The sequence below is a fragment of the Achroia grisella genome, unplaced genomic scaffold (genome assembly GCF_030625045.1).
Source record: "Achroia grisella isolate CSIRO2021 unplaced genomic scaffold, CSIRO_AGI_Agris_v1 utg1589, whole genome shotgun sequence".
Lineage (NCBI taxonomy): Eukaryota > Metazoa > Arthropoda > Insecta > Lepidoptera > Pyralidae > Achroia > Achroia grisella.
The window spans coordinates 196,357-340,535 of record NW_026712660.1 but is presented as its reverse complement, the minus strand read 5'-3'; the positions used below and the strand labels follow the sequence as shown (position 1 = coordinate 340,535).

The 144,179-nt window shown below is 33.6% G+C and overlaps 3 protein-coding genes across 3 annotated transcripts; 1 reads left to right on the top strand and 2 right to left on the bottom strand.

The window, feature by feature from the left end:
- Nucleotides 1-23,586: 23,586 nt before the first annotated feature.
- LOC131841350 (GRIP and coiled-coil domain-containing protein 1) lies at nt 23,587-34,337 on the bottom strand. Its single transcript, XM_059189670.1, has 12 exons — nt 34,015-34,337; nt 33,314-33,409; nt 32,904-33,007; nt 31,568-31,713; nt 31,099-31,181; nt 30,281-30,453; nt 29,338-29,563; nt 28,050-28,438; nt 27,315-27,518; nt 26,288-26,397; nt 25,128-25,205; nt 23,587-23,842 (listed from the first exon to the last, which is right to left on the bottom strand). Exons 1-12 carry the CDS (start codon nt 34,097-34,099, stop codon nt 23,671-23,673), a joined length of 1,866 nt encoding a protein of 621 aa, XP_059045653.1. The 5' UTR covers nt 34,100-34,337; the 3' UTR covers nt 23,587-23,670.
- A 5,817-nt stretch (nt 34,338-40,154) lies between these two features.
- Nucleotides 40,155-42,185, bottom strand: LOC131841349 (ELAV-like protein 1). Its single transcript, XM_059189669.1, has one exon. It carries the CDS (start codon nt 41,814-41,816, stop codon nt 40,737-40,739), a length of 1,080 nt encoding a protein of 359 aa, XP_059045652.1. The 5' UTR covers nt 41,817-42,185; the 3' UTR covers nt 40,155-40,736.
- A 25,357-nt stretch (nt 42,186-67,542) lies between these two features.
- On the top strand, nt 67,543-125,655 carry LOC131841348 (ATP-binding cassette sub-family G member 1). Its single transcript, XM_059189668.1, has 8 exons — nt 67,543-67,795; nt 105,667-105,848; nt 114,837-115,145; nt 117,035-117,609; nt 120,394-120,585; nt 121,381-121,779; nt 122,424-122,524; nt 123,774-125,655. Exons 2-8 carry the CDS (start codon nt 105,694-105,696, stop codon nt 124,272-124,274), a joined length of 2,232 nt encoding a protein of 743 aa, XP_059045651.1. The 5' UTR covers nt 67,543-67,795; nt 105,667-105,693; the 3' UTR covers nt 124,275-125,655.
- The last annotated feature ends 18,524 nt before the right edge of the window (nt 125,656-144,179 follow it).

The window sequence follows — 144,179 nt, the reverse complement described above, 5'->3', positions numbered from 1 at the left end:
GGGAGATAGCTAACTTAATAAGGAGTAAGTTAGGCTACTTTTAATTTAGAAAAATAAAGTTAAATACCACGCGGACAAAGTCACGGGTGCAGCTTGTTTATTATAAGTTCGTATCATGTATTAACTAACGCCATCTCTTGTGCAATGAACTACCACGCAAGTGGTTAGGTAGGCGCGTCTTAACGACAGTTCGCTAACTGTTCAAAGTAATTAGTGTTACCAACTACCTGCGCAAGTCTAAATTAAGATTTTGAAGATCTCTCCGGTTGGATCTTGGAATAAAATTAGCATGCGTTATAAACTTATTGGCGGAAGAAGTTTGGTAGTGTCACAGTAAAGTCTCAATACTACAAGAATAAATATTCCAACTACTATTGTTATTGAATAAAAACAACATATGCATCTTGACTAGGGTCCTCACTGGACACTGCAAACTGAATAAACATGTGGCAAAACTAGGCCTGTGTAAAAATCTGCAGATTTTACTAACCTAAAGAGGAAACGTCATTACACTTCCTATGTGATTGTTGCCCACACATGCATAAACGAAATCTCCTTTAAGAAGTTTACACTCTATCCTGAGGAGATAAAAACCATCGCACCTAAAAATATCCTTCAATTCCTGTCCCTGACGGGTCTAGGTAGCGAACTCTGAGAAAGAGCGAGCACAATAGATCTATGTAGGCTGCTACAGGTCTAAGCACCTGATAATAGCCCAAAAACAAAAAAAAATCTCAGTAGTATTTAAAGATGAGATATGGCTGAGTTACGGCTACTGATTAAATTATTTCCCTTTGCCAAAAATACAATAGCATTTTTTGGTGATCACTACATTCTCCCTAATTGAATGTATAGTATTTTGTAATTGTGCAAGCTCATTTGAACGGGATAGGAGCTGAGTTTCTTCTTGGCTCGAAAGCATTCTTCGAAAGCAAAGAACTAACGGTCGATTTGAAATATCATAAAAGACTGTAATAGACCTACATGAATAAAGATATTTTAATTTGATTGGATAAGAAAAAATATAAAAATTAACTACTTAAGTAAATAAGTGACCAAAATGTCCTACAAGAATAAATAATTTATGAATTTCAAGTTAAGCTAGCTTAATATAATCATAAAGTATAATAATAATTTAGTGTGTATTTCCATGTAAGTGTTAATAAATTTATAAATATTAATAGATATAATAAAAATTAATAGAAACCTTTTTAGTTTTTCTTTTCAGTTAACTCTCCTGAATTTTTTTTTAATATGATCCATCTGATAGAATAGAATAAAAGAATAGAAAAAGAATAAAAGATATCAATCTTGATTCTGTCCACTAAAGTAAAAAATAAATAAATTAGGAATACCTAATTAAATTGCCAATTTTATTATATAATTATAAAGAAAGTTAAATTGTAGATTAAGTAAGAAGTAAACTTTTAAAATTAACTCCACAGTAAGTCCGTACTCCTAAATTACACGGCTGAAAATACAGAAGGAACTGGAGTAAACAATGCTCTCATATTTTATCTGGACAGGTAATATACATATTCTAAGGGTCTGTTTCTCTCACAAATTCTCATTAGCCACTACTATCATGCAACAGAATCTCGTAGCAACTTTAATTAAATATACTCATTAAAAATATTTATAACTCAGACGCCCGGTTTTGCATTTTTATGGGATTTTAAAAGATACCGACCGCTTCCTGAATGTGAATACCGTAATTATGTTGGAATAAGATGTTTTTAAAATTGTAATGAACGGACTTGGCTCCGTTTTAGTGTGCCCGATGAATTTATTGCTTTCGCGGAAGAGTTCAATGACTCCGTGCGGAATCTATGAAAAATTTATTTGAGTAATGTTGGATATTAAAATTTTAAATTAAATGAGAAACCAAGTATCTTATAAAGTTAACTGGGACATATCTATTTGTCTTCATACTTCGTAATGTGACTTATTCTTGCTCTCAAATATCAGACCAACAAAAATGTATATACAAAACGTTGTGAATTTTAAACTAAAACTAATTATATTAAAAGCATTAATATGACTATAACAAAAATGTATATTGGATGAATATTCACACACAGTTATTTAGTCCTAAGTCTAGCATATCCTCTATTATGGGACAACTGTTAAATATATAGATTTGTAAATAAATACATAATCGACAAGACATCCAAACCAAATCTTCGTAGGAATTATCTGAATAATAATAATAATCTCAGGACAATTCACAAAGCGCCATCTAGACCCAAGTTAAGCTAACTAAACCTTGTGTTATAGGTACTAGACAACTGATAAATAATATAATATACATAGAAAACACCCAGACCGATACAAACAATGATACTCATGAATACAAATGTTTGTGCCGTGCAAGGAATCGAACCCGCGACCATAGGCCGTAAAGCGGTGTGCTAGACCGCTACACCACCGAGGTCGTCATGAATGAAAGGATTGTATGCAACAATCAATATAGAATCGCTACGCACTCATTCTTTATATAACACATTGTTTGTATTCCAAATTTAAATAAAACCAATTACACGTATACACATGTAAGTTACTTTTTTAATCAATCAACGTAACGGCGAAACACGAATGTGCCAAAAACCCAACATTTTCACAGCGGCGACGGCGTTAGAAAAAAGTTTTTAAAAAAAAAACGATCGAGCAAGTTTGGAAGAGCGCCACACGCTCCGGGACAATATGACGATTTACACCCGGGCCGTGATGTGACCGAGGTGTTGAAACACGCTTGTGAATCGCTTCGTAATTTCAAAATTGTTTCAATGAATAGTGATGTAATTGGGATGGAAGAATTGGCGTTTTGAAAGAGCGGTACAAATGTGAAGTCACGGTATTGGAGTAGTATTCTTATGTAGATTGCTGTGTTTGTACTTTGTATAGTTGCTGTCTTTTTTTTGTTGTTATTATTTTCTCTTTTTCACAGGGAAGCTGGTGATTAGTACAGAGGACAGGATTCTTCTAACTCTCTGGTTACTTTATTTTGCATGCTGATTTTCATTTTATTCTATTGTAGCACATATTGTTATTATTATTAATATCAACATTTTTCTTATTATTATTATTAGTATATGTGTAATTATGTGTGTTTATTCCTTGGTAGCTCCATTAGTATTATACTGCAATACTCAACTAGATCATGTAATTTTATAAATAAATAAAAACTAACAAAAATCCATTCATATTTTTATAGTACCTAGTATGACGACCACTGTGATTGAGCGATTTAGTACAGAGTTCGATACCTTGTGTTTAACGGATCCAAAAAATAATATCACTTCCTTTTATCCACTAGTGTTTAGTATAAATAAAGTAATTTATAAAATAAAAAATAATTCTTAATACGCCATGTTATTTTACCAAACTTTTGTAATTAATAAATTTACACAATGATTCGATATTCGAAATTTTCAAATTTCGAATATCGAATCATTGTGTAAATAAAAAGTAAAATATATTTAGATGGCCAGGAAGGTTTTATATTCATACTTAATCACCTTGCTTGGTACAAACATTTGTATTCATGAGTGTAATTGTTTGTATGGGTGTTTTCTGCATATTGTATATGTATTTAGAAAAAAATATATGAATTTATTTATCTTTTTTTTATTTCTCTTTACACCTCACAATGATAATAATATTGTAAATATAATAATTTCATGATTCATCACTCGATCGAATCATTTACATTTCCTGTGTTCATGACAATGGATATCTTTTTAGCTCTTTATTCAAATAACGTGCAAATATTACAAAATTTATTATACATTGGACCCCGCACTAGGCGAACCTGTATCGCGGGAGTCCACAAAAGAATTGCCAAATAATTATTTACTATTACTGATCAGTGAGTTTGACATATCAGAGTAATTAAGATTTTTTAGATTAATTTCATAAAAGCAAAATTGTTGACTATATAAAAATGAAACAAAATAAACAGAGAAAATAAAATAAAAAGAAAATTTAAATCTAAGTATTTATATCAGTTGTCTAGTACCCATAACACAAGTTTTGTTTAGCTTGCTTCTGATGGCGCCGTGTGAATTGTCCTGATATTTTACTATTATACGTTACATTATCAAATAAAGTTATAAAAAATCCATCCCCCTCTCTCAGTAAATAATAATATGCATTGTTATAATCCACTGAGATTATTTCCAACTATCGCTCTGTTTTTATTCAAACTCCAGTCCCCGAGCAATGACTCCAATTTCTGAGAAAAATATCCCTTTTACGCTGACATAGTCACGTACTCTACGACGATTGTCCTCGTTCAACTATTTCATTCGTGTTCATTGTAAGATCGAATTCACACTGACAGGAAATGACGATATTTATACTAGTATATATAATATCTAGTAATATCTACCAGATATCCGAAATATCTTTCAATAGACTATATTCTAAAATCAAATTTTAAAAATGGAATACGTACCTACAGCAAAATACAAAAATAATAATCTAAAATAAAAGAAATCTAAGATCGAGGTCACACGAACAGAAAATTACGATATTTATACTGGTATATATAATATACACACACGCATTCTAAAATCATATTTTGAAAATTGAAACCTACAGCAAAATACAAAAAGCAAATATAATTTCTAAGGAATATCCCTTCGCGCTGATATACATAATAAGATTATTCTCATTCGTGTATTTTATTATAAGATCTAATATATACTGACAGGAAATAACGGTATATATAATATAATTATACATAAGGTCTAGCAATAACTATAACAAATTCAAAATATGTAATATATTCGAAAAACAAAATAGATTCTAAAATCAAATTCAAATATCCAAAGTACTGTAAAATCCGTATATGAACATAATTTCTGATAAAAATATCTGTTCTTTAATACAGTTACCTAATATAATGCAATAATTGTCTGGGTTCAACAAATTTTTTTCTGTTAATCCTAAGACCGAATACACACTGCCATAATGTAACGGTATCTACGACAACGTTTCTACTACAAATACAAAATTAAGTATTCGAGAAACAAAATAGAGAATCTATTAGACTATATGATAACATCAAATTACATATTTCGCTTCTAGATAAAATGGTTAAAATTTATCTGGTCAATACGACTGTTATAAAATAAAACTGAGTTCTAAACTATTTTGACTTTTGTAGTATAATAGATTCTATTAGTTATAGAAGACTTGATACTTCTAAGTTTATATATTCGCTTGAAAATAACCCCAACTGAGTTTCTTGCCCATTTCTCTCATCTGAATCAGCACTTTGTGTAGATAGAGATATAAAAAATATTATTGTAAGTCCTAAAGTTTATTTCTGTTCTATTTTATTTTATTCTATACTAGCTACTCGCCTCGGCTTCGCACGAGTGTACATGTCTTATACATATGAACCTTTCTTTAGAATCAGTCTATATATGTATTATTAAAAACTCTATTAAAATATGTATTGTAGCTAGCGACTTTATTTTACTATGTAAATATTTATATTTTAAAACTTTCGTATTTAATACATATTATAGTCTTACCTGGATCTTAACACTAATGATGTTATAGTCAGGAGCTGACTACGACTAGTGTATCTTAGACAAAACGTCGAAAAAGTTAAACCTTTATCTATACATACAAATAAAATTAGAGTGTCTGTTTGTAATTTTAAAATAACCGTTTTTTACTACATGCATAGAATAGAATAGAATAGAATAGAAAATCATTTATTCAAATAAACTTACATTGAAGCACTTTTGAATAGTCATTACATTTTTCAATCTACCGCTCGTTCGGAAAGCTGTCTCATCACAAGAAGAACGAGCAAGAAACTTGCGTGTTGCTCTTTTAAATAATTTTATTATTACTTTACATTTTTAAGTTTAAGTGTGTGAATACAAACCACCAATTAGCACTAATTCTATTAAATACTCAAATAGTAAAAATATTGAATATATAACCAACTGGTTAAACAATTAATAAGAGGAAATCAGTCATAGTGATTAGAATATGAATATAAATACAGTACATACACCAAAATTACTGTCTGTCTGTCTGTCTGTTTGTTCCGGCTAATCTCTGAAATGGCTGGACCGATTTTTGACGGGAGTTTTTTGGCAGGTAACTGATGTAATAACGAGTAAATTAGGCTACTTTTATTTTAGAAAAATTAAGTTAAATTCCACGCGGACGAAGTCGCGGAAACAGCTAGTTTACCATACATTTACTCGTTTTAAACCCGTTTAAATATTGTTTGTATTGATTTCTTCTACAAAATATATATACATAGTTAAGTTAAATCAAATTATCAAGAGACAAGTGAATTGATGTCCGAACAGGTCTTAGCGGTTACAATAAATAGTTAGTCCCAGCTGGCACGATAAATAGTTGGTTCTACGCAGAATCGGACGGTATTCAGTCACCGCTCGGACAGGTTCCGGATTAATTGCATGTCCGAATGGTTTAATGGTATCAGCTGGACATCCGATTGATATGTTCCGGATACCGCCGGCGGAATAAATGACCAAGTCGCCGTTTGCGGTCTATTCCAGTTTGTTCCGATTTTCAAACAATTTAAAAATTGATTTCTTTTCAATGCGATTGTTTTGTTATTAGCTCTAGGTGTTTTATATATATATCATATCGTGGATTAAATATAAAAATGACATTTTTCAACATTAGAAGCTAGAATTGCTCCCTTTTGTATAAGTCAATTAAATTAACCACGCCGTCTTAATCATTATCTAAATACTTTTAAAATTTAAATTCACATATAATAACTTCTGTGTGAATATAAAACTTTAAAGGAAAAAATAATTTAAATACATTTAATAATAAACTTTAAATGCTTGTAATAAATGTACATTTTGAATACTGCTATTTTTCTATTTAGTTGACGATATATTTTCATGATATTACTATATTTTTTAATAGTGTCATCGGTTACATCCACATTAAATTTATAGCCTATGTTATTCTTATGTATAAGCTGTATTTCAAAATTGGTTCAGTAGTTTTTGCATGAAAGAGTAATAAACAACTAAATCAAATAAAAAATAATTTATTAATGTAGGACAGTTAAGCCGCTTATAGACGTAATATTTTTGTATTAATATTTTTTATCATACCGTCCAGTTCAGTATATAAGAATCAGTTGTGAACAACTGACAAGAAACTTAACTAATTTTTTTTTTTAAAACCCAGTTTATTTTCATTTTGTAGGTGTCTATGTCTAACATTAAGTGAAAATCCCGTGCACGAACTGCTATTGCCAAGCACGCTCGTTATTCAAGTAATCGTTTAATGTGTAATATGCTTTGCTCAATAAATATGATTTAACAGATGTTTTTAATTTATTTAAAGGTAATTTTAGTATATCCTTCGGTATCTTATTGTAATTTTTTATAACCATATCCATACTCACAAACTTTTGCGTTTATCATATTAGTAAGGTTTAGAAACACTATACAACATATATATATGATATATATGAAATGACTCTGTTTGATAATGGACAAATTTTGTATGCCTTTTTTAATAAATTGATTTTTTTGGGCTTGTAGAAAGATTATACAGACTCTTGTATATTAGTAACGACAACAACAATAGTATGTGTTATTTTCTAACATATATTTGTATTATTATTCTGTCTCTATTATTATCTATCTATATATATATATGTTTATATTATATATTCTTCTATGCTATTCATGCGCCACCTATCAGTTTTGTAGTTTTTTCCCCACATAAAGTTTGTCTGGAAGAGATTGCTTGCTAGCGATAACACCACCTATTGTACATTTACATCTCTTATCTGTATAATTATTATGTAAAATGCGTGGTGCAATAAATATAATATTACATATTAAACTTTTTCATAATCGAAATAATAATATTTCTATCTTTGAGAGTAATCACCAGAAAATATATCGCAGAAACTAAAGGGGATAGTGCATTCAGACAGAATGCATTTGTGCGCGCCACCTGCCAAGCCATAATAGTCGCAGTAGCCTACAGATATTGACAGTTTCTTGGCACACGCCGATTTAATTACGAGCCACTTTTTATCATCCACCGCGGGGAGCGATCTGTGGCCAAATAATTGTAAACATACGGCAATGTACTACAGACGTTACCGGCTGTCACTAAAATTATTGTTAGAAACAGTCAGCAACAAATTGAAAATATAAACATCAGTAAATATCTCGAATGCATTAAAGGTAAGTGCATTCAGACAGAATGCACTTGTGCGCGTCACCTGCAAATTCAGAATAGTCGTAGTAGCCTACAGATATAGACAGTTTCTTGGCATAATCCGATTTAATTACGAGCCACTTTTAATCATCACTTTTAAACATCATGAATTAAATTACAGTAAGTAACTATAAACAATAAATTGAAAATGTAGTCACTACTAAATATTTCACAGAAACTAAAAGGGATGTACTCGTAGGACAAATGCATTCTGTCTGAATGCACTTTGGTATTGTAGATATTATAACGTCACACGTCGATTACTCAGTTATTAAGTAAATATAACGAACAGTTGTACTTGTCAATGCTATTTAATGAAAAAAAGGGATTGTAACGGTGAGACATATAATTAGCGTCGTCTAGTTCTAACTTAAGCAATACTTTAGTTACTAGACAACTGAGAGTTTAATATATTTTTTTATCATGAAATAAATAATATCCATAGTAATACCTCTAACCCAACACTACAACTAACCCCGAAATCTCTTTTGTACAAAGAAAATTAACAAAAAGGACATTTCACCGCGCCCGCCCAAAATTTTAGATCGTGTATCACACTCTTCAGCTTTCTGGCACCAGGCCGTAGTCACGAATGTTTTTATGCAGCGTAATTTATTCAACCATTGTCTATTTGTATCTGTTGCAACTGTTGCTATCATGAACCCTCAATGGTTTATGAAACCAATCGGACATTCTGTTTGAATTGGTTTCAATTTGCATTCAGGAAATTTGCACAAAGGAATATCTGCTAGATTTTTTTATCGTTTTGCTAACAGATTCGTGGAATTTATTGGTCGTGGTCAACAGACTATCAGAGCTTCTGAACGACATGTAAAACTTAACTTGTCTGTCTGTCTGACTACCATAATCAATATTTCAATCAATTGTATGTTATACAAAATTAATATATTTTTGTATGACTGTTTAGTTATTGATAAACATCAAATAACGTATTTTTTTAATTCAAAAAACAACATCAAGTGGTATATCCAAGTACAATTAATGTGTGCTAAAAAGCAGGATAGTTTTATGCGCACACAGGGCTGTTTATCCTATAACAAATAGCTGCTAAAATCGCAATACAGAAAGAACACTTTACCAAAAAATAGAAATCAACTAACAACTGTATATAAATATTTAATAATAATAATAATAATAATAATAATTTTATTTTGCATCCAATATTTACAATTTAAATTGTTCCCTGGTACCTAAACTAAGTAGAAACTTGTATTTTAGGTACCAGTTCCCTCCTCTTACAATTCACAATGTTTGGAATTACAATTTATAAAAAGACAATTAAATAAGTTAATAACACAAGCTTATCATTATTTACTTGCAAAGTGTATGTGTTTGTGTGTGTGTGTGTGTGTGTGTGTGTGTGTGTGTGTGTGCGTGTGTGTGTGTGTTGTGTATGTGTGAGAGAGAGGATAAGAGAAGAAGAAGGAGAGATGAATATTAATACCAATACTAATACGGGGACACTAGTGTTTCACAGTTTTCATATTCAAGTGGTTTTAGCCATTTCTAAATAATCTTTTTTATATCATTATTATCATTTATATTAACAAATATGAGTAACAGTTTTCAATACATGTGTAAATGAGTGGGTATGTGTTAAGCTCAATTATGGAGAATATTTAGGCATTTTTTTACTTGGGGAGAATCTTCATGGACCCCGCGCTCCCTGGAGTGGTGAACAGGTACTGCCGGACTCGTACCGCCTAAAAACCCTAAGATGTTCCTTCTGTTAATCTAATCTAGGTAAGGATATTGTTATGCTACATTATCAGCCTACAACATAGACTGAATTCTATGTAAGTAGCGCCGCGGGAATCAACTAGACGCAAATAATGTTAAAAATATAAACAAATTATTGCGCAGTATAAATAAATAGAACATGTAGCGTATTCAGTTCTAGGACGCATATGTTTATCGCGGGGCTTTGTCCAACTTGCGGCGCAGGCGGGGTTGATACCAGTTTTATGATGTAGTCTCGTGGTTGAAATTTTGTATTCGTAACGTTAGTGACATACGGACAGATACGCCAACGAGCTATGTAACAAAAACATAAATTAACAGAATACGTATTTGACAGGAAGAGAGAAGAAGAGAGATACAGCATGGAATTAAGAAGAGGAGGGTAGAGGAAGGAATTAGTAAAGGGATAGAAGGAAGCAGGATGGGTGTCCGGAATCTCGACTCACCGATCGCGATACGCGATAACACTTAAAGCCGATATTCTGAAGAGGTGTGGTATTTCCGGTTAGAAGGAAACCACTCCTGCTCCACAATCAACCGTAGTCATACAGCATGATCTAACACTTAAACGCACGTGGTGTATCCACGTGCGTTTTCGTGACGATGGGGTTTGATTTTTAAGTAACGTAAACTTAATAAAGTATCCATTAGCCAGATCTTATCGTCCTTAATCATTATTTTAATAGTACTTCTAAATGATTTAAAAATTAAATACTTAATTTTGACGGCGCGGCCTTGTCATCTAGCGGTTTAGCACGTCGCTTTACTTCCGATGGTCGCGGGTTCCATTCCTCGCACGGTGCAAACAGTGGGTGTTTACTGTGTATATTATGTATTTACAAAAAATATATATTAAAGTATTCATATCAGTTGTCTACTACCCACAACACAAATTCTGCTTACCGTGAGAATAGATGGCGCTGTGTTAATTGTGCAAGATTATTTATATTTATTTTATTCTTAGTTTTAAGTAATTTTTATTAGTTTTTGTCTCTAATTCTCACGAATCTGTTGGGGATTCCTTCCTCGGAAGTAAGGCGGTAACTTCTGGCATTCATTTCGACTTTTGTAAGATGTTTTATTTTGGTGAATATAAGTAACTTATTATACAAATATATCTAATGTCGTCAGGGACTGTGTGTATCGCGTACCTCAGCCGTACCCAGTTCCCGACGAGTCAGACTTTGTGATATATTGCTTCTAACAATGTTGTGGGTTTATCTTTCAAATATAATGCATTAACGGAACACTTAAGTGAACTTGAGAGCCATATGTTGGACTACAATGTATGGGATGCAATTCGAATTAAGTCTTTAAACGTACTCGCAGGAACATTTCGATGTAACTTTATTAAATATCTCATTTGATACGTTTTGGCATTTACTAGTCTGCTTGCAATGTTTTAATAATAAACTAGCTACGCTTTACGATTTCGCCCGTTGATTAAATTAAAGAAAACGGCGGCCACCCTCCATTTTCTAATCAATGGTCCTTAGTACCTTATCCGCTCTTACTATTTAAAAAGAATTTTGCGAACATATAGCATACAAAGAAAAAAATTAAAGAAATAATCAATAAAATACCACATATAGATATTTTTTTTAAATACATACCTACATGGAGAACACCCAGATACAAACAATTATACTTATGAATATGTCTATAGTGAGGAACCCGCGACTATCCGAAGTAAAGTGGTATACTAACGCTGGACCACCGAGGCCGTCAAGTATAAAAATACTACACAAAATTACATTTCTTACCTACACTCAGTATATGTATATCTTTATTAGTTTTAATTATGGAATCTTAATAAAAAGCCGTCTGTGTGAGTACCTCAGTAATTTTAATAGGCGAGTATTAAAATTGATAAGGCTTATACTGAAACCACCAAACAACTTAAGTAGTATTTCGATTGAAGGGCGAGTTAAAGTAGTATAATTACAAGATATTTTAGTCCAAGTCATAAGAGATATCATGGGAATAACCTGATAACGTGATGTCCAACATATTGTATATTATCTAGTGAACGGGTGCTGCTTGTGGGAAATGGTCTGTTCAAGTTACGAACACTGATTAAACTTATTGCTTTTACAATAGCATATGCTTGTGCTCACTCTATTCTCCCAAATTTGAATTAAAATGAATCTGCATTAAACACGTTCAACATTTATTAGAAAAGAATACGAGCATAGTTTCTTATCAGTTCTTCTCATCTCGAAATCATTCCGAACTGACGGTAGATTTGACATATCATAAGAGTCTGTAATAGACCTACATGAATAAAGATATTTTGAATTTGAATTTGAATTGTTCATGTACTCATGCATATATAGCCGACGGTTACCACTCTATCAATAGATTGATAGTTAAGTTGTTTGCCATTCCAATTTCTAGTACATCTAGATGATCCGGGTGTAGTAGAAAGGAGAAAAAAAACGGCCCGGGAACTGCTCGGAGTTTCCTTCTCTGCCACACGCCCCGGCATGTGCACGATGAGTCCATGGAATGCTAAGAAGTTCATCTCTACCTTTTCTCAGCCGCTAATGCTTACAATGCGGTATTTATTTTATATATGTACTATAATTTTATATTCTATATCTAATCATTAAATTTTCAATAATTGAGTTATAAATGCAAAAAGAAGTCGTGAGTTTGGAACCCTTCAAAATTGAAATCAATAATATTTAGGCAAAAGTTTTAATGTTCTTACAATTATGTACAATCTCATTTGAAATGAGTTATAGTAGAATGTTTAATTCTTAATGGAAAAAACTAACTTCCCAAAATTTGACTTATGGATAAAAAATATAATTATTGGATTTGTTGGAAAGATTCCTTCTAGAAACTTCTCCAATAAATAAACTCAAAAAAATGTGTAACTAACTAAAACCTAGACTTGTAACTTTATTATATACATTATATGTATATATAGACTTGTACTTGTGACTTTATTTCCCCCTAACTCACGAATTCCGGACCATAAAGCTATGTATATTGAATCAATATATAGGTACGAACAAAGTAAAAAACACTATTGCATGCAGGTAAAACTTTGCACTGCCATAAAACGAATCCTGAATTTCAAGTGCAAACCTTAGTGACAAAGTTATGCATACCTCCATTCCCGGTAATATTTCAATTTACTTGTAAATTCTCGACTAGCCTTCAAAAGTAGTAAAACATAGGCAAAGAGAAATGTTTTAGGGATGCGAAAAATAGCAAAGTTCGAGCGAGCTGTGTTTATAGCTTTATGGTAACGACACGATAATTTTAAGATCAGATCTAAAATTTACTTCTAATCTGATTAAATTACGATCGTAATATTTTAATTTACTAGTAAATTCCTGACTAGCCTTTAAAATATAGGCAATGGGAAAAAGTTTTAGAGATGCGAAAAATAGCAAAGTTAGTGCTGACTGCGTTTATAGTTCTACGGTAATGACACAATCTCATAGTTGTAAGATCAGATCTAAAACTGACTTCTAATGTAATCTAATCGTGATCGTAATATTTTAAATTAAGTAATTAAAAAATTAATATAATTCCTGACTAGCCTTTAAAACATAGACAATAGGAAAAAGTTTTAGGGATGCCAAAAATACCCAAGTTCGCTTTGCTTGCATTTATAGCTCTACTGGTACTATAGTTATATACATATACCATAGTTATATACAACTTTCCAGCCGGTTTGAATTCATTTACATTTTATAAATAAAGACTAGTACTATAAGATACGAAAATTGTACTTTTACTTCATATTACTATTATAAAGCTGGAGTTTATGAGAATGGATGGATGATGGATGTTTGTTACTCTCTCACGCAAAAACTACTAAATGGATTTTAATGAAACTTTACAATAATATAGCCTATACATTGAAATAATATATAGGTTATAAATTTAACGAGTATGAAACCGCGTTCGTAGTTAGTTTTAAATAAAAGTGTAGTGTCGTGTCGTAAGTCGGATTATATGAAGGAGTTGTGTACCCGTCTGCAATAAACGATCCCTAAATATGTTAAGGATGGAGCCCCGGGCGACATCACAACTGTACTTTGCATCTTGAGACGAAGCCAGCTGGCGTTGGAGTGGCGCTTTGCCTTTTATGTTCTAAAAACCGTCGAGTTACAACTTTCAAGGGTAGGCACGGAACCCGTCTATGCTATAATTGTATCGTATTCACTCATAGTATATACCTAACAACTGCTGCATCATTTGTTATAAAAATCTTTCATAACTAGAATTCATTTTTTTTGCACACAAAATTGTAAAAACCAGGTAACCTACGCGTTGATCGGAGATAATAAGGCTGTGCAATTTAATAATTAATAATAAAATATCCAAAAAGATATATACAGAAATATAATATATATTTATAAATATGTATATATGACATATTGAATTAAATATAATAATTATAATAATCTCAGGACAATTCACACAGCGCCATCTAGACCCAAGTTAAGCTAGCTAAAGCTTGTGTTATGGGTACTAGATAACTGATACAAATACATAGATATTTTTTTTCGTAAATACATACATATTATACATAGAAAATACCCAGACCGATACAAACAATCATACTCATGAATACAAATGTTTGTGTCGTGCGACAAATCGAACCCGCGACCATCGGACGTAAAGCGGTGTGCTAGACCGCTAGACCACCGAGGTCGTCAATATAAATATACTAATGTATCCAGGGATAAGGATCCATGAGTAATATAGCCAGTATTTATTAATTGAAAAAATAGGGAAACCTATGACAACTTCAATAATGTAACCCAAGGTATAAAAAAACCCACAAAATGTCTTTAGAACAAAAAAAAAATATTCGTCCGAATTCCGAAAGTGGACGTAAGTCTATACAAATAAATAAAATTGAAGTGTCTGTTTCTAATTTTTTTTTAACAGCCTTTTAATAAATGCATATGGAAGTATATACGGGACTTACATCACAAAATATATTTTTATCTGTCTATATGTTTTAGATAATCTCTGAAACGACTGTACCCTTTTTTTCTCGGGACCTTTTTTTATTGAAATTTGAAATGTATTCTTTCAAATTGGTCCAATAGCTATAACGTTGAAATAGATTCTGTAGTTTGGTTTTGAACCCAAAATAAAGGAAAGAAATAATCCATACGGTGGTCCCAAATGTCTACCTTACGATTCCATCATTAAATGCTGAATGATGATAATGAATCAATCAGTACACATGAGTATTGTTTTTTATCGATTACAATCGTCTTTTTGTACACAATGATTTATTTAAAATAAAAAAAAACATATTTCAAAATATTTTATTCATGTAGATCTATTATAGACTCTTATGGTATATTAAATTTACCGTCAGTTCGGAATGACTTCGAGATGAAAAGAACTGACAAGAAACACAGCTCGTATTCTTTTCAAATAAATGTTGTACATGTTTACAATAATACAGATTTATTTTTAAATTCAAATTTAGAAGAATAGAGTAATCTACCAGCATATGGCATAGCAAAAGAAAATAGTCCAGTGTTCGTGACCCGAACAGACCAGTCCCCACAAGCAGCCGTTCACGAGTATGACGGATGAGTCAGCCATCATTGCACTCAACCGTATTAGAGGGAGCACGTTGACTGATTTATTACGTGTATAAATAAATAATGTATGTTCGTATGTACGGTATGGTACAGCTGAACACGCGACCTGTCGCCTCTCCACTTTTATACGAAATAAAGAATTATCGCCTTGTTCACAAAGAAAATGTTCCCGCAGTTATTACCCCTTTCTTGCAATAATATACTTCAATGTTATTGCAATACAGCACATTTCTCAATGGCACGACTATAACGTAAGCATGGAATAATAACTTAATTTGCGTAGTGAGAGGATATGATCATATTCGACGGAGTTTAATCTATATGGATGTACTTTAGGGTTGTCAAAAAATAATGAAAAAGTAAAATCTACTCGTCTATTACGAGGTTTCTATTTTGAGAGCATCGTGGTTTACTGGTTTTTATATACAACCCTTTAGGCTTAGACTGAAAGGTAGTGAGTTCGAATCCGGACAACACCAAAGAACATTGTCTCAATTTAAATTTCTGACTTACTCTCCGCTGCTGATAACAAACCATTAATTCGAGACAAATACGTCGGCTCATACATTAAATTCAAACATCTCACTACTACTAAGATCATACTTCCTTCACTAATTCATCATTCTTTGTACTGGTGCTCCACCGATTAGAAAAGGTCAGGTCATAGTCATTTTTAAAAACTTACGATGAAATTGTAGCGCATTGGTAAATTGCATATCACCTCATCAACTGTAGTTATGTATGATGTGATGAGCTACAGAATTTATTGGAATATTTACATAGGTAGTGAATATACAGCTGAAATAATTGTACTATTTATTGTACATTAGTAAGTTTATTAGAGATCTTTGGGGGAGGCCTATGTCCAGCAGTGGACGTCTTCCGGGGTGCGATGATGATGATGAGTAAGTTTATTTGGTAGTGCGCTACATGGCTTATTAGTAACGCGTACATTCGACGCTGAGTCGAACGTAGACTAACTTTACACTGAACTTTAATCTATTAAGTCATCTATTAAGGCATACTGTTCAAGTAATAATAATAATCTCAGCACATCCTGATCATCTGGATGAATGGCGGTCCTGCACAGTGCGGTTTTCTAGAAACTTTTTGCCACGCACAACCACATTGTGGAGTCACCTTCCAGCAATGGTAGTTCCGAACCGATACGATATTGAAACCTTCAAGAAAACGGTACATACACCAAAATAACATTTTTTTAAATTGTTGTCTGTCTGTCTGTTTGATCCGGCTAATCTCTGAAATGGTTGGGCCGATTTTGACGGGACTTTATTTGGCAGGTAGCTGATGTAATCAGGAGTAACTTTTATTTTATTTAATTCCACGCGGACAAAAACACGGGTACACGCGGGTACGCTAGTTAGAAAATATATTTGATTATCAGACAATTCTCGTTTCAATCTATACCTACGACAATCTTAACGGTCACGAGGACCAGCTACCGTTCAATTAATTTGTCACTGTACAAGATATATCTTCATACATAAAACAAACAGCACAACAAAGCCATACACGGCAATCATTCAAAACTGTGAAGCTTCCAATGGCCACAAATCCAGACGCCTTACTCGGGCGGCAGTCCATTTTTCAAGCTCGCTGTACCGATGACATTACATTTATTCATAAAATGTATCAAGATCGCACGACCATGTGGTCATTTTGAAATGAATTAATTTTTATTTACAATAGATTTGGAAAGATCTATATTTTATGTGTACCTAAGTGTGGAATCGGTAGTAATTGCTACGTAAATAAATGTAGAAATAAAATAGACCCTCAACAAATAATTAGTATATTAAAAGAATAATAAATTGTTCAAACAGAGCTGTATAAGGCGACTGACGGATCACGTGAGAATATTTCATAGGTGAACTATGGAACGCGTCTGCCTTGTCTGTCGCCAAGAAGAAGAAGAAGTGGCCAGTCGTAAGAAGAGGTAATGATGTGAAATGATTATTATACAAATATATACAATACATCATATAAGTTTTACAATAGTTATACTAATTTTACAGCGACTGTGAGAAGAAGAAAGAAGTCCATACAATAATCCATGCATAGTTCTATCTCTATTCAGATACCTTGCGTTTCCCTTCAACCAAGCGAGATAGCAATACATTCAATCGAAATTTTACTGTAAATATATACATTCCGCTCTACTCGGATTAATCTATTAGTACAATAAAGGAATTTTTTATGTTATTCTGACAAATCATTGTAGTTACAATGATATTAGTTTTAGTTACAAACTTAGTACCTTAGTTTCAGTTAGTTAGTCAGTATTTTAGATAACTATAAAAATAAATGTAGTGATCGTAACACCTCGATGTGTAATCCATCTATCCATTGTCCCAGCCTGGCAGCGTCGCGGAATAAATGCGAGGTAATGTCTGTACCACTACCAACCAAGCCAGCGCGAACGGTTACCAATTTACATTGGAGCCTTGTATGAATCTGGGATATTATAATAAATGCATTTACGCTCGGTACATGATAGATAAATAATTTATTTATAATCGTAAAGTGGATCTAGTTGCACCAGTTTTCAATATACTTATAAAGCAGCTCATAGAACACGCGAGTGTTATAAACCCTAATAGTGAAGTTCTTTGGGTTTATAACGCACGCGTTATTCCATTGCCGCACTATTTGCTATTTTTCAAATTTCGAACTGATTGATTAATTGATTTAAACTGCGCTAATTGATTTAAAAATTAAAAGGCGGGAAAGTGCCAAAATGAACAAAATATAATATCATGATTTTTCATAAATCACAAAAAACAAAACACAAAAGACAAACGTCGTACAATATACCTGCGTATCTAACACACTCGGCTCTATCACACCCTCGCCTTCGACTCGACCTGAAATTGTGCCTTATCTGTTATTACCATCATAACGTACTTATATCATAATATGCTGTATTCGCATCCTCAGAACACAAAATAGAAAATAAATATTAACATTACAGAAAACAATCCAATAAACTGTACGTTACATTTTTCAATTTGTTTATAGTATCCCCTATACTATAAGTTGTCAGCCTATTAAGAAGAGATCAGCTCTTTTCTGGACGGCTTCAATATCATAATAATAATAATAATAATCTCAAGACAATTCACACAGCGCCATCTAGACCCAAGTTAAGCTAGCTAAAGCTTGTGTTATGGGTACTAGACAACTGATACAAATACATACATTTTTTTTCGTAAATACATACATATTATACATAGAAATCACCCAGACCGAAACAAACAATCATACTCATGAATACAAATGTTTGTGCCGTGCGAGGAATCGAACCCGCGACCATCGGACGTAAAGCGGTGTGCTAAACCACTAGACCACCGAGGTCGTCAAGAGTAATGTTTCGGAAATACTATTGCTGGAAGGTGGTTCCACAATGTGATTGTGCGTGGCAAAGAGTTTTAAAAATAAAAATTTTTGGTGGACCGCTATTTATACACATGCATGTCTATAGTAGTGATGTCTCTATTTATTTATTCTCTAGAATATATCATTACCAAATAAAGATTTAAAACCTATAACGGCCTTATTTTTGTGTCTAAAACGTAAACTCATCTGAGTCTATCCATACACAATTACGGTATATCGTCCAAAGCGACACGTATACCATAGACCAGAGCTTCTTAATCTGTGGTCCGCAGACCACCGAGGGGAATTTGTGTGTGAGATCCGCCATCTTATATATTGACATTTAAATTAATACATAACTTCCAATAAATCTCGAAATTGCTACGCTAAAAATATCTTACTAATACTCCTATTAGGTATAAACGCGAAAGTTTGTAAGTATGGATGGATGGATGTTTGTTACTCTTTCACGAAAATTGCCGAAAACATATAATACAGTATATTTAATTAATATAAAAATGTTTTCGGAGCTCTACAGTAAATCATCTGAAATTTATTCCCATTTTTTATTATAGAGGTCTATGAAATTGTGCTTGATTATAAGGAGACTGTGGGCTGTGGGCTGAGACGTTTTTTAGGGAAAGTTCTAATAAAAAAACATCTGGGAACGTCTTTGACGAGCCTTTATAATATATAATAGACAATAAATAATAATGTTATATGTGTTTATGTATGTTTTTTATTGTCTATTATTTTATAAAGAAAACATTATATTGTCATTCTTATGCTTCTAATAATAGCTTAATATACAGTCTCTTCGCTAAAAGGGTCCATGAAATTGTACTTGATTTTTTAGGGGTCCGTGGATAGAGGATGGTTTAGAAACCCTGCCACAGACAATGGGCCTCGCGGAGATTTGGCCGCGAGCCACACGGATGGGACGATGAGCCGATTTAGGCATCGCCGTGACGTGAAACCCAATTGACGGTTCACCTTACCACGTCAATCTTACACGGAACGTACCTGGTTTTGGATTTATATTTACTACTGACTATGAGTACATCACTACTTATAATAATAGTATATACTAACATCAGAATACAGAAGGCTGTAATCGTAAATACATGCTGCATAGTAAGAAAAATTCTACAAACATTATATGCCGATATTTATAACTTTCTAAGATAAAAGTAGCCTAAGTTACTCCTTATTATATCAGCTACCTGCCAAAAAAGTCCCAAAATCGGTCCAGCCATTTTAGAGATTAGCCGGAACAAACAGATAGACAGATAAAAATTCTAAAAAAAGTTATTTTGATGATGTACCGTATTTATATTCATATGCATGTAGTACAAAACGGTTATTTCAATATTACAAACAGACCTCCAATTTTATTTACATGTATATAGATTCACGTCTGTGAACTACCTGTCGAGGTTTTCTCGAGAAAAAAAATCTCGACTACACAGCATGGGGTTTTTCAAGAGGGGTATATTAAGTTTCTTAAGGTCGGCAACGCGTATGTGACACCCCTGGTGTTTCAGGCGTCCATAGGCTGCGGTAACCGTTTACCATCAGATGGGCCGTATGCTTGTTTGCCACCTACGTGGTATAAAAAAAAATGTCTTCTTATGGTTGGATGATGCACCCGCCTGCGCTGACGCTTACGCGGTTTACGCTGGGGCACCAGCGGAGGATGATAAGATGAGCATGAGGTCAGGTCAGTTAGCCCATCGTGACAAATTCACCAAGAAATTATCACGATGGTTTCCAGGGGGAACCGCGTGGAGGTCAACCTGACTTGGTACATTGCTAGCAATAAGATTATCAGTCCGTATTACTAACAATGCCCTTTCTCCCATCATGGTGTATTATCAGATCCTGTATCATCAGCAATTTTTTTGTTTTCATTGTATAGTAGAAGATAGTGGTAGAATCAAAATATGACTATTCAAAAGTGCTTGTAATGAGTTTATTTGAATAAAGATTATTTCTATTTCTATTTCTATAGGATTAGTAATAAGATACGATGGGACTGTCATTATCATATTATGATAAATAAATCTAGGAATAAAAAACAAATTACTAAATGTAAATACTTATAAATACAAACAAAAACTTATATCGCCGCAAATGGCAATTTATATGCAAAATATCCCACTGGGCTTCATTACTTAGTATAAAACAAAGTCCCTGTCGCTGTCTGTCCGTCCCTATGTATGCTTAAATCTTTAAAACTACGCTACGCATTTTGAAGCGCACTTTTTAAATAGATAGAGTAATTCTAGAGAAAGGTTTATATATATAATACATGTACATCCGAGCAAAGCCGGGGAGAGTAGCTAGTAATTTATAAGCTTAACACAAGTTTAATTTTAATTAGAAGCTGGAGTCGGCTCTTAAGTGATGTGTAGGATGTACTTACGACACTAGTGAAGTGCTGTGTACTTAGGGTTGTACAAATGTACGGATGTGATGACATGTTCGGATTCATTCAACGACATGACAAATAAATATCTATATAAGATATATTATTTTATAGCTATCCAATTGTTTTTATGAGTTAATAAATATTTCTGTATTTGAATTTACACTTATTTAAAACTAGCTGTGCCCGTGCTTTCAGTCGCATGAAATTTATAGTATATGTGTTGTTCTTGTATTCTGATGTATAAGACATCAGAATAACACATATGCTATAAATTTCACGCGCTATATTATTGTAGGTAAAGTTTCATTAAAATCCATTCAATAGTTTCTGCCTGTAAGAATAACAAACATCCATCGATATTCACAAACTTTCGCGATATATTAAGAATATTATTAAAACTAGTGATGCCTGCGACATCTTTCGTAGAAAGATAAATAAGAATTTTCATTTATATCTCAGTACACACATACTTACAAGTAGGACACATTACAGAATGTTTAATCCAATACAATAGAATATAGGTAAACCTGCTTGTGTGAGCCAGTACAAAATGACATAGCTCAGTGTGGAAAATAACTCAAGGAGCAAAACTGATTTTCACTTAAGTACACTTGTCGAGCGCCATCTAATAGCCAATAATCAAAAAACAACAAACGAAACATACATATAACGCCATCTATTGGGTTAATAATAAATTAATTAAATCATAGATATACATATTAATACATTGACAAAATTCTTTATTCCCCCGTTGTGAGGGCATTTCCCTCCTTTTTTAGCATATGTATTAAGCGATATTTAAAAAAACATATTTTGTTTCATAATTTCATGTAAAACTTTTAACACACGAACAAATAGTTATGTAAAGATAAAGATTGAGGCCTATGCAGACTAGTTATATCTTTTTAAACTCTAAATATGAAATTGCATACTGCAACTAAACATATACGCAAACCATTACAATTAAAACAAATTTTGTGCTCTAACAGAAGCGAGAAAATCTCTTGCCTGTAGAGGCATTATAGTAACCCTGTCTGTGTATAAAACTAAAACAGGCTCCCGTTAAATCTTTTTCAAAATAAAACAACGAAACAACATTAATAAAATAATTTTATTAGATTATGCTATATATAACAAATTTGATAGATTCAGTACCACAGAACAGTTCACTTATGAAAGGGCATAACTTCACAACTGTGCCTATAGCTAACAATTTTGTTATGCTTATAATGAAGACATGGACAAGATGATAGAAAATAAAAAAAAACGTAAATTTTTCAAAAAAATATCTTTATGGTAAATAAAGGTATTTACCTCTCGACGTTTCTACTAGGTTGCACTTACAAATCACCAGACCTGGGCATTAACTCGTTAATCACTTAATCGTTAACGAAGTTAACGTTTTGATTAACGGATTAACCTTTATAAATGTTAACCGACACGTTAACTTCCATTAATATGCAGAAGTCCGTTAATCGTTAAACCAATGTCTATTATTTACCGTATGGAACCGCGGCGCGGTGTGAAAATCAGGTTCAATAACAAAAAAGCTCCAACTCTTTAAAGAGTATATAAGTTAACTATTTGATTAACGGTGCCCAGCTCTGCAAATCACATAAGTATTTACATGAAGACAGATTGTCATATCAATGTTATCACATACATAGGTTGTCAATTATCTCAAAGAACACAAACGAAGTATAAACTAGTGATTTATAAATTAGATATTACTAGCTTTCTCTGCGTATTTGTGAAGTGTAACATGCATAACAGTAGGTTGTCAATTATCTCAATGAAAGCAGACGAAGTCGGAGGTATAAACTAGTGATTTATAAATTAGATATTACTAGCTTCCTTTGCGTGATTGTAAAGTATAACATACATCACAATATCACTGCCATCACGGACATAGACTGTCATAGACGACCTCGGTGGTCTAGCGGTCTAGCACACCGCTTTACGACTGATGGTCGCGGGATCGATCCTCGCACGGCACAAACATTTGTATTCATGAGTATGATTGTTTGTATCGGGTGTTTTCTACGTATAATATGTATGTATTTACAAAAAAAAATGTCTATGTATATGTATCTGTTATCTAGTACCCATAACACAAGCTTTAGCTATCTTAACTTGGGTCTAGATGCGCTGTGTGAATTGTCCTGAGATTATTGTTATTATTATTATAATTAACTCAATGAATGCAGACGAAGTCGCAGGTATAAACTAGTTGATTTATAAATTAGACATAACTAGCTTCCTCTCCGTGTTCGTGAAGTGCAGTACTGCAGCTATAGCGTTCAACATATGCTTGCGGCCGTCATAGTCCGTCGACATTAGATAAGCCATCACTACATTCTTGAGATATTCCAGATTTGCACCTTCGCGGGACTGTATTCTTCTTAATCTGAAACAATAATGTAAAAATGGTTATTTAAAAATAACCATTTTTAAACTTTGGTGTTTAATACATATTATTTATAATAATAATAATCTTATATATAAAATTCTCGTGTCACAGTTTTCGTTCCCATACTCCTCCGAAACGGCTTGACTGATTCTCATGAAATTTTGTGAGCGTGTTGAGTAGGTCTGAGAATGGGGGATGAAAAATAGATGTTGGCCGACAACATCTATTTTTCATCCCCCTAAATGTTAGGGGTAGTCCACCCCTAAATTTTTTTTTTATTTTAAGGCAAAACAACGTTTGCCGGGACAGCTAGTAATAATAGAATAATCTCAGGATAATTCACACAGCGCCATCTAGTCCCAAGTTAAGCTAATTAAAGCTTGTGTTATGGATACTAGACTAGATGCGGATATGAAAATATTTCGGATTATCCGTTAGTTCCGGATAATTTCGGTTACCAATAGTATTTTTTTAAGGAATTTCAAAAGTAAAATACAAGTAGCTAATAAAATAGTTACATAACGTGTCTCAATTAGGCTCCGCCCCTATCCGGTATTATCCGAAACTTTTATTTCGGATTCGGTTACGGTTACGGATATGCACGACTAAAATATGCAGATTCTGCCAAACTGAAGAGGAAACCCCACTACACATCCAATATTATTGTAGCCCATTCATGCATAAACGAAATATCTCCTTTGGAAAGTTTACACTTTTTAACACCGAGGAGATAAATACAATCGCTCCTAAGAATATCCTTCAATTCTTGTCCCTGACGGGTCTAGGCAGCGAACTTTGAAAAAGGGCGAGCACAATAGATCTATGTAGGTCGCAGTGCTACAAACATCTGACAATAGCCCAAACAACCCAATAAAAAAAAATACGGTTACGGATATTTTTTTATATCGGATATCCGATAATTTCGGTTACGGTTACGGAGCTCCTTAACATCCCTAATATCTAGTACAATTTAGATCTTTATTACAATACTACATAATGTTTAATTCTGCCACTATTAGGATGTGTAAGACCACGAATATTTAGTGCGGAAACCTGACCTACTACTGGAAATGTAACTACGTTCTCTATGGTTATCAAATTCTTATGTTATTGAATCTACTCATTCAGACACGACACGTGTTTCATCTACGAACAAGGCACTATCAGGCAATGAATATAGCTTGAAAGGATAGTGTTGTCTGTTCGGCGATCAAGCTACGTAGTAGGTACGTATGTATGAGTCATAAGACATACTGAACTGGAATATGTGTGGGAGTCTTACCTGTCAATCTCTTCTTTTAATGTCCTTATAACTTCTTTAAACCGTTCCTTCTCAATGGTCCCTTCACGCTGGCAATCTCTGTAAAAAACATAGTAAGTAATATTAATAACTGAGAATAATTCGCACAGTGCCATCCTAGCTAAGGTAAAGCAGAGCTTATGTTATGGGTACTAGAGAACTGATGCAAATAGTAAATAAATACAGTAAAATACTTTTTTTTAAATACATACCTAATGGGAAAACCACGACCACTACTAATCACACTCAAGAATACAAATATTTGCACCATGCGAGGAATCGAACCTCGAACATCGGAAGGCCTTGTACTAATCGCGAGCACATCGAGACCATTGATAAACTAGCTGTTACCCGCGATTTTGTCTGCTTTTAGATAAAATATAGCCTACTGTTGTCCCGTTTAGTCGTGAAAAGTTAACAAACAGACATATAATAATATTTTAAATTCAAAAATCTGCCTGAGACTTTTGAATTTAAAATATTATTATATATTGAGAAATTTTGAAAGCGTTTTTGAAACGTTGAACTCTACCCCATCTTAGGCGCTAAAGGTTGAGAACATAAATCTGGCCGTCAATAAAAAAAAATGTATCAATTTAAGTTTCTGACACTTCAGTGATAGAAACTTAAATAAGAAATAGTGTATAATAATAATATCCTTCGATAATTCACACACCGCTATCTAGGCCAAGTCTAGTTTTAGAGGAGCTTCCCCTCGTGTATACTCAGATTGTAGAATGAACTACCTGCCGAGATTTTAGAAAGAGCATGCGACACTACAGCGTGGGGTTTTTCAACGATATATTAACCTATTAACCGAGGAATTTTAATTAAGCAGCATACAACGAGCACTGTCTCTCACTAGGACGTGTCAGCACGTCAGCACAATATAATTTAGTGTATATATTTTTGATATGAAATATCCCACACGCTCCAGGTTCCAGGGCGCAGCAGAAATTTAAAAAAAGTAGGTATAACATATGTCCTACACGTACACAAAGTTTGACGTTTGACTTATTTATACGTCCCGCTCGGTTTACAGGTTAAGGTCTCTTACGTGCTTAAGAGACCTTAACCTGTGGTGTTTTCGTATGGGCCGTATACTTTATTGTGACTATCGTATTATAAAAATAAATAACAACCTATATTGTCCTTCTAGTGTATGTTTCTCCTTCCTCAGTTGGGATATATCCAGATCTTTTCTAGCCAACTCGTGCGCATAGTGCAACATATGCGGCGGTGCTGTCACATCCTGCAAAGAAAACAATGGTCAAGAGATTTTATCATACGCATTTCGCGAACTCTGTAAGTTTCTTAGGCTTTAACTAGGCTTCGGATATTTGATGTAAGAGTAAAAACAAATAACATCTTAAACATACTCTCGGCAACACGTAAAGAAACTGAACTGAACTGACGTGTTGTATTTTTTCTATTTATATAGATAAACAACAAAAGAGCATAATACAGATCATATAGATTTATTGAAGAATAGTCAAGAAGGAAAGTTTAAAACAAAATTGTGCTGTTCTTGCACTATAAACTTAAATACAAATTAAACTAAAGTAGCCTTTATACAAAGTCTTCTGTATGAGTAACTCAGTTTAACCTATTTATACTATTAAACAAAATTAAAAAAAAATCTAAATATCTTTATTCATGTAGGTCTATTAGAGACTATTATAATATGTCAAATTTACCGTCAGTTCGGAATGATTTCGAGATGAGAAGAACTGACAAGAAAATCAGCTCGTATTCTTTTCAAATAAATTTATTCTTTAATGATTTGAAATACCATAAGTCATGAACAAAGATATTTTGAATTTTGAATTTGAAATGTTGAACATGTTTACAATAATGCAGAGTCATTTAAATTCAAATTTGGGAGAATAGAGTGACCACCAGTATATATACATATAAACAGTTTGATGGCCTCAGTAATCTAGAGATTATATATCGCTTTACTTGCGATGGTTGCTAGTTACATTCTTCGCACGGAAACGTATACAATACACGGTACATGCAATTACGGATACGTAAAACCGGCGATTTAGTTGTACAATGTTTCATACATTTTAATAAAAAACAAATGCCAGAAGATGAAGGTAAAACATTGAATTTTATCGAATTGGAAATATCAAAAGCATGTAAAAACTTTAAACATTCACTCACTGTTAACATCCCCTCTTTCCAATGACCGTCTTCCACGCTGACCTTCCTCGAGCGGTCGTTTCTGGCCCGAATATAATTGTCCGTCTCCTCCAATAGAGCAGCGTACCGGTCCCTCTGTGTTTGAACCTGTTTCTCTAAACTCTGCACCCTCGTCTTCAGGTCTGAGTTCACTTCCTTGTAGTAATCTTGTTCACTCTTCATTTTCTACAAATATTATTAATTATTTTGTATTATTTTCGAACTATATTAATGTTGGAGATCTTTATAAGTGCCAATCACAGATGATTTGTAGACTGTAATAATGACCACTATTAATGATCATAAGATTGATTTCAGCAAATTACAAATGATTATATGTGTACCTGTTTTTATTGATGTAAGTGTTTTTCTATGTATATTTAAAAAAAATCTGTAATACTCAAGATAATTTGCACAGCATCATCTAATCCCAAACTATGCAGAACTCGTGTTATTGGTACTAGACAATTCACAGATGTACTTGAATACATTTTCCTTTTGTAAATGCATGCATAGAAAACACCCAAACCTATACAAACAATCATACTCATCGAGCGAGGAATTGAAGCTGCGACCAGACACTAGACCACCGAGACTCAAATATTTGCAAAGTATTACGCGAGAGCTGAAATCATGATCATTGGATGGTGAATCACAGTGATGCATTTATCATAATTAAGTATGTTTTACTTTGCGTATTTTAAAAACCAAACTTACCTCCTCATATAACTTTAGAGTATCCACTTTATCTTGTTTATTTTCATCTAGCAACATTTTATACGTTTCCAACTTCTCCTTCAGCACAACTATCTCACTCTTCAAATCATCTACCTCGCTTTCCTCAACATGTACGGTTTTCTTTGAATTTTGTACTTTATACATCTCAAACTCTGTTTTAAGAACATCAAATTCCTCTCTACACTTGATGTGAATGTTCTCATACCCATCTACTTTGAATACTGTAGTAATATCGATGGGACTTCCTAATTTATCGTTTTCAGCTATCAGTTCTTTCTTTAGTATATGTATTTTGTCTATCAGTGTGTGTAGATATTCACTGTCAGCTAGTTTTTCATTGTCCGTCTCGCTTTTTTGTTGTGGCTCGTCTGAAATAAACAATATAGAATGTATATCAAATCAAAAAGCATTTATTCTTGTCACTATCAGATTATGAACGTTAAGTTTTTGTATTATTATTTTTAACTAACTATTATGTACCAGGGATGTCACGGAGCTCCGTAACCGTAACCAATACTATCGGATATCCGATATAAAAAAATATCCGTAACTGTAACCGAATCCGAAATGAGAGGATAATATTGAATAGGGGCGGAGCCTAATTGAGACACATTATGTAACTATTTTATTAGCTATTTGTATTTTCCTTTTGAAATTCTTTAAAAAAATAATATCCGTAACCGAAATTATCCGAAACTAACGGATAATCCGAAATAAGTTCATATCCGCATCCGTATCCGAAATTTCATATCCATCCCTGTTATGTACTTCTCCTTTTTAATGCTGTAATCTTGTGGTTGTACAAATAAAGCATTATTATTGTTTATATATATATATTATATATTAAACACTGTTTAGCCGGCCATAAGAACCAGTTAGCTTCAAAACTACTGTCCATCTAGATTAAAAAGGGCTCGCCTTGCCAACATCTAAAGAAAGTAAATGAGATGGCACCTTGCTGGAGGTGCCTCATATCAAAATGCCAATAATATCAAAAAATCTGATTATAGCTGGAAAGGTTGATCGCAGAAAGAAAAAATATATATATATTATATATCTCCCTTTGGTGGGCTGATAAAATTGTCATTGTAGGTGAGATTCACCAGACAAAGACAACTATAAAAGAAATTATTGTGATGACAAGAATTTTGTAGACTATTCTACATTATTATTATTATCATACCCCACTGGTGCCCCGTCAACCTAACCCCCTAAAGCAAAAGGGTGCACCATTCCATTAAAAGTAATAGCAGTAAACAATGCTTACCAGCAGTAGTAGGAGTTTCGTTAGGCGCTATATCTCGCAGTAAGCCACCGTTAAGCGCTTGCTGGAGCCGCTGTATGGTGTCGCGGTCATTGCGTCTCGCGGCTGCATATTGTCCGAGTGTATGAGACAACTCCGCCACGCGACCTTCGAGCGACGCCACGCGTTCTTCTTGTCGAGCACAACTCTTGCGGGCCGCTTCCTCGCAACGTTTCGCTTTTATTTGCTCCTACGAAATAATAATAAAAGTAATAATCCAAAACAATTCACAGAGCGCCATCTAGTCCCAAGATAAACAGAACTTGTGTTATGGGTACTAGACAACTGACAGAAATGCTTAAACACATTACACTCAAACCAATACAAACAATTATACTTATGAATACAAATGCTTGCACCGTGAGGAATCGAACTCGCGACCATCGGAAGTAAGGTGGTCTAACCGCTAGACCACCGAGTCCGCCGGGGGTGTTTCCTATATATTATTTCTTCATATTATGTATTTTCCTACATAGTATAATAATAATAATCTCAGGACAAACCACACAGCGCCATCTAGACCCAAGTTAAGCTAGCTAAAGCTACACAAGCTTTAGCTAGCTTAACTTATGGGTATTAGACAACTGATACAAATACATAGATTTTTTTTTTTCGTAAATGCATACATATTATATATAGAAAATACCCAGACGGATACAAACAATTATACTCATGAATACAAATGTTTGTGCCGTGCGAGGAATCGAACCCGCGACCATCGGACGTAAAGCGGTATGCGAGACTGCTAGACCACCGAGGTCGTCAAAAGTATGTAAATATCTATATGAGTCGTATAATACCCATAACACAAGCTCTGCTTACCGTGGCACTAGATGGCGCTGTGTCAATTGGCAAAATCAATTACTACATCTATGTCCAATATGTCTATAAATTATAAGTGACTTACCTCTCTAATAGCAATGGAGTGAGACTGCTCGAGGAGCGCTAATTTCTGTTGCAGTCGCACCAGCAGTGCGGGTGTCTCCACTGTACGAGCCTCCGCGCGCTGCAGACGACGCTGAGCTGCTTCTAAAGAACTGCTCAGGTCCCGGACGCGCTTCTCCAACTCTGCTTGTGATGCTGCAAACATCCAAGGAAATATATATACAAGGTTATATGAGATTTATATGTTTATAAAACATCTGTTTGATTTAGAGAATATATGTGTACAACATATCTCGTTACCTTATATGTGAGTAGTATAATAAGAGTATGATATTGGCATTACCACCGATTTTGTACTGTTTTATTGGCTTAATAAAATTATTTCTATTGATTAATATTACCAGTAAATTGTGATATGGTAATCTTCATTGTCGAAAAAGATAATAAATTAGTTTTTTTTCGGACTACTCTAATGCTGTTGGCCGCAGCTGGCCTTTACAGCTTCACCGGACGATAGGGGGCTAGTGCAGATGGCTCCAAACCTGGCGGAAAAATGGCGGAAGGACTTATGGACCGGCTGAAGGCCAACTCCCGCCTGACGGATACGACTTTAGTCTAAGGGCACCGCTAGGGGTTGAAGCTCGGCTCAGGCCGTCGTAATATCGATCCCCATTTGAATTGGACGCGAGATCTATTGGAGGGGAATATAAATTACAGTTGAGAAGAAATATATATATATTTCTTGATGGCCACAGTGGTCTAGTTTGTTGATGGTTGTATGGTTTCTTGACGGTCAGTTATATATTTTATATTGAATAGTTATAATTGAATATTGCTCACCTTGACTCTCTGAGGAGTTAACAACTTTATCTTCTAATTTCTCCTTGGTTTTTCTTTCTGAATTCAACTTCACGTGTAATTCCCTGAAATCAATGAACTAGGCATTAAGCCGAGGTAGAGTTTTGTATGAAGTTCTCTAAGTGGGTAATTTCTGATTCACATGTTTCATTCACCAAGAATTTTGCTTTGCTTAGTTCAGCTTGAACATGATTTCATATTAGTAACTTTGTATGTTTGATTTTTTTTTCTCATGCTTGTACTGATAGTAATCTGTTTTGTTTGCTAATAAACAAATAAATAAAATTGATACATACTGTCTCTTCTTGTAATAACTAAAAAAATAGTCTATTTTAAAATTAACTCAATATGAAAACAATTAAGATTGAATATGCTATCAGGAATTAAGTCTGCCATGTATATAAGTTAGATAGCAAAAGACTAGATAAATAAATATTTCTCCTCAACTCACTTCATCATGGCCATGTGATCAGCCCTCTCATTCTCTCTTTCTTGTATCTCATAGCCTATCTTCGCTTTAAGACTATTTATTTCAGCCAAATGTTGCTGCACTAGTGTTTTTGTTTCCTCTTTTAATGCTGCAATTGTGTTCTCATACTGAAAATTTAAAAAAGTAAAAGTAAGTAATTAACATCCTCATGATCTAGCAGTTTAGCACATCAGCAACCTTACTTTCTCTAGATGTGTATGTGTGATGTACTCATAGTTTTGAAGCTATGGAAAATAAAGATAGCAAAGGTTCGGCCATGAGCAGATATTTCCATAAGCTGACTGATAACCACAGAGTAGTCTAACACCTTGCGCTACTCGCTATTGTAGACAAGGGATCTGTCTTAAGATTTCTTCCATACTTGCAGGCTGGAATGCAACATAGTTGCCAAGATATTGGCACCAGATCAATAGCTGCTTTGGATTCAGGTCTAGTTTTTATTGCTGTTTTTGTGGCTGTTTTCTATGTATATTATGTATGTATTTATTAAGTATTACCATCAATTGCTTAGTAGCCATTACACAAGCACTGTTTAGATTGAAATAGATAGTACTGTGTGAATTGTCCAAGGTTATTATTATCATATAATATTGGTAAGTAACAAAACTGGATGACTTTAGCTATGAATCAGGAAAAAAGATGAAGTCTTTTATGTATACAGCAAAAAAAGAAAAATATAATTACATAGAAAAAGGACATACTGCGGCGACCCTAAATAATTAGATAAAGGCAGTGATGATGATGATGATTATAATGACATTTTGTAAAATAAGTTTAGCAACTACAAATATATAAGCTATAATAATAATAAAAACTGTTGTTCATGCACACACAGGCACCTTACACTCACATGTACTCACTCACCACTCCACACATTATTATATTAGTTTTGCTGAATAGTTTTAGATATTTTAGCAAATTGTCTGTACTTTTAAACTTAAATTTTTTACAAGATAATTTGTTTTCTGGTTCCTACAGGACAGGCCCAGCCTAGTGTAGGATTCAATGCTATTGTGATTGTATTGAAACAATTTTTGTAAATAAATAAATAAATAATAATTATTATTATTATTATACACATTGAAGTAGAATTAGTCAAATAAGTAGAATATCAAAAAAAAAATTGTCCAACTTTCCTCTTCAAGAATGTATTACATTAAAAATTATAAATAATGAAGTGTACCACACATTCTCTGTCTAATTAAGTCAATTTTCTTTATTGTTATATTCAAATCTATAAACAGTTGTATTAAAAGTATCATCAAAACCATGTGAATTGCTATTAAAATATATTTACCTTATCTCTTGTAACTTTTTTGTCAGCTTGAAAAGCTTCCTCCATACGAGCTTTCTCTGCTGTCAGCGTAGATAGAGACACGGTAAGTGCTGCCACAGAGTCATCTAAAATATGGAAAATAATTTATATATTAGAATGTCATAAGAAAAGATGGTTTAAATTGCTTCAGTCACTTTATTATATTTTTACTAAATTTGTTTTTGAACTCAGCATTGTAGCAATCTATGTTACACAATAAAGTACTCAAAGAGTAAAAATGTACTCTTTTTACTCCTTGAGTAGTTAAGTATGTACCATAGATAACTAAGAGTAAAACAATTATGCATATCTGTTAATACACTTTCACACCAGAGTTAATTATTTTTGTAACATTCATGTTTTATAAGTGATTACTCATTGATCAATATTACCTCCTTCACTTGGAGACTCTGTCTTGTTCAATGCCTTCAAACTTATTTCTAAAGCTTCTTTTTCTTTAACAAGCCCTTTGTATGCAGCAACAACATCTGAAATACATACACACAATATTATGACTTTGAGGTAAAAACATAAAAAAATATATGAATCATACATAAATAATTCTTCGCCTCAGTCACTTGCATTAAATAAAAAAGTATTCTATAATTGTTATTTAAATTTGGAATATTTTTGTAACTATTCTAACTGGCAGGTTGTAACTGGCTTTTTCAGTTTCATCAGAAGAAAAATGAGAGGTGACTGCACTCCAACAACTTGGGATGGTTATGCAGCAGCTGAAGGTCGACTACTGTGACGGATACAACTTCAGACTGAGGGCACCGCTAGATATTCAAACCTTGTTAAACAAAAGAAGCTGTATGATGTAGAAACGTTTGCCTGCCTGCCTACTCAGTAAATTTAAAAACAAAAATTGATAACAATTGTATGGTAACAAAAATTTGGTTATTCCTATAGCAATAATGCAGCATATTAAACATAATATTAACAACTGTAGATGCTATATATAATACTGTAAAGTGGACTAAAAATTTGAGTAACCAAAACAAGATTACAAGATTACAAGTTCAAAACTAAGAACATATGGAGGCAATATTAATCACCATCCCATAGATTATTTTTGAAAATTACTCACCTCTTAATCGAGCTTCATAACGCTTAATTTGGTCCGCTTGTTTAGTAATCGTCGATATCAACTCTTGTTTCGATAATGACTCCATTATTTCACAATTTACAAATTATTGCTGAGTACAAGTTACAGTTTCACTTTACTTTTACAATGCCAAATCTAATTATTAAAAGATGGTATTGACACACATTCTTACTAAAACTACGTTATATTAGTGTTTGTGATGACATAGTAATTTGTTACTTATTAATATGAAAATATTAAAAATTTATGTTGGTTGATTTATTTTGATTTACTACATTGAATTTGATTTCAATTAAGTGTTGCACTGTAGTCGATAAACTGTCATATCGATATACCTAAATGCCCCAATCATTAATACTATCGACATATCAGTAATATCAGTTTTTACGTATTCTGATCGGAATGACATAATGTCTGTTAACATCTTTTTATAGTTTATGGTTTGTTAACTATCTGTCGCAACGTCGCGTTGCGGCGTCGCGGCGTCGCATCGTGTTGGTGATTTACACTAGGTAACAAATTGTAGTACTAACAATATTCAAAACTTAGTATGATATTAATGTCATCACTTATCCGTATTATCTTAATCAATTAACATATAATATCGGGTTGTGTAATATATAATCGACAGCGTCTATATGTGATTAATTTTTTGGTTAACAACATGACATAACTATGTAGTATGTATAGTTGTACCTATACATGTAATATTATATTATCTGTGCCTATACCTACAATAAATATTCTTGGTAGTATTAACCAACAATAATACAGTATCTAAATTATATGAATAAGCCTGTTGATAGCGTTATCTTTATTGATATTGGCAATTTTATTCATATTTTGTAAAATACTAAAATTTGAGATTTTGAAGACAAAGTTATCGATAGTTTGATAATAGATTGATAACACTAGCTGAATATGAAACATTTTTTTATTCTGTTTATCCTTTTGGAAAGGCAAAGGTAACTGTGCTCATACAGCCGTGTTTGTTGGTTTTTATATTCCCAAAAAATATTAAAATCATATGTGAATGTTGCAAATTGACACATTGATTGATGTAGAAATAAATTTTACATCAAATAGATATATTTGTAAATTAAAAGTCATTATAATTTATCTTTTTCTAGTAACAGCATATTGAATATTTTATTGTATGGATGATGATGGAACAAAACGTCCGACTGCGAGAAAGGTAAACGCAAGCGAAATGAACCATTTTTAATTAATATGTAATTAAAAAATATATAATAATCAATTACAAACCATAGTAGCCAAGTGATTTACAACGCCTGTTCCAATATGGCCGCCAAAAAGAAAATATATTAATGGCCATCCATAATCCATGGGGTGAGAGTGGGTCGACAAACTGTGACGTTATGAGGGGGAGGGCCCTAAATTTCGTGACGTCATATTTCTAAAATATCGTGTTAAAACACGATATGAACAACTAAAAAATATTTCCAACTGCACCAGTATAAGAATAAGGTTATTGTTTCTTTAACGAGTGCATTCTCAGATCATATACTAGTGTAAAATTGCAATTTTGTGACGTAGAGGGAGGGGAGTCACACAAATGTGGCCAACTGTGACTAGATTTTATTAAGTGGTTTTAAGTTTCTTTGCGGTAATAGAAACACCTACAACAAACTAGCGATACATTGTAGATACAGGATGCAATTATATAATCTACTAGTTTGAGATCACGGAATCGATTCTCCTTTGAAAAAAATATTCTGGGTGTTTTGATAAACGCAATTTGTCGTTTAGTAATTTAGCATTTACTATTAAATAATAATGCTGACAATAATATTCTCAGATCAATACTGATACATTATTTATGTATTATAAATACTACTATTTCTCCAAATTGGTTAATACGGAATGTATTATAATTAACGGTACTGGATTTATAAAGTAAGAAAGCGTGTAGATAATTATTTCCATGTTACAATTTATAATAAAAAAAATCCAAACCTGTATTCACAATGCATCGAGACGAGTGCATTGACCTCGACAGAAGGGTGCTGGGGTGACACGGTTTCATCCACCCCTCGAATCCGACGCAAAAATCGAAGCTGAATCTAGCATTTGGGTGGAGCGAACTTTATACATTTATCTGTATAATTATATTACAATACATTAATTAAACACGTTTGTAATAATGCAATTCATATTCGAATGTTAAAGAATTTATTTGGTATATTAAAGGAACTTAAACGTTGATAAGAGGTACAGGGGGAGTGGAGGGACGCCCTGATTTAAAAGAGCCCCCACTATAAGGTTCTTTGAATTCTGCTTTCATCCGTCATATACTTGTCCCTACTCTGAAAATCTTAACGCCTAATGGATAGCTGAGTGGCGCGTTCCATAGCTCATTATGTGCTACATACAACTTAGCTACGCCAAGGACGCGGTCTTTACCGTTATTAATTTTGGGCGAGGTTAACCCAAAAATACGAGGAAGCCTCGTACTATTCTTTTATGCAACTAGAATATGAACATACTCACCTGATGATAAGTGGTAACTGTCGTCTACTTATATAAACGGTAACATGGAAATCACGTCATCTGATAACTCTAATACCACTCATTCGTTGCTATACCGTAGGACTGCCTCTCTACCCTGTAATTTACCTGCCAAATCTGTTCAATCGAAACAAAGACTGCTTGGAAACGGAAGTATGTGAAACAGAGCTCACTCAGATGACTTTGTCCGCTTATCTTTGTAAAACATCAACTTTCACTAGATTTCTGCTAGCGATATCTTATATTTTAAAGAGAATTTTCGTTTTTCTGTGATGAAATTCTCTGGCTCGTTCATCTTGTGATGAAACAGCTTTCAGAATGAGCGGTAGATTAAAAAACTATGACTATTCAAAAGTGCTTAAATTTATTTGAATATAGAATTTTCTATTCTATTCTCTTTGACGTGGTCGAAAGCGCTATTCCATCATCCATTAAAAAAAGGCTGAGGGTGAACAGGAGAGAAACAACGGTAATATTTTAAATGAAAGATTATTTAAATATATTATTGCTAATGTCAATATTTAATGTCTATATCAATATTCCCTACATCAGATTACATTCGTTGACATTATTTCGAAAATAAATGTAAGTAAGCCAAACATTTCTTTCATACATTATATCGGCGATTTGTACTCTGTCTTATATTTCTAGCTACGTCCTAGGCCAAAACCTTACAATACCCAAACCTGCCCAAAGTAATGCAAACAGAAAAAGAAAACTAAAACAAACATTAAATGTGGTTATATAAACACTAAACAAATAAAAAAAAAGTGTTAGTTTTAAATTAACTGAAACTATTCTAAACACAAAATACCACATATACGAACACAAAATACTAAAGTGTAACAAAACAATAAATGGGACAGGTGTGTGATCGGTATCAAAACGCACAGTTCGGTGGAGAAGCGAGTGTTTCTATTCATTTGGAGGGACGACACAACATATAACTTAGATATTATTATGTGCCGAATCTTTCGTACGCGTTATACCATGCAACCAACATCACAGACTAAACCATACGAAAGATTGTGAGATTCAAATGAACACTAGATAAACAAGAATTGGTAAGGATATTATACCAGTAATATTAAGAAAGACATGCAGTGGTGGCGCCCATACAAGGTATAAAACAGCACTGGAGAATATAAATTGTAACAAAAATAATGGCGCCATCTGAATACATTATGAAAGTAATATGATCGATAATAATCTCAAGAGGATATAACTTAGACCTCTTACAGATCAAGTTCTTGTTCTGTATTAGGGAAATCATCTTTACAGTTTCTTAGTATTTACCAAAATGTTACAATTAAGGCAGATTTGATAGCAGATTTTGCGTTAACAATCTAATATTAGGTAGTTTGAAATAAAAGCATTTTTTATTCGTGTACAAAAATAACCACTGCATGTATAATAAATTGTGTAAAATCGATGAATATAGCAAACTTTGTGTGCGTATGTCCCTTAAAGAGTCGCGAGGAGGTAATAGACAGCGCGAGAAGTCTGTACAAATACACGCCCTTCCCCTACAGACGTCTATCACCCCCTCCGGAGTTCCGACCACAAAGTCGACGGGCGTAAGTCTGATACATAAAATGCATCAGTGTTATAAAATTGAGCACTTATTTACGTATTACTCACATTTATATTTAAGCCACAAAACATGGAGGTAGTTTTCTATTATATATATAAAAATACCTAGAAAACACTTCGATTAGACGATTTTGTACTTCATATTGCTTTATATTTCAGACTACCTAATAGTAACATCTTTTTTAAAGATTGTACCATAATTCTTAAGCACATTCAGATCATGCTATTGCAGCAATCGCGGACAAAAGACTTAGCACATACAGCTTTCATATACTCAGAGGTACATTTAAACTTTTGACTAGTTTTGATCCACACCATTTATATATTGTTTCGTGTGTTTCATGGTATTATATACTTATGTTAACTAAACACCACACCAACATAATTTAAACTCAAAATCCTAAACTACGTTTAAATTAGAGAACACAGTTTTATAAATACTTAAGTATAGACGCTTAAAACTTTAAGGTTGCGCAAAATAATCTGACTAGTTCCACATAGTTAAGTACTTTAAATAAATAATCTTATTGAAACATTTATTCTTACAGATACAAATTATATGAATACTTATTTGAAATGCATAATACAAGCCCATCTATAGAGAATTACTCAACTCTGCAGTTGTTCTTTTTTTCATTAAATGATATGCATTATCATTATCTATGAATAATTTATCTATGCACGTAGTATGACCTACCAAATACGAATATCTGGAACAATACAAATCATTAGATAGGTATGTTCATTACTGAGTGAGTAATTACTGAACTAATTGCAAACTTACACTAAATATTCAATATATTAATTATAACATCAAAATGAAATCTATATATCTATTACGATTATAATAAATTATGTTTACAATGAATTGAAATTACTTAAATATAATAATAAATAGTGATTATACAAACTAATTAGAGTCAATATCATGTTGTGAAAGTCAAATATAAATGTTATATTATAAGGATTAAATATATTGGAAAAAATTGGATAGCATAAAATGCATTTGGCAAATGCCATTATTGTATATGATGATTCGTGTCAAGTGTACAATTTTGACAAATGTACAAATACTGCATGTAAAGAGGTATAATTCTTTCTATTCCTTGACTTTCACTATATACACAATAATTAATGCACTCACAAAACTGATACATATATCCATGTCACAATTACAAAATTTAGTCAAAATGTTGATCAATATTAAATTACATTTATGTCATGGTCCATCAACTTCATAATATAGATTGAGATTTTCAAGTAGTCACTTTTTTATTAATCAATACACTTAATTATATTGAGAATAAACTGTTATGGAATAAATGATTGGAAACATACAGTGATTTCTTATAATAATCATATCCTATAAGTATATAAATTATATGTAACATCAATTTTTACATGTAAATGATTTTGTGCATGGACTCAATATATCAAGATTATCTTAACCTTTATTGTAAAAAGCTGAGGTTACAATTTAATGTTAGCAACTTTAACATGAACTTTATGGAAGTATAATCTATAGATTACCATTGTATTATTGCAAAGTGTAAAATCAGTCATTGTTTCATCTGACATCTTTGGTAGTCCCACATTCACTGCTTCCCAACAGCTCCCATACAACCCAACATTTGTGTCCTAACAGCTAGAGTAATACATTTATTTTGCACTTCATTTATAAACTTTATAGTGGTACACATAAAGTTGTTTATGGTGTGCAGTCACAACACTACAAGTGTTGAAAATAAATAGGGCAGTAATACAAAATGTATGTACTATTATAAGTATTTTTGAATATATATTATATGGGAGTGAGTACAATTGCACTGGTTTTTGTATATAAATAAATTTCTCATATATTTTTTTTTACTTATAGTAAAGTTTAATATTGCACGGTCAAGTCATTAAGAATAAATTATTGCCTGACTTTCAGTTATACTCTTATTGGCTTATAAACTGGGAACACATTTTATGTTTTGTCTTGCTCTACTATTACCTCTTATAGATTATAAACTGCTAGTATTCTCCTATTGTATATCCTATAGCTGCACCTAACTGTAAATGAGAATTTTAATAGCAAATACAGTAAATATTTAAGGAAGATCACACTTATCTCTCTTATGAAACTTGGAATTGGATATAAAAAAATTGAATATTTGTACTATGTTGCAGAAAATTCTCATATACAGCCGAGTATGAGTTAGCAATAAATATTAGCCTCTGACTGGCTTAATAATACCTTTTTATTAGTCTTTTTTAGTAAAAAAATCAGCAGTAAAATGCTTTCAGATATCTATTGCTAACTCAATAATTACAAATGACTTAAGATTATTATGTTTAAAAAAGTAAAATATTGAAGTCATAATGAAACACTTTGCCATTCACTTGCATTTGTTTCATACATTATTAATGTGATGAGTTTGTACTTATTTGAACGAATATGGTTCAAACTGGTATAATGTCATGATTTGCATCCATTTTCTACTCAGTACTAACATTAATCAAGACGATGCCAAACCATGACGTGGTAATGATCAACATTTTTGTATTAGCTACAATTTATTGACTAGATTTTGAATAGTTTAAGATTTACTCTTGTTCGTTTTGAAGCTGACCTGCAGCACCTGGCCATTGAGCGAGTATCCATTCAGTGACTGAATAGCAACGACTGCATCATCATAATTGGTCATGGTGACAAAACCGTAGCCTTTGCATTTGTTGGTTGTCGGATCTCTTATTATTTTAACACTCTGGACGGCACCGAACGGGCCAAAGAGCTGCCACAATACACTCTCCTCAGTATCAGCCCCGATATTGTACACAAAGATGCACCAGCCTGAACCACCTAACGCGTTACCTTGTATGAGGGGATCAGCTAAGGGAGAAAATCTTTGGAGACCTTTGTTGATCGCTAGGAGTGCCTTACCAGCTGGAAGGAAGCGACGAGTGGATGTCGGAGCCAAGTATGCAGCCAATGGAGCGAGTGCCTTATTCTGATTACTGGGGTTGTTAGCACACTTGACTGTCATCGGTCCCGTACCACCTGGAGGTACAGTTCCATTCAACTCACGTATAGCTGCCTCAGCCTCGCAACGTTGATCATACCTGATGAATGCTACACCTCTCGACGGCCCCTGGATGGACTGGTCATCACCTCCAACTTGTAACAAGTGACTCACGTTCACATTTTCATGCAGGATCCGCGAGCTGATGATAGTGCCATAAGGACTGAAGAGTTTCTCCAGTTCTTGCTGCGTCATGTGTTTCGGCAGACCCGACACGTACAAGTTAGCGCCTTTGATAGCATCAGAACTGGGGCGGGCGTACGAGACTTTAATGATTTTGTTCTGTAATCTCAAGCCATTCAGCGTGTTCACAGCTTTCTCCGCGTCCTCCGCCTTGTGATAATTGACGAAAGCATATCCAAGACTCTGACCGTTCAAGATATGGTCAGGGAACACAGTCACTTTGTCTCTAATTAGCTTGCAACTTTCTACTTCGCCGACGCTCGAGAACAGCGATCGTATTTCTTCTTGTGTCATCGTTTGCGGTAAATAATTCACTATTAGATTCGTTTTTGACTCGTTATTGCTAGGTTGCACCTTACTACCATTTTGCGTGGGCTGGTTTGCGTTCACGGTGTCGAGAGCGTTTGCCATCATTTTTAATGATTTCTATTTACACCGAATAAGGTGAAATGTCACTAAATCAGTGACTTTTGATAGGAAATATTAACAAAAGCAAATCAGATCATAGATTCCTTGGTGGATTTAATAACAGCACTTCGCGTTACTTGAAAGCATATGCAAGGTAAGAAAATCAATAAGATGCCTGGTCACTTCTGTACCTATCCTGTTTTTGGTGATACGGCACCGAGTTCGTTGAATCAAAATATAACAAGAAACACAAATAAACTATAGTTTATTAGATGCTATATAGAATATTAAAGCAAAGTGAAAAGGAAATCAACCAAAAATCTATGCGAGTTGCGACCTAATCCCGTAAATTCATTTCTTTCACTTCACTTTCTTTTTTTAAAGTGTTACCATTATATTAATGTTAACACGCTTAAAAAACAAAACTGAACTATCATGTTTTGGTGCATTACTGTAATATAACTGTAGTAGGTAAAAAGTTTGATTGTTGTTTACTCTTGTAAGTTACTTCTTTAATAAGATAACAAACAATATTTATATTTATGCATCACACATTGGCATGCTTAAGCCGCACCGGGCAGGTCCTATCTATTTTTTAAGAACAATATTTTTATTAAGATATAAATAAGTTAAAATAACAAGTTTTATCTTTGTATTTGTTACATGTCTAGTATAGATTTTAATAATATATATCATATCAGTTAGTTTTTTTTATTGAACAGATTTTTTCGTTTTACATTATAATTTTGTCATTGGTATTAGATGGCTAACCATATACAGCATTGAAACTTCGGGAAAACATACATATACTATAGAGTTATTATTATATAACAAACTATATTTACGTAATAATTTATTATACTACAGTTACTTATTTTCATATGACTACTGTTAAGAATGCTTTTAGACTTTAATTTTTCATCATAAATGGGAAATATTTGAGTACTTGGCAACACTGATGTACTGCCAACCGTACCAAGGATTCAGTGGTGCCAACATGATAATAATTTACATTGGGCATTTACGAAGATAGCTAAATGCATAATGATTATCAGAGAATTCAATATAATTAGAACATTTCAATAAAACTCAGATATTACTAAGGCTTATTTATAGCATAATTACTTTCTATATTACTCAGGCCAGGCTATTCAGTATGTTGCAAACTCTTTGCACATTTTTATATATTTATTTTTCTACCAATTTTAATTGTATTTTCTTTTAGAATTGTCATATATTTTTATTGTCACTTTTTGCCTACAACCGTTTGTACACGTACCTATCTTCATTATAAGTATTTACCATTTTCTATCCATTGTTTGATTTACATTACACATACAGTCCACTCATTCTATCACCTACACAGTATTTATGTTATTTAGTGTACTCCATACGTATTTTGAGGTATTGTTTACGGGAATACTACGGCATTACGCATTGAGTAAAAACTGCTGTTACTCATTGCGATTGCGACTTAACATTTAATAATTTTGTATTCAGTTTATTGGAAGTCATTAAGAAAATTTGTAATTTGCTTGCCTCCAGAATATGAGCCGGACATTTGTAACTAAACAACTAAGATCTACACCGTAAATGCAAATAAATTATCATAACTAAGATCTGACAATAAATTCAGCTCTTATTCTTTTCAAATGAGCCTGTACATGATTATAAAAAATTAAATACAGATTCATTGCAAATTAAATTAAGGATATAATAATTTAATCAGAGACCGTAACCTGAACAGATCAGTTCACAAGCAGCACCCGAGTATGACAGAAAAGTTTTCATTTTATTCGAAAGCGGAATCTAAAATGAGTGGAGAGGAGACTGTTTATGGTACATCATATATTCCCCTATCTGTGCTGTTATAGATTTGGGACTTAGCTACTGCTAGCAATATATCATAGAATATCTCGATAGAAGGTCGATCTCCACGCGTTCTCCCCTGGAAATTTTCGTCGTTAATTCTCAGCTGATCCTCATATAAAATAGGAGATGAAAGTTTGTATGGAAATTCGGTATTTTGTGTGTTTTATTTCTAAATATTATTAGACTAAATAATTAGAAATGCTATCCAAGGTAGTGACCTACAATTTCGATGCAGACGAAGTCACGGGCACAGCTAGTAATTTTATATATAATGAATTATATACAATATACATATATTTAAACATACAAACACAACATTAATAATTAATACAGCGGATCTAAGTACATTTTCAGTGCGTGCGCACCGGACGATTTCTGTTGAACTCTTGATGTTAGATGTTGTAACATTACTCTTTGGTTGTGATTATAGTGTTACGATTACGATATCATACTCCACTGGTGTTCCGCCGGTTAATATCGTTAGTGCAGGCGGATCTGTCATCAGATCCGCCATTTAAAATATCTATAATACCTAACAATATATACACATATATGTATGTATATATGTGTATATATTGTCAACGTAAAAGTTCGGATGGATGCTTTCATGGGGGAATATTGCTATGTTTGTAATAATAGAAATAATAAAATAAAATAAATATAGTATAGTTTTGTACAGTACATACATTCATTAGTGAAGCCGTGGAAGTTTTGAGATACTCATATTATAAATGCGAAAGTGAGTATGTATGTTTAGATTGAGGTATGGTTGTTTGTTATTCTTTCACGTAACAACTACTGAACGGATTTTGATTAAACTTTATAGTTATTATAGCTTATACATCAGAATAACAGATAGGCTATAAATTTTACACGGATATATATAAAATATAAATATTTGCAAGAACAATATTTTTATTAATACATATTTTCGTTTTAATGTAAATTTTCTAGAAATATTGTAATGCCTTTGATTATATCTGGGTTTTACTGCTTTACTTTACTGGACGAAAATAGGGGTGTAAGCAGAGGGCCTTTTAAAGCTTCGGAAAGATATGTAGAGCGACTCGAGACCAACTCCTGCCGAACGGATAAAGCAAAGTTGCTGTTTTCGTTCCTGTTTCTCCGACTGCTTATAATCCATGTATCGGGTTATGATATAGAACTATATAGAACTTCTTCGTTTAAAATAGAAATAATCTTTATTGAAGATGTGCCTACACTTGAATATTTCTGTCAACACTCGGGATCCCTTCATTTGCTTACGTATCTACATAATTTTGATTTAACGCACATTACGACTCCGCGTTAAGTGTTCGCGTTTCTAAAAAGCTATGTGTATTACACGATCAAATAAATTTGCTACTGTAGTACAATCATTCCACTTGTACTCGTATACTCATTACCTATGTTGCAGATTGACAGTTACTGGCAGCCTACTTTAATTTTGTAAAATTAAATAGAAAAATAAATATATGCCATAAAATGTTACAATAAAAAATATGTTGAAAACTGGAAATGTAGCATCATTATTAATTTATCTCGCCATCAATATATAATTAAACGACTGCACAACAATGATTTTTAACAATCTAGATACTGTAGGAAACAAATAAACCACGACACCTCATAACATCATATATATCGCTACATTGGTGAGGTGATAATCATCGTGTTACAAAATAAACTTCATATAAGCACAGATAAATAATAATATAAGGACAGTATATAAAAATAAAATGTTTTAATGAAAAATCTTGATGTGTTCTTTGTATTGTCACCAAAGCACATATATTCATTTGACAGATAAAGTCAATAACTTTTTTCTTCGTACTGGCACATAAGAATTACAAAATAGGTTGCATGCAAAAATAAATTAAACAGACAGTATGAGCACAGATAAGATAATTAGTATAAGTAGGCATTTAAGAATATTAATTTTTTATTCTACTGCCATCACATGCTCTGTAAATCCGTAAGGAATCGAGATGGGTACCGACCTCTCTAATAAATACATATACATATATGTCGGTCCATTAGTTGCATACTTGGCCCCGACATCCACTCGTCGCTTTCTTCTAGCTGGTAAGGCACTTCTAGCGATCAACAAAGATCTCCATATATTTTCTTCCTTAGCTGATATCCTCATACAAGGTAACGCGTTAGATGGTTCAGGCTGGTGCATCTTTGTGTACAATGTCGGCTGATACTGAGGAGAGTGTATTGTGGTAGCTTTTTGGCCCGTTCGGTGCCGTTCAGAGTGTTAAAATAATAAGAGATCTCACAACCTACAAAGGTTACGGTTTCGTCACCATGACCAATTATGATGATGCAGTCGTTGCTATTCAATCACTGAATGGACTAGCTCAATGGACAGGTATATATTATTATAATTTGTAAACGTTATTTACAAAGTACATAGTATCGTGCAGTTTAACCTCTATATATTTGCATAATTATACATAATACAACGGTTGTAAGTGCATTCTCAGTGCGCGCGCACCGGACGATTGCGTTATGATTGTGACCCTTATGACTAATGTGACCATATTTATTCTCACGAGATATTGTATTTATACAGTTACTGACAGCCGAAACGGTAACAGAGTAAGATGTTTGCTTCAGGTAAATGCAGCCCTAGGTCTAGGTAGGGCCAACACGGGGCCCGTAACCCGGGCAGCAACTTCTGGGGATGGCTAATATCAACTTAGCAGAATAATTAACAGCAATATTGGACAAATTGTTTGTTAATAAGTATATTGCAAAATGTTGGCCGGAGGGGGAGGGAGTGTTAGGGGGGCGGCATTTTTTAGTTTATGCCCGCCTTGAAACAAAATGGAGATCCGGAGCTGAGTAAATGTATTTTCTTTATGTTATTGAAACACTTTGCCGTGGTTTTCGGGGTTTGTGTCATCGTTAATCTACAATCAAGGCCACTTAAACTCTTCTAAAAGACCTTGGCATGTCTAGAACTACATTAAGTTCTATAAAACGTGTATCTAAAGGTGCACTAGCAGGCTCCTAACAAATTTGGCTGGACAGAGAGAGAAACGCGGGCGGTGAATGTGAGTGTCGATATATGTCGGCAAGGGGCACCTTAAATCTACACCCGGGTCACAAGTTCCGGGAACTGCTCGGCCCTTTGCCACGATGGACCCAGCCCCCATCGGACGTCTTATACAATTACATATTTCAAAATTGAACAATTGTACTTAACTTTTTTTTACACTAGTTAAGCAGATATTTTGATAAACGGTACTGTTAAAACAGGACGTATAGTAATTTGAGTTAGCACAATGAATGTGACTAGTCACCAGTATTTTACATTGGCGGTTGCTGAATTAGCCTCACTGGTCGCTGAACTCTGCACTTTCTAAATTTGCAGAGTTTATCCTCCCAGTGATCATGATACATATATACACCACGTTATACTTTGATGTGTGACAATACTGACAATGTTATGGTGCACCCGCCTGCGCTAACGGTTTCCGCCGGCGTGGCATGAAGATATATCATCCGACTGGAGGATTATAGCCTTAAGATGAGCCTCCAGGCTGTCTCTCCTGAAATCCATCGTGATAAATTCCTGGTGAAATTGTCATAATGAGCTAACTGACCTGTCAGGAATTTGTCACGATGGATTTCAGGAGAGACAGCCTAGAGGTCAGTTAGCTCATTATGACAATTTCATCAGGAATTTATCACGATGGATTTCAGGAGGGACAGCCTGGAGGTCAACATGGCTACCTGTGTATTATTAATATTAGCAATGGCGATACTAGTCGTCATTACTAATAACCCCGTCCCCAAATATATACAGATCATTTCTCACTAGATGTGCGCGTTTCTACATCCGCATGTATATTTCTAGACGGATCTATTGACAGTAATTAAAGGACCCAACTTTTATCGATTACAAGACCCAATTAAAGGGCAAACTAATAGTTTGATAGTGTCGTGACCTAATAGTTTTGCAAAGCATTCGTTTGTGAGAATTACTTCGGTATATCTTCATATTGAATAAAATGAAGGCGCTTCCGCTCTCTGTTCCCTTAGATTTTTAAACAACTGCAACTGCATTTTAATTTGCCGTTTTTAGCAAAAGACAATCCTTACTGTATGATCGTTAGATACATTATGATATTCACAATATATCAAAGTAACACTATGTTGGGAAACGTATCTGATGGTGTTACGAACTTGTGGCCACCCATTGAGAATACTATAAACACTCGGTATGCCTTTTTTTGGAAAACCCATGCTGTACTCTAATAAGAAAATCTATTTACATATCTACTTCTAGTTTGTATATTATTGAATACTAGAAACAAAAAGGTTGTTCTCGGTTTCTAGGTGTAATCGATCGCGTTCCACTTTCCCCACGCGATACGTACTTAATACCGGTTATTATTTGATTCTATCTATACCTAGCCTAGTCATACTATGAAACGATCAAATTACCACCTTTGGTAACCGTTACTACTAATTACTTTTAATGTATAGTGATTTGTAATTTATGTGAAATTGCAAAGCACCGCCGTAGACAGTGTATTTACGCGCGATCGAAAAAAAATTTTGCAAAAAAAAAACAAATTCTTACTAGTGGTGTAAACGCCGATAAAACAAACCAAATTAAAAATTAATCTTCGAGGTAGCGGTAGGTACCCTTTTGACATGGTAAATTCTAATTTATCCCGTGAAATATTAGATTTATGAGGTGTATTGAAATCAAAGAGGCATGGTGGTTAGACTACATTTGTAATTTTTCTTTTGTTATTTATTGAATTTAATTCAGTGCCTCTGACTGTCTTATTTGGGATCTATCTATTTTTATACAACTATGGTGGAAAGCAAGCATACGGCTCATCCGATGTTTACCATCGGATGAGCCGTATGCTTAGTATTAGTTACTGTACCTTATGAACGCCAGAAATACCAGGGGTGTCATATACGCGTTGTCGACCCTTAAGATACCCTTCTTGAAAGCGCCATGCTGTAGTCTCTTGAGAAAACGTATTAATTTATTATTATTATAAGTAAAGATATCGTATAACAATTAACAAACATAATTCTTACTTTCGACCAATGTATGGTTTATATAAAATTGTCAGCGTATCTACTACAGATTCAATTTATTTTTTGTTTTTTTTTTCGCTTCTTTGTGGGGACATCCTTTGGCATATGACTTATTATTACTATTATTTTGTATATGTATTCCACAATTTTTGGCTTCCATACTGATGGCCCATCCCGAGGGAAGGAGCCGAGGTATGTACCTTTCCACTATTATCTTTTAGTAAATTTCCTTATACTGTTTTACCACTATGTTTGAATATTCTATATGATCTTTGCCAAACTGTCTCCCTTTTCTCTCCTGTGCAGAAGTCCTTCCAGCTATTAGACCTATTTCAGCTGCCAATCAGTTTGCTTTGTAAGCTGTGTTTTGGTTGAAAGATATGATAAGGTAGCGAATTTCCAGTGTAACAGACATCTTAGTCTTCCGGAATAATGATACATGAGTGGTATCACGGTCGACACGTGATAACGTGATGTGAGTAGTGCTGTTTATATGTACAGTTCAAGGTTACCAATTCTCTACAGGTAAGACATAAACTTGTTTGACGTTAGAATTACAAAAAATATATCTAATGTTTTTTAATATCAGTTATCCATACTAATATAAAATTTAAGTGTCTGTTTGTAATTTTAAATTATAAGCTTTTATCTATATGCATGTGAAGGCATTTACGGTAGATAAATATATTTTTTTATTTGATTGTTTCTCTGTTTATTCTTTGAACTGATTTTGACGGCAGTTTCACTCGCAGATAGCTAACGTTATAAGGAGTAACTTACTGTAGGTTTATTTTACAAATTTCTATTATTGACAGTTAAATTCCGCGTAGACGCAGTCACAGGTAACAGCTAGTAAAATTATATAATTAGTAAACAAATATTTCTTTTGTGAAGTAAGAGGTCAAGTGTTGGGATCAAAGATCTCATTTTATCTTTATATTCGTGGGTAGTTAATTAAGTGACCGGGTAAAAAATATTATCTTCTGACCTGAGGTTTGTTTATATAATCAAATACATGATTTGGTTGGTTTTAACATGATCACGCCATACCAGGTGACTCACTGATTATTATGTAACTAGAATTAACATAAAATATATGTATTATGCTAATTACAACAATATAACACAACAATTTACTGACTTCAATACTAAGTCAAGATCCCCTCCCTATGCCAGCGCCGGGGGCGGCAGCCACGGAGGTGGTTGCTACCTTGTCAAGGTCCTCCACCTATTTGTAGCAATACAAAAATGAGAAGGGGTCTGCGTGGGCGGACCAGTGCCGCCAGGGTTGCGAAAGGTTGCTCGCGCATTTCTATAACTCTGACAAAAGGTTAAAATAAGGAACAGGCAAAAGGTTTTAGCCGGTAAGAGTTCGGCACTACTCATCGACCTCCCCCTGAAGTGCGTGTCTCCATGAGGCTTTTCCCCAAGCAAAAATATAAAAAAGGGGTTTTCAGCCGGTAAGAGTCTGGCTGTACCCGTCTATTTCCCCCGGGACGGGCTCTCCATTAGAACTTTCCCCAAGCTAAAAAAATAAAGAAGGGGTTTTTAGTCATTAAGAATCTGGCTATACCCGTCTACCTACTCCGGGACGTGCTCGTCGGCATTAGAAATTTTCCCCAAACTAAAAAAATGAAAAGGGGTTTTTAGTCGGCAAGAGTCTGGCTCTACCCGTCTCCCTGGGATGGGCGGGTCTCCATGAGGATTTTACCCAAGTTAAAAAAAGGTCATTATATAATAATACAAAGTCGTACACTAAGCTAGTTAATCATAATGACGGACCTAGCGACAGGCCGCGAGTGCGTTTTAAGTACACATGCACCGACGTAGATGGCTAACTGCACTTTACCCTGTAGAGTGACCATGAATCACCTCTTTGTTCCCGCAGCTCTCTTTGTTTCGTAATCATTTCTTTTATCGTGTACATTTAATAAACTGTGGTAGATGTTCAATGAAATTACAGTCATAATTTTTTCTTTTATAAAGTGTGGTCTGGCCGATATGCTTTTGTGGAGACCACAAATAATTCTTACGGCTCGTTTTTGCTGCCTGAGTTTGTTTACATCGCTAGCGTTGCCCCAAATTGTCACTGCATAAGTAATTAAAGACTGGATGTAAGCATAATATACAGACTTCAGAGCTTTTTTATGAACTAATGATTTTAATTTGCTTAAGGCAAAATTAGCTGATGCGAGTTTATTACATAGTTTTCCGATATGCGATTTATGACTCAATTTATTATCAATAGTATATCCAAGGAACGTTGTCTCTTTACTGCAAGATTGTTGGCTTATATTAACTATGTATGATCTGTTGGTAGTGTTATAGGTCATAAGAACATTTTTATCTGTATTAAGTACAATTCCATTTGATTTAAACCAATCATTTAGAATAGTAGTGACCGAGTTTACTTCATCTTCTAAAATGTTTTTAGTTTGGGATCTTACGCTCACATGTGTGTCATCGGCAAATAATGTTACAAGGCTATTCGGGGGCAGATTTGCCGGTAAGTCATTAATATATACTAGAAATAACAGCGGACCAAGAATAGAACCTTGTGGTATTCCTATCTCAACTTGTGCTTTCTGTGAAACAATATTATTCACCGAAACTACTTGAGTTCTATCACTTAAATAAGATTTTATTATTTTTAATGTATTGCCTCTAAGGCCATAAAAATACAATTTGTCAATTAATATATCATGTCTCAAACAATCAAATGCTTTAGATAAATCACAGTAAATACTAGCACATTTCATTGACTTATCCAAAGATTCAAGTATATATTCAACGGTATTTTCAATAGCCATGGTTGTAGATTTCCCTTTTCTAAAACCATATTGTGCAGTAGTAAATAAATCGTTATCTTCGAAGAATGCAACTATGGATTTCTTTAGGATGGTTTCCAGAACTTTTGATAAAATAGGTAAGATACATATTGGACGATAATTAGATGGATCTTCAGTATCCCCCTTTTTAGATATAGGTGTTATTTTACCAAATTTAAATATATCTGGAAACAGACCTGTTTCTATACAAGTATTGAGTACATGTAGTAATGCAAGCATTAGTTTTTCATTATTTAATATCAGTTTTATTATTTTAGAATCCATATCGAAAATATCTTTTGACTTCTTACTTTTCAGTTCTATCATAATTTTCTTTAAATCTTGGAGCTTAATTATTTCCAAATGAAGCTCAGTCTTAACATTTTTAGCATTAATGAGATATTGAATACATTTGGTTTTGTCTATTTTGATATTACAACTTATATTTTTTGCAACATTACAGAAAAAGTCATTAAATATGTTTGAAATTTTTTTTGCATTAGTACTAGGTACACCATTTTTGTCATTATTATATCTATTCTAACTTTACTATATTTTAATTTATTTGTTAATTGAGATATCGTGTTCCATGTTGCCGCTATTTTATTCTGAGATTTAAACAACGTTATTTGGGCACCAGCGTACCAGATCGTACTGGCACTCCTGCGGACCTCCTGCGACCCTTGGGTTGTCATGAGAGCACTGGAGCAGACATACGTCCGACCGGAAGATCTCGCCGCCCATGAGATCATGAAGCTACGCAATCCCCCTAAGTTAAGTTCTCCTGAATTATGTAAATATCAACCTGTGGCTAAAATTCCTCAGCTACTTATTATACAAGCTTTCGTCCGCGTAGCTAATTTGCGCTTTATGTACAACCACAGTTTTGTCTGTAGCAAAGTATGCATTGCATTACTGAAAGCGCTCTCCATACCTCGATTGGAGCTACAGGCGACACTTACTGCCTCGCGATTCGTGCTTCGCGCACATCAGTTCGATCCCTCCACTACCACTCATTGGGCGGACTCAACCACCGCCCTCAAGTGGATCCGGAGTGACACTCGGGGATGTAAACTCTTCGTTGCTCACAAGTTGGGAGAGATACTGAAACCCATAATTCCGTACAATCAGAGGTCAGTTTCTCTCAACATGGGTGACGACGCCACCAAATCAAATTTTGATCGGACATCGTTATATAGATGGTTGGCTGGCGCACTACTCTTTTTAGTACCATCAATTTTTGGGTTGACTGAAAACGCCAACGACGCAGGGGATACCGCGCTAGATTTAAAACCGGAACTAGTGGGGTTGCACTCCTGCGTCCCCTTACCCGATCCTCCATGGCTCCGTGTTCTCCAAGGTGTAGGTCTATTTCCGCTTTAACTGTCTCGGCCAATAGCCTTAAATTCTAAATTGTTTTTAGATGGCACCACATTTCCCTGACGACTTTGTGCAAGAGACGTCACAGAAGCCAAGAAGATGCTGCCTCAACGAGCTGGAATAGACACCTATCCTGAAGAGCTGAAAGCCGCAGCCCGTACCCAGCAACAGTTAAATTACAACACGCACCAGTACTGGAGGAAAGCCGGCTATCACAAGTAAATTATTACGAATACACCATTACTCATACTGCACTGCCCTTAGTCTACGCAGTAACCACTGTCAACGTGTGACACAATTATACAGCGCCAACGATGGAAAGGCGGGTTTATCAAGCCAAAGACCAGCGACCTAGCCCTACAGCTTGATCACAGCAAAAGGCAACACACGTATAACTCAGTTACGTTGATGCTATCACTATCACCGTACATGAACGTTACCTCAGTACGAGACCAGAGGAGGTTATTGCGACTGGCTGGTACACGACCAAAGAAGTGTGTTGCGCCCGGCTGGCTGACATAGCTGACTTCTGGGCACGGTAGCCGCACAAATACTTGTCGATATCTTGACCAAGAGAACTACACAAAGTGATGTCATCGACTGCAATAGAGGGCGATGTGGTGCTTATTGCTACATAGGTTAATTTTAATTACAATAGAAGCGCGGCCGGTCACCACCGGTAGTTAGTGTTCCACTGGGGGCCCGGTATGTTGGCGACCGACCGCCGAACTCTTTTGATATTTTTATTATTTTTAAATTTATATTTTTGAAGAGTTCTTTTTTATATGTCATGTTATTTGATATACTTCAATTTATTTTATCATTCTATTATTGTCTTTCGTATAGTTCGCAATTATTACACATATTAATGTATTATTACTGCAAACTACGTGTTTTCGTCATTTAGACACCCATACAGTCCACCGATCCATTATATGTATATATAATGTTGGTTTCTGTACGATAGTGCTGATGCATGTGGTTTAAAAAGTTACAATAATTGTGTGTTATTAAATTATAAAAAAATATAAGTACCACCAACAGCGGAGCGGGACGAACTTATTTAAGTATTTTTATTATACCACGTAGGTGGCAAACAAGCATACGGCACATCTGATGGTAAACGGCTACCGCAGCCTATGGGCACCTGAAACACCAGGGGTGAGTGTGAATGTTGCCGACCTTTAAGAAATCTTAATATTTTCTAGTTCTTCAAAAACCCCATGCTGTAATCTTTCAAGAGAGATGTCTGCGTAGAACCTCTCTCGTCTATCTATATTCTTTAGCATCGTGTTTTGGAAACTGTCTATGTAATAAATAATGAGATAGAATAGTAAATTTACATTTGTAATAGTAAAATTTACATTTGTTATGTATACAAATGTAAATTTACTATTCTATCTCATTATTTATTACATAGACAGTTTCCAATGTATTAAAATTACGTTTGTTATGTATTAGATAATCCTATGTTTGAAGAAAATCATGGTCATATTAAAACCCAAGCAGCGCCATTAGTCCTAGATTACAATCACCTTAATGGGAACTTAGTAATTTCTGCCAGTGGAATATTACAGAAAAAATCTACCCAGATATTGTATGACCATTCGAACAATGTACGTATATGATTAATTGATGACGAGTTCTTTGTTCTATTGTAAGTTATAAATTTTACGTTATGATTAAAAGCTAATAGTCATTATCAAATCAAATCAAAAAATATTTGTTCATGTAGGACATTTTAGCCGCATATGAACGTCATTTTTTTAATAGTCATTATCAAATCAAATCAAAAAATATTTGTTCATGTAGGACATTTTAGCCGCATATGAACGTAATTTTTTTTTGTTATAATCTTTTTCTGTTCTGTATACAGATTCAGTTGAGAAGAACTGCCTACAATTTAACTGTTTTTGTAATGGAAGGGGATTGTTAGTAATGTGGACTCATAACTCATTACTGGCAATGTACCATGTCAGGTTGACCATATACACAGAAAATATGCAGACCAACATATTTACAGACCATAGGTACCGGCGACATCATCCGCGTGGAATTTAACTTTATTTTTCTAAAATAAAATATTTCTTTTAAAATAAAAGTAGCCTAAGTTACTCCATTCCATACTCCATTACGTCTGCTACCTGTCAAAAAAAGTCCCGTCAAAATCGGTCCAGCCGTTTCAAAGATTAGACGTAACAAACAGACAGGCAGACAGATAAAAATTGTAAAAAATGTTAGTTTTGATATATGTACCGTATTTATATTCATATGCATGTAGTAAAAACGATTATTTCAATATTACAAACAGTCACTCCAATTTTATTTGTATATATGCTATAGATATAGATGATATACCGCGCGAGGAATCGATCTCGCGCCCATCGTAAGTAAAGCAGTGTACTAAATAGCTAGACCCTCACTAAGTGCTCGTTAGTGGGGTTTTAGACCGAGTGTAGAATATTTGATGTTTTCATGGTGTACAACTATATATTATGTGAGGCAATTTTAATATATTAATATGCAAAATCATGACCGCACTTAGCCTGATGTTTGTTTTAATTAGGATAAGCTTTTGTTTAGTATTTCCAGCCTGTAATGACTCTCTAACAGCAAACGTTGTACTCTAGTAAATATGGATTTAGATTGTCATTTAGATAATAATGTGATACACTTAGGCCAATTTATTAACATTTTCCGTTCATATTTTGTCTTTTTATTAATACATATAAATAAAATTGGAGTGTCTGTTTGTAATATTGAAATAACCGTTTTTTGCTACATTAATATGAATATAAATACGGTACATACACCAAAATATTTTTTTTTAATTGTTGTATGTCTGTCTGGAATCTGTTGAAATGGCTGGGCTGATTATGACGGAACTTTTTTTGGTAGGTAGCTAATATAATAAGTAGTAACTCAGGCTACTTTTATTTTAGAAACATTATTTTATTTTAGAAAAATAAAGTATAATTCCACGCGGACGAAGTCGCAGGTACAGCTAGTAATAATAATAATAATAATAATGGCGAGTACCTATTGTAGTTTCTTCTACGGCTAATTTACTAAAAACACTCGAAAATAGTCTGCAAACACTAAATATTCACCTAAGTAAAACATATCTCTTACAAAAAGTCACAATACAGATACCTGTCACATTACTGGAAAATTCCTGACTTACTCAATAATAATAATAATAATAATCTCAGGACAATTCACACAGCGCCATCTAATATCTTAACATACAAATACATAGATATTTTTTTTGTAAATACATACATATTATACCTCTACAAACAATCACACAAATGTTTGTGCCGTGCGAAGGCCCGCGACCATCGGTCGTAAAGCACAAATAATATCTTCACATAGCATAACCTCTCCCACACTTGGCTCCCCTTCTTTATCATTTTATAATCATCCAGCAAGTGGCAGAGAATCAACACTCACATTCAACGCTCGAGTTTTCTTACCTGATCAGCCAAATATGGTAGGACCCTGATAGTGTAGCTTTAGATACACATTCTAGTATGGAGTCCACTGCAATTATAGATAGGCCATGATCTCTTATAAGATTTTAAAGAGATTTCGCTGCTATACCTCTCTCTCCCACTTCGACCGAATATAAATTAACCACATAGCTTATTTATCGTCAATTCCTTTATTAGTCTAAATTCCAATGTAAAAATATGATATTTTCCATTAAGTGACTTTTAATTAATTTTACATATATGTTATATATTATTTAATTTATTATATTGAATACTTAAATTGTAATTGTGACATAATTATCTTAAAAAAAATTTAATATCTATTGACGTGCTATTGTGTAACGAGATTTGTTACATTTGTGAATAAGATAATATAGTTTTTTATGTAATAGTTTAACTACGTTTAGTATTGTATAAATTCTTACAATGTTCCATTTTTTTGTGTAATGTTACGTCTATTATAAATAAATTCTTACTAATTATATTTGGCGATAATATAAAGGTATGTTACCAACTTGTTATATAAATAAGGTCCATAAATTGGCGACGTACAACACTGATCGGCTCCAACAGCTGTGCGGGCATAAATTGGACTGATTGCTTCTAACTAATGTTAATATGTTAACAAACACTACAATTGATGAACACTGTTACAATTGCTACGAGTCTGGATATTACAATGACCATACTTTTGACGCTTGAATTTGTCTGTGTCATTAATCTGTACATATAAATAAAATTGCAGTGTCTGTTTGTAATATTGAAATAACTGTTTGTTTGTTAATATTGAAATAATGCGGTACATACACCAAAATTTTTGTCTGTCTGTCTGTCTGACTGTTTGTTTCGGCTAATCTCTGAAATGGCTGGACCGATTTTGACGGGACTATGATTGGCAGGTAGCTGATGTAATAAGGAGTAACATAGGATATTTTTATTAAAAAAAAAATTATTTTAGAACAATAAAGTTAAATTCCACGACTAAGTCGCGAGTACAGCTAGTTATAAATAAAAGTTAACCTGACGGTGACGGAATGTGTCTTCCTGATATAATCTAACTTCATGTCAGATCATTCGTTTTCACTAAATTCCAATCAGCTGTTTAGTAGTGGAAAGGTAACATAAAGATAGAAGGGGAGGGGAATATTAGTAATAGATGAAATTGTTAGCAATTTAATCCAACAGATCGAGCTCCACGCGGTTCTTCTTTAAAATAATTTGTACACATAATTGAACTGACCTTATACTCTCATTCTATCATCCAGGTCGATGGAGGGAAAACAGGCACTAGTGATTTTTTTGATGTATATTGCATTACTTAGTTAGTTTCGGATAGCTAATTCAGTTGAGAAGAACTATCTAGAAACTCATGATACATTTAGTATGTCATTTTTTTTTAAACGGACTATAATGCTTTTTACTACTTTTGTGTAGTCAGAAATGCCAGTTAAGGGTCGACAATATAAATTAATACGTACATAAAGTTTATCAATGATAGTCAGATTTGAACTTACGACCTTTTGTCATAAGTCTTGCTAGTTACTACTAGGACAAGACGCTCATAGATAATTAATAATGTACAATAGATCTTAATAGGTTGTGTCAAATCAATTATTGTCAAATGGGACGATGTCAATAGGTGCTGGTAGCCGGCATGTGTCTGATTACCAGCAAATCAATTGGGAATATATTGTGCGGCATCTTTGTAATGAATTAGGAATTTGGTACTTATAATTATCTATACATGGTGACGACGGATGGTCGCGGGTTCGATTCCTCGCACGGCACAAACATTTGTATTCATGAGTATGATTGTTGGTGTCGGTCTGAGTGTTTTCTATGTATAATATGGATGTATTTACAAAAAAATGTATATATCGGTTATCTAGTACCCATAACAAGAGCTTTAGCTAGCTTACTTGGGTCGTATGTTGGGTTGGGATTATTATTGTTATTATATATGAATAGGTAGATGGATAGATTATACTTTACTATCTACCAGCCCCGGTATCGCAAGGATGTACATGTATTATACATATGAACCTGCCTCTTGAATAATTCTATTAGTATAAATTGCATTAAAATCCGTTGCATAATTTAAAAGATCTGTCTGTTCACAGCGGAAGCGACTTCATTTTATACTATGTAAAGATTTGAAACAGTGAAAATAGACAAATAGAATAAATTCAAATTCAAATTCAAAACATCTTTATTCATGTAGGTCTATTACAGATTCCAATGATACGTCAAATCTATCGAATCTTAAAGCAATCTTAGGGAAACAGATATAAATATCTAACAGGTAGGAAATATGTTTTTATTTTTTTAATTTCTCCTTAAACATATAATGAGGAAGGAAAATATTAATTAGTATAATAAAAACTAATCGGTATGTATATAAAGTAATAGAGCAAAGATTACGAATTTTTATTTTTTTTTGCCTCTACATTAGTGGACAATATTTTTTTTTCTTTTTATGTTATTGGAATGGCAAGAAGCCTTACAAGTACCCGAACATAAAAGAGATGGAGGACGTCCTCAAGCTGCCTGGTGGACTAGCATGAGAAATCTTATCGCGATGGGAAAATGCCCGACCAACCCTGGATAGATCGTCCGAGCGCGGCAAAATTAGTAGAGCCGACACCACATAAGGTGGGACTGTGCTAAGAAGAATGGCAAACCAGCTGACGGCCTACCCCATAGCAAGCTACAACCCTCCTCTATATATGTATATACATATTACCTTACTGAACTTACCACATACATACCTACACAATTACTAATAATTGTTAAAAGGTAATTCTAGATAGTGTTGCTTATTTGTTAATCATAAAAACAATTGTTGGTAGAATTAAAAAAGTAAGTCAAGTAAGTTGTAATATATTTGTATACCTGTCACTAATTTAGTATTAAAGTAATTTATTGTATCACTAGCTGTCCCAGCAAACGTTGTTTTGCCTTAAAATAAAATAAAAATTAGGGGTGGACTACCCCTAACATTTAGGGGGATGAAAAATAGATATTGGCTGAATCTCAGACCTACAATACGCTCACAAAATTTCATGAGAATCGGTCAAGCCGTTTCGGAGGAGTATGGGAACGAAAACTGTGACACGAGAATTTTATATATAAGATATACGGCCCTGTGTGCGCATAAAGCATTCATGCTTTTTAATACATAGTCTCATAACTATAATTGTAAGTCATTGTTGTTTTTAATAATAAATAAATGTATGAATAGCACCGTGAACACGGACAATATATATTTTCCATCTGACGCTCTGGTTATGGAAACTCCGATTAGGAATTCAATTAGTCCAAGAGAAGGTAGAATTGCCATCTGTTGCATTAAATTTAAATATATCCAGCGAAATGTGAATATGGCACATAGGGATTGCGTGTGCTATGACGTCTACAGTTGACGCCCCGAAGTGAGTAAGGGGATTACCAGTAAAGGAACTAATGAAATCATTACTAGTAATGTTGAGTCAAGTCAACCCCCAGTTGTTCGTTAAGGGAAAGGAAATTTGTTAATCTCTGAATTTATCGCGTTAGGCTAACTGAATACACCTCATGATGATCTTATTACACTGTACTGGTCCCCGTCAGCGTATACCGTTAGCGCAGGCGTATACACTATGCCACCGGAGTCGCGTTGGAATGTTATTGTGATACCATAACTCCAATAATAGGCGCTTTGTTGGGATACATTGGAGTTTTTAGTGAGTAGGAGTCTCACAGTAGCCGTTCGTCCTCTCGGGGTGGATAGTCACCGTGAGGGATTTAACTAAGTTAAAAAGGCGTATACTATACCGTTATTATCCATAAAAATGCCTGTAATCACATCAAATATAAGAATCGAACGAACCCGAGTCGAACCCGCTAGCCCTAGGCTCTTAGCCTTGTACGAAATTATTAGAAAAACTATAAAATCTCGTTTACGTCATCGTATTTTGACAGATTATGGCCAAAATCTCGCGCAAGCATGTACGAGGATCCTCGCACGCTTGATATCCCTGGCTAAACCGCATCAGAGTCGAGGTCGTCAATGTTACATAAATATCAAATGTTAAGGAATGTTCAATGTTAAATTAAGGTTATCACATGTTAAAGGAATATAAATAGAAATATGTAAATTGTACTGTCTGTTGTAAAATTACACAATGCACAGAATTGAAATGGTACATTAAGCCTAATTTTGTGTGCCGTAGTGGGACCCATCCCAGCGGTCAAGTGTCGTGTTGGTGGCCCACTCCTGCTATGACTCTGCCTGTTGAAGAGTGTGTGTGGAGCGAGTACGGCTATATGTGGCCGTCAGTCTCAGGGGTTTAAGTCTAGCGTCCATGCAAAAGGAGCTGAGATGGGGGAGAAACGAATTTCGTATTCTGGTGCAACTCCCCCACGGTGGAAGTAGGCGGGGGAACTGGGAAGAATATCTAGTTCTATCACGCGTTTGGGATGGCTCCCTTGCGGGGAACCGGCGTTGGATTGCGGTTGATTGCGAACTCGATCCCGCGATCCCGGCACTCTGGGGGCGAGATGGAATGCGGTGGAGTTTTTACTTTTTAGTGAGTAGGAATCTCACAGTACCCATCCGTCCAACACCAGAGATGCACGGGTCTCCATGAAGGATTTTCATCTCATCATCATCTTTTCTTAAAACAGTTCGTTTGTTATACAACTATTTTATTTCTACCGATCAATTGGTTGACAAAATGAAAGCGAGTGAAGCCGCTAGTAAAAGCTAGTTATTATTATAATTTTTCCTATGATTAAAATAGAGTTTCGGAGTTTTGTATATCAGTAATTAAAACCTTAATTAACCCGAGATACAGAGGTCACGATTATCATTAACAACAATAGTTATTTTTGTTAATACCTCTTAATTACTTTTAATCTTATGAAGTGTTGTATTGATAAAAAGTTTGGTAAACAAAATGTACCATATCTATATACATGATCTCAAGTACGTATGAATTAGCTATGTACTTATTCGAGGTCATATATTCTTTTTTTATTCAGCATAAGCTAAACAAGTAGAACATTCCTTAGTGTAAAGATGATTATGAATGAAAATAGAACAGTGTACTCATTTTCACTAACGGTTTACGTTGCTGGGTCACCAGTGGAGAATAATAAGATGAACATGAAGTTAAGTCAGTTAGCTATGATAAATTCATCCTCAATTTGTCATGTTGGTTTCCAGGGGAACCGCGTCGAGTTATTCTTACTTTTAACGCCATTTAGTAAGCAATATACAACTATTTCAGATAGAGTTCCTAAATAAGAACTGAAATAAGCTTTAAAGTCACAGTTCATAAGGTCTACTTTGTATCAAGAATATTTTTTGTATCTTCGTTACGGTTCTCCTCCTCATACTACCCTCGGAACTGCATCTAACTTTCAATAGACTTCAAAGTACAACTAAAGTAGAAGATATCGGCTTAACGAAATGATTGACGAAGTTCGTCTCTGACTCGGGACTATTACGGTTATCTCTCTTGATCAAAATCCATTGTAGTAATATGCCAGTAACACGCCATGCGCTTGCGCACATGTACTAACAATAAGTGTTTGTACTTCTGATTCGAAACAATCGACGAATCACTCATTTGAATAATTAGCAAGTTAAAACACATTGATTTATGTTAAATAGTATTCTTATATTATGTATTACGTAAGTTGCCAAAGCTGGTATCTTGTATTTAGTCTTATTTTATACATACGAGAATACAAATAAATCTTTCATCTGTTTAGCAGTTATCGGCGAGTTTTCCTGCATTTTTAAAGTCAATAACTACCACGGAATTCTGCTACAGTCTTAATTTTAATGTCTTTCGTGAGGAACCGTTCAGTCGTTTTTTCGTGAAAATACAGCAATTATACAGATAGACATACTTGCTTTCGCATTTAAGATATTAGTATATGTTGCTGGCAGCTTAACCATCATTATTTTTTTATATTATCTTCATATCTCTTTTTAATACGTCACTTTTTTTATTTTCTTTCTTTATTTCTTAATACATGTAATTTTTTAAAGTAATAGTATATTAATGTCGCTTCAGAGTCAGTTAAATGACAAACAAACAAACTCTTCATTACTAATTATATACAAACTTTAATGTAAGTTATTATAATCATAATTTCCTGGACAATTCACAGAGAGTTATCTAGTCCATAGCTAAGTAGAGCTTGTGTTACGGGTATTAGACAACTGATATGACTATATAGATACATTTTTGTGTAAATACATAATATATATAGCAGATACTCAGTCTGATACAAACAATCATGAATATAAGAATGACGAGGAATAGAATCCGTGATCATCAAAGGCAAAGCGGTGCGCTAAACCGTCGTGCTTTTAATGCTGTACTGATTCTCAGCGTACGTAATGACTCGATCCGGTATCTTTTGACGATTGTTTTTCTGTCTTAATACATCATTATCGTAAATAATATCGTCAATGCTCAATTGTTGGGTCAAAAGGTTTATCTTTACATAAATACATACATACTGACAGATTTATCAGCGTACAGAAAAAAATAATTACTCTCAACATGGTACTTTGAACGTGGGTTTTTACATCATAATGAGATTGACCTCGATGGGTCAGCGGTTTAGTATACTGCCTTAGTTCGGATGGTCATGGGTTCGATTCACACTCAAACAGTTGTAGGGATAAATAGGATTTTTTTATAATTGTTTGTATTGGTCAGTTCGTTTTCTATGTATATTATGAATGTATTAAAAAATATAAATTGAAGTATTTTTATAAAGTGGCGCCAGTGTCGGAAAGGTTGAAAAGTAATAGTCTGTAATGGTATGGGCATGGAATGCGTAGGAATGGAGAGAATATTTTAAAGAAAGTATTACATATGAATGTGGATGGTTATAAGGGCAGAGGAGGACCGAAAGAGAGATGGATGGACTGTATGAAAGATGGTATGATAAGAAAGGGAGTGAATAACGAGATGACTGAGAACAGGGATGAATGAAAGAGCAAAACATATTACGCTAACCCAAATGAAAGGGATAGAGAAGAAACAGATGATGATTTAAGTATTTTTGTCCGTGGTTTAGTACAGATAGTACAAGGTCTGCTGAAAATTTGAGCAGATTCAATTTACATAAAAACATAATAGGTACAGTTTATTATTAAACAAAGTATATTACTGTCTGAAATGTCTGCTAGTCGTCGTTCAGATGGTCGTCGATAATGAAAAAATGTTTTCTGAGATAATAAAATATAATTTATAAAATCCTATATTGTCTCCCTCTCTCTCTCTCCTGTCTTTGTATCTGTCGTATTTGTGTCTAGTCAACAGTTCTGTCTGTTCTAGTTATGTCATATTAGCGGCCAGCATCAGTCCTGTTAAAGAGGCCGCAACACTCTCTGCTGGATGCTGCATATGGTCACGTAACAATAATTAGATAATGAGTTGCCTAGTATATTTAATTACCTTCATTAACTTGGTCTTTATTGCCTTTATCATATGGTGGAATGACCACAATTCACTGTATAGTTATGTCTAGTATTTCCGCCAGGCTGCCACGAGATATGTTACATATCTATTTGATACTAGCTGACCCGCGCAAATTCGTCTGCATAACACTTACTTAACATTTATCATATCATTTCGCCCTATTTACATAATGTCTCTTTAAATTATATCCTGCGTGTTTTTCTCCGCGTGTTCTGATGTATAAGCTATATTACTGTAAAGTTTCATCAAAATCCGTTCGATACTTTTTGCCTGAAAGAGTAACAAACATCGATACATACTCAAAAACTTTCATGTTTATAATATTAGATACAACCAATGCCCGCGATTTCACACGCGTTAAATTTAAATAAAAAATATAGCCTGTGTTATTCTAATGCATAAGCTATATTACTGTAAAGTTTTATCAAAATCCGTTTAGTAGTTTTTGCGTGAAAGTGTAACAAACATCCACACTTACAAACTTTCGTGTATGTAGTATTATTAAGATTAAGATAAGATGTGTTATTCTGAAGTATATTACTGTTAAGTTTCTCAAAATTCGATCTTGCGGGAAAGAAAATAGTTACAGGCTTACGTGTTTATAGCAAGATGTGTATAATTTTTCAAAGAACTTCATAAAAGAGAAGGTTCATAATTCTATATTATGGAGAATAAATAATTTCTCCAATAATCGATACAAAAGTCGTAATAAAAATTTTTAATAAACTACACAGAGCACTATTCCTAAGCAGATGAAGTCAGTCACGATAGCTTGTATATATGTTAAATTTATGTAAAACCTTTTCAGTAATAGTGGTCAGATTTCATCACTGAACATCTGTGGTCTCACACAATCCTATGTTAGTGCAATTAACAAAATTAATACCAATCTATTAACTAATGAAATGAACTTCGTAAATTAACACCTAACTCAATAAAAACATAACTATCTTCTAATAGTTTTACTCCTTTAATAGATTCTTTTTTTTTTTATGTTTCATTTAATTATTACTATAAAAATATACCAGTATTTATATGAGTTGTCTAGTATCCATAAGACAAGCTCTGTTTCGCTTGGCAGTAGATAGAACTGGGTGAATTGTCTAGTTTATTAATATTATTATAATTACTAATAATTAAATTTGATTATTTTTCTCTAACATTTTAAACTCCCCAATACAGAATTCTGGGATTTTCCTATTACAAACGCGGAATTTTGTGAGTATAGATGGATGTTTGTTACACCTTCACGCAAAAAATAATAAACGGACTTTGATGAAACTATACAGTAATTTATAAATGAGAATAACACATAAGGCTACAAACATGCGAGTGAAACCGCGGGCATAGCTAGTACTAAATATATTTAAAAAATATCTGTACTTTAACATTTCAGTAAATACATTCTCAATTGAGATGATCTGCTCTTCATCTCACTCGACACATATGGAATGTGGAATTTTTAAGCTAAACAAATGTCAGTCTAGATTCGTATTACCAGCTGTAACATTTCAACATATACTTGCAATAATTCCTAAGATATATACGACTTCCAACAGAATATAACATCAAAATAAACGGAACTGTCGAAAACACTTCCAGTCATATGGGAGTTATGAATCCTCAGATATATAATTTAGATTTTTAAAGAGATGGAATATACATAAATGTATATTTTTTGAATATTATGTATAATGTTATATATGTGATATATTATTATTATTTATATTTGTTTTATTCGATTCATGTGCTATCCACCATCTTCTGTGAATGTTCCTCTACCTAAAGGTTGTCTGGAAGAGATCGAGCTATAAGACTGCCTTTTGTGCTTTCATACTCTATAAATTTTGTTTCTTATATTTCCACTCATCCGGAATGCAGATTCATCACAAGAAGAATGAGTAAGAAACTTGTGTGTTGCTCTTTTGAATAAATGTTTAGTGTTATACTATAGTTTTCTTTTGAATAGTGTTAAAGACAATCAATATTAACGTCATAATAATATTAAGAAGGTAACACTAGTTAGATTTTCTTTAAACAAGTTTTGTTTTAGAATTACACTTAACTGAAAAGCTAGGTTTTTATCACAAAATTACATAACTTTAGATTATACATACGAATAATTCAAGACAGTATAATTATTAAAAAAAAATGTCTTACATTGGAATTACAATGAATTTACAGAATAACGAAAGAAGTATCTTTATAAATACTGTAATAATAGAGTAAATCGAGTAGAGCGGAACGTAATATTTACGGTAAACTTACTATTAAAAATATTAGTGCTAGTTGGTGGTTTGTACTCGCACGTTTTGAATTGGAAATTTAAAGTTACAATGATTATTTAAAAGAGCAACACGCAAGTTTCTTTCTCGTTCTTCTTGTGATGAGACAGCTGTACGAATGAGCGGTAGATTAAAAGAATGATAACTGTGACTATTCAAAAGTGCTTACTTTTATTTTATTTGAATAAATTATTTTCTATTCTATTCTATTTTATCGCGTTTGGGTGACGGAAGATGCAAGGTCTCTGAATAGAGGCAGGACGAATATTGAAGAATACCATCACAATTGCATTTCTTGGATTTTTTTTATTACTCCTCTTAAAAGCCAAGGATAGGCCGTGAATTATGTGATGGTGTCAATTTGAAACATATTTGAACTGCTCTAACTAATGGAGGCCCTATTGCATTACATTTGCCCATATAGGACTGCTTTTGAGAATATTTCTGTATTGTAATTTTTTTTTCAGAAATTTATTCTGAGGGTATTGCTAATAATGGGGACTGGTGTCTTTTCAGGTCGATATTTACGAGGCCTCTTTTGGAAACCATTTTGGTTAATTCGACACGGGGTGGATTAACGGACCTGACTTACATAATTTTCATCCTCTCCGTCCATCGGTTCTACTGCGTTGCAAGATCGTACCGTGAACTATTCCATCATAATGGATAAAACGACTCTTTGAAGATTTTAGTACTGAGAGAAAATAGAACGCAACTACAGCCTGTGCTGGAGATATTTTTATCCTAACTAAACATTGCTCAAAATGCACTAACTTTGTACCAAAATAGGCCACCATCCATATGCCCACCAGCCAAGTACATCCGCAGTGCGCGTCGCGCCATGCGAAAAAGAGGGGACATTGAGCCAAACAGAGACAGGCACAATGACCGAAATCGATGTTAGAACAACCCCGCCACATATCGCCGTCTCGCTCGCCGCCGGTACGCGCGCACCGAGTATGCACCGAAGTTACCCCATACCGGTGCGTACCGCACTCACTTTGTACTCTTCGCATTAATACTGACGTTCTATTATGCAAATATAGATAGGCAATAAATCTCATTATACTTGTAATTATACTGAAAAATAACAAGTTGCAATGTATAGATAATACGAATAATTCGTTAGAATTTAAACCTGAATTCGGTAGTTTAATAATTTAATGGTGTATTGAAGATGTTACGTCACCAAGTACGAGGCGACAATCGATTGGTGATGTGTCGAATTCACAAACATTAAACAGCTGGCAGTTCGGATGGCTTCGCCTTTGTTCGTTGGCAAAAGCACACAATCAAAGACGCACTGTATACGAGCGTACTGCCTACGATCCGCGCGCGGAGTTCGTTGAATCGGTGGTTCAGTTCAGTAGAATGAGACTTAGTAGCACATGAGTTTCGACATAGAACGCGCGTCGCGTCCACCCACGTAACAATAATAAATTTAACAAATCTTAAAGCGTAATATTATTTAATTAAAAGTAAAAGTTTGTGTGTGTTATTGTGTTTGGTGACTATTTACATTGTCGTTCTTGTGTGGATTTGTCCAGCAGTTTTTTTAGTCAGGTAATATTTATTTAAATACTTGCTTTTCATAGCTTCGTAAAAATTTATGTATTTTTTGTGATAAAACTATTTGCATACTTTGAATAGTGAATTTTTAGTAAACGAAACGTGATGCTGTCATCAAGTTGAGTATAGAGGATATTCTACCTATCTACGTTAGATAAACACAGATCTCAAGACTCCTATCCTGCCTGATACACATGGCAATACTATTAAAGGCGTTATAAATTTTATTAAAAATATTTTTTAAAAACAAAATCTGTTTTTTAATATACTTTTCCATATACTCACTTGTTCCATTTTTAAATAATTGTTAACAAAATACACTTGCAATTTCGTTTATTATGTTGTTTTACTTTATATGAGTAGGTACTATTCTTAAAGAAAATAATTATAATTTAAACATATTCATTTAATAACTTATTTTTGACATAACTAAATCGTTGCTACAATACTTAAATAGTTGTAGTATTTTGCTTAATAAATAAGTCATTTAGAGATTTAATACATCCAAATATTTGCTTAATAAATAAGTCATTTAGAGATTTAATATATCCAAATATTTAACTCTAAGTTGTTTTTATTTTTACTTTTAAAAACGATCAAGGCCTTAGCAGGGAGTCGTCTATTTATAAAAGTTACTAAGTCAACTTTACACTTATGTGATTTATACCAATGACTATGTAGTTTAGAGATTTACTACTTACATATTTTACAATCATATAGCCTAATTATCATCACATTGTAAATACTATTTTAAATTTGAGGTAGTAATTATTTATAGATACAATTAGGAAATCTTACGGGTTCTTACCACCTTGTAATTGTGAGGTAAGTGATTTCGATTTAGATCCCATGATTTTTCGTATATTGTTAAATGTTTAGAAACGATTTATTGTTATTAATACAATTTCGACACTTAATTTCCTCATTCGTACGTAATACAGTAAGTATGTCTGTATGTAAAGACTAATAATATTATAACGTTTGTAATTTATTAGTTACAGATTTAGAATTAAAAAATAAGTAATTTATACGCATATATCCATTTAATTATCTATATAGTAAAAGGATATGGTATACTAAAATATTACTATGTAGCAGGGACTTTGTTGTTATGATGTTGGAATAAGTAAAACATACTGAAAAATTATACATTATTAAAAATGATTTTCTTTTTAAACTACAAAAATGATATTGTATTATGGTCATAAGTGCCTCTTGTAACTTCGATTAAATATACAATGTTAGAAAACGCGACAAAAAAAAAGTCATAAATTCAAATAGGGATAAGACGTTTTTAATGGAATTCGTACAAATCACACATATGTATGTGGACATGATGATATATAATATGATGATATATATGTGATGGATATAATACGAACATCATAGTTTGTTGTATAAAAACAGTGTTGCAGTATTAAAACTTCATACTGCTATCGGACTAATGAGATCCATGTTTCATATTTTAAAGAACTTTCAGTAAGGGGTTGAAGTATAGGATTAAATTTATTAAGAGATACATTGTGTATGTGTGTGTTACTTGAGTAATTGGACTTACTTACTTACTTGAATTCTGAACTTATTCAGTTTTACTAATATATTCCCATGTGAATATATTAATTTACTATTACTTGCTAATTTTCAAATGATTAAAGATTTTCTTATAAAAATTATATAAATAATATTAAAAACAAAGACTCGACTAAATTAACAAGTAAAATTCCATTCTCCACGCGCCAAGGGACCTGGCATGAAAATAAATATACTCAAAAGGCTGAAAAAGAAACTGAAATATAAACATACGACCTCGTTTAGTGAAATGTAGCTCCATTCTATTCAGTATCTACAAAACAGTTATTAGTTAGTACTTGATGTCAACCGTTTTGTTGACCACGTAACCTAAAAAGGATTAGATGAAATACTAACATGTTTCCAAAGGATAGAAAAGAATTAAATTCACATGGAAACACTTATAACGTATGGTATGTATCTTATTCGGTTGTAGCCTACTCATGCCTAAAAAAATATTCCTTTTGAAATAAAAAAGTATCCTTACTCTATCCTGAGGAGATGAAAACCATGGCTTCTAAGAATCTTCTTCAATGAGCGAACTCTGAAAAATTGGGCGAGCACAATAGATCTTTGCAGGTCGCAGTGCTATAGGTCTAAAACATAGCACAAATCCTCAAAAATAATGGCAAAACTTTTTAATTCAATTCCAAACTGAATTTATGAAATTGGCAGAAATATTAGTTACATCATATTTTTTACCAGAGACAGACTGTAACAAGGCTTTTGCGTGGGTTCCATAGTCATGTAGGTATTTTAGCCGTTTGCTTTTGAAAGCTGTGTTTCGGTTGTCGGGTGCAGATTTGGCACTGCAATTACAAGATAAGAGGCATGACGTTTTAGTCAACTGGAAACTGTATTCTACAATGCTTGTTTTATATCACGTTTTAGTGGTATGATATAACATGATGTTCATGTGCATATACGATGGTTACTGTTAGGTGGGCCATCAGCTTCTTTGCCATTTCAAGAAATAAATAATTGTGAAACTGAGAAGAGTACTTCAATCAGACTTAATAATGGGACAGGAACATTAAAAATAAGATCTAAAAGCCATCAATCTTCACAAAATGTCACGTTTATAATTTGAATTGATGAGACTAATATAAAGTTATTGTAATTTTCCAACAACGAAGATTTGTAAACAAGGTTGGATGAAAGTCAACAACTAATATGTGCTTTACTTTTTTAAAAGTCAATAAAACATCTGAGATAATTAAACAGTGGAGTAACAACATAATAATATAAAAACTATCTGGTATTATATTTTTATGAGTATCACAACCGAGCGTTGTTTTATATCAATTCATCTTCATGCCAGTTTTGCTGCAGGGTAAGTAGAGACTCAGTTCTCTTAAAACTAGATAATAATAAATTAAACGGTAACAACATGTAAAAACTATCTGCTCTTATATATTTTTTAATCAGTACCAGAACAAACCGTTGTTTTATAATATATTCCGCCAAATTTCTTTCTTTCTTTCTGGGCATGAGAGAGGATTTTGTACCACCGGCATCTTTTTGCATAAAATTTGTCTCATCAATAATTCGTTATAGGTAGGCACGCTACATCCGTAGACCCTTGACCTCTGCATCACATTTTCATAACAGTTGAATTATTATTTAGTATTAGATTATAGAGATTTTATATATGTTCTATATATTTCTCTTCTATATATATTATATATGTTTTATTAAATTAATAAATTCATAGCCACCTAAGTAGTTCGGGCAGTGTGGTAAGAGCTACCTCCCGCGTACACTTAGGTTGTAAAATTATTATTGCCGAGCTTTTACTCTAGAGACTACAGCATAGGGATTTTCTAGAAGGATATAATAGGATTTCTTAAGGGTTGGCAATGCTCATTTGACAGTGCCCTCTGCTGCTTCAGGCGTCTATAGGCTACGGTTACATTTACCATCAGACGGGACATATGCTTCAATCCTCATTTTTATTTTGATTGTTTCGAATTAAAAATCACTCATCAAGACTTTAGAACGATGACTGATGTTAATTAAAATCTATGGTGATTATACATTTCATCAACAATGTTTCAAATACGTCATCGAGACTGACCGGATTTTTCATAACGTGACTCATTATATCACGTGCATCTTCTTTTCAAGGAAATGTTAAAGATATTATAATTTCTGATTTATCTTAGATATCCACACATTTCTTTTGTTTGGTTAATCCACATATTAATTATAATCTACCATTTATAATAATTATCTAATCTCTTGGGTTATTTTAATATTTTTGTATTGTTTCCAAGGATATATTTTTAAGTCTCAACAATTTTATAAAGATTTCATATTCAGCACGAATAAATCTTGCTTAATTGTACTAATTTGAATCATTACCTTATTCTTTTGTATATTTTCATTTATATCCACAAATGTGTAGAAAGTTTGGACTTTTCATTGTAGTCTTCAGGACACTTTATTATATCTGAGTAAACTATATTTAACGTTTGATGTATCTTTACTCTAGTCTAAACAATTTTGATTAAAACTGATACGTTGCATATATATAGCAAAGTATAAAGCAAACCAGTATTATTTTAATCCTATCATACGATATTGCACTTTAAAGATTCTTTAGCGTTTGCGTAATATCTTGACTACTCTCCGACTACACGTTTCCACTGTAATGTTGCGGAGATACATTTTTTGCTGTACATACGTTTCTTGCTAGCAATTTTGAGTATCATAATCAAGCACAGTTGGTATCTACTATGTCAATGCACGTAGTCAAGGTACAAGGTTTTCCTTTTTTATAACACGATATAGTACATTGCTGACCTATCAACCAAATAGCGCGCCTATCTTTTGTTTATGCATTACAGTTTCGGTAAAATCAGCTCAATGACTCACAACTATTTGTCCTGACTAGATGACTTATTATCTAGGTAGGACAAATAACTTAGGTATATGTAGTTCAGTAGTTATTGTCAGTAGTCTTGTTAGACGAAATCTAATCTATCTGGGTAATACTGCTTTTAAATCTTGTAAATAAGAATGTCCTGGATACAATGAAGAATGGATGACGATTCTTTACAAATTATGTATATGAAGAGACATAAACATGTCAAGTTTCTAATGAATTCTTTTTATAATATTTATAAATGCAAATTATGTCTTTAGTTAAACTGATGAAATACTGTTTCGATAGTATATTAGATTCACTAATACCAAAATGCTATAACATACATTAATATTGTACAAAGATCGGCTAGACTGGACTGCTGATCACATGCATACTAATGTTGCAGAAACTGAACATGGCTGATACCAAAAATAACTTACGTGTCTGACTGACTCTTCGGCGAAGCAAACACAGATATCAAAACAAAAATGCGACAAACGATAGTAGGCTCACTCCCTGACACTTTGGATTCAATTATACCATACGAAATGTGGGCATGCCAAGTATTGCGTTCAACACAACATCGTCAGTTGATAATGCCTCTGACTTCCCCATCTGCGATAAACGTCGTGACAGTTTCTGTTTGTTAGTATGTCATATAGATAAAAATATGGATACATAAAATGAATTACCCAAGTAAAAATAAATTGTAAGTATTTAGCCAAGACACCTTAATTCTAATGAATGGTAAAGCATGTCCATGGTTGTATTTAGACAATAGTTGTCACTATCCATTAGATGTGCCGTCACCTTGTTTTGCAATAACAAAAGAAATTGTTCATAAATATCTTGTCTGAATAAACTTTCCGTACAGAAACATGTAAATTATTCCACCAGTCAAATATTTACATATATCCACTAATTTCAGCTAAAGATACTGTAAATATTTTTAAGCAAAACAACCATTCGGGGAATAGAAGAAGGATGTGGTAACGGCCTTGTTTACTTTATTGGATTAAGTGGGTTTATAGCTATATTGTTCGAATATTCTAGAATATTCAGCCTACAATATCAATAGCTATGAATAAAATCAATAAAACTAAAGTCCTTGTCGAAGAATGGCGTTGCATTTGCTGTCTCGCTAAGTATTCTGTCAAGAGTCACGACACGGTGATAAGTTCTTTGTTTTATCTTCCTAGCCTTCACTCGAATCCATGCAGCAAGTTCACGGTCATCAGTCAGTCATTTTTTGTTTATCGAAAACTGGTTTGTATACGAATTTATATACCTTCACTTGTCACTTCTATTTTTTAGTAAAAAAAGAAAATAAACTTTACATTGCTTAACGTTGTTGTAATCAAAATTAATTCATCATCTCAAGTCATATTAAAGACAATTATGATAAGTCTACTTTCTAGTTACTTCGGAACTGATAACAATATCTGCTCTAATTTGTTTCATATATGATTTAACATACTTGTAATGATAACTATAAATTTAATTACTCGAGCATATTTAAGTCTGAAAATAGCGTTTAATATGCATGCAAATGATACAGTTGCATTGATTGAACCTCCTCCTTTTGGTAGTTGGTTAAACTTTTTATTTATTTCATTGTAATAAAATATACTTTTAAGAGTAATTTATTTTATAGCGTGATAAACTCTAAAATTAAGTCTGGGTTATCTCAATCAAAATATGGGAGATTTATTACAGCCCGTAGCTACCTACTCGTATCTACGCTTTACGCAGCCATGTTTAATATAATAACTCATTGTTGTAAATGGATATATATATTATATTACTTGTAACATCTGTGATATATGAAACATAACATACATAGCACAAAATATAACATATAATGAATGACACTAAAAATAAAACAAATCTAAAGTTGATATACTTTCAACTGACGATGTAAAAACGGTTAAAAAATAAATTTATTTAAATTGAACCATTCCAATGAACTATTAAACAATTAAACCATTAACCATATAGGAATAGTTGTAATTTGTTTAAACCTTTTAATAAATACATTTCTAAATCTTTCAAAGAAAATCCTAATAAATGAGTACCTATATATGTATTTCTTCATGGGCAGTGGTAACTACTTAGTATCAGATGACCCGACATGTTATTTTAATCTCTATGCTATAAAAGAAACTACATTATTTTTTAGTATCGAATATTATCAGACTACCGGACGAAATTTGATTGCAAATATTGGCCAAAACACAGAATATGTAGTCTATATACTCCCACTGATTCGTATAGCTCATTGACGTAGAAATATAAATTAGGAGTTATTCATACATCACGTGACACTGTTATGTTATCTGTGGTTACACTATTTTCATTAGTTTTTACCCTCGCTCCCCCCTATCTTGGTCTCATTTTAATGATTAAAATTTCGTTTTCTCATATTAAAATTCAAAAGCTATGTCATGAAATCTACTAATCCCAGGAGGGTGGGACGTCACCATGGGCCTCGTGGCAGCTGACGCGGGGGCGTCGGCTGTCACCTAAGAAGGGATGAGGCCAGGAGTAGGCGCGCGTGGTGTCCGCGTGCGCCACTCAGGAGTGGGGCTGAAGAGCCCGCGCTGCCGGGGATCACGATTGAATGTCTCGATCCCGTAACCCCGGCACTAAAGCGCTCGAGGACACCAAGGGGTTTTAGCCGGTAGGAGTCCGGCAGTACCCCCACGCTTCCCCCGGGGCGTGCGGGTCTCCATGACGGATTTCCCCTTGTAAAAAAAAAAGGAGGGTGGGACGTGTCCTAGATTTATGATTTTAGATGTGTTACAGCGTGGACTATATTCTTGTTACTGGATGAATCAACGATGGGTGTGGCTTTACAATATAAAGCTCTAAATAATTAAACACTATATGTATCAGTAACTATAAGTAAGCAAACCGAACACTTACAAAGGTAAAAAAGGAAGGGGATAGAACAAAAGCATCAACCTACTGAAATTACTGTTGCCTGGTGTTGCCAATAATATGAAGTTTGTGATTCCAATCCCTCGATATACATCGTCATACTTTGTGGAAGGCCCTTAGAATATAATAGGGCTAACAAGTCTAAAGAAAAATGTGAAATAGGAAAACAATGCAACAAAATCTAATGTAACTACGATAACAGCTTTACAACATATTGAGTTCACAATACATGTTATTTCTTTCATTATTATGTTACGAACAAGCAGTAGCATAAAATGTGAGTATTAGACTGTTAAACCTTTCACTTTCTGGAAACATGTTCACTTAGTAATAGAATACAGCTTAAGAATTTTTAACCAGACACTTTAGATAAATTACAAGTTTAGGCAAACATTATAGGCATGTAAGTTGGACTCCATTTTCAACAATCAGACTCTCATCTGGGCCGTTGTACGTGACATTACAGGCATATCACAAATACTACATGACGTCGATGCTGAAGACCACAATTGGTTTACAATTGATTTTAATTTAGCCATGTATTGGGCTGTTTTATATTAGAGACCATGAAGACAATAAAATGTAATAACGATTGAAATTTCAATTATACAACTCAAACCAAAGAATATTTGCGTATCTCAGTCCGAAGTTTCGATTTTTGTTTAGTGAGAGATTCTAATTTAGTTTGCAGATGACTAATCTGATATTACAAGATACATAAACAAGAAACTTATTTTATTTATTAAAAAAATACGCAGATCTAAATAATAACTTTATTACAAAGCTACCAAGTCATGGCCATGGCCCTTCCAAGAAACACTCGTTTTGAATTTGTTGTCACCAAGGTAACAAATCCCCTTTGCTTCCCTTCGTAATTTATATTTCCTTTTAAGCTAGGTAAAATAAATAATCGTAACCTTGAAAGCATTAGAGAAGGAACGTACAGGGTTGATTCAATTACGAATGAAGATAAAATGAGGAGATAGCGTGAGCTTGATGAAATGAATACACACGAAGGAAAGAAACGCACGCAGCTTTACTTGAACGGATTAAACTAATTCGTTTAAAAGGCGTAGATCCCGTTTCACAGCTGGATACCTTTTTTATAGCCTACGAGTAATTGTAAACGCAATACTAGATGGCATATCTAGTATTACTTTTTCACTGGGTATATTTGCATGTAACATGTCTGTGAGCAAGCCTACTGCCGTCTCTTCGATTACGTAAATTTTATCTTACGGAAATAAAACTAAAATGGCGCAGGTAGCACCATCTCATGCGTTTATTTTAGATACGTCTGTCTAGTAGCAATCGCACTGTATTGCTAATCTGTGGAGATTTATACAATATGTACTAGTGGTCGCCCAGCGATCGAAATTCGGCCATAATTTATTTTACATTTAGTAAGACAAACAATATTAATCCATCTCAATTTGACCAAGATTAACTAAAGAGCATATGCTCTTTAGTCTTATGTGTGGGGAACAAAAACCTTACACATGGTTTTTTCATTGATTTAATTGATGTATCTTTTATGCATATTTAAAAAATAGTTTTTTGCATTCCTTCCATACACTATTACTGTGCGAAATTCCATACTACTCCATCCGTGCAATTTTCATACAAATTTTTCGCTTCACGTCTTAATATAGTAGATAACAGTGGATTCTTATATTAGCCACTTAAGGTATTTATCAAAACTTAACGAATTAACTTAGCTTTTGGGTGATATTTATTTTTATCATATTTTTGCTATTGCCTATCGGATCCGACTAGCGGGGGCGTATGGTATTTCCCAACGGGAAATAATACGCCTCTATATCAGTTTAGTGAGTATCATTTTAAGAACGCGACCAAACATTTGTCTTATTTCATCGTTTAATATCTTCTCCAAATGTTAGAAGGGCATTGTTAATAAATTGCCATTTTCGAAGATGGGTTAACTGACAACATTCATGCTCATTTTATCATCCTCCACGGGTTACCCGCCAACGTAAACCAATAGCGCAGAAGGGTGCAACATAAAAAACTGTGAAAATATGTGTATGAAAAACTACAATAACAATCCTGATACGTCGAAAATAAATAACAGGTCATTAAAAAGAAATTTATATGACAGTGTTTTATAATGTAATACTGGACTCGTATAACTATCGACTGGAGATCCTAGTTTATTATTTCGAATATTTGTGTACAATTTAAACAATATTTTTGAAGACCTATTTAAATATAGGTAAAATTATAGGTTTGTCCTTTTCCACTGCTGTTCATCACCCGCTTCTATCTAACCGTTAGTTAAGAACAGTCTTATGGTTAGTGTAGAGAGTGGCATATGGCATTAAGCTGACCAAATTGTATAATTTTATAAGTGCAATAGACAACAAATTAAGTAAAGAATAAATAAATATTATATTTTGAGTGCCAGTGCTATGGCAGACATTGTCTTATTCCTAAAATTCATCTTTTGTACTGTATTTTTCAACTATATTTTATTATGATTATAAATTACAATAATAACCGTGGACAATTAACACAGCGCCATCTAGTCCCACGGTAAGCAGAACTTGCGTTATGGGTACTAGACAACTGATATAAATACTTAGATATTTTTTTTCTTGCAAATACATATATAACATATATAGAAAATACCCAGACCGATACAAACAATCATACTCATGAATACAAATGTTTATACCGAGCGAGGAATTGAACCCGCAACCATCGGAACTAAAGCGGTGAGCTAAACCGCTAGAACACTGAGGTCGTCAAACTATTTACTCATTCCCCAAGTTAAAATAGGGCAAATATTTCTCATTGAAATTTTATTATACAATTTTTTAAACCGACTGCTTACTTTGCACTTTTAGACGATTTCTTTAAAAAGCTTTTTTATAGGGTTAAATCACTTTTAGTGTAATGATTCTCATTCATTGCCTGCATATTAATCTGAGTCGGTATTGTGCAAAAATGAGTTTCATGGTGAATATAGGTCAGCCTCGTTTCAGTGTTGTCCGATTTCTTCTAAACATGCGATGAGTGATGGCATGCTTCTGTTTTATATTGATGCTAAACTTACCTATGTATTAATAGTTCCAATGTATACTCAGATCAAGTTCATTAAACAATTGGAAAATTTTCATTGGATCTTCTTCGGGCATTTTTTATTTTGAGTTTATATTATACAAATTTATTTATTTTCTCTCATACTTGTATATACAGTTCTTACCGAGGCCTTGTACATTTTTGGGATACAAAATATGCTCGTCCTCATGATAAAAACTATAAAATCAAATTATATATATATTGACTAACAAAAAATTATACTAACATAAAAAAGTACCAGTTGAGTTTCTTGCCAGTTCTTCTCAACTGAAGCAGCTATTCAAACTGGAGCGTTCGAAATTCGAAAGAGGCCGGAAAAGTCCTATACGAATGAATGATTTTGACTTGACTATTTGCCACATTAAATTATATTAAGATCCGTTCAGCCGTTTTGTCGTGAAACGGTAACAAATAGATAGATTACAAACATTTACGCCTTTATAATATTATCATCATCATCATCGCAGCTCGGAAGATTTTATTTTATTTATTTTTATTTATTTATCCATGAACAATGTACATTGTATTTCAATGTTGATATGATGGTTGATAAAATTAATGAATTTACATGTTTTCATTTTACAGAATGTCATTATTAATAAAAAAAAACATCAAAAATCGTCAATTGAGTACAGGCATTTATCTATTAGTAGTGACTTAAATTTTTTTGTAAAGCAACTCAAATTATTCAATAATTTAAGATCCTTCGGTAACTTATTATAAAGTATCACCGCTTGATTTCTTGGGACGTCCACTGCTGGACATAGGCCTCACCAAAAGATCTCCACGACGATCGGTTTTGCGCTGCTCGCATCCAATGCCTTCCAGCGATCTTGACCAGATCGTCGGTCCACTCTGCTGGAGGCCTTCCCACGCTACGTCTTCCGGTCAGTAGTTGCCACTCGAGGACTTTATTGCCCTAACGGCCATCTGTTAGTTACTGTTACTGTGATTTTTTATCATTGAATATCATATTCCCATTTGTTCTATATTCCTCTTTTTTCTTTTAAATATTTTGTTTATTTTATAACTTACGTAATTAAATAATTTGTTCATGAGCTGCTGTCATTCGCAGTACGCACACAACGCAAATGTTTTCCGTTGGCAATGAGTAAGAATTCATTATAGCGGTGTATTCTGACAATGTAATTTTATGTTTGGATAGGAATGTTTAGATGAAGATTTAGCGGCTTATTCGCTATAGTTATATATATAACTTATTCGCTATAGCGGATATATAGTTCGCCTGTTTTGTACCATATATTAAATAACACGAGTACGTTATTGTTAAAATAAACTCATACTGTATTATTGTAAGATAATTTTTTTCGTCATCACATTCAACATCCTCATACATCTTTTAAACTCATCGCTTGGCTAAGGCGTGTTTGAAAGTAAAATATATATAATATATATAATATACTTATGTATGATTAAAAATAATAATAAAAAAGTGATATTTCAGATATTAGTTATTTTTTTACATTATACATTTCCTACCATATGTTTTTGTCTATTATAGTAAAAGTCCCGTGTAAAAATTAGTCTAGTCGAGATTAGTATGAATACAGACGGACAATTTTTTTTTCATATAATTACCGTATATCCTTTCATATCCATTTAATGAAAAGCTGTTAATTTGTAGTTACAAACAGGAACTTCTATTTTTTTTAGATATCTACTTAAAATACTGTTGAAATAATGGAAAATATTTCAAAAAGACCCTATGAACCTGAAGGCTCTTCAGTGACACAAAAACTCACTAAATGTACATTTTTTTTTTCTATAATGTTATAAAAGGTAAATAAAATAACATTCGGGTTCAACGTACAAATGAAATTATTGTCTGAATTCCAGAACACATTTCTATTGTCATTGCTTGTATCCCACGCCCAAGGATCTGAATGTGAATAGACAATTTTATACCTTATTGTGATATTGTTGAATTTTTCTTTCAACTTATACATATATATCACTTTGTATAAACATATATCAACACCAACAACTCGATATATCGATATTTCAAATTTCTTATTTTTTTATGGATGATCTTATTTTTAAAGTTTTTTATCGGACTACTCTAATGCTGTTGGTCGCAGCTGGCACTCCAAACCCGTAAAGACTTATGGAGTGGCTGAAGGTCAACTCCCGCCTGACAGATACAACTTTAGTCCGAGGGTATCCCTAGGGGTTCGAACCTCGGCTTAGGGCGTCGTAATCTCGATCCTCGTTTCAATTGGACGGAGGATCGATCGAAGGGCATAATGGAATCATTCCATCCATTCATCCATTCCAGCACATCGGGTGTATCAACACCCGATGCGCTAACGGTTTACGCAGGATAGGATAGGTATGAGGTAGGGTGACTGCCTTGAGGGGGCAGTCCCCCAATCCAAAGGCCCCGGAGGTAAGCACGTATACCCACTCGCCTCCACAATGGAGTAGGGCGAAATAGGTCGCCCTAATTGTAAACGAGATGGGGCCTGCCCTACAACAGCTACAGGGCGGGCCGTCGCCGTCGGAGCTGGGGTGGAAATGCACATGCGAATCCCCAGGCTCCGGCAAAGGCGCTCGTAGGTACATCATGTGGTTTTTGGTGAGTACAATCTCACACACCGCCCCCCGCCCTCCCTCCGGCGGGGTGACGATCTTTTGAAGAGTTTCCACCCATTAAAAAAAATGTATGAGGTAGGGTTACCCTATCGTGGCGAATTCACCCCGAATTAACAACTAAGGTTTCTAATCATGAATTAGCAATAATAGTTTCCAAAAGGGACATCGTAGAGGTCGTTTGGAATGATAAACAAGCCAATGCTGTACTTACTAATAAGTGGCGACTATGGACACGAATGGCACTATTCCCATAACATATTACATTGTAACGGCCGTCTTAAATTACTGTTACCAAGAACTCATATGTCTGATAATCAGTGCCTAGTAACTTCATGCCTATAGTTATAAGTTGTATCGACTTATAATGTGTACAAGATTGACCTATGGAAATCGATTAAAATATTATAATGTACGAGGTAAGTATGCCAAATTAAGCTTATATACGAGACTAGCTTTTGCCAGCGGCTTCGCTCGCGTTAATTTATCCCCTTAGATTTATCAAAATCCTTTCTTAGGGGATGCCTACGTCATAGTAGCTTTATGCATGCAAAATCTCAGCGCGATTTAAAATTGTCAAAGTTTCATATAAACTTTCATCCCCTATTTTATCCCTTTGGCGGTAGAACACACCGTTTTTCTTCCTATAGTCGCGGGTTCAAACAAACATTTATACTCATGAGTATGTTTGTTTGAATCTGGGTGTTTTCTATGTATACTATATATATTTCTTTAAGTTCTAAGTTATTGTATCAGTTGTCTAGTAAACATAACACGAACTCTGCTTAGCATGGGACTAGATAGCACTGTCCAGTGTTATTATTATTATTAATTAAGTAATTTTGATTTGATTTGATAGAGGTAGATATTAAAACCACGGGTACTAAAACTTCGGGGCATTGTACGTAAATTTGCAATATACTAAGACGGAATTACTCGGAAACAAGGGGCGGGTGGGTCGCGTGCTAGTTGAGCACTATATCGATCCACCACGTCTGGTTCTACAGGGTTGCCAACCAAAAAACATTAGCCTCATACGAACTATTCAAAATAAATATTTTTTTTTTACACTGTGCCATCTAGTTAGTCCCAAGTTAAACAGAGCTTTTGTTATGGGCACTTGATAACTGATATAATTATATACTTAAATACATTTTTTTTGTAAAACATAATGAATTTGTGGTGTTAAGTCCTCTATGTTCATCCACTATGTGCCTTTATTTTTGCATTGAAGTTTTAATAACTAAATAAATAATATATATATAGAATATCTATACCAATACAAACAATCATACTTATGAATAAAGAGTTTGCACCGTGCTAGGAATAGAACTCGGGACCTGGTAAGTAAGGCGGTGAGCTAAACTGGTAAAGCACCGAGCTGTCAAAAATCGCCTATATCAGCTCAATTTGGCAGACTTTCCTCGTACATCATATTTCGTATTGGGATCGATTTCCGTAGGTTAAAATCTTATACACATGTAATTGTTACAAACAAACTGAAAGCCCACCTGATTGTAAGTGGTTACCGTCGCCTTATACATGAACAGCACTACGGATATCACGTTATCATGTGTACCCGTGATACGGCTCATGGCTATAATTCTATTGGACTAAGATATCAGTCTACAATAGTCTACATATTCTAAAATTTTGCTGCCTCATCTGCATTCTGAAATAGACTGTAATAACTACACCCACAGTCGACTTTTGGTAAAATTGTACACGTCTCTTTATACATGAACAGCACTACGGATATCACGTTATCATGTGACACTCGTGATAAGCACGCTTTGTAAATCTAGTGGACTAAGATATCATGCCACTTATTTTATAATTTCATTGCCTAATCTACACTCTGAAATAGACTGTAATATCTACACCCACAGTCGATATTTGGTAAAATTGTACATTCATACAGGTGGCATCCCTAATGTCTGGTTATACAATAGCTTTATGTAAACCGGTTCTGTGCAGACAAACACACATGTTACTATTTTTATTAAAACCGGCTGATATAAGACTTTGTATTATTTTATTTCGCAATGACTGATTGAGTCGTGGCCTAATGGTTTACTACGTTGGTGACCCCAAAGGTCTTGTGTTCAAATCTAATAATATCTCAGGAAAATTTACAGCGTCATATAGTCCTAGGTTAATCAGAGCTAGTGTTATGGGTACTGGTACATTTTTGGTATAGAAATAATATATAGTAAATAGAAAATAACTAGATTGAAGTACTCATGAATACAAATATTTGTAACCGTGAGAGGAATCGAACTCCCGAACATCAGAAGGAAAGCGGCGGCGCGGCGTGATAAACCGCTAGACCAACGAGGCCATACCGCATTATATCCGTCAAACATGATGCTTGACGATCATTCTGTAGAAGCTAATTATTTATCCGGATTTACGCAGGCAAAAATGTTCGATATATCTTCCTAATAATCATTATTTCATCACAAATATCATTAACAACCGCTTTATATTGATAAATGATAGCAACATCATTAAATTCGTTATCATGAAACATTTTTGTTGTTCCACGCGAATCAAAATCGCACTAATTGGTTATTAACGTCTGTAATTCAGGGTATACCGTGAAACATTGCCATGCAACCTTTATAAGCTGAAAACGTGACGTAGTATCTGTTATGAATTATTTACTTGATAGACTTATATACTGTGCGTATATACAGACACACGCACACACATACACACTCACACACACGCACACACACACACACACAAAAGAGTAATGAGTATCATTTTTATCATAAAAGTTATCATAAAAATGATACTCATTAAAGTATCATTCTTAACTTCTCTTAGTTTTAAGTTATTAAAGTTATTAAATATTGAAATAAATAAAAAAAAAATCAGGAAAGTACCTCAACAACAACAGTAATTCCCGCGGCTTCATCTGTTTTTTTTGGGTTCAAGAATAACCTATGTTTCGTTTAATATTTAATCATGAAAAGTGAATAAAAAGACGGAAATATCAAAAAGTCGTATTGTTTAAAATGTGTTACTAAAAGTATTTATTACTTCGGTATTTATTAATTATTGTTAAATTTTGTTTCAGGTAATTTATTTTGCATTTAAAAATAAGTCTTAGTACCGTCATCCAATTGGTGAGTACCCATTTTAAGAGTGCAGAATATTTTGTAAAAACTGAAGTAATTGTATAGCCTTTTCTTTACTTGATGAAAAGAGATTTTATGCACATTGCTCTGTGTGTAGAGCAGCATCTAGAGCGACAGAAGAAAAAATGAATGGACTTTGTGAAAGTTGACGTATTTTATACATGAGTGTTCTATGGATGAGAGTACTCAGTTTAAGATAGCTGATAGGAATCAATATAACAATATGATATTTTGCCCCGTTCCTAAATAAAGGTAAAGTAATAATCATGTTCTTAAAAGATCATAAAAGCATTTTTTTTAAAAGTATTTTCAAATAGCAAGAAAGAGAGTAACAAAAAAAAATAATTATTTAATAAATAATTGTTAGTGACATTCTCTATAACAATATTTTGACCCATTCCTCAATAAAGGTAAAGCAATAATCATGTTCTTAAAAAGTCTAAAAAGCATTTTTTTCTTAAAAGTACCTTCGTATAGCAAGAAAGAGAGTAAGAAAATAAAATATAGTAATTAATACATATGTATATAATTGTTATTAACATTTTCTCTCTATTACATCGTTACATAGTTAAGATTCAGCAATTCGTCATAATATTATTGCAATATGCTTTGACTTAAGTACGCATGTATGCAAAATATCTTCTCAAACGGTTGCCAACAAGTGCTTGCGTGCTTGTAAAATGAGTTATATGGAATGACAAATTATTATGAACGAAGTAAGTAAAATAAAGGCTTGTAAAATTTATAATTATCATACATTTGCATAAATACAGAGTTACCTAGTTTCGTGAAAGTGCTTTTCATTTAGGTTATGTATTTACATAACTACTAAGGTTCCAAAAGATATATTTAACTGTTTAACAATGCATTGACATATAGTGCGCATAATAACAATGTGCTTTAACTAAAAAAAAAGAAAACAAATTTTGGATTATTCACTATAAACTTTTGATATTACAAAAAAATTGTATATTGGTCGTATATATAAGACTTCAATTAATGCTGTTTATTTCTGACGTATTTTATACATACGTATTATATAATTGGTGATATTTAATATTAATAATAATAGCCCATGAGAATTTACACAGCGCAATCTAGTACCAAGTTACTTACAGCTTGTATTATGGGTACTGACAACTGATATAAATACTCAATTATTTTTTTTGTAAATATATACATACTATAACTAATAAAAAACCATCCAGAGCGATATAAACAATACTATTCATGAACACAAATGTTTACAAGTGAGGAATCGAACCTCCGACCATTGGAAGCAAAGCGAATATTACAGTTCTGCGGTGGTATTTGTAACTAGTTTCCAACCGACATGACACTTCGTTCGATTGAATGATTGATCGCAGTAAAACTAGCCTATCTTTTACGCTAAATGCTACGTATACACCTCATGATTATTTGTAGAGCCGTTAAGACGTGAAAGCGTAACAAAATCACTTTAGTATTTATAATATTAGTAAGGTTTAGGATTAGATTAAGAAATATTTAAGTTATCATATTAGATACTAACGATGCCCCAGGGTTTCGTTCAGGTTTTTATATGTTTTAATTTTTCAGTTTCGTGTATATTAACATAACATATACCCTTATGTCACTCTGAAAGAAAGAAAAATTATTTAAACTTCAATGCACAAATACACAAATAAAGTTACATATGGCGGACCTAAGACCTAAAATTACCCAGTCAACCACAATGTAAACAGAGATTCATGTGGTGCATTATCAAAATTGACTATGTAAAAGAAAAAAACACTCACTTGAATATCTATTTGAAAGTCTACTCAGTGCCTGCAATAGAAACAAAAAAAAATCTAAATAAAATACTACATATGCTCACGGTTTCATCCGCGTTAAATTTCAATAAAAAATATAGCCTATGTGTTATTCTGATGCAGATGCTATATTACTGTAAAGTTTCATCAAAATCCGTTCAGTAGTTTTTGCGTGAAAGTGTAACAAACACCCATACTTACAAACTTTCGCATTTATAAAATTTAATTAAGAATACAATAGAAAAAAAAAACAGTTCAAAGTTCACTCACCACAAGGCGTACCGTATGCATAATTAACATCGTTGTTATTTATAAAATAGATTCCTCATGACAGCTTGGGATTTGATCGGAACTCGATTTGTAATCTCGATGGCTTACTACGATAATTTACAGCGTGCCATAAAAATATTTAGATACCAGAGTGCAAACGTTCTGAGTTTTGCATACGTGTGAATATGTGCCTACTATTAGAAGTATTATGTTAGTTTAGATAAGATAATAGTATAATGGATGTTAGTCATGGGATAAATCAGCTCTACAAGGATTTATATGGTATATCTATGTATAAACGCCACAGATACAGTTACATTATAAATATACTGTTATAACTGCTTCGTCATATTCTATTGGTGTTCATAATCCCTCATGTAAGTAAAATTGAAGTCAGTAATTTCAAATTAACAGCCTTTTCACTAAACGCATATGAAGCTATAAACTTGCATAAAAAATAATTCAGTCAACCAAAAAAAGATAGATGGATTGTGTGAAAGATTTATACATATCTTTCACACAATCCATCTATCTTTTTTTAGTAGAGTAAGTTCAGATATAACAGCCCATAGCGATCTGTGGAAGAATATGACATACTGTGTCGATACTCGTACAGTAGGTACTTATATAAAAAATAATTCGATTAACCAAAAAAAGATAGATGGATTGTGTGAAAGATATGTATAAAAGGAGAGTAAGTTCAGATATAACAGCCGATAGCGATCTGTGGAAGAATATGACATACTATGTCGATACTCGTACAGTACTTATATAAAAAATAATTCGATCAACCAAAAAAAGATAGATGGATTGTGTGAAAGATAATAATATATATACATAAAAGGAGAGTAAATTCAGATATGACAGCCGATATGGATCTGTGAGAATATGACAATGAAAAGTAAAGTATGTCTACTTTGTTGACCGTAAATAATGGGATGGAGGCAAACCAATGATGAATGATACAGCTCATTTGTGTAACAGGGGTCAATGAAATGCCATTGTTATCATATTCACGACCTATTTCCTGAAATTTTAGGAAATATCGAACTAATATTGCCTTTAGCTGTGTATTCATGCAAATAAGCCTTAACCCTTCAGAATTCGCACTGACACGTGCGAAAGTCTAAAGGGCGACCCGTTTAGACTTAGATGGTGTTTCATCTGGAAAGATGAAAGGCCTTCCTTATAATATAAAGGTGAACACTAATGATGCAGCGGTCGGAATAATATTAAGAGGAACCACGTGCAGTGGTTTATTCAATAAAATAATAATATATATTTGTTTAGTAAATATATATGTATGTGTCTGTATATTAATACTACTGTCAATGTACTAGCGCACACCGCTTTATTTTCGATGGTCACGGGTTCGATTCATCGCATGGTACAAACATTTGTATCTTTTATAGGCAGACATATTCTACTACACGTCTTCTTGCTATTGCTACTATTTTCTACGTTGTTACTATTAAAACTCACAAGATACTCATCTCGGCAAACATTATTAACAGTATTTAATATTAAGGGAAATGTGGAGTGTATTACGTTCACTATGACGTAGTTAACAATACCTCTGACTATGCAAATAAAATACATTCATTATGATAAAACAACACAACTTTTTGATGTTAATTACTGTCGTACAACAGAATATATTCATATTGTAATTATTAATGAATGTATGTACTGAAGGATATCTAATATACCTGATGATTGAGAGGTACTAGTTTTTGTGAGGAAAAATATGAAGATAATTGAAATGCAAGTAGTACAACAATGATATTATGTAATATAAACACCATTCATTCATACCTAATTTAAGAGCCACGATCTTGTCGGTGGAGCTCTTGCCACTTTCCGTGATCTTCCATCATGCTCTTTAATTCTTGATACGACACGACTCCTATCTTCTCCTTAATTTATTTAATGTAGCTATGCCTTAGTCTTCCACTCCCCCTCTTTCCTTCTATTTCTCCCTCAATAATAATTTTCATGAAATCATCCTGCCGTATCAAGTGTCCTAACATTTTTCCGTTTTACATCAATTATTTTCGTCATTTTTTTACACCAATTATTACCCACTTAATAACACCTATGTATTGGTTTGACTGGGAGAGGATTTCTAGGGATAAATCTACCTCACACTATCACACTCCACCTCACCTCTTGCTTACATTGTGTCTAAATAATATTTTTACGTATGTATTATTGATGCAAAAAAATATATATTTTTTTGCTACAATGCTTATAAAAATTCTAAAACAGTTCATATAAAATGATGAACTGTTTTAATTTTTAGATTAGTACAAAAACTATGCTAATCACTCCACCATGAGCATTGTAATTTTTAGTAAAAATAATTGTACTAAAAATTCTAAAACAGTTCATCATTTTATATAATATATATAAAATGATGAACTGTTTTAAAACTAAACTAAACTGTGCTAATCACTATGAGCATTGTAGCAAAGGCTTAAATTCCATAATGAAACGTCATACAGTAACGTTATACATCATTTCAATGTTAAGCTCATATTAATTCACAATATGTAAATGTTATATTTACTTCGTAAACTATTGCCATGTTAGATAGTGTAATTAAATTGATTATCAATTACAACGTTCAAACTGCTTATTGATAAACAATGCGTACTATCTGGTATGTTATCCATTAATATTATAAGCTTTTTGTGGTATTACCGGATAATACTGTTTATTTCTTATCGATATATATATGCTATCGCTTCTATATTAGTACTATTCAAAATTAATAAATTTACACTACATGACTCTGTGATTTCGGTAAATTCTAAACGTTTGCTGACTGAATATGTATTTATTAGTATGATTTTTGCAGCAACATATAAAGAACATTATTAAAATTTAAACATCATTACATAGTATAAAACAAAGTCGCTGTTGCTGTCTCTCCGACTTTATGTATGCTTAAATCTTTAAAACTACGCAACAGATTTTGAAGCGATTTTTTTAATTAGAGTGATTCAAGAGGATTTTTATATATAATACTTGTATCAGGCGAAGCCGGGATGAGCAGCTAGTTATAAATAAAAAAAGAAAGAAAGAAAAAGGCGGTCTTATTGCTAATACTCTTCCAGACAATACTTGGAATACTCGTTGTATTTACAAAAAAAATGGTGGCATATAACATATAAGTAGAAATGAGTTAGGAAAGTAAAGTGCACGTAAATAATATTATAATTGTCATACATGCACTAATGTAGATTACATTAGTGCATGTATTGTTTGTATTGGCCTGGGTTTCCTATGTACATTATTAATTATTTACAAAAAAATTACTGTAGTATTTATATCAGTTGTCTAGTACCCAAAACACAAGCTCTACTTAGCTTGGAACTAGGTGGCGATATCGTCCTAAAATAATATTTTTTTTAACTTATTTACAGATAATCCCTGTTTGACTGACTGTAAAATCTTATATGTATTCCCATAAAAGACCTATTAATATAAAATAAAATATTAAGCGAAATATGGGGCGTGTTGCATTCACTATAACGTAGTTAATAATGCCTCTGAATATGCCAATAAAATGTATTCATTAATATAAAACTACACATTATATTGTGAATTGTTCAGGGATATTGTTATTACCTTATTCTGATTACCTGAGTGCTTTACCATACTTCAGAGATAGTATACTGTAACGTTACACAACAGAAAGGTATGCGGCAACATAGATTATAACTTAATGACATTATCTAAAAATATACATAATGCCTTATGATGGAATAAATTAATATATGACGTCAGTTGCCATTCGAGACGGAAGGACAGAAGGTTATAAAGGGGAGACTTGATGATTGGCCAGTAAGTTGCATTCTTCACAATTAATAATAATAAATTTATTTTATTAATAATAATTATATTTATTAATAATAATAATAATAAATTTTATTTATTCCATTCAATTATAAGTATTCACAAAATTGTTTTAACAATGAACATCCCGTAAATATAACAATATAAGAGAATGGAACGGAATCTGTGCTAGGAAAACATCGGCCCCCGCACTCGGCTCATGGGTAATCAGACAGTTTACAACTTTTGAATAGAATTAGAAAAAATCGGACTAGACAACAAAGTAGTATATGTGAGTGTGTATGTATGTGTATGTGCGTGTGTGTATGTATGTACGATTACCATTGTGTGAATACAGTGTTGATTGAATTATATTTTTACCTTTCATATATTTGAATTTTACCTTTCATTTTTCATACTTGTCAAATATCTCGAGAAGAATCCATATTTGTAGTAATCTGTGACTCGATCATATGTTGCTATTGTTTTTTATATGAAATTAATTGAAAGAGTTGCAATTATGTATCAATAATTTGACAGTTACTGTTGTAAATCTATAACTTTATTTTTTAGATGACGATACACTAGAGATCTAAGTCCATCCAGTAATCGCGTCCTAAACTAGGCACAGCTTGTGTTAAGGGTACTGGACAACTGATAGCAGTATCAACTTTTTTTTATAAACATACATGGAAAATAACTAGACCAATATAGACAATCATACTTAAGACTACAATATTTTGCCTTGTCAAAGGAATCGAATCTGCAACTATTGGAAGTCAGGCATTCTATATTTCTAGATCACCGAAGCCATAAGATACGAGTGAGTTGGTCTCTTTACTTTATAATATGAGCTCTAGTTACTTTCCACGATATTCCGTAATTCTCTTTAAATATTGGTATGATACGACTCGAATTTTGTGCAGAATCTGCTTAATATAACTGTGTTTTGGTCTTCCCCTTAATCTCTCTCCAACTATTTCTCCTTCAAATAAATTGTCCAAACTCCTTAAAATATATGCGCTGAGCATTGATGAATGGCTCGGCAGTCATACTTGTGAATAGATGTTCTTACTTACCCATTCTTCTCAACCGCGTCTGCATTACAAATGTGGCGATAGATTATGAAAATATAAGGTTTATTTGAATATTCACGCTAAAACAGGAGATGAGCAGAGGTTAAACACCTCGAACATTAAGTATCTAAGTAATATTTTTGCTCATTCTTCCAATTTGAGATTCCATTATGAATGTGGTAGACAAATGTGTTTATGTTAAGTTTGTTTGAATAAATATTGTTATTATTGTTTTATATATGCTTAGAATTCGGGATAGGCGGAGAAATCCAGTGCCAAAGACCTCGTACCTTAATTAAACCTCGTGTTTCAGCAACGTTAATAACTTGTTTCTTGATTTCAAAGATTTCTGCTTTATTTATTCTGCTTTATATACTTTTTGTGTTGTTTTTTTACTATTGAAATGGTGCTCTCACCTCTCTCTTATGGTATACTATGGCGAGAACTCAGTAAGGTCAGTTAGCCCAACGAATTCACGTGGAATAAATCAATGCCTTTCATGAGAAATACCTTGAAGGTCGACCTGACTTTGTGTTGATAAGAGGTCGTGAATTTATTATATTACTTGTTTAAGGGGGTCGATAATCTATTAAATTGTACAAGATACCGTTGGACCAGTCACAAAGTTGTGAAAAAATATGTGATTGTCCTCGATTACATATTTTTTCACAATCGTCCAAACCAATCCTCCCAGAGTTACTCGCACTCTGCTACTCTACTAGGAGGAAGAGATTTTTATTAATGGGGACTACAACCTTACTGGTACTGGTAGGTGACATTGCTACCATGAAGGAAACCATATTTGTTTTCGAGGTCAATTTGCCACGACCAAACTGACCAGATGTTATCCTCCTAAAGTCGCTGTCGCTGTCTGTGCGTCCCTATGTATGCTTAAATCTTTAAAACTACGCAACGGACTTAAGCGGTTTTTTAATAGATATTTTTATATATATAATACATGTACACCCGTGCGATGCCGGGGCGAGTAGCTAGTTATTCATAAATAAAATCTCGTCTACTAACAATCTGTTTTCAGTATCTCATGATTGTTAGAATTTCTCGAATACAAAATAATTTGCTACGCTAAGGAAACTCAAATGTTGAATTTTAATTGTATTTATTGCTCGAAAAGTAAAAATAACAGAACAAATGCTCTGTTACTTTCAAGGATAAAGTTTTGCGTTGACCTTTGTGAGATTCTATTCTACGTCGAATAACAACGTTAATACATTAAATTAAGGTTCCAAGTTGATTGTGTTGTTGAACTTTTGTTACACCGCTAGTTTTTATCCGCGAGTTCGTTCACTTGATTTGTAACTGGTAAAAAATTCAACAGGTATTTTTTTAAATTTAAAGTAAGTATCCAATATAGATAAGCTATTAAGCAAGAAATGGGTTAATTACGGTCATCAAGCAATTTACCACATTTCCGTTGGCCACGAGTTCAATTACTGCACAAACAGGAAAATTAGAAAAAGAAAGTACATACACAAATAGATTTATGGAAAACGACAAATTTTTTCTGGTGTGTTGAATGATGAAGACACATCATCATCATCTTCACAATGTCTTGCACCATGTGCGATCTTCTGCCTTCCGCAGTCATCCACTCCCGGCCACCTTCTTGATGTCGTTGCACCATCTTGCATGAGGGCAACCGACACTCCATTTCTGTCCCATCTACCTTCTGACTCGGTTGATATAGGGCCCGCCCAACTACCACATCAGGTGACATACTTTGAGAGCTATCTCGTCCACTTTGATCCTCAATCTAATTTTCTCGTTTCGGATCATGTCCCTCAGAGAAACTTCGAGCATAGGTCTCTCCTTCGCCCGGTATGCTACTTTTAATTTGCGAACCAGGCCTATAGTACAAGTTTCTGCACCTAGAAATTGGCTTACAAGCCTAAAAATGTCTCGAAATTATAAAGATCTCTGCACCAAGTGACGTATTACAGAATACAGGAATGAAAGCGTTGAACTTGTAAGGTCGTTCGTACCCCTGGGTGAAGCATACAAAACTCTTCCGTAATGAAATACTATAATGTAGATAACGTACAAATTGAATAACAACTGTATATAGCATATATTATAACTAATTATAGGTGTCAGATAATATTTGTACTTTCAACAATGATAATGGAATTCACACTTACATCATCTTTTCATATTATTATATAAATAAATCCCCTTGAATTTACGCGTCTTAGGACCTTATCACTCTAGTGATTTGCGTGTTTGCAACGAATAGTTGACATCCTTGTAACGCGTTCTTGCGAACGAGCGGTGTTTTTGCAAACACTATATGCATTACTAGCTTTTGCCCGCGGCTTCGCTCGCGTTAATTTATCCCCTTAGGGGTGGAATTTATCAAAAAACTTTTCCTATGGGATGCCTACGTCATAGTAGCTTTATGCATGCAAAGTCTCAGCCCGATCGGTTTAAAATTGACAAAGTTTCATACAAACTTTCATCCTATTTTATCCCTTTGGGGGTAGAATTAATCAAAATCCTTTCTTAGCGGATGCCTACGTCATAACATCTACCTGCATGCCAAATTTGCAAATGCAGCCCGATCTCTCTAGTGGTTTGGGCTGTACGTTGATAGATCACTACGTCAGTCACCTTTGTGTCATAATATTTAGATTACAATAATTGGAGGATGCGGAGGGATAACAACTTAGTCATCAGGAATGGCAATTTATTTCGTGACATCAGTGATCCTGTTTATATATTATACTAGGTGTGTCTGCAGTTTCATCGGCATGAAATTTATATCAGAATAACATATAGTTATTCTGATATAATATTATATAAACTGTAAAGTTTAATAAAAATCCTTTTAGTAGTTTTTGCGTGAAAGAGTAACAAACATGCCTTCGTCTATACATCCATACTCAAAGACTTTCGTGTTTATAATTAGTAAGACAGGTGACGGTTATCACATACCATTTTTTTTGCTATTTTAATTAGATTAATAAATACTGGGTATCTCCTTTTGAAAGTATACACTCTATCCTGAGGAGATAAAACCATCGCTCCTAAGAATATGCTTCAATTCTTGGCCCTGACGGGTCTAGGTAGCGTGCTCTGATAAAGGGCGAGCACAATAGATCTATGTAGGTCGCAGTGCTACAGGTCCAAGCACCTGACAATAGCCCAAACCCCCAATAAAAAAAATAGTTTAATAACAATGTGAGTAATACTGGTACTATAGTTAAATTGAAAATATTTTTCTATTTCTATGGTCGCTGAAAACAGTTCGATGTTTTGTTGTCAGGTTATATTTTCCGAACTCGTGTGAATCCGGGGTGGGTTGCTTGTACTGTATCTAGGTATATGATATTACCTTGTAGCTTCATTAACAATTTATCTTTGTAATACATAATTTACGATCGCATTAAAAATTAATTACTCGCGTTTATCAGTAAATGGATAATCCAGATAAATAAGTAGATACCTAGCATCTATGTTAGTGCATAAACAGCTGGTATTATTATACTTTTCAATGAATCTCCCATTCCTGGTAATACTTTTTTATTACTAAATTTGATCTCGTTTGACCGCATTCTCAACTGATGTTCTTTTGGATGATAATGAAATCATGCACCCGCCTGCACTAATGGTTTACGCTGGCGGGACACCAGTGGAGGATGATAAGATGAGCATGAGGTCAGGTCAGTTAGCGCATCGTGACAAATCTCAACTGATATTAAGTAATGATGCCTATTCACTCTTGACTTGAAACCCAATGTTGTAAGAGGTAGGAAATATAGACGCTAAGAGAGAGTTCCACTCCTTAGCATCTCCTCCTCGCATAAGGAAAGATGATGGAAATCGGTTGGTATGAACGATCATATCAGGTCGATCTCCATTGTCTTCTTTGGGAATCATTGTGGTTAATTATTGGTGAATTCGGCTGGCTGGCTGACCTGACTTATGTAAATTATTTCTCTTCCACTGGTATCCCGCCAGCATATAACGATAGAGCAAGCAAACGCACCGTTCTATATATCTATATAAATAAACAAAATTGAAGTGTCTCTTTATAATTTCAAAATACATATGACAGTATATATGATACTTGCATCAATATTTTTTTTGCCTGTCTGTATGCACGTTTAAGCTTGCTTAATAATACTTGCATCAAAAAAAATATTTAAAAATTATTGTCTGTATGTTTGTTCCTGCTAATCCCTATAACGGCTGCACTGGTTTTGACGGGACTTTTATTCGTAGACAGCTAATGTTATAAAGAGTAATTTAGACTTCTAGAAATTTATTTATTTCAATAAAAACGTCAAATTCCACGCGGACGAAGTGGCAGATAACAGATAGTTCAAGTAAGAAAAAATCTAATGCATTTCCAGTCCTCGGTAATTTTTTTATTATTAATTTTTTAGATCCACTTAAATGCCTAACATAAATCCAACATGGCGGGGGACCTAACCTTTGTCCTTGGGATTAATTTAGTTCGTTATCATGTCATAATCTCCTAGATCCTTTAATACCTAAAATAAGTGGTATTAATTCTACTGTTTATAAGGAAATCGAAATTACTATTGAAATTATTTATAGAGTATTTACTTACGATAGTGAGACATATCTCTTTTCTCGTGGTATTTGGCCCACATAAAGATTAAGGTATGTATATTTACAATGAATATTATTTTAATTTTACCACATTTAATTTATTAGGGGAAGACTTTGTATAAAGTCATATACGTTCAATAATACGTCATATCAATAATAATAACTCAGGATAATTTACACAGCGCCATCTAGTCCCAAGTAGAGTACATTTGTGTTATGGGTACTAGACAGCTGATAAAAATGTTGAAACACATTTTTTGGTAAATACACAGACCAATACACACAGTTATAGTCATAAATACAAATGTTTATTTTCTGGGAGGAATCGACCCCGCGACCATTATAAGTAAGGGTGTGTACTAAACCGCTACACCAACGAGGCCGTCAACGAGATCTATATCTGTCTCAGTTAAAGTGGCTGCCGGCGTTGTTCCAAAATTGGCATTGGCAAAAATGGTTGAAAGAGTTATTTTAGTTTGAACTCTTGAATAATGCAACTAAAACCTAGACAGAAATATCATTTCCATTATGAATTAGCTGAGTCCGCGACTTTATACCAGTATAACTATACTAATTAATTTTTGTTTATAAACCAATTGAAATAAAAGAAAATTTTAAGCCAGGCTTACCACTATACAATAGTGAAAATCTCACCTAAATTGTTTAAGACGTTTCTGAGAAAACTCGCACTAACGCATATATATATATATAGATTAAAATACCTACTAACAATTATGGATTTGCATTATAAATAAACTGGCTTTAAAAAAAATAACAATAAGTATCAATTGAGTTTCTTGTCTAGTTCTATTTAATTGGATCTATATACTGGACTGGACGGTAGGAAAAAAATTATAATATAATAAATTTGACCTTCATAAGCGGGTAAAATGTCTTACATAAATAAATGATTTTTGAATTTTAATTTGAATTATGTGTTATTCTGATGTATAAGCTATATTACTGTAAAGTTTTATCAAAATCCGTCCAGTAGTTTTTGCGTGAAATAGTAACAAACTATTATATGTATATATATAATAGTTTGTTACTATTTCACGCAATAACTACTATTATATGTCATAGGGTATAATATAAAAATAATATTATGAATTGGGCGAAATATGATAAGTATCAAGTAAGCGTGATGCAGACGAAGTTACACAGGTCAGCTAGTCTATACATATAAATAAAATTGGAGTATCTGTTTGTAATATTGAAATAACCGTTTTTCCTACTTGCATATGAATATAAATACGGTACATACATCAAATAAACATTTTGTATAATTATTGTCTGTCGGTCTATCTGTCAGTATGTCTGTTCCGGCTAATCTCTGAAATGGCTGGGCCGATTTTGATGTGACTTTTTTTGGCAGGTAGATAATGTAATAACTTAGGCTTCTTTTATTTTAGGAACATTATTTTATTTTAGAATAATAAAGTATAATTCCACGCTGACGAAGTCGCGGGTACAGCTAGTATTACATATAATTTTAAAATAGCGATCAATTCCAGTTTTATTACATGTATAGATACAGTTATTTCATACGTGCCAATAAAATTGTGGAATGAAATTGCGAGAAATAAACAACCAGCTTATTCCTATGAGACAGACAGTAGAGAAAGGTCAATGACCAATCCGGTAGTTATATGTACATACATACTATATATAGAGGCGTATATATTACGTGCAAATTACTTTGTTTATACCGACTTGCTACTTTATGGGCTGAATCGATCATCATTAAAGACCTACGTTTTTGTTTTCCGAACGATCATGCAAAATAGTAATAATCTTGTCATATATTCACATAATAAAATCATATACAAAACACTCTGGTCACCTTTTATATATAATATATTCCATTTCTTTTTATAACACTTGGGACTAACGAGCATGCGGCTCACCTGATGGTAAGTGATTACCGCCGCCCATGACCACCCGCAACACCGGGGGAATTGCAAGTATGTTGTCGGCCTTTTAAAAAGGAATAAGCTCTTTTCTTGAAGGTTTCAATATCGTATTGGTTCGGAAATAGCATTGCTGGAAGGTGATTCCACAATGTGGTTGTGCGTGGCAAAAAGTTTCTAGAAAACCGCACTGTGTAAGACCGCCATTCATCCAGATGATCAGGATGGTATTTCAGTTTCTGGCGGGTGGTACGGTGGTGAAACTCAGCAGCTGGTATTAATCCGAACAATTCCTCAGAACACTCCCCGTGATATAAATGCGGTAGAAAATGCACAGAGATGCAATATCTCGCCGCAAAGCCAATGGTTCGAGTCTGTCACATAGACGTTGATTACCAATGATTCTGGCTGCTCGGTTCTGAATGCGGTCAAATGGAAGTAGCTGGTATTGTGGTGCTCCCGCCCAGAGATGAGAACAGTATTCCATATGCGGCCAGATCTGATCCATAGCAGAAGGGGGATGATACATGTTAATGAATAGTCTCATCCAAGATATTAACTAGCTCGATTTAAATCATTACATAGTATAAAACAAAGTCGCTGTCGATGTCTGTCCGTCCCTATGTATGCTTAAATCTTCAAAACTACGCAACGGATTTTGAAGCGGTTTTTTCAATAGAGTGATTCAAGAGGAAGGTTTATATGTATAATACATGTACACCCGGACGAATCCGGGCGAGTAGCTAGTGGTGTATAAATATATTGTTGTTATTAGATATATATAGTCTTTATAACAATATAGCATTCGCTAAATAGGTTTTGTTCTTACATAAAAAATATATATTTATAGTTCAATTATATAAATTTAACTTAAAAGATAACTAATTAGACTGTATTTTTTATTTTAATTTCTATAGAATGTATTTGTAAAACTGAAAATTGCTATTGAAATATGTACGCTGCATACACTACTGAAGTTATGCTTTCCATTACGAAACAATAGTTGATACAATTGGCATTCAATATGTCTTTCAAACATTCTAAATTAGATAGAAAATGTAGAGCATTACAAATTGAGACTATAATTAAAGGCCACTAAAATGGCAACGCATGTCTGTGGTGCTGTTCATGTTTATAGGAGTCTCTTACAGTCAGGTGGGCCATCAGCTTGTGTGCGATTGTAATTACATACATAACAATAAGCAGTTACATTCTAGAATGACAACGTCAGTATATGTTAATTTAAAATACCATCCTGATCGTCTGGATGAATGGCGTTCTTCCACAGTGCGGTTTTCTAGATTTTTTTTGCCACGCACAACCACATTGTGGAATCAACTGCCAGCAATGGTATTTCCGAACCGATACGATATTGAAACCTTCAAGCTTATTCCTTTTTAAAATGCGACAACATAATTCCAAATTCTCTGGTATTGCGGGTGCTCATGGGCGGCGGTAATCACTTACCATTAGGTGAGCCGCATGCTCGTTATGCCCTGTGTTATAAAAACAGTTATATTTGGAAATCAAACCTATGACCACCGGAAGGTGAGACAGTGTTATACCACTCCACTATCGAGGTATATATTTCCTGTGATGAGTCATGTAGGGGACAATCAATAAAGAAAACACTACTGTAGACGGTTGGTTATATTGCATTGGTATCATTTGCACGTCACAATGTGTTGGTATGAATTACACTTAATGCCCTCTGCCTCATATGTTTATGTATTATGAACTTTATACGTATAGCAATAAGGTGTTGTAGGAAATGGAGAATGATTACTGCTCATTCAGGCGAACTGAGGAAAATATCAGCCTTTGATCATTTGAATTGTGATTGAACGGACAGTAGATTGATAGTATATATAAGAAAAAAAATATATACAACCATATTTCTGAAGAAATTATAATGGTGGGGATTATCATCATCCTCATTATTTCAGTCCAGATGATGCCCACTGGTGAACAAAGGTCTCTCCCAAAAATCGCCACGACGATCGCTCCTGCACTGCTTGCACCCAACGCTTTCTAACGATCTTGACCAGATCGTTGGTTCACCTTATCTGAGGCCTTCCCATGCTGCGTCTTCCGGTCTGCGGTCGCCATTCGAGGACTTTACTGCCCCAACAGCCATCTGTCCTACGAGCTATGTGCATTGCCTATTGCCACTTCAGTTTCGCAATTCTTCAGGCTACATCGGCCACTCTCGTTCTTATGCTGATCTCCTCATTTCTGATACGACCACTCAGGCAAAATCCAAGTATTGTCTTCTCCATTGTCCTCTGAGAGACTTTGAGCTTATTAGCTCTGGTTCATGGTTATAGTGGGGATACTAAAAAAAATATGATGTAAAATAGAACGAAAGGTCCTATGTGAATAACATATATTTTTTATATTGATTTTTATATCATACCTGTATATTTGTACAAATGAATATTGTTATTGAAATACGTACGTACACTTTTGAGGTTATGTTTTCCATTACGAAACAATAGTCGATACAGTTGGCTAGATTTAAACTAGATAGAAAATGTGGAGCACGTAGTATAGATGTATCAGTTAAGTCTAATTCTATTTTATAAAGCGTCGAGTGAAAGGCACTGAAATTATTTATGCTTTTGACAACTTGTCTAGACTGCAAACTAGTTTTAGATAGTGCAAATTAGATTGGAGAAATAACGGGAATTTGGAATCTATACAAATAAATAAAATAGTAGTGTTGATTTATAATTTGAAATTAACAGCTACACATTAAAAGCATATGAAAGTATGTATGTCTGTACATACGTACGGTATTTGTATAAAACAAAAAAAATAAAAAAATTATTGTGTTTTAATCTCTGTAACGGCTGGGCCAATTTTGACGGAACTTTCACACTGTTGATAGTCAATATTGTAAGGTGTAACTTAGTTAACATAAATTAAAAAAAATTGTCTATTTAGTTAAAAAAAAAGTCAACGTGGACGAAGTCGCCTATAACAGTTTAAAATAAGATTGATAACACAGACAGTAGTGCCGGTACGCTCACCACCTCACACGTAGCTCAGTAGTCTTCCTTAAAAGAAAAATAAAATGAATGACAGCAATGGATAACATAAAGTGGTTTTAAGAAAATATATTTCCTCTAAACTCAGTTTATGTGTGGTGTCGGTTGATGGTGTATGGCATATCTAATTACATTCAAAGGTCATGAAGACAGCCCACATTTATTTGGCACTAAAAATAAAACACGCTGTCTACTGAACTCGCCGACTTTCCTGAATTAAATATTAATGGATGGTATGAATGACGCGTGTCTCTAAAAATACAGTGACCTGTGCACCAATGATCCAATAGTTAGATTACCGTTAAAATATTCACGAATTTAATAATGTGACTACTCACAGAGATAGAATAGAATAGAATTTACACTAAAGCACTTTTGAATATTCATACTTATTTTACATCTATCGCACATTCGTAATGCCGTCTCATCGTTTCACAAGAAGAACGAGCAAGGAACTTGCATGTTGCTCTTTTAAATAATTTATTGGTAACTTTACATTTTTAAGTTGAATAACTGCCAAGTAACAAGATTTTTGAAGAAGTTTTCCTCTATCTCAGCTGGTAAGGACATTTGTTTTGTATGTCGTTGTCGGTTGAAGGGTATAAGGCAATGAAATTACGGGAACAAGAGGCGTACCTTGTACCCTGTTAATTTATGGTGCTTGTACTCATATGTTGCCATTCCTAAGACTCTGGAATGGCAACGTATAAGTACTAACATGGGCATTATATCATAACATAATGCTGCAGTGTTGTTCATGTATATTTGCTTTATATGTTATGCTTAGCTAAAATGTTAAGATATACATAGTTTTGAAGTTTCACGGCATATGAAATCTAGGTCAGAAAATTTTATATACATATTTTAATGTTCATACAGGTATAAGAAATACTTCCAGTCCTTACTAAGTATTAGTTCTTTCTTTAATTAAAAAAGCCCTTATTGTGGATTGTAAAGTCCATAGAAAAGAAAGGTTTCTTGTCAGTTCTTCCCATACTCGAAAGCACACCGGTAGATTTGACATATCATAAGAGTCTGTAATAGACCTCCATGAAATAGATCTACATTCAAATCAAAACATCTTTATGTTTTGATTTGAATGTAGAAGCTTAGAAAATTGTATAATTATGTCGTAATTATGATTAATTATGTATGAGAGATTAAATTAAATAAAGGTATAAAATATTAGTAACAGCTGATGTTGAGCTTGAAATTATTATCCCTCTGTATTATGTTTATTTAATTGAAACCGGTAAGAAAGGCAATAAATATATTATTAAATATGTTTATTGCCTTTCTTATAATATATATATAATAGTATTTATTACTCTATGAGCTAATGCTGGAGCGCGTGTTGATAATTTATTTGGTCGAGCATTCAATTGGAACGAAATAAATAGGCAATTACTATATGATTACACGGCGGTCTGTTTACACAAGACCCTTGGGTTATTTGTTGGACCCTTACATGGGGACTTAGTCTATATATTTGTTAATAAATTATACATAGTAGTGGCCTATTTAAATTTAAGAAGAAAAAATACTAATTAATAAATTAATTTATTAAAATTTTACAAATAATTTTTATCGTAGTCAACCATAGAGCTAACAGAGTTTTTTTTGTAGACAGTGCTTTAAAAAAATAAGTATAACTATGGGTCAGATTTAAGTTATACCTGTCAATATTATTTATTTATTTTTGTAAGAGTAATGGCGTAATTTTACATGTCACTGATCATATTGAGTATCAATGTCCTATGTCTATTAATACAATACATAACATTTAATATAGGTTCTTATTATTAATTTATCCTTATTAAAGTATTTATTGTTGATTGTTGACCCACAAGGAATTTATTGTGTCAAAATTTCATGTTTTTCGAACTACTGCATAGATTTGCGAAATTCTTTCACTGTTTGAAAGGTACCTATTTTCCAGAGTCACACAGGCTTTATATAATGTTAATACCATATACAATATAAGATAAAACTCACAAATATATGAGCACACGAACCAAATCGGGATATCCCACTAGTGAGAAATATAAGTATGTGTGAATATGTTTTGTACTCCTATGAAAGCTAACTGTTTAAATATACTGTAATTAATATTCTTAATGACGTATGTATATTGTATCGATTATTTATAGTTACTATGTAAAAAGTACTTTCATATTTTCATGCGAAATGTGTATTGATCATTATTAACTATATTAAAGCCACGCACGCACTATACCCTGGACCTTTTTTGTTATGTAGCTTTTACTGAAGTCTAAGGTGAAGGTCACAAGTAGGGTTGCCAACGGCTCCGTTAATTTCAGACACAGACACGATACGTGGGACATAGGGGTCCCAAATATCCTTATTGTAACCGCCAGTTCCTACTGGCTGGCGGTTACCATTATTGTACTAAAGATACTCTTTAAATAATGTTTTTTTTTTTAATTCGTGTTTCGGCTCTGTTGGTCGCTGGCTGTGCTCCTATTACAATGTATATCACATGGTCTGTAGGACTTGCTAAAAGTCAGTCCAGTAGAACACTCAAGTTTCGCAGATGTGGGAAAGCTAGTACATTAGTGTAAAAAAACAATAAAAATGTTTTTCTAATTTTGTTTTGTACGTCTCAATGTGTGTATATTAAATCCCGAACAATCATTATTACAGTTGACAGCCTACTGTGGTAGTTGAAAATATTTGTCTAGTATCCCGATTGCTTTTGTTCAACCCTATTTTTTATCCAGTAAGTCCCGAGAATCAATTATCAGAATTAGCTGGTATTGACACTACATGAAACTATATTCTCAGAAATATCTTGGTGCACTGTAGAGTTAATTGGCTGACTAAAGCATACGTGTCAACCCTAATTGAATTTAGGGAACGCTTGCGTCCAGTTCCTGAATTATTCGGGTCAAAACCCTCGAGAGTTGTTCAAAAATTCATTAGGATGGCAGTGTTTTATTCAAATAGGCCTATTGATTTTTACAACGGATTTCCTAAGGTATAATCCTTACCATAGGGCCTCTGAAATGTTAATTTAACCGCTTTTTCGTGTAGTTGTTACACCAATTTCATTGTTTTTATAAGAATTTTCTGTCGTATCGATCTTAAACTACTTTTGTTAGGATTATTGATATGCGTAGGAATGTAGATAATATTTTAAGGAAGGTGTTACATATGAATGTGGATGGTTATAAGGGCAGAGGAAGGCCGAAAAAGAGATGGATGGACTGTGTGAAAGATGATATGGTAAGAAAGGAAGTAAATAACGAGATGACTGCGAACAGAGATGAATGGAAGAGAAAAACATATTACCCCGACCACAAATAAATGGGATAAGGAAGAAGCAGATGATGATCGACAGACGTTTCAGTATCAGATTTTTTTTATTGCTCACCTTTGAGGTCTGATTCAGATTGAATAGTATACCATTAGACCTTCATACCCAACTTTCTACTCTTCATTTATGCGCCAATAAGAACTGTAGCGAGGGTGTGAGAGGATTTTTAGTAATGGGTACTAGTGATCTTATTCCTAGCAATATACCGACCAATTGACATCACATCGACTTCCACGTGGTCTTCGCTTAAAATAATTCTGATTTCATCATAATAGACTAGCTAGTACTTGACTTTATCCTCATTCTGTTATCTTCTACTAGTGCACCGCTAGCGAATATAATAATACTAATCATAATCTTTATTTCTCTCATATAAAAAACTATTGCTGTTTATAATAAAAATTAGAAGTAATAATCGAGACAAAACGGTCTATAACTCAGAGGGAGCAGTGAGTCCAACGTCTCTGCTATTCTGTTATGGCCTTTATAAGTAGACTAGCTTTTGCCCGTGGCTTCGTTCGCGTTAATTTATCCCCTTAAGGGTGGAATTTATGCATGCAAAATCTCAGCCCAATTGGTTTAAAATAGACATAGTTTCATATAAACTTTCATCCCCTATTTTATCTCTTTGGGGGTAGAATTAATCAAAATCCTTTCTTAGCGGTGATGCCTACATCATAACATCTACCTGCATGCCAAATTTCAGCCCGATCCGTCCAGTGGTTTGGGCTGTGCGTTGATAGATCACTATGTCAGTCACCTTTGAGTTATGTATATATATTTAGATAGATCAATATAATAAAAACCAAAAACGACTATAAGTTCTAAACTTAAGTGTTACAAGTTCTCAACTGTCCTTTACTAACAAAGTAAACATAAAAATTTGAAAATTACTTAACAAAATGAGACCGTTACCTATGTTGTTTTTTAACTACTTTCACTAGCCATATTATTACCCTCTCAAAATTAACTTCAACTTTACTACACATTTGGTTATATACGTGATTAGATAGTCAGTTTGTTTTTAACAGGAAATTATGTCATGGCATATCAATATGACCCAGCGACCTTGGTGGTTTAGCGGTTTTAGCACACGGTCTTACTTCCCTTAGTCGCGTAGTCTTGAATGTTTATATTTTTTACACATGATGATTAAATATTGCATCCGCTCGGACTAATGATATCGTATTAGTGGAGGATGATGATAATAATAGTCCGAAAATCCTGGAAGTAATTGAAAATGACCAAACACCTGTGACATAAATTAAAAGGCTCAATATAAGTATACACACAGACACACACACGCACTGCACTTACTTGGTTTCGGCCCCTAAGTAAAGTATGCGCTACAAAGCACAAAAAACCAGCAAAAGCCGTGAAAATAAGGCATACAAATAATAATCAGGACAATTTGTATACTGCCATCTAGTCTCGACCTAAACAGAACTCGTGTTATATGTGTATATAGCATAGACATTATACACAGAAAACATCCAGACCGATACACACAATCATACTTATGAATATAAATATTTGTACCGTGCAAGGAATCGAACCCGCGACCATCGCGAAGTAAGGCCCTAAACCTCTAGACCACCGAAGTCATTAAGTTTACTCACGAATACAAACGTTTATAATCGAACTCGTGATCATTGCGAAGTTATGCGTTGTGCTAAATCCTTCGATGATCGAAATATTTCAGTTTAAGACTATATTACTATATACTATGTGAATATTAAATTCTATTTCTTCAATTCCAGGATACACCGCATAATGATAGCGCAGCGATGACGCCAGGTCTGAAGATGGAGTCGAAGGGCACCCAAATTCATCTGCCTCTGATGGGACGGGGCTCACGAGGCGAAATTAATGATAAAGTCTTATTCTCCCAGATGAAGTCGCCACCTTATTCTGAACAACTTAACAATGGACAGTTGACAGGGTCAGTTCTTCTTTATTACATAATTATTTATAAAAAAATCTTAGCGGCAAGTAGTAGTACTAATTATAATAATAATATCCCTGGAAAATTCACACAACGCCATCTAGTTCCAAACTAAGTAGAGCTTATGTTATGGGTATTAGACAACTAATATAAATAATTAGACCCTTTTTTGTATATAGATAAGTATACATATAAAACACCCAGACCGATACAGACAATCATACTCATGAATACAAATGTTTGTACCGTACGTGGAATCAAATCCGTGACTTTCAGAAGTAAAGCGTAGCAACCGCTAGACCATCGAGGCCTTAAATTATGGTTAAGATTGTTTTCTTAATAGGTAAAAAATTAAAAATGTGCTAAAATTCATATAATGAGAAAGAAATTTGCGTGTTGCTCTTTCAAATAATTGTTGCAACTTTATATTTTTAAGTTAAAATATGTGAATACAACTGCTAAATAGCACTAATTCATTATAAATTCTTGGTCACTCTATTCTACCAAATTTGAATTTAAAAATGAATCTATATTATTGTGAACAATATTTAAAAAGAATACGAGCTGAGTTTTTTATCAGTTCTTCTCATATCGAAATCACTCCGAACTGATGGTAGATTTGACATTTATAAGAGTCTGTAATAGACCTACATAAATAAACATATTTTAATTCGATTTGATTTGAGAGAGTTATAATTCTCTATAATTATATTATAACGGACTAGTTTATAATCATAGTTTTTTTACATTCTTATTTTAAATGGCATACCAAAAATTTTTTTTAATGCACTGCCTACTTTTATCTCTATTTGCCCAATGGTTGACTGGGAGAAAATACCTCATGGTGTTAAGTCCGCCATATATTTGTGTATTTCTACATTAAAGATTTATTAATAAAAATAAATAATCTCCACAACTAAAAAATATGATCACTCTATCTAAATATATATAACTCAAAGGTGACTGACAAAGTGATCTATTAAAGCACAGCCTAAACCACTGGACGGATCGGGCTGAAATTTGCCATGCAGGTAGATGTTATGACGTAGGCATTCGCTAAGAAAGGATTTTGATTAATTCTACCCCCAAAGGGATAAAATAGGGGATGAAAGTTTGTATGAAACTTTGTCAATTTTAAACCGATCGGGCTAAAACTTTGCATGCATAAAGCTACTATGATATAGGCATTCCCTAAGAAAGTATTTTGATAAATTCCACCCCTAAGGGGATAAATTAACGCGAGCGAAGCCGCGGGCAAAAGCTAGTAACTTATAATGTTATATTGGCATTCATAACGGATATTGTTTTCAGAGCCACTGTCAAACAGTCTCCTATTGTATTAGATTAGCACGGATACATAATATTCCATACATCAGATATTTTATAACGTCGACTGTATAAATTTCATTTTCACGGCTGAACTCTCATTCTGAAACATGTTTTTCACAATGAAAACTGTTTATTACATAATAAACACTCGGTGTTACAGTTATGCTTTTGAATAATTTAAAGTTTTGTTTAAAAACTATTGTACTATAAATGTCTGCATACAGAGGATTTGTCGAATAGTCTCATTTTACTTAAACCTTGAATTTTCAATGAGTGTAAACCATTAATCAGTATAAAAATAATAACCCAGGAACTGTACTGGGTCCTGCTTAACTTGGGACTTGATGATTCTGTCAGAACTAGCACACAACGCCATCTAATCCCAATTTTTTTGTATAAATACCTACACATATACATAGAAAATACCCACATTAATACAAATAGTCATACACTCATGTCATTCACTACAGTCAGGAATACAAATGTTTATAACATGGGAGGAATCGAACCAGTGACCATTAGATGTAAAGCGACGTGCTAAATCGCTAGATCACCGAGACCGTATTAATCAGAATCAGCAAAAACGTCGCATAATGGTCTACTATTTTGTGCCATACGAGTAGCTGCGTTCATTGACATCTCTAGATTTTACATATGGTATAAGTAGGTAAGACTAGATACTAAAATAAGACTTAAGTCCTAAGACAGCGCCTTGGACTACTGTCTTTTAGACTAAGACTTCATCTGAACTGTCGAGAACTTAGCTAATCCATTATTACGACTCAAAGGTAGACGGTATGTTTTATATCAATTTTCAGCAGTTTTCTTTGTAAACTGTATCAGATATACAGTGAGATACAGCAGTGAAGATACAGGTCTTTTTTTACTGATTACTAGCTACGCACCCTGGTTTCACACGGGAGTTCATGTATTATACATATAAACCTTCCTCTTGAATCGCTCTATCTATTAAAATAAACCGCTTCAAAATCGATGCCTAATTTTAAAGATTTAAGCATACATAGGGACGGACAGATAGCGACAGCGACTTTGTTTTATACTATGTAATGATAATGGACTAGTACATGCACTTGCGCTAACAGTTTATACTGGCGATGCCCTGTGGAGGATGATAAGATGAACATGATCTCAGTTAGCCCATTGTGACAAATTCACTAGAAATTCCTAATGGTCTATGGGGAACGGTGTTGATGTCAAGCTGAGTTGGTACATTGCGAACAATGGGGTCATCAGTTCACATTAACAATCACGATATCCCTGAAATTGTAGCTTACGTGGGCGTAACATTTTAGACAACACATGAGAAATATCACAGTTATGTCCAATCACATCTCATTCTCTGAAATTATAGGTTACGTACTCTGTGGCATATGATATATTTTATTCATACATATTTATATCTTTATATATATAAAATTGGAGTGTATATTTGTAATATTGAAATAACTGTTTTTCTTACATGCATATGAATATAAATACGGTACATACACCAAAATAACAATTTTTAAAATTTTGTCTGCCTGTTTGTTCCGGGTAATTTCTGAAATGGCTGAACTGATTTCGACGGGATTTTTATTGGCAGGTAGCTGATGCAATAAGGAGTAACTTAGGCTACTTTTATTTTAGAAAAATAAAGTTAAATTCTACGCGGACAAAATCGCGGGAACTGCTAGTTACATATAAAAAGTACATAGAAACCGTGTGTGTACTTGTATATATTTCATTTCGTTATACGACTATATGGAAATGAATGCCCTTGAGCCAATTAACATGGCGTGTCGCGTGAAACAACTGTGATATTTTTGGGTAAATAATCCATTTGCTGTTACTATATATACGAAATGGAAGTATTGTGACATTTATATTTTTAATACATATGGATTTTTTTTTCAAGCCAATTCACACAGCGTCATCTAGACCCAAGTTAAACTAGCTGAAGCTTGTGTTATGGGTACTAGATAACTGATACAAATATATAGATATTTTTTTGTTCGTAAATACATACACGTTATACATAGAAAACACCCAGACCGATATAAACAATCATACTCGTGAATACAAATGTTTGCACCATGTGAAGAATCGAACCCGCGACCACCGGAAGTAAAGCGGTGTATTAAACCGCTAGACCACTGAGATCGTCGATATATGTATCTATATATCATTTCGTTATACGATTTTGCTGTTACTATATACACCAACTGGAAGTACTATGATATTTATATTTTTATATACCATACTACCTGTGCCCACGGTTTCACCCTCATGAAATTTATAGTCTATATGTTATTCTGATGCATGAGCTATATTATTGCAAAGTTTCATTAAAATCTAATGAGTAGTTTTTGCATGTAAGAGTAACAAACATCCATCCATACTCACTTCCGCGTTTATAATATTAATAGCATGGAATTACGATAAGAAAATTGAACAGCTTCTGTATTTTGTCAATATAATAATTATTGTTATAGTGTTTAAGTACCTAGTTAACATTGTTGAATATGCTACAATTTGGTCAATCAACTCAACCTCGCGTTGATTGATACTAATTAAGAAGCGTAATATAACGGTCTATGAGTTTAATAATTTCTATAAAAAAAAAATCTATCATCAGCTGAATCTAGTTGTCAGCCAAATTTATATCTATTTATTTGTAAATAGCTGTTCCTGCGACTTCGTCCGCGTGGAATTTAACTTTATTTTTCTAAAATAAAAGTAGCCTAAGTTACTAGTTATTACATCAGCTACGTGCCAAAAACAGTCCCATCCAGCCATTTTAGAGATTAGCCGGAACAAACAGACAGACAGACAGATAAAAATTGTAAAAAATGTTATTTTGGTGTATGTGCCGTATTTATATTGATGTGTATGTAGTAAAAACGGTTATTTCGATATTGCAAACAGACACTCCAATTTTATTTATAAGTATAGATTGACTTTAGTATTCGGAATACAGAATAATGAAGACCTAATATTATTTAAAGATGGCTGTAGGTTTACTTACATTGAGTTTTATTTCAAGGCCTTTAAAGTTAGAAATGAACTGTCAACAATACTACTCTTGTCATTGACACTGCTACTTGTACTACCTAAAATAGAAAATGATTAATATATATATATATATATATATATATATGAATGGCTTCAGGTTCTTTGTACCCTTAAAGTAAAGTACAGCCTATACATACATATATACCTTGCTCTTTTTATTAGATTGATAGCTTATCCATTAAAACAACAGTACATAAAATATTACTTCTTCAGTTTATTAATAACTAGTTACTCGCCCCGGCTTCGCACGGGTGTATTATGTATATAAACCTTCTTCTAGAATCACTCTATCTGTTAAAAAAACCGCTTCAAAATCCGTTGCGTCTTTTTAAAGATTTAAGCATACACAGGGACGGACAGACAGCGACAGCGACTTTATTTTTTACTATGATTAGTATATAATTATATAATTTCTAATTCTTTATTATTACGTTTTTTTCCTTCAGACAATACGCGATAAATAAGAAAATTATTTATAAAATACTTTCACTGCGGATGCATGTGAGCAAATAGCTTCTAAAGTTGTGCCAAATTTCAACATCGCTAGCAAATTGTTACTGAAATAAAGACCGTGACCTATAGACATACAGGCCGAAGTTTTTACAGGATGTCAATAGTAGCAACTGATTTTATAGACAGTTTCTATATGTAATTTTTGTAATTGGTATGGCAAGCAGACTGACCACACACCTGGTAAGCGGTAACCTATATACATGAACAGCACTACGGTTATCACGTTATCATGTGACAACCGATTCAAAATCTTTAGATTACGTATAATAAATTCATAATATCGGTATTAGGTACGTGTATATAAATTCATCAAATACACAAGCAGAGCTGGACAGGAAATTATTGAAAAATGCTTTCATTCAAATATTCAATACGATTCTAGAGTTCTAGACTAGAGCCTAGAATGGCAATGCATGAGTGGTATTATGCCTCTTATTTCATTTCTCGTATAATTTCATTGCCTAATCTGCACCGTACAATCAAAACATAGCTTTAAAAATAAAAATCAATTGAGTTTCTTGCCAGTTCTTCTCAATTGGATCTATATACTGAACTGGACGGTAGGGAAAAAAAAATAAAATTATAATATAAAAAAGTTGACGTTCATAAGTGGCTAATATGTCCTACATGAATCAATCCTTTTTGAATTTGAAAACAAACTGCTGACGGCTGAAATATGTGAGACAAAGGTACCTACGCATACGACGCTGATATAAATCTACCTCTATAACGTTTGTTATCAAAATCATAATTAATTCTTGCACCGCAAGACCGATCGTCGTGGAGATCTTTGAGGGAGGCCTTTGTTCACCAGTGGACGTCTTCCGGACTGAAATGATGATGATGAATTAATCCTATACGTACATATATACCTTGTTGATAGCTTATCCATTAAAACAACAGTACATAAAATATTACTTCTTCAGTTTATTAATAACTAGTTAGCTTCGCTGTAGTAAAAATAGACTTTTCTTTGAAGCACTAACTGGAAAGTAATTGGAATAATAATTGGAAAGTAATAAACTATGTATACACCATAACAAGACGAGGAAAAATGTTAGGACACTTGATACGGCCCGATGATTTCATGAAAATTATTATTGAGGGGAAAATAGAAGGAAAGAGAGGGAGGGGAAGACCAAGGAATAGCTACATCAAACAAATTGAGGACAAAATGGGAGTCGTGTCGTATCAAGAATTAAAGAGCATGATGGAAGATCACGGAAAGTGGCAATAGCTCCACCGACAAGAGCGTAGCTCTTAAATTATGAATGAATGAATGAACTCCATAACAAGAACTACATTATATCCACACAGGCATCGAATTCTGGGCAGTTTCGTAACGCAACACGTCAGTTGGCTGCGTTCCAACGAGTTGTAACTCTAAATATCGGATAACTATAATACAGTTCCAGCCATTTTGGCTTTTTCTATGATGGATATTGTACCTTTCGTTTCATTACAAAATTTAAGTTTGTAATCTTCGCTTACATCTTAGTTTGTGGGTTTAATAAAAGAACTACACTCTGTATAACTTTATCAAATTAAAAAATCATTTATGCATGTGGGACATTTTAGCCGCTTATGAACGTCGAATTATTTATATTGTAACCCTTTACCTTATTTAAAACGCCGCCTTAATTTCGATCTTTACGGGTTCGGTTCCAAAAATATATTCATAAGTATGATTTTGTATATATATAAGTATATAAGATTTTGTAACAATTATCTAACACCCATAACACAATTTCTGTTTAGATCGGGACTCAATATCGATGTGCGTATTGTTCTGGAGTATTATTAAGTAGGGAGTAATAAGTTCTAATATAACTGCTAAAATTACAGTTAGATGAAAATAACGGTTAATATTAGCAGTTAAGTTGGCGAAACGTTATTAGTATACTTACCAAATTAAACGAGAATTGGTGATCAGTGGCCATCATTTGCAACAATGGTTTGACTATAACTGTACCGCTAACAAGATTCAACCTAATTTTAACTGATTATTTGCTAATTTAATTAAAACTGCTCATATTTCGGAGTAGCGAATGGATTTTAGCACAATTGAAGGTAACACCATTTTATATACTGTTGTTCAGTTTACCCGTGATCATGGCGGTTGAAACACTGCCGAAATATCGGGAACTCAGTAAATAAATTTAAAACGTGGTAAGATCCCGTGATTTTTACTTATTATACGTATAAACACCATTGTAATGTTTCAAATTATGTACTCTACGTCTATACTAATAAAGCTGATAGGTTTGTTTATACAAATACTCTTATCTATGAAACTACGATACTCCATTAGAAAGAAATATATACAGTTTTTTACATATTAAAGTTTTAGACAATTTTCATTTCACGCTACTTTTTAGAAGTGGAGAAAAATGAAACAAATCATATGAAATGTTAATTGAATACAAACAACACGTGCGGCCGATTTGATAAATACCATTCAATGGGGCGGAGATCGTGGGCGGACGCCATTTCTTTTTAATTAGATTGCGAGTGAAACCGCAGTGCGGGCCTTCTATACAACCTATAGAATAGGCCTCTTTATTAATGTATTTTTACTTAAAACAACAGTTATTTAAAAGAGCATTTCTTGGGATGAGTCGGCGTTCCGAATGAGCGCTAGTTAAAAAAAAGACTGTTCAAAAGTGCTTAAATTTAAATTTATTTAAATAAATGATCTGTTATATTCTATTCTGTATATATAACAAAACGTATATTATATTTATTAGAGCAAATTAATGGCGTATCTGGGTAAGATGGGTGAAATGTAGTTTGATAATAAACTCACACTATATCTTCCACTATAATAAATATACTATATATATATCTTTATATATAAAAAACACGTGTCACGTTGTTTGTCCACGATGGATCCCTAAACTGAATCGATTACAAATTTGATTTGCACATTGTGTGCAATTTGATACAACTTGAAAGATAGGATAGCTTTACATCTCAATTAATATATAGTCAATAGTCGCAATATTATTTTATTCAAGAACCTTAGCCACAGCAACGCGTGGTCGTGTCTGCTAGTATATAATATAATATATATTATAACCTACATGTTATCATCATATACTGGTACACACCAATATAGTCCACCGATCCATTACAGTCCCAGTTCAGGAATTTATCTACATAATTGACAATATTGATAAAACGATAAATATCAGTCACTAGATATTTACTCCACGTTAATAAAAGGAAATTGAAGTGTCTTGTAAAATCGCTAGTAGCAAGTGTATATAATCTGTTGTATTGACGTCTTATCTCATGATAATCTTCATAATATTAATGACACCTGATGATTAATGTTAATTGTTTGTATTCATATGAAACAGTTCTAGACGATTGTATCTATGACTTATCTTAAAGGCATCTCTATATAAGCAATATTCTACAATATATATATAATATTAGCAGTGCCCGCGATTTCACTCGCGTTAAATTTCAATAAAAAATGTAGCCTTAAACAATAAATATAACACTAAAATGTTTTCTCCCTTCTAACCTCTATTTTTTCTTTCTCTCTGATTTTAATTTATGTAACAAAACAACGTTTGCGGGTTCAGCATATAATATGTATGTATTATATATTATTAATGACAATGGAATGGTGCATCTGTCTGCGCTAACGCTTTACGCTAGCGGGGCACCAGGAGTATGAAATTTTGCACACTTATATAGTGAAGTATCGTATAGTAGTTTATATAGTGAAGGAGAATACTAATATATTTTTTTAATTATATCAATTATTATAATTTTTTATTATTAAATTATGCATAAAAATCAATGCATTATGCATATTAAATCAATTAAAAAAGATTACACACATTACCATGTATTTGACCCACACATGCTTATGCATATGATATTACCATGTATTTGACCCACACATGCATATGGATGTGTGGATCAAATACATGGTAGTATCAATTACACAAAGAGTATATATATACTGGTTCAAAGATTTTTTTGTTTTTTTTTATTATGGTAGAATTTTGACCACTGGGCGACCAGTACTAATAAAATTGTCGTTTATTTTTTCAGAACTTCACAAATGAATTTGTGCAACGGCGGCGCTGGCGCTCCCGGACTTACTGGTCTGGTACCAAAGATCCCCAACGGATATGGCGAGCAGAAGAAACCTATGGCCGCCCTCACACATTTACCAAAGCGGCCACCAGTCGATATCGAGTTCTCTGAACTTTCGTATTCTGTCAGCGAAGGCAGAAAGAGAGGATATAAGGCTTTGCTGAAGTGCATCAATGGGACCTTCAGGTCGAGCGAACTGACCGCCATTATGGGGCCATCTGGAGCGGGAAAGAGCACCCTCATGAACATCTTAGCTGGATACAAGTAAGTTTTTATTTATAAATATTCTAATATCATTATATTACTCCGATCGCCTTCGAATCTTCGATCGATCGATTACTTGAATCCTCATCCACCCCTCCGATCGATCCCCCATCAATTCAAACGGGGATCGAAATTACGACTGCCTGAGCCGAGGTCCGAACCCCTGACTCCTGCCCTGCCCTCAGACTAAAGTCGTATCCGTCAGGCAGGAGTTGACCTTCAGCCGCTTCATAAGTCCTTCCACTGGTTTGGACTGCACTCGCCCCTAACGTCCGGTGAAGTTGTAAAGGCCAGCTGCGGCCAATAGGATTAAAGTAGTCCGAAAAAAAAAGTGAAGCCAAAACGTGCACCCCTTTTTACGAAAACTGCGCTGACAAAGAAGTATGAAATTTTGCACACTTATAGTTTACATAGATGAGTGCAGTGTGTTAATATTTTTCTTTAATTTTCCATAAAAAAACATTACACACTTTACCGCATATGTAACATACGGAAGCATGGAAGAACCTTTGTAATTTTCAAAATTGTAATTTAAATTAATTGTGGTCGTATTAGACTATGATTTAGCTCTTTAGTTACAAGAAAATATTTATTTAACAAATTTATTACCGCACGGGCTGAATGTCTCTATGTACTTACTCAGCCGTGCTATGATTGTGTGTTACTATTTTGTGAAAGTAAGTCTGTCTAGATTTTACTTTCACATTTCTGCTACGTATCCTAATTTTTAGGGTTCTCAAGTGTAAACATAAAATAGATTTGAAACTATTATAAATAATATAAGTATATTGACTTTTAGTTAACTCATGTTAGGGAAAGGTAATTGTTAGTAATGTCAACTTCTTTGCTAATGTCAGGTTAACCACCATGCCATACCATCTAGAAACCTTCACGGATTCTAGAGGAAACGGCATGGCGGTGGTATGGCGGCCTGTGAAATTACCAGATTTCTGCGCTTCTGGGAGGACCTTGGTCGGCTTCTTTAGTAGTCTCGGCTCTACACGCACAACTGTCCAGATGAGATGCTAAATGCGGGGAATAGAGTCCATATTTCATTTACTTTTTCCTGGAAACTATAATGTTAAATTCGTAGTAAATTTGCTAGGATGCTCTAACAGATCTGACCTCATACTCATCTTAGCGTTTCCACGCGTGTCACACCAGCGTATACCGTTAGCGTAGGCGGGTGCACCATTCCATTATAAAAGAATTCATATGTCCGCGTGTTATAGTGATCTTCACCAAATAAAGAAAAAATATTCAATAATCTAACTTTACTTAGACTGACAATATATCCATACAAACTTTTATCTCCCCTTTACAACCTTTTTTTCGCATTAAACATAACCAATGTCCTTTCTCAGGGTCTACAGTATCTGTGTATCAAATTTCATTGCAATCTTTTCTGCCTGTTTTGGCGTGAAAGCGAGACAGACAGACAGAGCTACTTTCGCATTTATAATATTAGTAAGAAATATGAATCATATACTACAAGATCCATGCTTAATATTACAAAAAAAAAAATTAACGATATAGAAAATGTCTGTAAAACTATCATCCGTGGGACTCATGTTTATGTTATTAAAAATTAGAATCCTTTCATCAAAGCGCTGCTGTATTATATTGTCTAACTTACCTAACTACCGCTTATGTAAATAAAGAATGAGATATTGCACACGTGGAGTTTCGTGAATATCTTATTAGTTTTTTTGTTCGTGCAACTAGTTTTTTCTTATCCAAACTCGTTTATACTTCCTAAGAAAACATCGCCGTTGGCATCTCGAGCGTTTGTATGTTTGCCAAAAATACCAGAATGTTTTCAATTACGTTCAAACATATCTAATACAATTTATATATTTTTATAACCTCTTTACTTTCTCTGTTCGCAGAACATCAAACGTCACCGGTTCCATACTAATAAACGGGAAAGAAAGAAACTTGAGACGATTCAGAAAACTCTCTTGCTACATCATGCAAGACGACTGTTTGCTACCACATCTAACTGTCAAGGAAGCCATGAATGTTTCAGCCAATCTGAAGCTCGGAAAGGACATAACGATCACTGCTAAAAAGATAGTTATAGACGAAATTTTGGATATGTTAGGACTCGCAGATGCGAGTGATACGAGAACAATAAACCTGTCTGGTGGTCAGAAGAAACGATTGTCGATAGCTCTAGAGTTAGTTAACAACCCTCCAGTAATGTTTTTCGACGAGCCTACATCAGGATTGGACAGTTCTTCATGTTTTCAATGTATATCGCTGTTGAAATCATTGGCGAGGGGCGGTAGAACAATAATATGTACCATCCATCAACCGTCCGCTAGGCTATTCGAGATGTTTGACTTTTTGTACACCCTGACAGAAGGGCAATGTATATATCAGGGACAAGTCAGTGGATTGGTCCCGTTTTTATCATCAATGGGTCTTCATTGTCCAAGTTACCATAATCCAGCGGATTACGGTGAGTGGCTTCTTTTGTTTTTGTTTTCTATATTTTATATCACGTTGTGTTGAGATTAGAGCACGGTACGTAGTTTTTTTTTGTACTACGATAGTGCTTAACTATACGGTATCTGATGGTAAATGGTTACTGTAGCCTATGGATGCCGGAAACATCAGGGGTGTCACGTGCACACTATCGACCCTTAAGTTACCAAAGCAAACTATGTTAAAGTCGCCAAGCACCTTGGCGTTTTAGGACGAGATATGACAGTAGAATATAATAGAATAGAAAATAATTTATACAAATAAACTTACATTGAAGCACTTTTGAATAGTCATCGCATTTTTTTCAATCTACCGCTCATTCGGATAGCTGTCTTATCACTAGAAGAATGAGCAAGAGACTTGCGTATTGCTCTTTTAAATAATTTTATTTCTACTTTACATTTTCTTTTGCGTTTACCATCAGATGGACCGTATGCTTGTTTGCCACCAAACTACCAACTAGCACTAGGTCAACAAAAGTGTAATGACAGGATAAGACGCATGGCATCTTTGTCCTTGGAATATTTCAATGGTAATACAGCTCATCTGATAACGTGATGTGTTAGATCCTGTTCGTAACTGCTTACGAACAGGTTGAACCGTTAGTTTGTTTGCTATTCCAATTATATAAAAAAAGTTATAAATACAGCGTTTGTATAGGCTCTTACATATTTTCCCCCCAGTGACCAAGAAAACTGATATGAGTCACAAACTTGCAACTCACAACTAACGAACATTGTAAAACACTTTGTTTCTTTGTTCGATGATTAATTTCATCTCGAATTATATGTCGCTAATTAGTCATGAGATCCGTATTAGTGAAGTTCTTTTTATTTGTCTGACAGTATTTGTTTAACAAATGTACTAATGTATATTCAACTAAATACTTGTTATTTTTTTATTATTAATTTGCAGAAATCTATTAAAACAGTTCTTACAATTTGTTTTTGTTACAATTATAGTGTATAACTAATGTATAATATTTTATAATATAATATCTCTTATTCTGTCGTCATACTCAGACTGAATTTTCAGAGAAATTTTAATGCTAAAAATAATTGTATAATAATAATATATATAGTAGAGTTCTATATATCCTATATCCCATATTAATGTATCTATACATATATATATATATGTATAGATACATTTATATGGAGATAAAATGAGATTGTCAGGGACTTATTTAACACAATCGTCTTGCAATCGTTTCCAACTTTAAACTATTACAAATACTAACTGACTCGCGTAACTTCGTCTGCATCACACTTCTTTAGATTTATCATTATATTTCGCCCAATTTACATACTATCTTTTTAAATTATAGTCCATGTGTCTTTCTGATGTATAAGCTATATTAATGTAAATTTCATCGAATCCGTTCCGTAGTTTTTACGTGTAAGAATAACAAACATCCATCCATCCATACTCACAAACTTTCGCGTTTAAAATATCATTAAGATTTAATTTGCGATGGAAGCAGATTCCAATTTTATATCAGTTGAAGCATTTTGCCTGAAGTTAATTTTCTATTAAGTAATAGTAAAAAAAATCTCTTTTGCGGACTAGAGACTTGAGAAAATCATTATTTAGACGATCTCGGCAAGCTAGTGGTTAAGCAAACTGCTTTATTTAAGATCGTCGCGGTTTAGATCCCCGTATATACATTTATGAGTATATCAGATTGTTCTGTGTATATACAAAAAAGACTCTTCGTAATCTAATAGCCATAAAGCTCTATGAGTGTGTATAGCGCCGTGTGTTTCCAGGTTTATTTACTTATTTATTCTTTACGTTATCGGTTTTCGACCTGTTGCATTGCAATACATATTTTCATGCGTCAACTACATTGACGTAATTATAAAAAAACAAGGTAAACGTACAGAAGTAGTTTATCTCTATGCAGACAATTAAAGTTGCGTAAACGGAGAGATAATTATATATACATATCGCTATTGTTCCTTACATTATTACAAAGGTAGCATTTAGAATTCTCGATGCGATGCGATGCGGTAGGTTGCGATGCGGAGCGGTAAGATGCGGTGCCTTATTTCTTTAGTAGAATATAATAATATAATGTCTCAGGACAATTCAATTAATAGAAGCTGTGTGTGTGTGTATAGCGCCGTGTGTGTCCAGGTTTATTTACTTATTTATTCTTTACGTTATCGGTTTTCGACATGTTGCGTTGCAATAAATATTTTCATGCTTCAACTACATTGACGTAATTACAAAAAACAAGGTAAACGTATAGAAGTAGTTTATCTCTCTGCAGACAATTAAAGTTGCTTAAACGGCAAGATAATTATACATACATATCGCTATTGTACCTTATATTATTCTAAAGGCGCTACCTTTCAAGAACTCTCGATGCGATGGGATGCGGTAGATTGCGATGCGGTGCGTTATTTCTCTAATAGAATATAATAATATAATAGGTATCTCAGGACAATTCACATCGCCATCTAGTCCTATATCATCTTGTTTATGTTTTAAGTTTCTTGGTCGTTCTTCTTGTAATGAATCTGCATTCGGAATGAGTGGTAGAATAAAAATTGTGTTGTGAGTACACGCAAGATTTTTGTTCGTGTTTCTTGTGATGAGTCTGCCTCCCGAATAAGTGGTAGCATAAAATAAAGGTTATTTCTATTCATAAGAATATTTACAGAAGAAAAACCCGGCATGTCCTAAATTGTCCTAAACAAATGGCGGGCTTATTCCTAAAAGCAATCTCTTACATATGTAATTTCTGTTCCAGTAATGGAGGTTGCAACTGGAGAACATGGCGATTGGGTGCACAAGCTGGTGATGGCTGTGAACAAGGGAAATTGTGGTCGAGCGCAGACCTCCACATCCTCATCGTCATCATCAGTGCCACAGAACCTCAACTACAACAACCAGCCCAGCAAGAACAATGCTCAGAAAGCGGAAGCGCTCGAAATTGTGATAGGTCAGTCCATTTATTTATTTAACACAGAGGTACTGAAGTGGCAGTGGGCTGGGCATATCCTGGGTGGCAGAGTCAGCGATGGTAGATAGGACAGAAAAGTTATGGAGTGGAGACTGCGTATGGGTCGACGTAGTGTCTGGTGCACACCTACATGATGGACCGATGACATCAAGAAGGTGACCAGGAGTGGTAAACATTCATATGGTGGAGGGCATTTTGGGTCGGGGCTGTACTTCATATGTATTCATATTATAGTTGCTATCACCAATATTTCCTATATTTTATTTTCTCTTATTTTTTACATTTACAATACTTTAAAAAACTAATTAACAAGACAACATTATTATTATAATAAGTAATAACAAAAAGAATTACATCATTTACATAGTATAGTCGATTATAAAAATCACAGATAAAAATTAATGACACATGCACGCAGAATGTACATATTAATTATAAATCAGATTTTTTATCACTTTCATGTGAGTAATTAAAACGGTAAAATGTAACAAAACCGAATTTTCTGAAACTCACTGAACTAGTCGGAGAATTCAGTATTGTACACGGCGATAAAGAAAACAGTTTTCAGTAAGACTATTTTAAATACTCCTTAATGTATTCTATATATCTGGTAGGCACTAAATATTCTCCTGCTATCTATGACGTAATATCTATCTATCTAAAACATCTGTCTATGACGTATAAAATAACAAAGTACGCTTATCAATCCACACAAATAACCTCTAAACAAAAGATAACTATCACTTGAATTATAATGAACTGTTTCTTTTACAGATAAACCAACCTGTACTGTGATAGACCTGTCCGAGACGGCAACTAACCCAGAGAAACCAAACCCGATACCAAACTCAACAAACCTAGCGCCTGTAACTTGCACAACATCGTTATTAGACTCCAGCGAGAGTTTCACGAAGAAGCCAATCAAAACTGGTTTCCCCACATCGGGGTGGAAGCAATTCTGGATCTTATTGAAACGGACTTTTAGGAGTATACTCCGGGATCAGATGCTGACGCATTTGAGGCTGTGCTCACACACAATAGTGGGGTTGCTGATAGGGTTTTTGTACTACGATATCGGTTCAGACGCCGCTAAGGTGATGAGTAATGCTGGCTGCATATTCTTCACTGTGATGTTCACCATGTTTACAGCTATGATGCCTACAATACTTACATGTAAGTAAATTGAAATAATTGTAATAAATATCCTTGAACAATTCACACAACCCCATCTAGTCCCAAGCTAAGCAGAGCTTGCGTTACGGGTACTACAACTGATATAAATACTTAATTATTTATTTTATTTGTAAATACATATACAATATACACAGAAAACACCCTGACCAATACAAACAATCATATTCATGAATACAAATGTTTGAATCGAGCGAGGATACGAACCCCCGACCATCAGAATTGAGGCGGTATGCATGAGTATCAAATCAGTAAAATTTGGTTCATACTGGGGGAATTAACTCTGGAAGAAATTAATAATTTAACTTAACTCTTTGAGCAAACCCTTTCTTATTTTTCGGACTACTCTAATGCTGTTGACCAGGCTTTTATAGCTTCACTGGACGATAGGAGGCGAGTGCAGATGGCACCCCAAACCAAAGGAAGGACTTATAGAACGGCTGGAGGCCAACTCCCGACTGACGGATATGACTTTAGTCTGAGGGCACCGCTATGGTTTCGAACCTTGGCTCAGGTCGTCATAATTTCAACCCTCGTTTGATTTGGACGGGGGATTGATTAGAGTGGAGTAAACGCTGAACTCTTTAATAATGCATCTGTAATAATTTATTTATTTTCTATTACAGTCCCGACGGAAATGAGCGTATTTGTGAGAGAACATCTCAACTATTGGTACTCTCTGAAGTCATTCTACTTTGCGAAAACAATGGCAGATCTTCCGTTTCAGGTAATTATACATTATAATTAAAATAGCAGTTATTGTGACATTGGGAAACTATTACGATGTTTCCTTATACTTTATATAACGATATGCTACTATGTAACGAATCGATCTAATTTAAAAACTCTGTAGTTTTTTGTTATTCTATATGGCAACAATTTATTTTGCTGGTTCAATTTCATTTTCTTGAAGTGACCACATTTAAAATTGTATAAATGGGAGGGCACTATATATGTCTCTCTCTCTCTACTGCGCCGCCAGAGAAAGTTGTATTTTGTCGTGCTGACATATGAACTAAATCGTCCTATTTACCAGCAGTTTTCAGTTTCAAAGCCGTTGTATGATGTTTCCAAATTATATTTTTTGTTTTATACTTATCTCTAGATGATAAAACAAAATACAAGACGCTAAAGTACATACCTGTAGTTATTATTAGAGCTGCTTATTGAATCTAATTATTAAAATTATAGACTATGTATATATATTATCTGCACTATGATTGCTATGGTACAAATAATGGTAAAATATATATTCATATATTTTTAATATCTGAATATATATTTATATATTCATATATTTTACCAATATTTGTACCATGCGTGGAATAGAACCCGCGACTATTGGAAATAAAGTGGTGTGCTCAACCGCTAGACCACCTAACCCGTCATATGTGTGTAATAAGGTGGAATTTTACAGGTTTTAGCATTTAAGTTGTATAGTAAATAAGATATTTACTATAAATAAAAATACTGTGGGTAATGCTGAATAAATATCTTTATTTTATAGAAAAACTTTAAATCTATAGCACTGACAATATTATCTGATTACATTAATATTGAGTGCGTAGCGACTTCTATGTTGATTATCGCATGCCTCTTACTTGTTATACTGTAATTATTTATATAAAAAAATCATCTATTAAAAAGAGCAACACACAAGTTTCTTGCTCATTCTTCTTGTGATGAATCTGCATTCCGAATGAGTGGTAGAATCAAAATATGACTATTCAAAAGTGCTTGTAATGAGTTTATTTGAATAAATATTATTTCTATTTCTATTTCTATTATTAAAAAATAAAATTGAGTCCAAACGCAAATATTGATTTAAGAAAAAACTAGAGTATTACAATCGTCTCATTCATTTAGTTCTAGTTACTTTTTGATATAAAATCTTTTACCAGTCTCACTATGGTGACATCTAGGAGAGTTATTCTGATCTCTAAAAGAGTTGTAATATGATATTCTGTTATTTCCAGATCGTCTTCAGTGGGGTCTATGTCATAATAGTGTACTTCATGACCGGCCAGCCGATGCAAACGGATCGAGTGCTCATGTTTGTGACCATAAATATACTCACGGCACTAGTAGCGCAATCCTTGGGTCTCCTCATTGGCGCGGCAATGAAAATCGAAACGGGGGTCTATCTCGGACCGGTCACCACCATACCTGTGGTCCTGTTCTCCGGGTTCTTCGTCAACTTCAACGCTATACCCAGCTATTTGCAATGGCTGACGTACTTAAGCTACGTGCGATACGGCTTCGAAGGTGCCATGTTGGCGGTCTACGGCTTTGATAGAGAGAAACTCCATTGCTCCGAACCATACTGCCACTTCAGGGTTCCCGAGAAGTTCCTCAAGGAAATGACAATGGATAATGCCAATTTTTGGATCGACGCCGGCGCTTTATGTGCATTCTTCGTTTTTATTCGTGTAATCTCATATTTAGTGTTAAGGTTCAAATTAAAGATGATGCAGTAGAGCTAGACGCACAATGGACGCTTCAATGTAACGGCGATATATTTTCTATTTATCACGGATTCTGATAGTGGAGTTATAGATAGGTGCTCTGACCAGGGTTATGATGTAGGTATATTGGTATATGGCCATTTATGTGATAGTGTCCATTCCTTTGGATTAATATTAATGTAAACTGTCCCAATGAGTTCTAGATATTTATAAATATGAGTGACGTAATAGGAATGAAATTAAAGGACCTACTTTAATTTAATAGCAATGAAGTTGTAATGAAAAAATATGATTACTTATCAACGAATATAATGAAATCGTAGAGTTGCTTTTTTAATGACCTAATACTTATAATGAATTTGCTGGTACCTGCGATTTCGCCCAGGTGGAAAGTAGTTTTTTTTTTTAATTTAATTAAATTAAAATTTATATAATAAAGGTAGCCTAAGTTATGTCCTATAATATGAGCTATGTTCCAGAGGAAGTCTCATAAAAATCGATCCAGCCGTTTCAGAGATTAGCTAGAATGAACAGATAAACTAGAGTGTATAAAAAAGTAAGTACCGTAGAGATACTTTCATATGCATTTAATAAAAAGCTGCTAATTTGAAAGTACAAACAGACAGTTCTATTTTATTTACTTGTATAGATTAATGCAATGAGTACATTCAAGAACATTCTTGAAAATGTTCAGGAATAACCGTTTCGAATTTACATGAATAATTTACACTGCGCACAACGTTTGTACTGTATATTACTATATTTATAAATAAATACTGTGGAACATGACATTGTCATGGTGTAATTACTTCCTTTTAATGATAAAAAGCGTTGTTTCCTAACGCTAATGGCCGTATAATCACTTACCATCAGGTACGCCGCAAGCTATTTTGTCTCCTATGCTATAAAAACACATTGGTCACAATTAATATTGATTCACTGTTCATTATACGAACTGGACAATGGATAGAAACAAATGAAGTTTGTATATTAAAGTTGATATTTTGAAGTTATCTTTTTTGTATAGTAACGAATTCATATCTCTGGTCAGATTGCGAGATAGTTTTCGAAATATAGCTTTTTAGGTCGCCGGTGGACTTTTAAATATATGTTTATACGTACCCTTAGGGATAGTGTAAGGTTTTATAGGAGATCGGGCCCATGACTTAATATAAGTTCCTTATATATATTAATAATTTAATGATATTAGTTTCATTTAAACTCACGACGTAGTACTATTCGTCTACTCAATACTTGGACATTACCTTATAGAATTTAATTAGATATTCTTCGAGTACCTTTCATTATGCTAAAGATTTTGGTAAATCTCTATATTTATCTTAATTACCAGTATTTATTAATGATTAATAAACGACTGTGATTTTTATAATAACATTTGTATTATTTTATTTTTGTTTTGTTATCCTCTAGTGTTGTGACCTGGTTTTCTTGCTATTCCGAATTTAAAAATGGTTTGTTTAAAAGTTGAAGTGGTCTAAATATATCATAATAATTTAGAATTTTCATTTAAATATAATTAATATTTAATATTTTCATTAATGACTTATGGATATAATTATATTCTTGTACGTCTATTTGTTAGTTCTTTAAGTTTTTTCATAATACATATGATGATAATTGATAAAAATTGTGATGCAAAAAAGGGTGAATTAAAAGGTATATTTTTCTTTAATACAAAAATCACTGATGAAATGACGTACACGTTTCTTATAGAAAAAGTTTAGCCAGCAATACCATGGAGTCCACAACAAATTGCAATGATTTGATTTCTAAAATATCAACACATAAACATCTGAATCATACCTTAGTGATATTGAATATGAATGTGGATGAACGAAAAGAGAAGAAAGAATGGATGGACTACGAAATAGGTGTGCATAAATACACGGTAATCTTATGAATAAATATTGATTAGGATTTATAGAAAGAAGTTACTATCATGGCAGGGTCACGTTAATTGTCATCGTAATAAAACTAAATATAATTTTAAAATGTTCATATTCAGTACACATTATTAATATAGTTAAAAGGGTTTTATGACGAATAATTTTATGGTATATATGTAGTGTTTATTGTGTATAAACCTCTCATTCTCTCCTTTATTTACCACAAAATTATTCGTGTTAAACGCCGTTTAACTATCTTAATAATTATAAACAATGACTAACATGGTATACAAAAACCAGGAGAAATTACAGAGCGGGTAAAATCGTACTTTATTGTACAGTATAACAAATTAGTCCCAACATATATACAAACAAGGATATTTAAGAAGATATCCAAATCATCCAGGTCGCTTCTCTACACATGCTACAATATAACCCCCGATTTTAGTGTCATGTATATGCTCTACAATCAAAGAATCCCGAAATATTATGTTATCTGTGATCCTGATAGTAAGTCGATACATTTTGATTTATGACAATGCGTGTGCATTCATTTTTCTTTACTCGCTTCTATGTCTTTAGAAAAGTTATAAACCTGTGGTAAATTATCCAAATGATAGAGGGAATCTTATGACAATCCAGTAATTTCAAATTTAGAACTTCCATTTCAAATTGTATTGACTATTCTTTTTATTAAATAATAGATACATGATATATCTTTTAAATACCTACTTCTATTAGTCAATAGTACAAAATAGTATCAATATACCTAACAGGGCTGGCAACGAATTGTCTTAAATGGTTAAAATATGTACTCTCCAATCTCTTTTACAGTAGCGTATTTGTAACAAGTCTTAAGGTAAAACAATATCTTAAATAAAATGCAGACATGGCTGTATGGGTGCTGTTCCCTTCGTCTTTCCTTAAAGAATAAACAGAAAATAACATCATAAAAAATATATAAAAGGAACACCTTTTTACTAACAAAAATAGTAAAAACTTAATTAAAAACCAGTTTCAACCTGTTTCAGTTCGAAATTTCAAATTGACATTTATATATGGAATCTCTTCTACATTATTAAAAGCTGCATAAGTCAAAATGTGACAAATATAAATTAGTTGCTTTTGTAATTTGAATTCTATGTTGTTAGAATACGATGGTACCGATCTACGAGTCTCCTTTTTCAGCAGTTGCAACTGCTCAAAACTGAAACAAAAAACTCCTGAGACACAATAGCTAACTTTTCTCATTAGCGAGTGAACTGCACGGAAGGTAGGTTTGCTTATTACGAATTCGTCTATCTATGACATTCTACAACAAGGAAACTGGAAACGAAAAGTCATTCTATATGTACATTATTTGTATAAAATATGTGATATAAAATAAATTAATATTATTATAAAAATTCAGAATAGAATATAATTACGATAAACATATTCTTTTGAAATTAGTCAATACATATGTATGATACATTCTGAATCACCGTAGATGTGATTTATTATAAGAGTCCTGCAATAGATCTACATGAACAACGATATTCCTCTAAAAGGCAGACGAAGTCGCTGAAACAGCTAGTACGGGAAATTAACTATTAAGTGCAGCAACATAAATTACATAGTAGAGCTATATAGTTTATAACTAGTTGTAGTAAGACGGAGAGCGTTGTGGAGAAACATTTTAAAAGAATGAAACTATTGTATTGGCCAACAATAATGCGCACATAAACTTAATAAATAAGAATATATATTATATTTATATATACTTATATAACAATAATTGGAACTAACAGAATACATTTATTACATTCTTGTTGGTATTGGAACTAATGTAGTGTTGTGTGTAAAAGAGACCGAAAAATTGGCAGAGAGGGAAGCTCCGATCAGTTTCCGGGAATTGTGATCCGGGTTGACTTTTTCTCAACTCTTCCAGGACCCAACTTATCCCCTTCACCGCTCGTGTCTCTCTCCCTGCCCAGGCAAATCTGGTAGGAGGCTGCTAGTTCTGCTTAAGATACATGTTCTAATATAGACCTTAGTGTAGTTCTAGACAGGCCCAGGATCTTTTAGAAGATTGTAGAGAGATATACCTCTCGCTGCCATAATTTTAATTTAAAATCATAATTGAATGTACGAAATTTCATACTCCTCCATCTGATCCAAATGAAAATAAAGAGATGTTTATAGAGCGCAGTGTGCAGAAATGTATAAAACAAAATGTATATAAAGAACACTCATATTTAAAATATGATTAAAAGAATATAGAAAACTGCCAGTTTTCATTGCAGGTCTAAGAAAGGTTTATAAACTGTACATGAACACCGTTTCGAAGTCAGGACTAGTAGCTAGGAGATATAAATTTAGACTCAACAAACACCTACACTTTAAAGTTTAACCATAGGGTTACGACTAATGAATAAGAAATCAAATCCTCTGAAACCATATAGGAAGACGTGTTGATTGGATGAGCTACTCGTTCCATAATTGAATTGATACACGTGTCTGCAAGCTTCCGTTTTATAATCGAATCTCGATCGGAGATGACGTACGCTGTTAATTTGAGAACCCATATTTTACGGGTATATCCATAATGTCACAATGTATTTTGCTTAATAATTATAAGTCACTTTACATTTTGAAAATGAAATAACTTTTTTTCTATTAACATATTTCTTTTTGTCTTTTCAGTATTAAATAATATAATCCCTGGAAATTTTTATCATGGATAAGTTTACAACAGAACAGCGAGTGAAGATAATTGAATTTTACTTTGAAAATGGATGGTCAATTGTTGCAACGCAAAGATCGTACATGCGCCATTTTAATATTTGACAAGCTCTCTGAAACCTGACAGCATAATTTACTCATTTCTGAGAGTCTGCTGGTTTTAAAGATTATTGAACACTGATTAGACTATTTGCTTTTGCAATAGCATATGCTTGTGGTCACTCTATTCTCCCAAATTTGAATTTAAAAATGAATTTGTATTATTGTAAACATGTAAAACATTTATTTGAAAAGAATGAAGCTGAGTTTCTTTTCAGTCGTGAAATGTGAATGATTTCGAGATGAGAAGCATCTCAAAATCATTCCGAACTGACGGTAGATTTGTCATATAAGAGTCTGTAACAGACCTACTTGAATAAGGATATTTTGAATTATGAATTTTATTATTTTAATGTATGATAATGGAATGGTGGAACCACCTGCGCTAATGTTTTACGCTGGCACCAGTGGTGGACGATAAGAAGAGCATGAAGTCAGGTCAGATAGCCCATCGTGGTAAATTCATCATCAATTTCTCACGATGGTTTCCAGAGGGAAGTCTGTGGAGGTCAACCTGATATTGTTAGCAATGGGATTCTTAGTCCATATTACCAACAATTCACTTTCCCCCGTCCACTGGAAGCACAAAATTCGTTGCCATTCCAAATGACTACAATGTCATGTCTCTTCTCTTATAATTTCACTGCTTTAACCAAAATATATTTAACTAAGTAGAATTCCCAACTTTGCATTATGCACTTTGGATACGAAGACGACTTTTAACTTTGGTTTTTGTATATATTAACGTAATGTACAATATTTCCTTTAGGGATAATACCGTGTCTTTAAATTTTTTTACTAATATTACGAGTATGCGGAAGTTTGTGAGTTCCACACTCACAAACTTCCGCTGGGCGGATGGATGTTTGTTATTCTTTCACGCAACACCTACTGAATGGCTTTTAATGAAACTTTACAATAATATAGTTTACTGTTACTGTACTTATTACTACTACTACTTTCTACCAATGTGTAGTAGATATTATGTTATCTGTGGTAGTAGTAAGATAGTCTAGTAGATATTTATTGATATATTGGAATTAAATGACCCTGTTTTCCGAATGAGTTGGTAGATCATAAAATGACGACTATCATATATTAAGGTTATTTGAATAAAGATTTGCTAGAAATGTTTGCTAGTTATATAGTTGAAATGATGCCTAATTTATGTTAGTCTGAATTTGTCTTTTGGTATTTACTTGTAAAATAGTTACAGTTATTTCAAAATTTGTTAATGATTTACATACGGGATAGAAATGGAAATAATCTTTCTTTGTGCAATCAGATAATGGATTGTATAATTGACTAACTTTTTAACCGACTTCCGAAAAGAGAATTTTCTTATTGCAACAGCATTTTTTATATGTACAAATACAGAATAGAATAGACAATCATTTATTCAAATAAACTTAAAATAAGCAGTTTTGAATAGTCATAACAATTTTTTTTTATCTACCGGTCGTTCGGGAAGCTGTCTCATCACAATAAGAACGAGCAAGAAACTTGTATGTTGCTCTTTTTTGTTATCAAGCAATCAATTAAGCAAAGCTATCACATATATATTATGTGATAGCTTGGCTTAATTGATACAAATGATTTTCGTTGTAATGATCATTGTTTATTTCCAGTTTGGTTTCATATATATTATTTCATAAGAATAATAATTTTAACTTAAAAAATGTACCATTTCAGTTTCTTATAATTTCTAATTCTACTACGGGGTTAATGATAAAAAATATGACGTGAACAGGAGACCGTAAGTTCTAATGTTTATAAATATTGACGAATTTGAGAAATTAGTATGTATATTAATGTAATGTATACGAGTATTATATATTATAATTCGTGCGTGCGACACGCTCTTATTCCGTTTTAATATGAAGTTTGATTTGTAAAGTTACAAAAGGTACAACAATTTACTGTTAAGGGTTAAGCAATAGGGTAAACCAGTGCCAAGTTACTCGTATGTATAACACAGGATTGCGTGTGACGCACCCCATATAAATCAAATAAAGAAAAAAAACGAAATAGCCCGAGTCAGTCTCTAAAACAGAGGGTTCCAAATAAATAATATGGAATAGTTTATTTTTAAAAAATGACAAGGTTTATTTTGTATTTGGAATGCTAGTTACAGACGCATCTTAGGTTTTTTTCAGAGATTATAATGGAATGGTGCAACCGCCTGCACTAACTGTACGCGCTCACCCTTCATGGGTGATAGGATGAGCATGAGTCAGGTCAGTTTGCCCATCGTTGCGAATTTACCAGAAATTTACCATGGTGGTTTCTAGGGTGAGGAGCGGAGCTCGTGGAGGTCGACCTAATATGGTATATAGCTAGCAACGGGCTATCCTCATTATGTCCCCTGCCTCTCAGATTATAAAATAGATACAAAATCTTGTTAGATGATTGATAAAAATAGATTTTACTTATAGATATTAAAATTTTTAACGACATTTAGTTATAAATTCGAACCAAATAAGTCTTCGCCGTCGCTTTGGTCATCTAGCGGTTTAGCGTCGCCTTACTTCTAATGGCCGCAGGTTCAATTCCGCAGGTTGAATTGTATGGGGTAAACATTGAATAGGAGTAGAGCTGCAATGATTATTCTAGCAAAAACGGAGGAAATGTGATACAGACGAAGTTGCGTGGGTTAACTAGTATTATATTTGTATAACGAGAGGTCGGTGGTGCTGTTCATATATACATATGTAAACTGCCAGTTTGTATCATATTTCTGTTAGATAAAAAAAATCATTTTTGATTATTTAATGGACAAAGTCACATCAAAAGGGTTTTGTTTTTGCCTTTTTGGTTTGGAACCCTATAAAACCGTTAACGTTCCGTTACTACGCGGTATATCAGTGGGAAATGGGCTAGGAAAATAACTTTTACAGACCAAAAGTTATTACTTATCGTGCCCATTTTATTTGCTACGATATTTGTGTGTTACATTTAGAATGTGTACCTATTCGGCAGTAGGGAGTGTGGCTATGAATTCTCCATATCTACACATATAAATAAATCGAAGTGTCTGTTTGATATTATTATTTTTTTTAAAACAGCTTTTTACTGAATATATTCAATTTAGACATATACATATAATACAGACTATGAATTCTCCATAACTAAAAAAATAAGTCATAATAATAATCATAAGATTCATAAGATCATTAAGATTCTTATGTATGGCAAACAAGCCTATATAATAATAATCTCAGAACGATTCACACAGCGCCATCTAGTCCCAAGTTAAGCCAGCTAAAGCTTATGTTGTGGGTATAAAATAACTGATACAAATGCATAGATATATTTTTCTTTGTAAATACATATATATTATACATAGAAAGTAAAATGAAATTGTCTTTTTGTAATTTCAAATTAAGCTTATAATACATAAGCATTAAGCTAAATAGATTCACATTAGTATTAAAATGTGGTATTAGAATTAAAAAAATACTAAAAAATAATTCACTAACTAGTAAGATTATCCAACTTATAGTATAACCTATTTAAGTAGTCCTTTAAAAAGAAAAAGGTTACTACAAAACTGAAAAGGGAAAGGAAAGGAAAATGTAACAGCAACGCCTTAAAAAAATCTTAAACGGCTAAATAAAAATGGGGCCCCCGTCGGTAGTTTTACAAAAGGGATTGTACTATCAAATTAGCCACATAACGATGTACTACCCTCTATGGACCTTTAAAGGTACAAACCAATTTCAAAGGTTCATTCGATTTTCAATTTAGACCCAATCACAGCGCAGTCGGCGCTCGCTTCCCAGTAAATTGGGTTCCGTACGTGCTATCAAAGCGCGACTAACGTATGGTGATTTTGTGTTGTAAGAAGAATTTTGTTAACGTGTAGTTTCAGTCTACCGTTCACAGGAAGTTTGGCATCATTATACCTATAATAAATTTTATTATTATAGGTACCTATAATAAATCTTATTATTATAAACTATATAAATTATCTATATATATATATCACTCAAAGGTGACTGACTGACATAGTGATCTAACAAGGCACAGCCCAAACCACTGGACGGATCGGGCTGAAATTTGGCATGCAGGTAGATGTTATGACGTAAGCATGCGCTAAGAAAGGATTTTGATTAAATCTACCCCCAAGGGGATAATAAGGGGGGGGTTTGTATGAAACTTTGTCAATTTTAAACCGATTGGACTGAGACTTTGCATGCATAAAGGTACTATGACGTAGGCATCCCCTAAGAAAGGATTTTGAAAATTACACCTCTAAGGGGATAAGCGAGCGAAGCCTCGGGCAAAAGCTAGTATATCGTATTTGACTTTTTACCACGTTCTTTAGTTTTTTACCACTAGTTTTTAATTTATCTTTTCTTACTTTTATTATTTGTACTCCTGAGACCCACACATCACTTCCTGTGTCAAGCTGTTTTGGGTTGACAGAACAGAGATAAGTCCTCCTTTGCAAACAAAATTTGGAACATATACTTAAAACCTTGTATTAAAAAAATTGCAATAAAGTATATATATAAACTCAAAAATTCATGTGGAATTAAAATATATAACATTTCTAAAAACGTGTAGTTCAATCTACCATTTACAGGAAGTTTGGCATCATTATTATAGTAGGTACTTATAATAAATATTATTAATATTATAAAATCAGAAGTTCACGTGGTTTTAAAATATAAAATTTCTAAAATACAAGTAGCCTCAGTTACTGTTTATAAAATTAGCTATCTACTAGCTGAAAGTCCCGTGAAAATCGGTCCATACGTTTCATCCGTCCGAGATTAGCAAGAACAAATACACAGACTGAAAAATCTTATTAAAATAATTTTTAGATGTCAGTACCGTATATATTTTCATATGCATTTAGTGAGAAGCTGTTAATTTGAACTTACACTGATAATTTTCACAGACAATTTATATATATGTATAGTCATCTGTTCTAATAAATATTCAAACATATTTTGACGTAAACCTATTATTGAATACTTCTGGATGTTTATTAATTCCTGGATTGATTCTAAGTAATTTTGGATACACAGACCATATCCTAATTTAATACATAAAATATTATACTTTTTATCAGAAAATGCCTCGTGGAACCCACGTGGAATTACAAAGGAGACGTAAAGTTAAAAAGAATATACTTGTGGTAACCCAGTTAGATTTGTAAGATGTATTTGTTGACAGAAAACATTCAAACATGACAAGAAAGAAGTAAGATAATTACAGTCGTAACGTATAGTGTCTTACGGACTGATGATGATAAGACATATAGCAAACTAATTGTATTAACGGTATATAAATAATCTACCACTAACATCTGTATATAATCTTATATATAAAATTCTCGTATCACAATAGTAGTTATCATACTCCTCCCAAACGGCTTCATTGATTTTTATGAAATTTTATATACATGAATATGTATATAAAATTACTGAATAATAGGTCTGAGAATCGACTACTATCTATTTTTCTTAAAAAATATTTTGTTTAAAAATATTGTTTTTCAGCATTTGTATAGAACCTTCAGTTTACAAGTTCGTTTCGCACTTGGTCAGTTATATTTGCGTGGGTTAGGTCGCGTATAAACCGATTTGGATGATTTTTTTTGCAATCAAGACGGGTTACTGCGTGTTGGTTCTATTAATTTCGCGCAAAGGTCACTATAAAATCAAATAGGTTATATAATAAAATAGCAAACGAATAGTGTTAATAAATAAGAAGCAGTATGTCTATACTACATGTGAGTTTGCATGAACTTAATTTTGCAGTTACTAAGATTATTGTGGGTTACCTCAGTAGCTTGGTGTCCCTTTGCGATTAATTTTTACTGTAGATATATATACATATATATATAAATCTATAGATATATATATATCTCACACATAAAATTATCGTGTCACAATGTCATACTACTCCGAAACTTGACCGATTTTTATGAAATTTTATTCACCGTTCTAACATGTCGCTTATTCTTTAATTGCGATTTTAATTTATATTTCGTATATACTGCCATATAAATTAAAATCGCAATATATATATACATATATATGTAGTCAGGTGTTCACGTGGTTAATTCCTGATAAAATCGACACGATAAGCAAACTGACCTGACCTCATCTTCATCCCGTCATCCCCTATTGGCGCCCAGCCAGCGGTTACAGTTAGGTCAAACGGGTACAACAACCTATTATCATAAGTTAAAAAGAAAACACTAACTTATATACTGTTTGACCCAGAACATATGAAAGTGTTACGAATTCTGCAACTAACCTAAGGTGCACAATAAATTAAAAATTACAAATATAAAATATTAAAAAAAATAATAAAATATATGAAGTTTAATTCAGTACATATGAAAGTGTTACGAATACTGTAACTAACCTAAGGTGCACAATAAATTAAAAATTACCATACATTAAAAAAAAAAACAAAATATATGAAGTTTAATTCAGTACATATGAAAGTGTTACGAATACTGCAACTAACCTAAGGTGCACAATAAATTAAAAATTACCAGACATAAAAAAAAAAACAAAATATATGAAGTTTAATTCAGTACATATGAAAGTGTTACGAATACTGCAACTAACCTAAGGTGCACAATAAAATAAAAAATACCATACATAAAAAAAAACAAAATATATGAAGTTTAATTCAGTACATATGAAAGTGTTACGAATACTGTAACTAACCTAAGGTGCACAATTACCATACATAAAAAAAACAGACAATATATGACGTCTAATCTACTACATATGAAAGTGTTACCACCAACTGCAAATATAATTTTATTCTTAAAAATACAACGTTGAATGTTCATGCATCAGTAATTTCATTAAATCCCCCGCCATTTTATTTCACGGTGCAGTCAGTAACGTAGTTAGGTTTTGTTTGATTTTAGTTGTGTGCGGACGGTACATATTCTCGCAGATGCAAATTGTTAATCCGATTTTTAATACTACGACTATGACATTGCTAATAATGTATGACTAATAGTAGGGTCAACCAAAAAGTTTGATCTCTAGAAAACATTGCGAATTCGCTATGCTGGACTCACTAACCTGATTTCATATGCATCATATCATTCTTCACTAGTATCCGCAAGCTTAGTCGGTAGCATTTTTTCATTACACATTAAAAACCACGGCTCACATCCACAATTGGTTGCATCACAATCACATCAACATCTACATTCGCATCCGCATCCGCATCCACATCCGCTTCCACATCCGCATCCACATCCGCATCCACATCCACATCCACATCCGCATCCACATCCACAGCCACAATCCACATTGCTTTAGCACGAGCGTATTTGACGAACTTGATATATCTGTATATACTAGTATTGTACATTTTTTTAATGGAATCTCATGACAAACGAGCTGATGATAAGTGGCTATAAACATGAACATTACCAAGGACATTACGTCAACGTGTGACGCAATATAATAATATTATCCGTGGACAATTCACACAGCGCCATCTAGTCACAAGCTAAGCAGACTTATCAAACTACCAAAACACATGGGGACTAGACAACTGATATAAATACTTCGATACAGTTCTTTGTAAATATATGTACAGATACTGAGTATGCACTAGCTGTTCCTGCGACATCGTCCGCGTGGAATTTAACTTTATTTTTCTAAAATAAAAGTAGCCAAATTACTCCTTATTATATCAGCTACCTGCCAAAAAAAATATCACTACATAGTATAAAACAAAGTAGCTGTCGCTGTCTGTCCGTCCCTATGTATTAAATCTTTAAAAGTACGCAACGGATTTTGAAGCGGTTTTTTCAATGGATAGAGTGATTCCAGAGGAAGGTTTATATGTATAATACATGTACACCCGTGCGAAGCCGAGGCGAGTAGCTAGTTAATATTATAAACACGAAAGTTTGTGAGTATGGATGGATGTTTGTTACTCTTTCAACTCTGTTGTGAAACAACATCCAAACTTGTTTAACACACATGATCACATAAAAGACTGTCTCAGATCACAGAGAAGAAATAAAATATTGGTACCTAAGAGCAATTTGACGCTTTACCAAAGGAATGTATCATTTATGGCACAAAAAATTTTTAATAAATTACCACCGGACTTGAGAAAAATGCCCATAAATAAATTAAAAAATCGATTATATTACTGGTTGCTGGACAAGTGTTTTTATGACATCAAAGAATATTTATGTGATGATTGTTGACTTTTTTTTTTATTACTATATAATTAGAATGGTACATAAGACATTAATTTTAAATTATAATATTATAGATTATTCCATTTTAATATACCCAAAATTTGCATGCCCGTAAATTGGGGCAATTAAACAGTTTCCAATAATATTATTACCTGGACATATTATAATATCTAACTGTATAATACGCAAATAAATTTCATTTCATTTCATTTCATTTCACACAAAAACTACAGAACGGATTTTGATGAAACTTTACAGTGATTCATTGTTATAATATTAATTGTCAGTTCTTCTCATTCGAAATCATTCTGAACTGACGGTAGATTTGACAAATCGTAAGAGTGTGTAATAGACCTACATGAATAAATATATTTTATATATATTATTATATATTTAACAGTATCAAATAAATTTACTAATGTAGTTTAATCATTCCACCTGTATACTCACTACCTACCTAGATACAACAGGTAATAAATAGTATACTATTTATCACTATCTATATACTGTAGTATATATTTGTAGTATACAGATAACAAATAAATTAAGTAGCGACATTCATCACATCATATACGCTACAATTTGTTAATAACATAACAGTTAATAATTAATTCATACGTTATTTTTCGTGTACATTTTCAAAGGTATATAGGCACTCGGCAACTGTCACATCAATCATTTAGAGCTATATCGTGTAAGCGTACAAATCAATCACCAGCTCAATCCCTCTGGAGGATTTCATAAACTTTATATAACTAACGGCTTTTAGGGGACATGTTTTTTGTTTTTTATTTTGACAACTAGCGCTCATCACGCATAGGCTCAGGTATACATATGCATACTGCTGAATATCAAAACTTTTTGTATTTTTAATGACAAATAAGCTGATGGATCGCTTATGAAAATGACAATTACTGCTATATATATACTAGCTGTGCCCGCGACTTCGTCTGCGTGGAATGGTGACCTTGATCGAGTAAAGATAAAATATTTAATATTCTAAACCAAAAAAGCCAAATAAAAGTTTCAAGATTCTAGCTTTAAAATACTTCCATATAACCTTTCATTTCACCTTTCAATCCTTTTTTCGAGGTAAAAAGTAGCCTATGTCCTTTTTCAGGATCTCGACTATCTGTGTACCAAATTTCATTTAAGTAGGTTCAGTAGTTTTGGCGTGAAAGCGAGACAGACAGACAAACAGAGTTACTTTCGCATTTATAATACAATATTAGTAAGCATGAACATTACAAACATCACATAGTTATTTGTCCCATATTAAGCTTAAAAAGCAAGCAGCTTGGTGAAATAGGTTGAAATAGGTGAGACTGTGGTACGCAGGTATGTTTGTTATATTAACTATCATTATAAACCAACCAACTTCCTGTTAGGCGTTATTTTATAAATGATAATGGAATGGTGCACCCGCCTGCGCTAACGGTTTACGCTGCCGGGGCACCAGTGGAGGATGATAAGATGAGCATGAGGTCAAGTCAATTAGCCCATCGTGACAAATTCATCAGAAATTTATCACGATGGTTCCCAGGGGGGACCGCGTGGAGGTCAACCTGACATGGTACATTGCTAGTAATGAGTTATGAGTCCACATTACTAACAATCCCCTTCCCCCCCTCCTGTTAGGCGTTGCTACACCGACCACGACAATGAACCTGTCCCGCTTACACTACGTCACCAAAGAGCAGGATATTGTCTACATATGGACCAGGTGTAACCTGACATTGAGCGTGACGCAGCTGTAATCGAGTCATAACGCAATTCAAGGCGTTTGTGGCCCGAGTGAGAGGGGGGGTCGAGAGAGAGGCCCCCCGAGTCCCCACCAACATGCTGACCACCTTCATGAAGGTGGACTACTCGCCTGTGCTGTATCGACGCTACCTTGGTAGATTGCCGTCAACTGTGCCGTGATCACACAGACAATCTATATTTTATGTTAAATACAATATCATTCATATGTATGTTAGTCTATCAGGTATTTATAATATGGGCCATTAGTAGCCTGAATTAAATAAATAAATAATAATAATCATCACCATACATAATACGATAAAACAATTTTGTTTGTAAAATATCTATCGTGTAGTTACGCCCTAATTCTCGAACTACTTCACCTTTATTTCTCTATTCTATTTAATTCAAAGCAAAAACTAAAAACGTATTCGTAACGATAAGTGAGACAAACTCGTGCACTTACAGCGGATGTCTTTTCAATACGGCACTCTCAAACATTCCAGATCTGTAGGCCAAATGAATGATTGTAAGTATTACTCGTGGAAACGCTAGCCGAGAATGGCGAGTAGGTACTTAAATCTGTGGGGTGTGAGTGAAAGCGATTTCTGATATATTTTCATATATTTTATTAAAAAAAAATACTATTACAAAAATAATTAACAGATATGATTTGGAATTTTCTAATTATATAATTTGTATACTTACATCTAGCTGTTTTCGGCGACTATCTTAATTGGAATCTCAATTATCTCCTTTGGAAAGTTTACTCTCTATATTGAGGAGATCTCCTCAGGATAGAGAGTAAACTTTCCAAAAGAGAAATATAAATAATCTTTATTCAAATAAACTTAACATAAGCACTTTTGAATAGTCACATCTTTTTTATTCTACCACTAATTCGGAACGCAAACTGATCACAAGAAGAATGAGCAAGAAACTTGTGAGTTGCTCCATTAAATAAATGTTTTAAGTAGATTTACATTAACAAGGATTAGGCATTCGACAATCAACATAGAAACAGCTACGGACTTCTGTTCAATTAGATAACTTTGTCAGCGCTATGAATATGAGATATTACGTTTATACATGAGTGGGGTACAACCACATAGGTTGTAGTGGCGTTTCCCCTAGTGTAGTGACCTGTGTATCATATTTTACGCTTACAGTGGGGTGGTACATTTTCACCCTATATCCGCGGACAGGGAGACACCGAGCGCAGAAGCGCTAAGACAAATACACATCGGCGACAACGCCTCGACGAGATCATCCGACCCCTACGTAAAGAATTGAGGAGCCATCCCTTTGTGGATGGCGTCGAATTGAATTTCTTTCTTTGCGAAATATGCTTAAGCGGTGTCTTTTGTAAGTTTCAAAGGTGGATAAACGGCTAGTAGCAATTTTAGGGTTTTTATTTACATAAATGATGTATTGACATTCTTAACTTTATTACTATACTAGCTGTACTCGCGACTTCGTCCGCTTGGAACTTAGGCTACTTTTATTTTAGAAAAATAAAAGCAGCCTAAGTTACTTCTTATTATATCAGCTGCCAAAAAAAGTCCCGTCAAAATCTGCCCAGCCATTTCAGAGATTAGCCGGAACAAACAGATAGACAGACAAAAATTGTTAAAAATGTTTATTTGGTGTAGGTACCATATATATAGTTATAGGCAATTAGGGAAAAATGGAAGTGATGAAGACGTAAAAGCAAAGTTTTGGGAAGATTTTGATGGTTTGATGATAGGTATTCCAGAAAATGAAGAGGTATATGTTGGAGGGGATTTTAATGGACATGTAGGCGTACATAATGAAAACTATGATAGAGTTCATGGGGGGAGGTCGATTGGTATACGAAACGAGGATGGCGAATCTTTATTAGAAACTGCTTCAGCGTTTGACCTGGCTATAGTAAACACTTGGTTTAAAAAAAAAGAGGAACACCTTATCACCTATAAAAGTGGTCACCATGCGACACAAATAGACTTTTTCCTTACGAGACGAAACAGGCTATGGACTGTGAAAGACTGTAAAGTGCTACCAGGAGAAGATTTAGTCACACAACATAGATTGTTATTAATAGAACTAAAAATTAAAGTACATATAAATAAAAATAAGAAACGCCCCCCACCTACAACTAAATGGCGAATGATAGAAAACAAGGAGTATGCAAGTAGATTCAAGAATGAAGTTGTAGGCAAAATGATTAGTATGAAAGATATGAAAGGAAAAACAGTGAATGAATGTTGGGATGAAATAGCACATTATATTAGAATGGTAGGAAAAGAGGTCTTTGGAGAAAGTAAGGGAAAGGGCATAATAGATAAGGATACATGGTGGTGGACTGAAGAAGTGCAAAAGATATTAAAAGAAAAGAAGAATGCTTTTAAAGATTGGCAAAAGGTACCTATAGAGAATGATCGTCTGAAACAAGAGAAAAAGATAATTTATAATAAGTTTAAAAAGGAAGCAAAAAAAGTAGTAGCAATATCCAGAACAAGGGCATTAGATAGAATATACAAGTCACTTGATGACCACAGTGGTCAAAAAGAACTATACAGGATCACAAAAATGAGAGAAGAAAGAGCGAAAGATATGAAGCATGTGAAATGTATAAAAGATGATACAGGCCAAATTTTGTTAAAAGACGACGACATAAAAACACGTTGGAAGGTATATTTTGAAAAACTTATGAATGAAGAGAATCTGTGGGATGAGCCTACAAAAGATGTCTCGGTAAACATCGGTGTAGTAAATGAGATTGGTATGGATGAAGTAAGGAAAGCAGTGAAAAGTATGAAGAATGGGAAAGCTGTTGGGCCAGATGGCATACCAGCAGAAGTCTGGAAATTATTAGGAGAAGATGGATGCAAGTGGTTAGCTTCATTCTTTAATAAATTATTGCAGGAAGTGGCGATCCCTAAGGAATGGTGCAATAGTTCACTAGTGCCCATTTTTAAGAATAAGGGTGATGTACAGGATTGTAATAATTATCGAGGAATAAAGCTCATGTCTCACAGTATGAAAGTATGGGAGAAAGTGATAGAGAAGCGATTGCGTGATGAGACTAGTGTCACCCAAAACCAGTTTGGATTTATGCCAGGCCGAAGTACCACAGATGCCATATTTGCACTGCGCCAGCTGTGTGAAAAATACAGACGTGCTCACAAGAACTTGCACATGGTGTTTGTGGACCTGGAAAAGGCGTACGATAAAGTACCCAGACCGGTTTTGTGGTGGGCCCTGAAAGATAGAGGAGTGCCAGTGAAGTATGTGGAGTTGATTCGTGCTATGTACAGTCAACCTCGTACATACGTTCGGTCGGCCGCGGGAAATACCAGCGAGTTCAATGTGGCTGTAGGCTTGCATCAGGGGTCGGCTTTAAGCCCGTACCTCTTTTTGTTGATAATGGATGCCTTGACGTCGGAGATACAAGAAGAGGCACCCTGGTGCATGCTATTTGCAGATGACATTGTGCTCGTTGGTGAGGAGGGAGCTGAGATACAGAGTAGATTAGCGATATGGCAGCAAAAGCTGGAAAGTGGTGGCTTAAAGATAAGTAATTCCAAAACGGAATACATGTTTTGCGACTTTGGCGGTCTTTCTGGCTCTGCAGCCATATCACTAAATGGAGTTCCATTACCGATCTGCTCCGATTTCCGGTATTTAGGTTCACTTCTCCAAAGCAATGGCGAATTAGACCGAACCATAAAGCACAGGATTAACTCAGGTTGGATGAAGTGGCGGCAGGTTACGGCGACGACGTGCGACTCACGAGTTCCCCTTAAACTTAAGGGCAAAATTTACAAGACCATGATCCGGCCTGCCATTTTGTATGGATCAGAGTGCTGGCCCATAAAAGCGACGGATGAGAGACGACTGCATGCAACTGAAATGCGAATGTTGAGATGGATGTGTGGTGTGACGAGGATAGACAAGATAAAGAATGAATACATCAGAGGAAGTATGAAAGTGGCACCGATGTCAGAGAAGTTAAAGAGTAATCGTCTATCGTGGTATGGGCATGTAATGCGTAGGAATGAAGATCATATCCTAAGGACGGTGTTACATATGAATGTGGATGGTTATAAGGGTAGAGGAAGACCGAAAAAGAGATGGATGGACTGTGTGAAAGATGATATGGTGAGAAAGGGAGTAAATAACGGAATGACTGCGAACAGAGATGAATGGAAGAGAAAAACATATTACGCCGACCCCAAATAAATGGGATAAGGAAGAAGCAGATGATGATGCAATTAGGGAAAAATGGATATTTCAATATTACAAACAGACACTCCAATTTTATTTATATGCATAGATAACGATTATTACTTTGTAAGATAATTACTTTATAACGATTATAAAAGTTTTCTTTCTTTCCTTAAGCAAATTAATTTTTGTCTAATAAATCATTATATGCTTGAGAGCATAGATTTTGGTATAGGTATATATATATATATAGAACAAGCCGAGATTCGAATCCCTAGCGGTGTCCTCAGACTAAACTCGTATCCGTCAGGCAGGAGTTGGCCTTCAGCCGCTCCATAAGTCCTTCCGCGGGTTTGGAGTGCCATCTGCTCTCACCGCCTATCGTCCGGTGAAGCTGTAAAGGTAGTTGACGTTTACAGCCAACAGCATTAGAGAAGTCCGAAAAAAACCATATAAACCTTCCACTTTAATCACTCTATCTATCTATCTATTGCTGAAAACTTTACTCCGTTGCTTAATTTAAAAGATATAAGCGAACAGACAACGGCGGCGACTTTGTTTTATACTATGTAAGGATTACAAAAAAATATAGAAAACACTAAACATTATTTCTTTACAACAATAGTATTGAACGGTCTGCTGGTCGGCCGACCGTTGAGAAATGTCGTCGTAATTAAAGAAGAGTTTGTTTTAAAAGTAAAATATAATTATTTAAATATCTATCTGTAATTGTCCGTCTTTTTCCTTGTCCTGTCTGTCTTGTCAATTCTTTCGTCTGTCCTAGTCACGTCTTATAACCGGCCAGCAAGCAGTCCTGTCAAGGAGGCCGCAACAAGTATAGTTAATAGTTTTAAAATATAAACGTGCTGGCAGGCAATTAGCTGTAAGTATATATTGTGTTAATTAAATAAATAGAATAGAAAATCCTTTAGATATTCAAATAAACTTAATTTAAGCACTTTTGAATAGCCACAACATTTTTTTTAATCTACCGCTCATTCGGAAAGCTGTATCATCACAAGAAGAACG

What these genes read in the sequence shown, in the direction of transcription:
- LOC131841350 (XM_059189670.1), bottom strand. Translation starts at nt 34,099, where the DNA reads ATGGAGTCATTATCGAAACAAGAGTTGATATCGACGATTACTAAACAA. An exon ending in AGAGTCTCCAAGTGAAGGAG is followed by an intron (nt 33,008 to 33,313) that starts GTAATATTGATC and finishes TCCATATTTTAG; the next exon opens with ATGACTCTGTGGCAGCACTT. An exon ending in ACACTAGAAGGACAATATAG is followed by an intron (nt 25,206 to 26,287) that starts GTTGTTATTTAT and finishes TGTTTTTTACAG; the next exon opens with AGATTGCCAGCGTGAAGGGA.
- LOC131841349 (XM_059189669.1), bottom strand. Translation starts at nt 41,816, where the DNA reads ATGATGGCAAACGCTCTCGACACCGTGAACGCAAACCAGCCCACGCAA.
- LOC131841348 (XM_059189668.1), top strand. Translation starts at nt 105,694, where the DNA reads ATGACGCCAGGTCTGAAGATGGAGTCGAAGGGCACCCAAATTCATCTG. An exon ending in CCATAATCCAGCGGATTACG is followed by an intron (nt 117,610 to 120,393) that starts GTGAGTGGCTTC and finishes TTTCTGTTCCAG; the next exon opens with TAATGGAGGTTGCAACTGGA. An exon ending in AGCGCTCGAAATTGTGATAG is followed by an intron (nt 120,586 to 121,380) that starts GTCAGTCCATTT and finishes TTTCTTTTACAG; the next exon opens with ATAAACCAACCTGTACTGTG.